Below are 144,179 nucleotides of genomic sequence, written 5' to 3' on the forward strand. Positions count from 1 at the left end.
GGGAGAAATACAGGGATGCTGTTCAAACAAGCAGAAATGGAATTAGGAAAGCAAAGAACCAGACAGAACTGAATCTGCTGAAAGCTATTAAAAACACTAAGAAGGGTTTGTATATGTACATTGATCATAAGACACAGACCACAGAATTCATACCTCCTCTGCAAAACAAGTAAGGAGAACTGGCTACAGCAAATATGGAGAAGACTGATGTACTCAATGAGTTCTTTGCTTCAGACTTAACTGGCACTCAGGATTCTCGTATTTCTCAGTTTGCTGAAATTCACATCCCTAAAATTTTTGGTGGGAACTGGGTGAGAAAATTGCCCCCACTATAAAGGCAGAGGAAGTCCAAGACCACCTCATGAGACTGAATGTCTACAAGTCTATGGAATCGAACATGCATCCTTGGGTCCTGAGAGCTCTGGCTGATGTTGTTGCTGAGGCACTTTCCATCATATTTGAAAAGTTGTATCTGACTGGAGAATTCTCCAGAACATGGAAGAAGGGAAACATTCTTCTCATTTATAAGAAAAGGAGGAAGGAGGTCCCAGGGAACTAACTATACAGATCCTCACCTCTGTGACTGGGAAGATCATGGAACAGATTATAGACATATTTAAGACATATAAGGGATGAGCAAGTGATTTAAGACAGTCAGCATGACTTTACCGAGGGCAGATCATGCCAGACCAGCGTGGTGGCCTTCTATGATTCACTGAGGGCACTTCTGGACAAAGGGAAGGTCATCTACCTGGACTTCTGCAAATGATCCCGCACCACAGCATAATCTCTAAATGGGAGAGATATGGATTTGAAGGGTGCAATATTTGGTGGATAAGGAATGGGTTGGAAATTTGCAGCTAGAGAGTTGTGGTCATTGCTTCTATGTGCAGGCGGAAGCCAGTGATGAGTGGCGTCCACCAGGTGTTTGTCTTGGAAGCTGTACTCAGTAACTTATCAATGAGAAAGATGATGGGATTTAGTGCACTCTCAGCAAGTTTGCTGATGATACCAAGTTGAGCAGTGCAGTTGATAGCAGAAGGAAGGGATGCCATCTAGAGGGATCTTGATAAACTTGAAGGGTGAGTACATGTGAACCTAATGAGATTCAACAAAGCAAAGTGCGAAGTGTTGAATGTAGTCTGGGGTAATCCCAGGTAGGTATACAGACTGCGAGAGCATGTGAGTAGCCCTCCTGGGAAGGGGGATCCTGGTAGGTGGAAAATTTAACATGAGCCAGCAGTGTGCACATGTAGTCTGGAAGGCCAATGGTATCATGGGCTGCATCAGAAAAGGAGTGGCCAGCATGATAAGGGAGGTGATTATGCCTCTATACTGTTTCCCAAAAAGGTGCCAGCTATACTGCATCCAGGTCTGGTGCCCCCAACACAGAAAAGACGTTAAGATTTTGGAGAGGTTCCAGAGAAGGGACACAAAGACTGGCTGTGGGAGCTGGGCTTGTTCAATCCAGAGAAGAAAAGGCTGCAGGAAGACCTCATTATGGAGTTCCAAAATTTAAAGGGAAATTATAAATAGGAGGTAATGAACTTTTTACAGGGGCAGATTGTGATAGGACAAGGGAAATGGTTTTAAACTAAAAAGGGGAGATTTAGACTAGATGTTGGAAGAAATTTTTCACTGAGAGTATGGTGAGGTGCTGGAACGTGTTGCCCAGAGAGGTTGTGGATGCCCCATCCCTGGAGGTGTTCAACACCAGATTGGATGGAACCTTGGGCAACCTGGTGTAGTACTTGACCTAGTAGGAGTTGGAATCTGGTGATTCCTGAGGTCCCTTCCAACCCAAACCATTCTATGATTCTGTGATTCTCATTCTATGAAATCTCTAGGTTTAAGCTGACAGCAAGCTTTTTTCCCCTTGTGCTCAAGAATCTCTTCTATCTCCTTTTTAACTGAATTCTACACAGTCCTGTGTTGTGTCCCTTAAAGGTTAGCAATCCAGTTAATCTTGCACTCTTTCATAGTGTCATTGATTGCTACAGTGATAAATTGTCAAGGTCTGTGTCCGTCAGAGGGGGACAGCAGGCCCACAGACCCACTGGCCTAAAAAAAAGGGTGATGGGGGGTGTGTCGATGGTTTATGGGCTGGTTTGGCCCAGTTCTGTGACTAATAGGTCAGGGCACCCATGGACCCATGCCCTGGGAAAGGAGAAAGGTAAAAAAGGGGAAAGGGTAGGGAGATGGGAGATGGACCTAAAAACAGAACAGTAGCAATGATCTGAGGAGGAAAGTTATTTACTAAATATGATATCAGAATGAAAGATAATATAATACAAAACTGAGGCTAATAAATAAAATGAGAAAGAGAGTGTCCGAAACTGAAGGTCTTACTCTGAACCGAAGGTGAAATGGCTCGGGAACACACTGCCAGGGTGACCAGCAGAAAAAGAGACTGTCTCAACTTGCCAGGAGTTTTATCTTTCCCTCTGAACACAAAATCCTCTGGGATATGTAGTTCTTCTTCCCTTCTGAGGAACAGGTACCGGGAAATTTGGCAGTCTATGGAAGTGGGGCATTAACTCTTTAACTTTCAGTGCTTCACATGATGTTATGATGTGGAATACCAATGACAAGAATCATATAACCATGACATCAATACATAAAAGCATCTGTATGATTGAAAAAGAGCCTGCTGGTATATACTTTCAACTCAGCCCATATACAGAATTCACAGCTGTGCCATAACATGGTATGTCAGATATGGTGTGGTCCACTCTGATTCATTCCTTTTATTATGTGCAGGATTAAAAACATGTTCCCACTATATAATTACTTTAAAATGGGAAAGACCAAGAAAAGTAGCATTTCTGGGACTTCTCTGAAGGCTTTCATGTGGAATGATGATCTAGTATGATGACTGTTACTAGCTGGCCACCCATCTTTCAGAACGGTCTTTAAAAACAAGCATAATTTTCCTTTTGTGTACAAACGTGCTTTTCTTTGTCCAAAACATTTAAAGCTAAGAGTAAATCTTTTACTTTAAAAAATAATAACAAAAGCCCAACACCAAAGCAACAAAACAAATAAACAAAAAGTTATTTTGTTGTTTTCCTAGTTTACTCTGGACAGATCATACTTATTATTAACATTATAACACCCAAACAGCACTTCACCCCAAGCCTTCAGTGGAACAGAGTGTTCGTGCTCTGGGAAAAACAAAACAGTTTGAAACCATCTCTCTATTCTTATAGATACATGTTAGATGCACAATTTTAGACATTGGAAATTTGATGAGATTAATCCCATCCACTTACAAACAGATCTGTATCTGCTTAAATAAAGCATCTAGACCCTTTTGTTCAGTCAGGACACAATAGTGGGGGGCTTTGTGTGTGTGTTTTGTTGTTTTGTATTTAAAGATGTCTTCAAAGTATTTCTTAAAGTGACTAAAAGTTTCAAAACACTTAAACTTCTACAAAAGTTTCTTGAGAGTAGAGAATAGAGGGCTTGAAGTTCTTCCAATTCATTTTTTATCATGAAGCTGCTGTACAAAGTGTTTCTATTATTCAAGATGTTCATCCAGTGTCCCTCTTTAAAACAGGAAACTTGTTCCATTGTTGGTGTGTTTTTTACTGTTCCATTGTTTTCTTGACCACCTAAAAATATCAGTGAATTAATTAATAATTGTAAACATATTTTATTTTTTGTGTACATCACTTAATAATGAAAAAAGTCTGTGTATTAATTTAGCATGATAGTTCTTGCATTAATGCCAATGTAAATGTAAAAGAAATAATAATCGATGGCAATTTGGGGACTATTCAGTTTGAAGTCCAAGAACAAAAATATACTAAGGCCCTTATTACACTCTGTTTTCTGTTGTATAATTAAAGTACAAGTACTGCTCTTAAAATAATGCTTCCTATTTTGTTATGTTACCCCACAGCATAACACAGAAGCAGATGTTGGTGTTACGGCAGTGGAGGTTGAGCCTTCTTCTGGTATTTCTGATATTCTGTTACGTTTTTGTTGCTGTGTGACAGATGGCAGCAGAGGGGCGCTCTGACAGAATGATGTCTGATGTGGAAGTGCATATGAAGCAAATGTATATAAATGAATTCCCCCATGATGAAAAAAATAACACCCACTGACATTCATCAATGCTTGCTGAAAGTTTATGGAGACAGTGGATGTGAACATAGTGAAGTGGTGAGTGGTGAGTTCCAGCAGTGGTATCAGTGATGTGAAAGAAAAGTCATGTTCATGATGGCCATGTGCAGGTATTACACCATGAAACAAAGAGTGTCTGCATCACTTCATCCACATAAATTGGTGGATTATAACCAGGGAAATGTGCACAAAGCTGGTTATTAGCTTCAATATGTTGAAACACTGATGGCTATGTAGGAATATTTAAAAGTTTGCACCATGTGTGTCCCACAAATGCTCATACAGGATCAGAAACAGGACCTACTGAACCACTCTGAGGTCAGTTTTCTGAGTTTTCTGGATTGCATCATTACTGGCAATGAGACGTGTTTTCACCACTACAAGCCAAAATCAAAAAAGCAGTGTAAGGAGTGATGATTGTAATTCTCCACTGAAGAAAAAGTTCAAGATACAGCCTTCAGCAGGTAAAGTGATGGGCACTATCTTTCAGGATAGAAAAGGGGTGATTCTTTTATATTTCTTGGAACCCAGGCAAATCATCAGCTCTCACCTCTACACTGCAATACTAACCAAGCTGAGGGATTGAACTTCCTGTGGTATGTCAGGAAAGAAGAAAACCTTTATCTTACAACCAGATGCAAGGCCCCAAATCAATTTTTAGACCATGAAGCATATGGGCAGTCTTGTCCAGACTATCCTACCGCACCCACAGTATACTCTGGATTTGGCTCCTTCTGATTTCCATCTGTTTGAGCTGATTAATTAGGGACAGCATGGGCAACATTTTCCTACCAGTGACACCATCACAGCAGCTGAGAAACAGTGGGTCATCTCTATTGGTGAAGATTTTTATGGTCGTGATATGCAGGTTCTTGTTCACTGTTGGCAAAATGCATATCTAATGGTGTAAAATAAGAGTTTTGCAGCTTAGAATTTGTTCTAATAGTGATACTGTATTCTTCGTATAGGAGGCATTACTTTTGGAGCAACCTACATATATTTTGACCTTGGAGACATTCAAAGTCAGGTTGAACCAGGCTCTGAGCAAGCCTATCTAGTTGCAGATGTTCCTGTTTCCTTGCACAGTTTGACTGTGCAAGGAAACAGGAACACTTTTAAGGGTCTATGATTCTGTTACTCTATGACTCCATTGTTCTATAATTCAACTTCAGCAGGAAAAACTCAGTTCAAATAGTTATCTCTTGTCTGGAGATGTACTTTAAGATATACTCCAGAGAAAATCTAAAATCCCTTAAGAATAGAACAGAAAAGAATGGCATTTTTTATTTTAATGATTTAAAACCATATGATATAATATATTGTAATATATTACCTTCATTTCCATTTCAAACTTTTGTATGATTTCTTCCGAATGCTGACTTATCTCTTTAGAGTATACATCCTTATGGTCTTCTGAGCAGTTCCGATAATTATGTAGTTAAATGACAAATACATATCACAGTAAATATCTTAAATTAGAAATAGTAATTCTTAAAATAGAAATCATAGCCATTCCTCTTTCCCTGTCTGGACCGCCAAAATCACATTGTGTGTTGCAAAATCATTAAAAAAAAACAAGCAAAATATTGGAAAATTATTCCTTCTCAGAAGAGCTCAATGTATTAAATTTATGCAGTGGATATTTTGTAAGATTTTTCAGTAGTGGATACTATTCTCTGAGTTCTGTAATTCCCATTGTGTTCAATACCTGAATGTCAAGCTATAGGGTTTTCTGGATCTGTCTACTTTGAACACACACTGAAATAGATTGACACATTGTACACAATACATCCCATTTTAAAATGATAAAGGCACCAGAGAAAAGATGAGGAAAGGGAAACAAATATGAAGTCCCAGAATTATAAATTCATATAGTAATTAATTAAAATGAATATAGCTGGAGGTGTTTCATGGGATATTATATGGTGTTACCACAATATGAATTTAAATGCTACTGTTGTACTCTGTTTTCTTATAAAAAAATTAAGTTAGCCTTCTCTGAACTGATGAAAGGATTTCTCACCTGTCAAGGCTACATAAGGACAATCCCTTTTAATGCAGTTGGGGATTTCCCCAGTCTGGATACAATCAAAAATTATCTTCTGTGTTTCAGCAAATTCTAATTCAGACTTTGCTCTCCCAAGATTTCTGAAAAGCTTCGTTGAGAACTGTGTCCTGTCGCTGTTCAAAATAAAATGAAGACTTTGTAAGGAACTAATTATTAAAACTACAAGAATGGTGCAATTACGAAAAGTATGAGGAAGAAACATCCTGAAAAATGTAAAAAAAGAAGTTGTTGATATTATAACAGGCTTGCCAAATAAGCTTATTCAGTATATTTTATAACACACTGGTTAAAATTTACGTAAGACAGATATGCTGAATTGTTTTCCTGCTCTTTGTAACAGGTGTTTTTAAGCTCCTTGATTTATTTTTTAGTATAACTATAGAATATTTTTATTGTTTTTTCAATTTCAAAACCATGCATGAAAATTATAATAAGATTCTTTAAAATGTATTTTCTCTGTATGGAAACAACTCATTACTTTTTAAATACTATTTCTATCTTTATTAACAGTCCTATATACCTTTTGTCATCCATAGGTTCATTTCCATAAAACACTTCATAAGACGAAATGTCAGCCTGAGCTTTATTAAAGGCTTCTTTCCAATCAGCCCTTTCAACCTCATTCTTCCTGACAAGCTGATTGATGTACTGCTGTGCCTCAGGGACATCACAATATAAAGTGTGAACCTACCATGGATCAAAAATAAGATTAAATTTTCTGAAAAACTGCTTGCAAGTCATGTTCAGAAAAGAACTGAAAGAAAAGAAAAACAGTTTTTTCCATGATTTCATTTTTGACTTTCACTAATTTGTATTTTAAAATAATACCAAATAAAGAGTATTCAGATTGGTCTAATCAGATTTCTGTAGGTCAATTTTCAGTGAGGGTCTAGAGTTCTTTAATTACATATGTAATTCTGAAAATTTCAATTTAGCCTTTAAATCAATGTGTATAAAATAATTTTTCTATTTTTTAATACTAACAATAATTAATGACAATACACATTTTTCCAAATTGCACTTCTTTGTAAACTCAACAAATCATTTTTCACTTTTACTGAGTTCCTACCTTCTTAGCAAGATTTTTCAAGAATACTAGGACTGTAATTTGAGGTTTCATTGCTTTGTTATATTGTCTTTCACTTTCTAGGAGGTCAATAACTGCTTTTTCTCGTTTCCGTAAAGACTCCTGTATCTTTTGCAGCATGATGTGTGCTTGCCAAAGAGGTCCCATTTCCACTGAGTTTTCAGACTTCTCTTCATTAGCTACCTGGGAGGCCACAAAGATATATTTTAAAATGTTAATCCAAAATCTATTCATCAAAATGACTTTTCCAAGATATTAATGATCAAGTTAGAGCACAAATGGAAAAAATCTAAAAGAAGTAGATGTTGCTTACTTCCAATGTTTGGTGTACTGTTTTTACAATTCATACTAGAGATCATCAAAAGATTTTGTAGTAAAATGTATACTAGCATTATAATGAAGATAACAGCACACTATTTAGTTCCAGAAGAATTAGACTTCATTTTCTTACTGTAGTATTTTAATCATTCATCACCAATTTATCATTATCAAACCACATACATATTTCCCATATTTTTTGTTATCAGTTAGACTTCTAGCTTCCTTCAGCTTTTCTAGAATAGTCAGTCTGACAAATTTTGAAACAACTGGAATAATTCTAATCCAACCAATTTTATTTCCATTGTGTTACTTACTTGTTCTGCTTTTGAGTTTAAAATGAGCACATCTGCTTTTTCCAAGTCTTCAGTCTTTTCAGATTTGTGCTGAAGAATTTTGATCTGGTAATCCACATGGTCTGACACTCTTTCCACATATAGACTGATATTGTGAAATTCCTGCAGAGCTATATTGAAACCAGTAGAAGATCTAATCAAGAAAAAGTTGAGCATTTCTATGACTATGCATTAGCTGCAATATTGTCTAAGTCTACTGAATTGTCTCCATTAAGAAATCAAGTATTTGTAATGCACAAATGAATTATGACAATCAAGAATTCTGTTAGAGTATTATATTCAAATGTTGAAAGAAGTCTACTCAAAATTCTTGCTGACTGTAATAATCCAGTTATACTAAAGAGTTTAGAATTATGATAGATATTTCTGGCCTAACATTCTTCTTTAATTTGATCTGAAATACAGCATTCCAATGGAAAAGCTTATACTGATTTTGTCTGGTATAAACCACAGCATGAGAAAAATAGGAGGGAAAGTAGGAAGATCAAGAAATTTGATGTCCAAAATATAAAACTCACTCAATATGTGCTGGGTGTAAAGATGACTGATTTTTTTAGACAGAATTTCAAGGATCCTGACCTGAAAGGCAAGAAAAGAGGAGAGAAAGACATCAGTTTTTGTATTTCCTTTGTGAGTATACATGCAATAATTAATAACAATGGAATAATGTTGCCACTGATAGTCACATGAGCAGTAACAGGTTGTTGCTATAAAAGAAAATATAAAAGAAGAAAAACAGAGACTTCTCAGACTTTACCATTTTCACAAGAAAATGCACCAAAATGTCCAATGCTTATATTCACCCACATTACTAGAATTAAAGAGCTAAAAATTACAGAGTAGGTCTCCCAAAAAATTTAAAAATAAAATCCTTTGCACACACAGTGCAAAGTCAGCACAGAAGGAAAGTATGATTGCTTCGGATCTTGATAGTTCTACCTAGTTTCATAAAAGATGTTCTTTCTTCCTGTATATCTTAGAACATTGTAACTTCACCACTTGCTATTCTTTCTTAAAATATAATATGCTACATTTCAAGAATTTGTAAAAAACTATAGTCTTCACTGTTTGTCAATTGGGAATCAGCTAATGTTAGATATATAATAAAACATGGGAGGAAAAAAAAAACTTTAAATACTGATGGCATTCAAAATTTCATCAAAAGGTGGTGCTGCACTGTAAAAAAATACTCCTTCATATTTTTCACTCCGAAATGCTATAGGAATCTGCTCTCTATTTCATAATTTGAGTCTCATTTTGAGACTTCAGAACTTCAGAATCTATGGTTATTTTGAAATTCCTTCAACATCAGAAGAGAGGTACAAAATAGATAAATCTGAAAAATACCCTTGCGTTTAATTGGAAAGCAATTCTGACAAGATATCGCTAAGAAACTAGCAGGTCAAACTGAGCAAAATTCTATAACACACAAATCAAATTGAAAATCATCTGAAATTGTTATTTCCACAGATAAATATAGCTTATTTTACAGAAGGAATACATACTGGAATATTTATAAGGCTATGGTTTTTCTGTGTCTATATGGAGCCAAAATTGGCACTTCACAGTCCATATTAGTGATTTCATATTAGGGAAGAAACTGGACTCTGATATAACCAGGAATAAATTAAATTATTTTAACGTGCATTTTGGGCTCAGTCCTGAAAGCACGCTGTGCACAGAATTGCTGACATAAGCAGCCTATTTCACTCTTCAAGAACATAACCTTTTGTTGAAAGGTGCATAACACTGAGCATTTCATGACCATTAAATGAAATACAACTTTTTTTTTGTTTTCAGAACTAAAAACAAATACTTTCTACATTGTTAGTGTAGCAAGACGACTAGTTAATAAAGGAATTAACTACCTTTAAGCTGCATCTTACAGCCTCAAGGTTACAGCCTCAAGATCTTCCCTGATTAAATGGCTCATGGGTGTCTGACCTTTTGGCTTTCCTGAGTTGCAGTGAATGAACAGAAACTGACTAAGGCTCCATCTACGAATGTTGCTCCAAAGTTAATACCACCTAATAATTTCCATGGAAACTACAACGAATACAAAGAACACAGTAGCCTTAGAGCAAATTCTCATCTACAAAACACGTTTTTTTTTTTCTTTTTTTTTCAAAATAGTCAATACCACTAGCTATGCATTTTCTCTAGCAATCAAAAAGAACCTGCATTGCTGAGAAGGTTCAGTGTCTACTGCCATACAGCCAACATCTGCCTCCAATATTGTGGAGTAAGATAATGAAATAGAAGGCATTACTTTCAGAGCAGCCCTCATAAAATGTATAACGTAGTTCATCTATATAAGTAACAAAACTTACTTGAAGTTTTGGCATTTTTATTAAAACATATTAAAAACAGAGTAACAAAAATATAAAATTTTTGTGAAATTAATGCATCAGTCTGGTTCAGTGGCAGTGGTTCAATTCTCAGTGAATTCTTAAGATGTCTTATGAAATTTTACTCTTCCTGTACTTCATCCTTGAAAAAAATTGTTCACAAATGTTCATAATGCCAAAAATGACAAAGTGAATGAGCCATGATTGTAAAGTAAATGCTATTTCTCTCTCGTAAGAGACTGATAAAGAGATGTCATTACAACTCTATACATTCCGTTTGAAAATTTTCAAATGTATGCCTACTGGAAATAGAGTCACAAATAAACAAAAAAAATTGATTTCTTTTTTTCAATCCTGAAACCTCAGATTCCTTTATTAAAATGGAAAGCATGGCTGCATGTTTTTCACTTTTCACAGGACTGACAATTTATTGAAGTGCATAAAATTATTTGCCATAATTTAAGCTGGCACTACACTGTACCCTCCCCATACCCTGGAGTGCAGCTGGGCCACTCTGTGAGGCAGAGCTGCCACTGCGATGGCATGAGGTATTGCATGGCTGCAGTGTGAGCTGTATCAGACTGCACGTGGCCCATGAGCTACAGGTTGAATGTGCCTGAAATAGCTAATCTCCCCTACTTCCCCAACCCCGCCCTTAAAAGAATTATTATTATTAACAAGCAATTATTAACAGGGGAGGTCCCTGAAACAGGGGAGGTCCCTGAAGACTGGAGGATAGCCAATGTCACTCCGGTCTTCAAAAAGGGCAAGAAGGAAGATCCGGGTAATTATAGGCCTGTCAGCCTCACCTCCGTCCCTGGAAAGGTGATGGAACAGCTTGTGCTGGATACCATCTCCAGACAACTGGGAGAAAAGGAGGTTATCAGGAGTAGTCAGCATGGGTTCACCAAGGGGAGGTCGTGCTCGACCAACTTGGTGGCCTTCTATGATGCTGTCACATGCTGGGTGGATGGGGGAAGAGCGGTAGATGTAATCTACCTTGATTTTAGAAAGGCGTTTGATACTGTCTCCCACGACATCCTTATAACAAAGCTGAGGAAGTGTGGGATAGACGAGTGGACAGTGAGGTGGGTTGAGAACTGGCTGACTGGCAGAGCGCAGAGGGTCGTCGTTGGTGGTGCAGAGTCTGGCTGGAGACCTGTAACCAGTGGTGTCCCCCAGGGGTCTGTGCTGGGTCCGGTCTTGTTCAACATCTTCATCAATGACCTTGATGAGGGGATAGTGGCCACCCTCAGCAAGTTTGCTGATGATACGAAGTTGGGAGGATTGGCTGACACGCCTGAAGGCTGTGCTGCCATTCAGCGAGACCTGGACAGGCTGGAGAGCTGGGCAGTAAGAAACCAGATGAGGTTCAACACAAGCAAGTGTAGGGTCTTACACCTAGGGAGGAATAATTGCATGCACCAATACAGGCTGGGGGATGAGCTGCTGGAGAGGAGCTCTGCAGAGAGGGACCTGGGCGTCCTGGTGGACGACAGGTTGGCCATGAGCCAGCAGTGTGCCCTCGTGGCCAAAAAGGCCAATGGCATTCTGGGGTGCATTAAGAAGAGCGTGTCCAGCAGGTCGAGGGAGGTGATCCTCCCCCTCTACTCTGCCCTGGTAAGGCCTCATCTGGAGTACTGTGTCCAGTTCTGGGCTCCCCAGTACAAAAAAGACAGGGATCTCTTGGAAAGAGTCCAGTGGAGGGCCACAAAGATGGTGAAGGGCCTGGAGCATCTCCCCTATGAAGAAAGGCTAAGTAAACTGGGTCTGTTTAGCCTTGAGAAAAGAAGACTGAGAGGGGACCTGATCCAGGTTTATAAATATCTGAGGTGTGGTGAGGCCAGTCTGTTTTCAGTGGTACGTGGAGACAGGACGAGGGGAAACGGACATAAGCTGCAGCATAGGAAGTTTCGCACGAATGTGCGTAAGAACTTCTTCATGGTGAGGGTGACGGAGCACTGGAACAGGCTGCCCAGTGAGGTTGTGGAGTCTCCTTCTCTGGAGATATTCAAGTCTCGCCTGGATGCCTACCTGTGCGACCTGGTGTAGGTAACCTGCTTTGGCAGGGGGATTGGTCTCGATGATCTCTAGAGGTCCCTTCCAACCCCTACAATTCTGTGATTCTGTGATTCTGTGATTATAATGAAAAAAAAAAAAAAAAGGAGGAGAGTGCTGTGCTCTTATAATACATATTTATTTTACCCAAGGCCTTTTTTTTTTTTTTTTTTAAGTTTGATAAACAGAAACATCTGACAATAATCAGTGATTCAGTAGGAACAAAGTTTGAATATTACTAAATCGTCTGACAATGTGACTGCAATACAGTTTGGTGGAAATGATTGTTTTAACCCACTACCATAGCTACTTGCTCTTACAGTTTACTGCTTTCTGCAGGCTTCTTCTGCACCTGCTGCCACCTCAGATCATTAGTAAACTGATACTGATACATAATTAGATAGATAGATTAGATAAACTGATACATTACTAGAAAGAAATATTGTGAAGTCTGAAGAATTTTAATCATGCCCCTTTTTCCTGGGAAACACTATGCAAGTTATTTTTTACTGCTTAGGTCAACCAGCTGCTTTACAGTGTTGTAATAGATGAAGACTTTGTGTATTTTTATATCATTTGCTAAATTAAAAAACAAATAAAACAACAACAACAGCAACAAAAACAACTCTGCTGTGCTTTTACAATTATTGAAAAGACATGAGAAGTGAAAAAGACTGTGAAATGACAATAACAATTTTTAGTGGAAAAATAACGTAGAACAAAATTCTGTACATCTTCTTCATTGACATCTAATGACCCCCAAATTACTTTTATTCCCTGAAATAAGACAAGTGCCTAGCAGCTTAATCTGAACTGATTTAGTTGTACATGTCTAAAGACACATTGTTGTTTTCAGAACCCTTAGACTGTTGGGAACAGCATGAACTAGAAATGGAAATGAGGGCACAGTTTAACTTCACAATGACAAAACAAACTAGCTGTTTTCACCTTTTTTTCTTCCCATTTCTCTGTTTGTTGTTTCATTTGATGAAGAAGATCTTCCTTCTCTTGGCTCAGTTGACTGTTAATTTCCCTCATGCTCTGAAAGAAATAGGATAAAGCAAAGTAACTAGAAGTTCAATACTCAGTGTTCATTTTTTCAAAAAGGTCTTCAGTATTTATTTATTTGATTGTTTGTTGTTTTTCTTCCACACAAGTTGAGAAATTTTTAACATGTGAACTAGAATTCTAAGTCCTGGGGATCTTGGACAAAAATAAAAATAGACAAATTTAGAAACCAAATGTCATCAGATTCTAAATACACTTCTTAAATTCTGGAACATAGAGAAATTTTTGCTTGGTTGTAGAATATAAAGAATGGGATAAACCTTAATTTCTGATCATCACTAAAAATAGCATTAGATTTCCTTAATACTCAGTGAGTGTCTTTACTTTTCCTTCATAAAAACATTGTTCTCAAGTGTATAAGCAAAATAGTATGGGAGAACTTAACACGAAGTATTCATCACAGAACTGAAGGTATGAAAACTGTTCTGAAAACGTACTGTGTAAGGTTTTACTCATCTGAAGTATGAGTATGTTTTTGTAGTAATTTTACTCATCTGAAGTATGAAGATGTTTTTGTAGTAATTTCACAAATTATATCTTCCCTTACTGTTTACTGTCACTAAAAAGAAAACATGACTTCTACAATCTCTTTTTGCATCTCCTGTAGGTTCCTTTTGCTCTTATCCTTCTGTTAAAATTGCACTTCTTGTTTACCTTAGCTATAGTTTGCCAGTATTGGCTGTTCTTGTTCATCAGCTCTCGGTAAGCTTCTAATTGAGATTTCAGACTCCTCATTTTGTCACCATACAGTTTTACAGTAGTTATAGTCTGCTCCTATATTAGAAAAGATTATTGAGAAAATGAATACAGAGTGAAAACAGAAAAGCAAAACGTGAATAAGAGAACATTTATACAATAGCAAAGTATTAGCTTTCCTTCTCCAATTCTTTTTTTTTTTTATCTGCAAATTTTTTTGTGTTGCTCACAAGATGTTTGTATCTTCACAGGACGTAAACTTAAGGCAAAAAATCCTGCTCAGATAATCATTTTTTTCTCCTCTATTTTGCAGAAGCCATAAGTCTTTCAAAGACCAGACCTAATGAATTCTCTCTAGGCATGGCTGAGCAATTTTAAACAAATTTAACTTTTCTAAGAAAATAAAAGCTGGGAAGTTAAAAATACAAGCAGTATAGAAAACAGCTCAGCAAAAGAGTCTTTCTAAATAAGGCAATAGAACTGTGTAATAAATGCAATCAAATCAGAAAGCTTAAGAAGTAGGGATATTTCCAGTGCTTCTATGAACTACTTCGCTCTCAAAGATTTTAAGTAAAAACACGATGTGTTTCTGTCTGCTCAGTAGAGAAATAAATTTGGAATCTTTCCTCAGTGTGTACCCTTTGGACAGAATGAAATTTATTTTTACGGAAAACATACATGTTACCAGCTACCAAATGGCTGTCTTGATCTTCATCGGCAAAGAAAAATAATCTGATGAATTAAAGCAGCAGAGGCTGAAGAAAAAGATTTCAGTACAATGTAGCCAAAGATGTACGTAATTCAGATTTGGGGAGAATTACTGACTAATGAAATGCACAATGCTTCCACGAGGGAAAGCATAGCACTGTGGGGTTATGGTCACAAGAGCGGAGCCTATGGATCCTCACTGTAGCCTTGTGGACATTACAGGTGGAAGGACTCTGTGATTTTCTAAACCACATTCACATAACACTAAAAGAAAAAACTGAAACATCCATAGAGACCTGTATCAGGTCTGAATGCTGAAAGAACCAGATATATGAATGTTACTTTGTGTGTCAACCAAGATTCAAAGCAAAGGAAATAATCTTATTCATATTTTGGAAGCAACTTGAATTATTCTAGTTGTATAATGCTTTACTATGAAATGCGTTTTTGGGTTGTTTTCCACTGACTTTATCCTTATTGGGCTCATTAACTTCATGAACTTCACAAAAATTGTCATATACTAAGCTAAGTAGAGAATGGACTTAAACCTTAAAGATGGAAAAGGAGCCAAGTGCAAAGGAAAGGAGAGCATGCCCACAGAGGACAAGGCTAAAATACCTTCTGCGTCGGCAATGGGGCTTGGCACAGCCTTTTACAAAAAGATAATCCTTGTCAGATACAACTCACACAGTTGTGTCAGTCATCAGAAGAAAGTGACATTTAACAGGAAAATTTAGAAACTGAAAAGCCCAGGAAATCTCTGCAAATACACCAGCATAAATATTCAGAATGGGGAAGATACTAATGTGGTAAAAAAAAAAAAAAGAAGAAATAGCCATTTTTGGAGAATGGATGCAATGAGTAACTAAATGCAGAAGAAAATGTAAATGAAATAAATTTATTCCCTAGTTTTGCCCTCTATCTTAAACACTAGATTGACTGTGAGGAGCTCCCTCTGAGAAATAGTGAGGAGCAGGTCAAGGACCTAGAATTTGAGATAGGACTAATAAACTGCACCTGGGGGGGCTACTACAGACCACCTCATCAAGGGGAGCCTGCTGATAGCACCTTCTTCCTTCAGCTGCAGAAGGCATCATGCTCATGGGCACTTGTCCTGATGGCGGTTGTCAACCACCCAGATATCTGCTGGGAAAACCATACAGCAAGCTGCAAGAGAACCAGGAGACTTCTGAGCGTGTGAATGATAACTTCCTGGTTCAAGTGTTGGACAGACTGACCACAGGGGAAGCACTGGTGGATCTGGTGCTCATCAGTGTAGAGGAGATCATTAAAGATTTTACAGCTGGAGCCAGTCTAGATTGCAGCAACCATGCCCCCGCTGATTTTTTTTATCTCAAGTAACATAGCCCTGGCAAAGAGTGGGTTCAGGACCCTGAACTTTGGGAGAATGAACTTCAGGATGCTTAAGGAATTGTTGGGTGAGATCTCCTGGGAAGTTATCCTTGGAGACAAAGAAATGGAAAAAAGCTGGCTACTCTCCAAGGATGTCCTTCTAGGCGCACAAGAGCTCTCCATCCTTCAGAATGAGAAAGCAGGAAGTTTGAGAGGCAGGAAATGTGCTGTCAGATTAAGGGAAAAGAACAGATTGTATAAGCTGTGGAAATAAGGGCGTGTGACCTGGGGAGAATACAGGGATGCTGTCTGGACTTGCAGAGAAGTGATTAGGAAAGCCAAGGCACAGATGGAACTGAACTTGGCAAAGGATATTAAAAACACCAAGAAGGGATTCTATAGGTACAATGGCCAGAAAAGGCAGGCCAAAAAGAGCCACCTCCTTTAGTAAATGAGAAAGGAGAACTAGCTATGGCAGATATGGGGAAGGCTGAGGTACTAAATGAGTTTTTGCCTCAGTTTTTATTGGCTGCCAGGATTCTTGTATTTCTCATGTCCCTGAAGCTCATATCCCTGGGCCTGTAGGTGGAAACTAGGGGAGTAAATCCTTCCTCCCCCCCTGCTATAAGGGCAGAGTAAGTCTGAGACTGCCTTATGAGAATGAATGTATACAAGTCTATGGGGCCAGATGACTTGCATCCCAGAGTTCTAATGACTAGGGAATCATTAGGCTGATGAGCTGGCTGATGTGGCTGCTGAGTCACTTGACACCATATATGAATATATATCATATATTGTGGCTGTTGGTGAAGTCCCCAGGGACTGGAAAAATGGAAATTTTACTCCCATTTACAAGAAAGAGAGAAGGAGGACCCAGGGAACTGCATACCTGTGATCCTCACCTCTGTGCCTGGGAAGATCATGGAACAGGTTCTCCTAGAAGGCATGTTAAGGCACATGAGGGATGAGCAGGTGATCTGAGATGGCCAGCATGGTGTTACCAAGGGAAGATCATGCCTGACCAGCCTAGTGGCCTTCTATGACGGAGTGACAAGACTGGGTGGACAAAGGGAAGGTAATCAATGTCATCTACCTGGACTTGTGCAAAGTTTTTGACGTGGTTCTTCAATACCTCTCTAAATTGGAGAGATACAGATTTGAGGAGTGGACTATTACGTGGATAAGGAATTGGCTGGAAGGCCATAGACAGAGGGTTATGTTGAATGGCTTTATGTGCAGGTGGATGCCAGTTATGAGAGGTGTCCCCCAGAGGTATGTCTTAGGATGGGTGCTTTTCAACACTTTCATCAATGACATTGATGACAGGCTCGAGTGCACACTCAGCAAGTTTACTGATGACACCAAGCTGAGTAGTGCGGTTGACACATTAGAAGTGAAGCCATCCAGAGGGACCTCAACAAACTCAAAAGGGGGGGCCATGTAAACCTAATGAGGTTTAACATAGCAAAGTGCAAATTTTGCACTTGGGTTGGAGTAACTCCAGATATGTATACAGACTGGAAGAACTCAGTGAGAGTATCCCTGTGGAGAAGGACCTGAGGGTACTGGTGAGTGAAAAACTAAACATTAGCTAACAATGTGCTCTTGTAGCTTGGAAGGCCAATGGTATTCTGGGCTCCATCAGAAGAGAGGTGGCAGGAACAGGGAGATGATTGTCCCTCTCTACTCTGCCCTCATGAGGTCCCACCTGAAGTACTGCATCCAGATCTGGGGTCCCCAGTACAAGAAAGATGTGGAGTTGTCGGAGAGGGTCCAGAGGAAGGCCTCAAAGATGATCAGAGGGCTGGAGCACCTCCCTTATGAAGACAGGCTAAGGGAGCTGAGCTTGTTCAGCCTGGAGAAGAGAAGACTGCAGGGACACCTCACTGCAGTCTTCCAGTATTTAAAAGGGGATTATAAACAGGAAGAGAATCAACTTTTCACTCAGATAGATAGTCACAGGACAAGGGGGAATGGTTTTAAGCTCAAGGAGGGAAGGTTTAGATTGGATGTCAGGGGGAAATTCTTCAGAGAGAGAGGTGAGGTGGTAGAACAAGCTGCCGGAGATGCTGTGGGCAACTCTGGAAGTGTTCAAGACCATGTTGGAGCTCTGGGCAACCTGGTCTAGCACCATATCTGGAGGTTCATGGTCTTGCCTGTGGCAGGGGGTTTGGAACATTATGTTCCTTAGGGTCCATTCCAACCCAAGTTATTCTATGATTCCATCTGTATCACTTCAACTAATACTATGAGACAATGATATTCATGCTCCAGAATAATTACCTGTTTTTCTTTTTTTATATTTTCCAGTTGTTTGATTATCTTCATGTGCTTGCTTTTCATTTCCTGCATGTCTTTTACAATCTGCAGAGGATGGAAGAAATGATGAACTCAGAGCACTAGAAAATGAGCTCCAGATGTAATGAATCATCAGACAATTTTGATGTACATTTCTCAAAATGACGTTAAAAATACAGAGACTAGTCTGACCTTGAAAGCATGTAAGTACCCTGAACTCTAGAAAAAAACACTGAGGCTTCAGCAACTAGATTCAACTCAACAATTAGTTTCTATTCAACTATTTTATGTAATTTAATAAATATAGGTCTGTTTATTTACTTGAAGTGGATTTTTTCTTCTGGTCCATTTCTGTTTTTCTAGAGCAGTAATCTGAATACAGAAGACAGTAATTACAATTATTCTAAGTTCTTGAAAAAGAAAAACAACATTGTAAAACTTCTTACTGGAAAAAAAAACACTAATAATTAAAAAAAAGAAGAGTGGACAGTGGAGATAACAATTTTGCATTTACAGAATCACAGAATCACAGAATCACAGAATCACAGAATTGTAGGGGTTGGAAGGGACCTCTAGAGATCATCGAGACCAACCCCCCTGCCAAAGCAGGTTCCCTACACCAGGTCGCACAGGTAGGCGTCCAGGCGAGACTTGAATATCTCCAGAGAAGGAGACTCCACAACTTCCCTGGGCATCTAATTTAAAAATTAGATAACACAAATTGGTAACATACTGCACTCAGTTGCATTCAGTATGCCATTAAGGTAATTTTTAAAAAGTTCAAAATTGATATAATTTTAAGAATCAGTACAGTCATTTCTCATTAACTGAAATGTACATAAGGGACTGGCAAAGTGATGTTTTTAAATATAAAGAACTAGAGATCTGTGTGTGGTTGTAGGTCCACAATTTCATTGTGATCATAGAGACATGATGGGACAACTTGCATGTGTAGAATGCTGCTTTTTAGGAAATACAGACCAGAGAGGCGAGCTGGTGAAGTTGCTCTTTATGTGAGAGAAGAACTGGAATGTATCGAGCTCTGCCTAGTAATCAGTGATAAAGTGAAATCTTACAGGTGAGAATTAAGGGACAGGCTAATATGAGTGACACCATTGTGGGTGTTTACTACATGCCGACTGATCAGGAGAAGGAAGCTGGTGAGGCCTTATAGCCTCACGGTTTTGGGCATCGGTTCTCAAGGGGGACTTCAGTCACCCTGATATTTGTGGAAAAGAAACACTGCCAAGCACACAGTTCAGGAGGTTTCTGCAGAGCACTGATGATAACATTTGTATGCAGGTGGCACAGAGCTAACATGGAGAGATTGACCAGACTGTTTTTTTTTTTTTTTAGCTAACAATGACTAGTTGCGAATGTGAAGACTGGTGGCAGCTTTGGCTGCAGCAACCATGAAATAGCAGAGTTCAGGATCTTGTGTGGAAAAAATAGGTAGGTAAGTAGGAATGCAACTTTCGCTTTCAGGAAAGCCAACTTTGACCCCTTCAAGGAGGTTTCCCATTTGTTAGAACACTGAAAATCAGGGAGCCCAAGAGAGTTGTTTAACATTGAAGGATCACTTCCTCAAAGCTCAGAGTCTGTGCCTAGCTGGGTAGCCAGTCTGCTTTATTCCTTACCTGGGGACTCACAGTTGTGTCGTAGCCAGCTATGAGTTCTGCACAGCCTGTCTCTTTCCACACGTACACCACACTCCCTGCCTCACCTGCCCTGCCTGCCCACACTGAAAGAGCTCAGAATTGTCCATTGCAACATATCACTTTGAGGGCTCTTCCCAAGGTGGTTTGCTAATGCCACTGGTGTCATAGCTCTAGGACTGAGCCTAAATTCCTAGCTCCTCTTACTTGTTCCTCATGCTGTGTGCATTGGTGTAGAAACACTGCAAACATTTTACATTGTACCCAGCACTTGGTGAAGCATACTGAAAGATCTCACTAGAGTGCAGGCCCTCAAATGTTGGCAAGTTGTCCCATAGGCTAGGTTTTATACTTTTGCCTCCTTTGAATCTAGTTTAAAGCTCTATTGATCAGCCCTACCAATTCCTACTCTGAAATCCTTTTCTCTCTCTGAGAAAGATATATCTCCACAACCTCCAGCAAGCCTGGTGTTGTGTAGACTGTCACATGGTGAAGAAACCCAAAACTTTGGCAGTAATACCAGCTTCAGAGCCAACAGCAGGGTCTGCCCGTTCCTTTCAGTATTGTTCTCTGCTACTGGAAAAAACAGAGGAAAACATTACTTGTGCTTCTCACACTTATCCAGTTGCCCCAAGGCCCTGAAATCCCTTTTGATTACCCTTAGACTTCTCTTTCTTATTTATTTCATTGATGCTGACATGAAAAACCAATAATGAACAATAAACAGAGGGCTGCATCAGGCTAATGAGTTTTCTACTAATGACACCAGAAATGTTGAAATTGAAACAAGACCTTGTACTGCAAATCAAAAGCCAGTTCTAGCAATCAAGTGTTGTGGTGAGAAATACAGCATGTGACAAAGGTTTTCTCCATCCTCAAAGGATGTGGTACTTTCTTTGTTAACTTCAGACACCTTAGAGGCAAAATTAAGCAATTCAGTATCTGATTTTAACTACAATAGCATTTCCTTTTTAACATCCATAATTCTGTGTCCAAGATTTAAGTGCAGACTTCTTAATATGAAGAAAAAATCTATTGAGCAATAAAATAGTGTGAATTGGATTTCTATAATGAAAAAGTTTATGAGAGAAACAATGCATTTAAGTATATCCTATGTGCAGACAAACTTACTTTAATTGGTAATTTTTTGTATTGTAACTTATTCATTCATTTTTTAATTTTTATTTTTCTTTTACCTTTAGGATATATAATGTAGCTAGTTTGTATGGGATATATGACAATTCTTCTTTGGTTTTACACTCTTCCAGCTCAGTAACTTTGTGGTCAAGATCAGAACAAATTCCAGATGTGTTGGGATAATCTGTTTTATAACAAAAAAATTATGCTATCAACTGGAAGTAAATAACTGTAAGTTATTTATATCATCAAGAACTGAAATGCACAATTACCTGGAACAGCAAGTATAGTTGTAAAATATATCTATTTTGCCTGATGACAAAGGAAATGGGCCTTTGAGAGGAGAGTTTTAACAACTCTAACTTGTCAGCTTTGGCCAATGGACACAATTGCTCTTAGTTATTTTGCTTGACAATTAGTTGTCCACGATAACTCTGATGTTACTGATATACACTAAAGCTACAAACAAAAACTTATATAAAAACTAATGTAGAAAAGTGCTACCTCCTAATACAACTAGCTTTTATCACAGCTAAGTAGGACATTTCAACATCTTCTTCACAACCACTTTTTACAAGTTGTTTTGAAAGATTCAGTTTATGCCAGAGTATGATAAAAACTACCTCCTTTCATTTTCTTTCTTTTTTTTTTTTAATTAGAAACATACAATTACATGTTTTCAGATCAGACCCTCTAACTGACTTAGCACAGCAGTTAACTTTCTACTAGAAAATTATTTTGATATATTTTACTTGGAAATATTTTACTTAAGTAAAATAATTAACTAAAAGATGTGTAAGGACAAAAGAATGTAGGCAGAATACTTAAAATATTGACATAAAAATTCAAGCTACTTAGTTGAATTGAGAAATCTGAGCACATAGAAAGGAAAGAAAAATAACAAACAAACAAACAAAAAAGCAGTAACCTCAAGATTTATGTAATGTAGTAAATGAAGTATGTGTTCCAAAAAAAAAAAAAAAAAAAAAAAAAAGAATTATCATAGAAATATACCTTTTTCTAGAGCTCTGTTTTCACGCAGTTCAGTCAGGGTATTCAGCTGTGACCACTTGTTTATACTCTTTCCAATTTTTTGCAGACAAAAATTTCCCTCCACATCTGTTAAACAGTCAAAGAAATAAGTTACTTGTAAAAAATCAAGAAAAAATCTTTGCAACTCTCAGGTTCTCTTGAGTAAATCATCAAATTAAAATATGGTATGTGTTAATTCTTTTGGGACTAACAGAATTTCAGAGTATAGAATGAGTAAATGTCATAATGAAGATTGGAAGATCAGGGAATCACTGAAAGAACCACAAGCAGAAAAAGGATGCAATATTTGCCTGATTTTTCAATGGTTCTACATGAGCCTGGCAATAGAGGTATACTGAAACTAAAGACTGTCCCTCGGTCTTGCTTCTCATCTTCTGTCAAAATACGAGATGTTGGATTTTGTCCAGCGTCATTGAAATCAAATGTGTGGTGGTGGGGAGGATCACATTATTGAAGAAGATATATTTGGCCCACGTTTGTTGGTGAGTGCTGAGATAAAACCAAACCAAACCCACAAAACATGAGCATCTTCTCAAGTACTCTGGAGTAAAATTCAGAACAGTGTTTGGAAGAAGTCTTCTGCTTCTTTAAATAGATTGAGACATTTATCAGAAATGAAGGATATTTGGTCATTGGGGAGATCTAGATGTAGGGCTACATTTTTGAGATCCTAAAGCAATATTCATATACCTCAAGTGCAGTGATTTTTTTAAAAAAATCAAATATAAGTCTCTTTGCTTTATTTTTTAAATGGGAGTTTTGTAACAGAATGTATTATCTTAAAATAGTTTATCCAGGTTCTGGGTAAAATCATCATGTTCTTATTTCTGCACAACCATAAAACTCTTTTTTTCTAAAATCCAATTTAATGATATGTAAAATACATAACTAAATAAACATGTTATGGAAGGAGTGCTCTTTAGCTCAAGTTTTTTTTCTTGAATTCATCATTCACGTCATTATATATTATATACATCATTATGTATATATAAGGTTATATTTACTGAAATATGTCACTAAAGAATGCATGCTAAAATATACAGAGAATAATTACTTCTGAAATAACTTTATCATTTCAGATCTACTTTTTTTTTTTAAATATATGAATTTTTTTAAATATTTGAATTCCTCTGCAACACATTAGAGAATATTTGAAACTATAGCAAATCTTGAAAAAGCTCTCTACTATTCATAATCCCACTTCTGGTGAAAAAAATGAAAAAAAAAAAAAAAAAAGCAGCATGGGAGCATCAGTTATTGCAAGCCAAGTAAGGTTCTATTTTCCTGCTTGAAAAAAGATTAATCTTGAAACTCTTAGTGGAAATCAGAAATGCTGCATTGTTTTTTACTGGAAAAAATGCAAACATTGCCATAGCATCTGCTGAAATGGCTTCAAAGTTATGCTGAGGTCTACAGCAGTCCATGGTGAAGAAGCGTATCTCAAACTCCCACAGGTTAATGCACAGATGATAGTTGTCACCTATATCTGGCTTCTCTTTTGCTGAGCATTTGTGAGACGTTTAACTACTTAATATATATTTTCACAAGTTTGTTGTGCAGGATTTTCTGATATGACATTGACTAGATATCTCTATCAATTCTTTCTCTTTACATTCAATGCCATCTTTAAGATGAATTTAAAACCAACATAGCAACAGGAAACTTAATCCCATTTAAGAACACAAGTGTCCTCAAATCAGAAATTTTTCATTTCTATAACTAGAATCAAAGTATAACATTTACCTTTTTCAGAGTAATTTCAGTTGTTCTTGTTGCTCTTTATTCTTTGGCAAAAACACTTTCTTTTTTAACATGTCAGATTGGTAATATAACAAGCTATTTGGAAACATTTAATCTTACCTGGCATAGTCATATAGGCAAAAACTAGTCAGAAGAATTATTTCTCAATAACTGAAACTCTATTTCTTCATAGTTTTTAGAATCTGTCAGGTTATACTCCTCATAGAATTTACAGATAAACAAGAGATAATAAAGGTCTGCTCTCCTAATGGCTTTTTTTTTAATGGGCATAAGGCCAAGAGGCATCTCTTCTACATGAGAACCTAAAGAACAAGTTCTAGTACCTTTACGCTGAATCATACCAGGAACTCTCACCCTGATGATGCAATATGGACTATAATGCTTATTAAATGCTACTAGTTCAGCTTTGAGACTACAGTGTGTCACTCTTCAGTGGAAAACAGTACATTCTCAATCTGAACATTTAAGGACAAAGTGCTGCTCACCCTGGTCAGGTGTCTCTTCAATCATAACATTTTTAATCCCACATGAAAGATTTTCTTGAATCTCTTCTGAAAAATTAATTATGCTGCCTGGTAGAGGAGCTGATGAGTGCATTATGGCCTGTGGTTTAGGTTCAGGATCACTTCTTACTAAATATTCAGTAATACAAGAGCTTGAAGGAGTAACACTTTCTGTCCATGCTTCTGAAAACAAAACAAAACAAAACAAAAGAAGTAATTATTGGTAATGAAGTATTAAGAGGATATATTCAGGGTTGTTTTGTTTTGATTTTTTTGTTTGTTTGTTTTTGGTTGTTGTTTGTTGTCCTGTTACCTTTCTTTTTTCTGTGCCAGTCTCACAAATTCATTTGAAAAATACATTTGTTTGCTAGCTCTTTGTGGTGTATAGAACAACTAGACAAACTTCTATGTTAGAAAGGAAGGAAGTACTTGATTCTGAATCTTAAGTACAAAAGGGAGGCTTTTCAGGCAACAATCAAAACACATACAGAGAAATGAAAATGTAAGTCCATATAAGTTCAGCAACTGAAGTCATGTCATTACAGAGTATCTGATATATAGCTACAGATTGCACTATTGATATTTGCTCACTGCTTGTCAACATCACACAAAAAAACTTAAAACCCATAAAAATTTGGCTTAGCAACACTGAGAAGGCCTTAAAGTCACTCTTCCAGAGGTAATGGATGCCAAGAAGAATTATGAAGTTGGCAAAGTAAATACTGAAAGTTACATGGACTGAATGAAGTTGTATCTAGCAAAGCAGATGCAACATTTTCATACTGCAGATTCAGAAAAGCATCTTGAGCAGGGATTGTGTTTTCTACCGATAAAATGTCCTTACCTGATCTTCTCTTCTAGAAAGGATAGTAACACTCATATCGAAGCTCAGTACATTGCTCTTTCATAAAGAGCTCTTCCTAGTATTGCTAAATGCTTTCCTGGTAAATGGACTAGGAAGGAACTGAATTACCTTCTTTCTTGACTGTGTGCTTTTCTTTTCTGAGAAGAATCTATCTATTGTGTGTGACTACAGAACACTGAAATACAACACAAGAGAGCAGCTGTTTAAAATACCATTCACTACTTCATCTTTCGAAGGTCATCCCAAATTACCATTTTACCCTCATGCATTTGTGTGTGCTGTAATGACTGCAGCTCTACCATACCAACTGTATAGTTTAAAATCAGATGCAGCCCTGGCCCAAATGGTAAGCACCACTACCAATAGACTTTTAATTTTTCTTTTTAATGCTTTAGCAAAGTAAAAAGATAGTTTTTGCTTTCTTTGTATATAATTCTTGTAATTTATTATTTTTTTCATCACAGGTAAAAGGAAATATCTTTTTTGAGACAGGAGCACAGCTTATCACTGTTAAACAAATTTCCTAGGGAGAACATTGTTTTCTCATAGGGCTCCATTACAAGATTTCATCTTCCTCAGACAGACTATATCAGCAATAAATCTCTTATCCTACTGCTGTTTTATTTCCTTAATTATTTTTGCTTTTCTAGATAACCATATAGGAAGATTTTCCTCAATAATGAAAAAGAAACAGACTTTTTGTAATCTATTAGAGATTAATGATAATAATCACAATATAACAAATATGGAACTGTTTTTTCTAATCCTTTCTCTCACAGTCACAACAATCAGCCACATTTTTCATGTTGTCAGCAACATCACCCAAGGAAACAGCAGATTAATATGTTCCTATAGCTTCTGTTGCAGGTTAAATCCAGTAGGCAGCTAAGCATCATGTAACCATACTACACAGTGTCAGGGGTTAAGAATCAGAAGGGTAAAAGTGAGAAAACTTGTGAATTGAGACAAATACAACATAACAGGCAAAAGAAAATAAGTGCAGGCAAAGCAAAAAGAAAAATCAATTCCCTTCTCTTAATATTTAAGCATTGAGCACTACTAAGCTGATGTTTAAGCAGTGCCAGGAAACTGGGGCTTCATCACATGTAACAGTTACTCAAGAAGACTGATGCTGTAACAATGAACATTTCCCCTTCCTGCTTTGTTCAGTTTTTATTGCTAAGCAAGACATCATATGATATGGAATATCACTTTAGTATGTTTGGGTCTGCTGTTCTGGAGGTATTCCCCCTCCACCTTCCCTAGCTCTTGTGCTTCTCCAGGTTCTTATGCTTCCTTGCTGGGGGAAACAGAGAAGAAAGAGACTGTAATTACTGTTCAGTAATAACTGAAGTAGCTTAGTGCTGTTTTGGTCACAGTTCCATAAGACAGTACCACACCACCTACTATGAAAAAAAACAACAACTCTGTTTCAGCCAAAATTAGTAGAGCTTTCAAGCAATCTGAAATATAAGGTGAGAGATGAGTGAAAAATTATGGAAGCTGGAACCAAGCCTTGGTATTAATGCAAGATAAATGTAATAAACAATTAACCTTACCTATATGATAAAAAAGCTGAAGCATAAAACTCTGGCCAAAAATCAAACTAACACAAACTCTGGTGTTAACTGTACAGGAGAGATTGAGGAAGGCAATAGTGAAACATGACAGTTTGATTGTAATGGGCATGAAAGAGAGAGAAAGAGAGAGACAGAGAGAGAGGCAATCTTTCACTCATACAGAGAAGGAGAAAACAGGTGGAAGCAAGGGAGAAATACCTATAAATAAATTTTAAGCTAGGATTAAAGATGGGAGCAGCTTTTGAGTAGAGCTTTTAGCATGGAGAGGTTTGTCACCTGCTTAATTCTTACTACGGTCAGGACACAAAATAGATTTTTTACTCCCTTTTAATAATAGTAATTACATAATTACATTATAAATACCTTCATATATCTCCAGTTTCATTTCTGTACCACAAATAATAGTGATTTAGAAGAAAATGACTGAATCTAATTAGCTTTGATATTCTTTTTCATTCTTGCAATCAGGAAGCTGCCTTAAGCTAAATGTCCTCCTTTATGGCCAAGCTGACTAGTCTGCAATCAATGGGAGCAGTTCACAGGACTATTCATCTCAGGATCAGAACTTACTTTATCTGAAAGTAATTTTGCAATTTAAGGAGTTATCTAGCATTTTTTCTTTTTTCAGACTGTAAGAACTTCATTAGATATTTTTCTTCTTTTGCTGTTGGAAAGGATCTCACCATAGAAACTACTTAGAAAACCAGATAATTTTCCTGACAATGGACTTTAACCCAATCTTTGCAGTGTAAGTAAAAGATTTCACCAAAAACTTCTGCCAAAAAAAAAAATATCCATGCTAGATGTTGCAGAGCAAGATGATTAAAAAAAATGAGAAAATATCTACTTTAGTAAGGGCACTTATAGTAACTAATATTGGTAGTATTCTGTAGTTCTGTTTAGCCTGTGTTTATCATTTTATTGCATTTTAGATGTAAGTTTGGGACTTGGGCTGGAGGATTGGATCATTCTACAAAACTGCACCTTACCATTTCTTGCCTCCTTGGTATATCATCTGTTTCCGTCTAGCATTGCTTAAGCTATGTTTTCAGAAATGTAGGTAAACAGGTTCCACAGGGTACAACATCAATAGATTTGTTTTCTATTACGAAGATTAATTTTTATATCACTCTCACTCCAAAAATTGGATCTCAATATGCTACTTCTTTTTAGTTTTAAATCTCTGGTTCCATGTCCAAGACTCTTTTGGAGGTTTAGAGGGGTATAATTTTTACTTACAAGGTTTAATTTTCACATATAATTTCAGTTCCCTTTCTATACAGGAATTTTGTATCTGTCTTTCATGCATGGTAATTCAGCACATGGTATTCTTATCACTCCTAAGTGTTAGTTGTTGTCCTGTGTAGATACCCAACTGCAAAATGTTTGATGAGAAACATAAAATTTCTCACCTATCTAATCATCTTTTTGAGGAGTAAACATAACAGCTTTTGCAGTATTCACGGGAAAAAAAAAAGTGCACACGAACAGAATCATTACCTTATATTTTCCAGTTTTGTAGAAAAATGTTGAAACAAAACTGTTAGAAAAGCTATGAGCATATGTTCAGTTTGAGCTAAGCAAACTGGTTTGTTTTGAATTTTATCTATCTATTTACCTGCTAATTCAGTCTTGCAGTTCCTACTAGTATGTTTGCTGCATGAATCAATACTGTAAAGATGTAAATTACTAGGTCCTGGAAATCTTTTTGAAGTTAGCTTGCTACTTTTCATTCCCCAGATAACATAGAAGCTTTAAGCAGGAGGTCATTTTTTTGAATGGTTATTAGAAATCCTCACTGAAAGAGAATGAAAAAGTTAAAGCCTATCTCCTCTACACTCATGTAGTCTAGTAAATCCTTGTGATTTCAAGCTTATAAATCCAGCCAGAGTTAAAGAATAAACCATGAACCAAACTTCAAAACATGAAGTTTGAAAAGACTCTGACCACTTAGCTTTCAGTGAACCATGAGGATACTTGCAACTATTATTTGAAAGCCATAAGATTTCATTAAAAGTGACCAGAAAAAAACAAAAAACAAAACCTAACATAGAATTAGGTACCTCCTTAGAAGATAAAATAAAGAGAGATCACAGAATCACCAAGGTTGGAAAACATCTACAAGATCATCCAGCCCAAACATCCACTAATCACCAATAGTACTCATAAACCATATCCCTCAACACAATGTCCAAATGTTCCTTGAACACCTCCAGGGTCTTTGACTCCACCACCTCCCTGGGCACTCCATTCCAGTGCCTGACCATTCTTTCAGAGAAGTAGTATTTCCTAACGTTCAGCCTAAATCTCCCCTGGCGCAGCTTGAAGCCATTCCCTCTAGTCCTATCACCAGATACACAAGAGAAGACCTCACTACGGCTCATTACAACCTCCCTTCATGTAGTTATAGAGAGCAGTAAGGTCTCCCCTGAGCCGCATCTTCTCCAGACTAAACAATCCCTGCTCCTTCAGCTGCTCCTCATAAGGTGTGTGCTCCAGACTCCTCACCAGCTTTGTTGCCCCTTTTTGAATACGTTCCAGGGCCTCAATGTCTTTCTTGCAGTGAGGGGTCCAAAACTGGACGCAGTACTTGAGGTGCGGCCTCACCAGTGCTGAGTACAGAGGGACAATCACTTCCCTGTTCCTGCTGACAACACTGTTTCTGATGCAATTCAGGATGCCATTGGCCTTCTTGGCCATCTGGACACACTGCTGGCTCGTGTTCAGCCAAGCACCACTCAATACCCCTGAGACCATTTCCTCTACACAGTCTTCCAGCCACTCTGCCCCAAGCCTGTAGCGTTGCCTGGGGTTGTTGTGGCCAAAGTGCAGGACCTGGCATTTGGTTCTGTTGAACTTCACTCTATTGGCTTCAGCCCAGCTATCCCGCCTGTCCAGATCACTCTGTAGGGTCTCACTACGCCCAGGCTGATCGACACTTCCAGCCAACTTGATGTCATCTGCAGACTTACTGGGAGTGCACTCAATGCTGTCATCCAAGTCATCAATAAAGACATTGAAGAGGACAGGCCCCAGTCCTAGCCCTGGGGCCGTGACTGGTTGCCAGTTGGATTTAACTCCATTCACTACCACTCTCTGGGCCTGGCCTTCCAGCCAGTTCCTAATCCAGCCAAGAGCGTACCTGTCCAAGCCATGGACTGCCAGATTCTGCAGGAGAATACTGTGGGAGACAGTGTTAAAGGCTTTGCTGAAGTCTAGGTAGACTACATCAACAGCCTTTCCCTCGACCACCAGATAGGTCACTAAATCATAGAAGGAGATCAGGTTGGTCAAGCAGGACCTGCCCTTCATGAACCCATGCTGGCTAGGCCTGATCCCCTGGTTGTCCCGCACATACCGCATGATCTTCCTCAAGAAAAAATCTGCTCCATGACCTTTCCTGGCACCGATGTCAGGCTAACAGGCCTGTAGTTCCCCGGGTCTTCCTTACAACTCTTCTTGTAGATGGGAGTCTGTAGATGGAGATGGCAAGCCTCCAGTCTTCTGGGACCTCACCAGTCAACAAGGAGCGCTGATAGATAATGGAAAGCGGCTTGGCTATCACTTCCGCCAGTTCCCTCAGCACCCTTGAGTGACTCTCATCTGGCCCCATGGACTTGTGACAGTTCAGTTGGAGTAGTATGTCTCTGACTGTGTCCTCCTGAATCATGGGGCGTTTAGTCTGCTCCCCAGTCAAGACCACAGGTCAGAGAGTGGAGTACCCTGAGCATAATAGTCTGACCTTTAAAGACAGATGTAAAGAAGGCATTCAGAACCTCTGCCTTTTCCTTATCTTCAGTGGTCACATTCCCAACCTCATCCAATAAAGAATGGAGATTATCCTTAGTCCTCCTCTTACTGTTGATGTATTTGTAAGATGGTTTTTTGTTCCTTTTTACCCCAGCGGCCAGGTTGAGTTCAAGATGGGCTTTTCCCTTTCTGATTTTCTCTCTGCACATCTTAACAACTTCTCTGTATTCTTTCTGAGTTGCCTGTCCCTTCTTCCACAGGAGATAGATTCTCTTTTTCTCCTGGAGCCTCAAGATTAGCTCCCTATTCATCCCCGCTGATCTTCTTCCCTGCCGGCTCATTTTGTGGCTCAGGGGGACTGCCTGCTCCTGCGCCTTTATGTCTTCCTACTTGAACAGCGACCAGCCATCTTGGACCCCTTTACTTCTAAGACTAAACCCAGGGGACTACCCCTACTAGTCTTCTGAACAATTCAAGTCCTCCAGAAGTCCAAGGTAGTTTTGCTGTTCCCCCTTCTGGCTCCACCAAGATTCGAGAACTCTACCATTTCATGGTCACATGAAAGGTATGAGATGCTTATGATTCTGGGCCATCCCTTACAAAGATTCAAGGGACAGACACAGAAGTTGTGCTACACCTTATTCCTATGAATAGTAAAACTATCTAGTTTCTCATGAAGATGTAATTTGTGGTGGTGCTTTGTCTACAGTGCTGCAGTATGTTTCACAGTAATTCTGCAAGGCCACATCTAAGCTGAGAATTCTTCCCAGTTCTGCATCAGACAGATATGAGCTCTTTACACAGAGGGAGATAACCATCCTCGTTGCATAACAAGCTATGGCAGGAAGGTGAAAGAGCATTCCTATTGGGATAGTTGGGGGACCTTAATGTCAGGGCACGCTGAGAAACATAGCTGTTTGCTTTAGATAAAATCTTGCTTTTTATTTTGAAACTAATGCCTGGGAAGAACAAAGAACTTGGTTTGTGGTCTTTTTTTTTTTATTTTTATTTTTCATTTATTGCTTACACTCTCAACTAAAAAGCATATTTTAAAATAGCAGCATTCATTCTTGGCATGCCTGATTTATTGCTAGGCCACTCCCCAGTAATATTTTATGCTTAAGGATTCACACTGTATTTCAGATGCAGTGGTACCTGTGAGTTACTGATTCTCTCTAATTCTATTTCTGTGCTTTTTTCACGCCAATTGCAAGAAAAACAACTGCTTTAATATCTGGGAATTACCCTATACATTTTAAGATATATCTTGTACCTTTATCACATCCCATGCATACCTTCAATTGCCTATTTTTTTTGCTATATTGACTTATCTTTTACATGTTCACCAGCATGGACTGTTCTCTTGTAGAGGATTATTTTCTTTTATAGAAGTGACTACTAGCAATTATGATAGAAAGAAAAGACAGAGAAGTGACTTCATGATACTACTTAAGGAGAGAAAACAAAAGGACTACTTCTTTGGGGGGGTGTAACTCCCAAAGTCTCACTGTTTTTATTTCTCATTTTTACAGTGCCAGAGATGTTTTCCTTATAATAATAAATATATCAAGGCATGCCAGCATGTAAAACATGGCATAATTATATCACTACTGAATTAATATTTTTATTTTATTACAAGTAAAGACATATTTTCCTCATGATAGAGAAGTATTTGCATATCAGAATGTCCATTTTTAGGTGATCAAGACGAAGGAGAACCTAATATACCAGTACATCTCATACTCAATTTCTACTTTCCTCCTGAAAACTGATGAGGGAAAAGATAAAGCAGATGTGCCATGTTGTGTTTCGTTACATAAAGAGAATGCTTCAGAAGGTATCAGAGTGAAGACAAATGGCCTAGCACTTGTTTTCTTTGTAATCAAGAAATATTCCTTATGTTTTGCATCCTTACTAGCATTAGTTAAAAGATATAAGTGTTGCTATAATAATTGCATGAATACTGTATCAAAAAGGAAAGGAAGCTGATAATAGCTGCTTTTGTTAGAGTAAAGGAATTGTGTTTTTAGCACCAATACAATTTTGATAAAGGACTTTAATTTTATATTGACTGACTAGCATTTGGTTTTTCTGCTAATTGAAATCACTGAAGAGTATCCAGACACTGAAGAAAATATGCTTGTTAATATGTTGAGACTTAACACCCAAATTTTGCAGAAATTGTAAGATAAGAGCAATGAAACCAAATGAACAGCAAAACAGTATAGTCCTTTTATTATATGAAAAGCACAACATGGTAAATGCATGCTTGTTTACTTTAGTAGGAGCTGAATTAGCTTACATCTCTCCCAGTATCTCATATGTGAGATACTTATGTGGAGATCTTGTTGAATCTTACAAAGTTTGTAGACATTAATTTTTAAGTTCTGAAATTTGCTAGCCATGAAGCAAAGAGGATCATAATTTGAATGGTTACATCCAATTATTTATTATATTAACTATATTTGTATTATAATACTCATATCAATAAATTGAATTCAGTGTATGATAAAGACCTAAAAAATCCTTCTCTGTCTCTTTCATCTTTTGAAAAGTGATACAAATGTTGTTTCTTTACTAGTTTGCATTCCAGTTTGGTTTCACAGAATTGCAAAATGGCAAAGCTCTATGAAAATTTCTCTATTTCAGTATTTGAAACAGTATGGCTTACTGAGAGAAATATAGTATCTTCCTTTTTCAACTAATCTGAACCATATAGATCAGTCACTTTTATGCAGCTGAAGTCTTTGAATTGTTAGGTCTTAAACCAACCTCAGGGAAAGGCAGAGTTATGTGTTTAACAGGTGTGTTATTTACACTTGTAAGACTATTGCAATATTATTACAGAGGCTTATATGGGTGGCAGGTATATTCATGTTCTTCCCCAAAACTACCTAGGGACCCGCCTAGCCTGGCTAGTTGCAACAGGTTGACCATTTCAGAGTACCGACTTAGTCACTGAAACAAATGCTATTTCATCCAGTGCCAGAATTTTTTACTTAAGTGGCACACTAACTGCTAGCACATGATCTTCTAGCCATAATACACAAAGAATGAGCTGGCAAACAAAATCAAGGATGATAGAATACAGTATAGAACAACATAGAAATACGCTGATATGTTATTCTGCTAGTTTTCCAGTCTCATAGTTGGTCTATCACAATGTCACTATGCCAGTTAGTATCATTCTTGTCGTGTCTGAAACTAGCAATTGGTAAGTTACAATTATTTTCTACTCATACAAATGTTCTTTTTTTCTTTTTCTTTTAATTATTTTTTATTTTATTTTCCCTTCACTCACATATTGAGATATAATAGAAGGATTTGGGTTGAAAAATTGCCTGGAGCCCTGGACTTCAACTAAGACAGAATAGATCTGCTTAACAAAAAAGTAGACTGTGTAAGTAATGTTTCAAAAATCAGACATAAGTTGCTTGTCCAATAATGGTGCCTCCAGACTAAGAAGCAAGAGATTCCAAGCCTGCAATCTCATTTTTGTGACTTAACAAAGATCTCCGATCTGATTTAACACAGTATTTCCAGCTGCAAATGGTCTCCACAACATAAGAAAGGTGTTAGTAAAGTACTTTAAAGTGTTTGAAGATGGACAAAAAGGCTAGTAAAAGAGCTGAACAGCATGTTCTGTAAGGAGAGGACGAGAACGCTCAGATTACTCAGTATGGCAAAGAGGAGACCAAGAAATGACATCAGCTGCAGCTCCCTAAGAAAGGCAGGCAGAAACAGTTGCATAGCCCTGCTCCCTGGTCTGGAGTGACAGGATACACTGGAACATCACAAGTATGTGCCAGGGGAAGCTCAGACTGGATATTTGGAAAAATGTTTTTACTGTGAGAGCCATCATGAAATGGAACAAGTGTCCTAGAGAAGTGGTTGATGCCTCATTCCTGACTCAAGAAGCATTTGGATAATGCCCTCAGTAACATGCTAAATTTTTATTTAGCTCTGAAGTAGTCAGGTAGTTGGACTAGATGACCTCTGAAGATCCCAACTTACATATACCTATTCTATTTCTATTTCTATTTCTATTTCTATTTCTATTTTTATTTCTATTTCTATTTCTATTTCTATTTCTATTTCTATTTCTATTTCTATTTCTATTTCTATTTCTAATTTCTATTTCTATTCCACTCCACTCCATTCTAACCTATCCTATCTTATCCTATTATTGCAATTAGAGCAAATGGGCCACACAGCCTATCTGTCAAAGAGATTGATACAGAATATCAACCGGGACAATTTGACACTGTTTTTACCAGTTTGTGCTTCAAAGATTTATACCATATTTCTTAAAATGTTCAGCAGATAATTAACAAACCTAACACTTCCATTACAATAGTGCCATATTCATGTTGATAATTTAGTAATTATTTAGTGTGTGCAAATGTTGTGAAGAGGCTAACATTACCTGTTTTGTTTTGATTTTTATCAGCAGGAGATACAGAATTCCTTTTCTTCTTCCAGAACCAAGGTAGTAATGACAGGGGAATATTTTCTTCAGGATATGAATATTGGTCTAAGTAGAAGTAGAAAAGAAAAAAAAAAAAACCAGACAATACGTACAATAAATATAATAGAAAACACATTTAGAAATATCAACAAAAACAGATATAATAGATTGTTTGAAGAAAATATCCATAGAGAGAGATTAAAATCAGTATTTTGATTGTGGTAGAGCACAATCATATTCTGCACAAGGTCAAGAGAAAAAATTAGTGTTATAACTTCACATAGAGCATTTATATCTTTGAATAAGTTTTAATATAATGCATTATTATTCATACTGCAGTGTGGGTTACTTTACATAGAATAATTCCAGCTACAGCATAAATTTAACTCCTTTTAGATAAAAAAAAAAGCAAAAAAAAGAAGAAAAAAAAGAAAAAAAAAAGAAAAAGAAAACTGTAGAAATTGTTCAGACATTTAGGAGTAAGAATTATCTCACTCATACTTAGACTTCCTTCTCCAGAGGTTCCCTGCACAGCAACTTCTAATGAAACTTGATATTTTAATGCTAAGTGTTCTACAATTCTGTGCTGTGTCACCTAGGAAACAGGGAAATATGTCTGTGTTTTCAAAACAGAGGGAACTAAGCTTCAGATCTGCAGCCTGTGCAAGCCAACCCTGATAACAGCGTTCTGAAAGTCTTTGTAAATCATTAAATATGCTACTAATTGAAATTACAAATGCCATATGATTCTCAACTGTTGGAACATAAGGCACAAGTTAGACTGCTGAGAGGTGCTCCTGACATCAGAGAAAGGAGTCTATAAAGGGATGGAGAAATTAACCAGGCTTGTATGATATCTGTTCTTCACTCTGTAAATGCAGAATTTATATCAATAATGTATAGAGTGGAATATTCTTGCATCTTACTATGTAATCAACCCCACACAAATTAATTTTTATGTCCAGTAAATAAACAATTGAATAAACAATTCAAAACTATGGCAGGAAAGGGAAACAAAAAAGCAATATTATATCTCTCATGTGTCTCATAACTGTTTATATCAAAACATCAAACACTGCAATTTTCATTTGAAAAAAACAAAATTGTTTGACAAAATCTGTGAAATGATTTTAACAATCACAGCAACTTGTGACGTTTGTGATTTCTAACGATCTACTGGGGTTATTCAGCTTAGGTCTGAGCCCGACCCTGGTGTTGTCAGTAGTACTTCTGATTTTACCCATTCATTTTATGAAGGTCTTACAATAAACAAACAAACAAACAAACAAATAAAAAAGCAGGTATATATATTAGACTTTCTCATAAATGCACAGAACAGTTGAATAAAGCCTTTCCCATCCTCTGTGACCTGTTGCAAGAAGTAGTAGTGCAGGAAAAGAGAAGACTCCGAGCACTGATAGCAGTCTTTTATGTGTGGCTCAAAAGAAGAACTTTAGCAAAAGAAAAAATTACTCCTTTGACTTAGGCAGATCATAGAATCATAGAATCACAAGGTTGGAAAAGACCTATAAGATTATCTAGTCCAACCGTCTTCTCATTACCACTGCAACCACAAGCTACTAAACCATATCTCGCAGCTCCTCGTCCAGGCGCCTCTTGAACACTTCCAGGGACGGTCACTCAATGACCTTTCTGGGCAGGCCATTCCAGTGCCTGACCACTCTCTGAGAGAAAAAAGTTTCTCCTTGTGTCTAATTTAAACCTCCTCTGATACAACTTGCAGCCATTTCCCCAGCTCCTGTCCGTTGCCTGGGAGAAGAGGCCAAACCCCTCTTCACCCCAACCTCCCTTCAGGAAGTTGTAGAGTGCAATGAGGTCTCCCCTGAGCCTCCTGTTCTCCAGACCAAATAATCCCAACTCCCTCAGCCGCTCCTCATAAGACTTGTGCTGCAGACCCCTCACCAGTTTCCTTGCCCTTCTCTGGACATGCTCCAGGGCCTCAACATCTTTCCTGTAGTGAGGGGCCAAAAACGGAACACAATACTCGAGGGGCAGCCTCACCAGTGCTGAGTACAGGGGGATGATCACCTCCCTGCTCCTGCTGGCCACACTATTTCTAATGCAGGCCAGGATGCCGTTGGTCCCCCTGGCCACCCAGACACACTGTTGGCTCATGCTCAGCCAAGCATCAACCAGCACCCCCAGGTCTCTTTCTTCTTCACAATCATCTAGCCAGTCATCCCGAGCCTATAACACTGCTTGGGATTGTTGCAGCCCAAGTGCAGGACCCAGCACTTGGCCTTGTTGAACCTCATCCCATTCATCTCAGCCCAGCCATCCAGCTTATCTAGATCCCTCTGTACAGCATCCCGACTCTCAGGCAGATCCACACTACTTCCCAACTTGTTGTCATCTACAAACGTACTGAGGGTGCACTCAATCCCCTCATCTAGGTTGTCAATAAATATATTAAACAAGATGCGCCCCAGTACCGACCCCTGGGGGACACCACTCGTAACGAGTCACCAGCTGGACTTAACTCCATTAACCACTACCCGCTGGGTACGGCCCTCTAGCCTGTTCCTTATCCAAAGAAGTGTATATCTGTCCAGACCACGGGCAGCCATTTTCCCCAGCAGAAGCCTGTAAGAGACTGTATCAAAGGCTTTGCTGAAGTCTAGGTAGACTACATCAACAGCCCTTCCCTCATCTACCAGACTGATCAGCCAGTCATAGAAGGAGATGAGGTTGGTCAAGCACGACCTGCACTTCATGAACCTGTGTTGGCTGGGCCTGATCCTCTGGACACCACGCACGTGCCGTGTGATCTCACCCGAGATGATTTGCTCCATTACTTTCCCTGGAATCAAGGTCAGGCTAACAGGCCGATAGTTTCCTGGATCCTCCTTACGGCCCTTCTTGAAGATGGGAGTCACATCAGCGAGCCTCCAATCCTCCGGTACCTCTCCAGTTAACCAGGAGCACTGATAGATGGCCAAGAGGGGCTCGGCAATCACCCCCACCAGCTCCCTCAGCACCCGAGGGTGTAGCCCATGCGGTCCCAGATGTACCAAGTCTTTCTTTATTAACTAGAAAACAAGGCATGAAACCTGAAGTAGGAAAAGAATAATAGCTCTCCTTATGCCTTGAACAAATTGTCACTGGCAGTCAAGACCACATTAATTTTCTTCGTTGATTACAACGAAGCCCAAATTGTCATTTTTATTGCTGCTGTTGATCACTTCTACAAGCAGTCAAGTACCACAACTCAGCTGCAAGATTCACTACAGTTCAATGGTTCCCTTGATTATGAATGGGACAGTGTCAGCTTCTCCTGTTTACCTGTGGAGTGGGTGGTTTTACAAACTGATCTAGTCTTTCTCACTGAGCACTGCAGCATGATGATATCAACTTACTGTAGAATATCAAAGTCTGCAGTTCTAGCAAGGATTGCAGTTACTGTATAATTATATTAATTTAGATTTGGAATTGTTAAGCTGAAGATTCATGCATTAATATATTTTCACACTCTGGGAGGAATATCTTGTTTCCTGAAAATAAATTGAAAATGAATTTCTGATGGCAGTTTTACAGATTTTTCCAGACAAAAATTCATTGTGATTTTTTTTGCTTATTCATGCTGGTCAAACCACATATTTTTCTCTGTCATTCTCAGGTTACACAGCCTTAAGCAACAGCCTTGCCCAATGGCATTGCCTAACAGAGCTGACAATTAGTGATGTTGTTTAACTTGTTATTCTCAACTTAGAGTTTATTGCATGAGAGGAACATGCACAGGCAGTTTGTGAATACTTTGAATGTTCAAACTATTGAATTATTCTATACAAATACATCGGCATAAAGAAGAGGACATAGGAACAAGCAACAAAGATAGTGAAGGGCCTAGAGAACGAGATATAGAAGGGCAGCTGATTCTCCTTGGCTTGTTCAGCCTAGAACAGGGCAGGCTGAGGGGAGGCCTTGTGGCAGCCTACAGTTCCTTACAGGGAGTGGAGGGGCAGCGCTGAGATCTGTCTCTGGTGACAGTGATATGATACAAGGGAATGTCTTGGTACTGTGCCAGGGCAGGGCTGGGAATGGGTCTAGGGAAAGGTTATTCACCAGGTTCTTCACCGTTTAAGCACTAGGACAGGCTCCCCGGCTGCTGGAGTTCAATAAATGTTTGGACAATGATCTCAGGCAGAGTATCAATTTTAGGGTGTGTGGAGCCAGGGGTTGAGCTTGATGATCCTTGTGGATCCTTTCTTACTCAGGATATTCTACGATGCCATGAACTAAAAAGTTGATAGTTTTGAAAAAGATTTCCTATTAGCAGTTAACATTTTGCTACAACAAGGCTTTTTCTTGATCTCACTTGTCAATTTTATGGCTACTTTTTTCTGTGAAGGAATACATTTCTGACGATAAACCACTGAGATATTGGAAAAAAAACACTTGAGAATCTAGATTTCCATTAGACTTATTTGTTGACTTCTACTTCATTTAAATAGGCTAGATAAGATATTTACAAGGTATTCCCAGTTTTTGTTCGCTTATTACTCAGCAACCTGTAAATACAAGCAGGTCTTAATGCCTCATTAATAGAGTGCTATTCACTTCTAAATAAGCTATGATGACCTTTATTTTCATTTCATCAATGCATTTAAATTTTCTGCATAAGAATTTTATTTGATCTGTGAGCACAGAATACTTTTACTAATATGGGTGGGAAGGTTTCAACCATGGTCTTTAATAACAGGTAAGAACAGATTGTTCTATCATGATTCCATTGTGACTTATGGTCAAGTTCTGCAGGTTACAGAGAAAAAGACACAAATCTTTCTTTTCTTTCCCTCATCCAAATTCTCAACAGCCTGCTCCCTAAGGTGGAGCAAGGCAAACAGTCCTGATTTCATTACAGGCTTTGCATAGCTGTTTACCTTTATTGTAGTTACATACTCTTTAAAAGGGCCCACATAATTTTACCTTCTGTTTTCACTTACATATTCACCTATATACATTTCTGATAAATCCCAAACTAAAAATGGTAGCTGATGCTGGCTATTTTAATTTTTGTATCTCTGGCTATGTGCTTCAGTTTTTGCCCCATATATGGATGTCTCAGAGCATGTATCAGAAGACTGAAGTCCCAAAAGTGCAAAGTGCAAGGTTTTGCACTTGGGCCGGAGGAATTCCAGGCATCTATAGAGACTGGAAGGAGTGGTCTTTGAGAGCAGCCCTGCAGAGAAGGACCTGGGGGTCTTGATAGATGAAAAGCTTAACATGAGCCAGCAGTATACTCCTGCAGCTCGGAGAGCAAATGGTATCCTGGGCTCCATCAGAAGAGGAGTGGCCAGCAGGGACAGGGAGGTGATTGTCCCCCTCTACTCTGCTCTTGTGTGGCCCCATCTGAAGTACTGTGTCCAGGTCTGGAGCCCCAGTACAAGAATGACAGGGAGCTGTTGGAGAGGGTCCAGAGGAGAGCCACAAGGATGATCAGGGGACTGGAGCACCTCCCCTACAAAGATAGGCTGAGGGAGCTGGGCTTATTCAGCTTGGAGAAAAGAAGGCTGCAGGGTGACCTAATTGCAGCCTTTCAATACCTAAAGGGAGCCTACAAACAGGAGGGGGATCAACCCTTTGAAAGGGTAGATAACAGCAGGACAAGGGGAAATGGTTTGAAGTTGAGGGAGGGAAGATTTAAGTTGGACATCAGGGGGAAGTTGTTTACAGAGAGAGTGGTGAGGTGCTGGAACAGGCTGCCCGGAGAGATTGTGGATGCCCCGTCCCTAAAGGTGTTCAAGGCCAGATTGGATGGGGCTCTGGACAGCCTGGTCTAGTATTAAATGAGGAGGCTGTTTGCCCTGCCTGTGGCGGGGGGGGGTTGGAGATTCATTATCCTTGAAATCCCTTCCAACCCTGGCCATTCTGTGATTCTGTGATTCTGTGAAAAGCATTACAGAGTTTAACATTCACAATAACATCTTGTAAGAGATATTCTGTATAACAAAAAGGATGAGTACAGGTGCTATTTAATTATAGTTCTTTACAAATGATGATTATGATGTTGTCTCTGTGAAAACTCTAGTAGAAACAACAAAAAAACTCAGCAATATTCAATTTTCTTCCTTTTGTTAAAGCATTATGTTCTCTTATTTGAGGCAGAATCCTCCAGTATCTCATTTGCTTTACAAATAATTTTTTTTTTCCCAGCAAACATGGAATTACTGTTCCAGGAGAACAATAAGCAGCAGAAAGAGTTCTTAGCTTGAAAGAAAATAAATAAATATATTATATTTGTAACTCAAATGCATCATGCAAAAGAAAGTAGAAGTATAGTTGACACACTTTTAATTACTAATCCAATTTTTATTAAACATCCTTTTAGCATATTTTTTTTTACATACTGTACAACTGAAACTGCTTGTTAGATCTATCTCTGCCGCTTGCCTTACAAATCAATTGAAGACTTTTGAAAATTTCTGAACAAATTTTTCTGATCAAGAACTTAAGATTCTTGTGCTGTTAAACTACTGAACTCACTTTTCAGTCTTGAACAGAAGCCACTGTCATCAGCCCTTTATCAATCCCTCGTACAATCTTTTCTGTTCATTTTCTAACATTATATGTCTTATAATTACATGCCTAAATGACAGTTTCAAAAGCATGAGCATACATTGTCACTTGCTGTGGATGAAATAATACTCAGTGTCTCATTAAGCTGTAGAAACTCAATTCTGTTTTTCAAAAATGTTACAAAATATTTCTAGAGACCAGAGAAGCTTAAGGTAGGAGAACTTCAGTTATTGCACTTTGTTAAACATTTTATACATCAACTGTGTGCTATAATTCAACATAAACGAACCCCTTTCCTAAATAAATATTAAGTTTTAAAAATTACCTTCATCCATTGTGATTGATCTGTTCTCAGGGCCAGTTTTTCCTCAGAGGAATGAATTAACATCAACTATTTGCTGTCAGCCTCCCACATAATATGCATAAATATTTAATCTACAGAAAATACAAAAGCTTTTCTAGGCAACAGGATACTTGTAGAAAGTAAAACGGGAGATATGGATCAGGTTTCTTCTCACTGTTTCCTGTGGCTAGCAATGTCTGCTTTGCCGGATCAAAACTTGCTAGATGAAATTCAAAACACTAGAAGACTGGGCTGGTATTGGTGACTGTCCTGTTTAATACCTCTATTGATGACCTGGACAAGGGGATTGAGTATACCCTAAGTAAGTTTGCAAATGACACTAAGTTGAAAGGAAGTGTTGATCTGCCTGAGGATAGGAAGGCTCTGCAGAGTCATCTGGACAATCTGTACAACCGGGCTGTAGCCAAGGGGGTGAAGTTCAACAATCAAGTACTGGGTCCTGCTCTTTGGCCACAACAACCCTAGGCAATGCTACAGACTTAGAGCAGAGTGGCTGAAAGTCTGTGTAGAAGAAACAGACCTGGGGGTATTGATTGATGCTCATCTGAACATGAGCCAGCAATGTTCCCAGATAGCCAAAGCCAGTGGCATCTTGGCTTATATCAGTGTTGCCAGCAGGAGCAAGGAGGGGATCGTTCACCTGTAGTCAGTGCTTGTGAGGCCAAACCAGCACCAGTAGAGTGAGTAATGTGTTCAGTTTTGGGAACCTCACTACAAGAAAGACATTGAGGCCCTGGAGCATGTTCAGAGAAGGGCAGTGAAGCTGGTGAGGGGTCTGGAGTGTAAGGCGTATGAGGAGAAGCTGAGGGAACTGGGATTTGTAATTCTGGAGAAGAGGAGGTTCAGAGGAGACCTTATAGCTTTCTACTACTATGTGAAAAGAGCTTGTGGCAAGGTGGAGATTGCCCTCTTCCCCTGCATAACTGGAGATAGAACTAGAGGGAACGGCCTCAAATTACTGCAGGGCAGATTCAAGTTAGACACTGGGAAAAATTTCTTCCTCAAAAGAGTGATCAGGTGCTAGAATAGGCTGCCTAGGAAGATACTTGAGTGTTAGAAACTGTTGAAATGCTTAGATGTTGTAGTGAGGGGCACAGTTTAGTGAGAAAATACTGGTGGCAGATGGACTAGCTGAAGGTCTTTTCCAACTTTGGTGATTAATTGATTCTATGAAAAAAATATAAAGACATGTTATATAACATAAAGCACAACTATTCACAAGAGTAGAACTGTTTAATTAATATATTTAATAAAAGTCTACGCTTCCTTGTTTCAGCAGAAAAAAGGTAAAATATGGTACATTTGCTACATTTCTAGTAGTTACAAAACTAGTAAAGGAAATCTGTAATGTGAGTTTGATGTAATTTCAGCCTAGTTTCACATAAACAAGATTATAAAATGCTTCCTGATTGAGCTTTTATTACATCAGAGCAAAGTTTGCCTTGCCTTATAGAAGCATAAAGCCCACCACTCTAATTAAAGGTAAAACATATTTATCATTACCATTATACTGAGAAGTGCCTCAGCTAATGAAGTTGGCAGATTGTTTTGAATGACAGGTCAAACATACAGCCCTCTTAGAATAACCCAGACGTACAATGTATGATTATTCCTATATTAATATGAATAATGCAGCTGCAGGAAATGGCAGAAGAAAGTACTACTCAGCAGTTGCAAAAGCAAATACACAATGATCTGTTTGCAGACTGGTGTGATCAAGCTTAGTCAAATGAGACTAGTGGCTGCAGATTTTTTACTATGCTGCTATTGTTCCATACTCCACCCTTGTATCAAAATGGATTAAGAATAAGAGCTTGCATTTAGATTGTAGTTTAAAAGGGAGGTTTTAGTATCATGAACTCAACAAGCAGTTTCACTGTGGATCTTGTGAAGCATATTTATTTCCAAATAACACAAAATTAATTAATTGTATGACTAGTTTCCACGGTGTTCTATTTTGAATATATTGTAGCTAAACTGAGGTATGATGAAAAAAACATGATATGGAACTTACATAAAAGATTTCTCTGAAAAAGTTATTTTCTTATATGAAAGGAATTTTCTTGTGATACAGAAATACAGTAATGTTTTTTACATCTCCTTTCTCCTTTTGTCTCTTGCTAATGGAGGAAAAAAATAAAGAATAAAAGAAAAGGAGAAAAGACATGAAGAAAATAATCCTGTGAACAACTGAAGGTATTTGACTTTCCAAACCTGCATAAATGCAAAATTGTTTTTGACAGATTGTATTTTCAGAAAGCGGTGAATAGAAAAAGAAAGATGTAAAGTTATATTTAACTATGTTCTGATAGATTTAAACTTGCATTTTTCAACAATCATTGTAACATTTCTTTCTTTACTTAAAATTTTCAGGGGTGTATAATTTTTAATCTTGAAGTAGGTCTTGATTGTGCTGGCTAATAAGCAGAATAACAGATTGTCAGTGCCACAAACATCTTAAGATCACTTTCTCAGTCCCCTCAATAATCGATTCCACATTGATACATATTTTTCTTAAATCTCTGTCATCTTCAGACTGATTTTTTCGTTCTTGTTGCTGGCATTTGGTTATCAATAAGAAGATAATAAGAAGATAAATTTCTAGGGCTAAGAAGCTCATATTCCTTTATGTATATTCCCAACCTATTTGATTCTTTCAAAAATCTTATAGCAGCTCCAGGGCTAAGTAACCTACTTTAGTATAGAATCGGGTCTCATCTTACATGTCATATCTGTGTCTTTCCTCTTTCAGGAAATTCATCTCTGAGTTACATACCTTCAGGCATTTGTATAGTGGAACAAATACAAACATGTCTTGGAGATTCTTCTCTTCCAAATAACAGTAAGCCTAATACCTTTACAATTTCTCATGAATAATTATGATTTGCACTGTGTCATCCATTGTGCTCTTTAAAAGGTATTCCTTCCCAAGCAGCAACAGCCTTGGATCAACCCAGCCTAGAATAAAACTGAAACATGAAAACTGAAGATATCTGAATTTTTAACTGGAAATTCAATGAGAAAAATTCAATATTTAAATACAGGCCTCAGGAACAAATGTCATGATGCAAATTGTTTTGCTGAAAATTAAACAGCAAGCATCCTTAAAATGATGTGAAATATATAGTAGAGGACACCAGAAAAAATACACTTTCATACTGAATACAACAGTTTAGATTGTTCTGTATCTTTTTATTTTATTTTATTTTATTTTTTTATTTGTTTGATTTTTATGTGTGTGGAGGTTTAAGGACAATTTAAAGTTTTTTTCTAAGATGAAACTATTCTAATGTTCTGTAGAAGCAAGTCAGTTTTGCAGTCTGAGATTGTGAAGTTAGTTCTGACTGTTCTGCACAGACATCTCTCTTCTAGTTTTGCCAAGTAAGCTACATTGAGAAGTAGTAATACTCAAGATGTCTTGGATAACTTTTCCCAACTGCAAAAATCTCCCATTAATAGCGGAAAGAGCTAGTATCGGATATTTCAAAAGGAAATGAAATATTTAATTTCCTCAGCTTTTTTTTCTGACTGTTCTTTTCACAGAATGTAGTCAATGATCAAAACATAATTAACTATTATTCATTTATTATGTAATTCCTGTTCCTGTTTGATAGTCAGAACCAAGTTAGGGCTGTGCCACTTCCAACCCAGTCTCAGACTGACTGAAGTGATTTTGAAGTTTCAGAATGTGATACTCCTCAGAGCAGATATAGAGCAAGATATGTTTTATTGATTTAACCTGGATAGTTACATCAATACATCTGCTACCTTTTATTCATTTTAACATACTGAAACAACCAAAGTGGAATGGTTTGCAAGAATCATAGAATCATTTAACCATCAAGTTTGATAAAGACATCTAAAATCATCCAGTCCAGCCATCCATCTATCACCAATATTTTCCAATAAATGTCTCTCAGTACAACATCTAAATGTTGTGGCTTGCACTCCAGACCCCTCACCAGTTTCACTGCTCTTCTCTGAACATGCGCCAGGGCTTCACTGTTTTTCTTGTAGTGAGGGGCCTAAAACTGAACACAGTATTCAATGTACAGCCTCACCAAGACTGTGTATAGGGGACGATCACCCCTTTGCTTCTGCTGGCAAAACTATTTCAAATATAAGCCAGGATGCTGATGGCTTTTTGGACATCTGGGCACACTGCTGGCTCATGTTCAGACAAGCACCAACCAATACCACCAGGTCTGTCACCTCTCTGCAGTCTTCTAGCCACTCTGTCCAAGTCTGTAGCATTGCCTGGTGTTGTTGTGGCCAAAATGCAGAACCCGGCATTTGGTCTTGTTGAACTTCATCCTATTGGCCTCAACCCAGCTACCCAACCTGTCCAGATCCTTTGTAGGGCCTCACTACCCCCAGGCAGATTTACACTTCCAAACAACTTGGTGTCATCTGCAGACTTACAGAGGGTGCACTTAATGCCCTCATGTAGGTCATCAATAAAGATTTTGAAGAGGACAGACTCCAGTACCAACCCCTGGGGAACATCATTCATAACCAGTTGCCAGATGGATTTAACTCCATACACCACCATTCTCTGGGCCCGACTATTGAGCCAGTTCTCTACCCAGCAAAGAGTGTATCTATCCAAGCCACGGGCTGCCAACTTCTCCAGGAGGATACTGTGGGAGACAGTGTTGGAAGCTTTGCTGAAGTCTAGGTAGACCATGTCAAGTCTTTCCCTCATCTACCAGGCAGATCAGTCAACCATAGAAGGAGATCTTGTTGGTCAAACAGGACCTGCCTTTCATGAACCCATGCTGGCTAGGGCTGATCACCTGGTTGTCCCACAGATGTTGTGTGGTATCCCTCAAAATTACTTTCTCCATAACCTTTCCTGGCACTGAGGTCAGGCTGAGAGGCCTGTAGTTCCCGAATCTACCTTATGGCCATTCTTGTAGATGGGAGTCACATTGTCAAGCCTCTAATCCCCTGGAACCTCTTTGGTTGACCAGGAATACTGGTAGATGATGAAAAGTGGCATTCATCTCTGCCAGCTCTCTCATTACCCTCAGATGGATCCTATCTGACCCAATGGATTTGTGGACATCCAAGTGAAATAGCAGGTTTCTAACAGTTTCCACCTGAATCATAGGGGTTTCTTATGCTCCCCTATCCAAGACTTCCAGGACAGGGAGTAGGATATCCCAAGGATAGCTTGTCTGACTTTTGAGCATTGAGAATCTCCTTTTCCTTGTCCACAGTGGTCACATTCCCCTCTGCATCCAATAATGGATGGAGATTCCCTTAGCCCTCCTCTTACTGTTAATATATTTAAAAAAGTGTTTATTGTTCTCTTTTATCCCAATGGCCAAGTTGAGTTCTAGCTGGGCTTTTGCCTTTCTGATTTTTAACAACTTCTTCGTACTCTCCTTGAGTTGCCTGTCCCTTCTTCCACAGGTGGAACATTCTCTTTTTCTTCTGGAGCCTTGGGAGAATCTCTCTGTTTATCCGTGTTGGAATTCTTCCCCACTGGCTCATCTTGCAGCACAGGGCGATAGCCTGCTCCTGTGCTTTAAGACTTTCTTCTTGAGGTGTGGATAGCCTTCCTGGACCTCTCTACCCTTCACGACTGAATCCCAAGGAACTGTCTCCGACAGTGTCCTGAACACCTCAAAGTCTGCCCTCTAGAAGTCCAAGGCAGCGATTTTGCTGCTCCCCTCCTGAGTTCACCAAGAATTGAGAAATCTACCATTTCATGGTCATTCTGTCCAAGACAGCTCCTGGCCTGCACATCTCTTAACAGTCCCTCTCTGTTTGTAAACAGCAGGTCAAGTGGCACACCTCCCTGGTAGACTCTCTTACCAGCTGCATCAGGAAGTTGTCTTCCATACACTCTAGAAACCTCATAGACTGTTTCTTCCGTGTTGCACTGTATTTCAAACATATATCAGGGAAGCTGAAGTACCTCATGAGAACAAGGGCTGGTAAATATGCAACTTCTGCCAGTTGTTGGTAGAATGCCTCATCTGTCACTTCATCTTGGTTAGACAGTCCATAGCAAACCCACACCAGCATGTCTGCTTGGCTGGCCCTTCTCCTTCATCCTTCCTCATAGAGACTCAACCACATCATTCCCAGCCTGAAGCTCAAGAACATCAAAACATGCTCTAACATAGAGAGCCATGCTGCCACCCCTCCTTCCTTGCCTGTCACTTCTGGAGAGCTTATAGCCATCCATTGCAGCACTCCAGTTGTGGGAGTGATCCCACCACATTTCTGTAATGGCAACTAAGTCATAGTTTGCCTGCTGCACAATGGTTTGTGTGTTTCCACTTTCTTGTCTTATCTACTTAGTACTTCCCACTGCATGTACACTATATTATACCTTCCTCATTGAATTACTATTGTAGTCACAACTGTATTACCATAAAGATTTGTTTTTCTCTATTGCAATTTGGAGGAGGATTTGTGTAACCAGGATTTCCAAAGCTTTTTTTTCTTAGAGCCTTCCTAGAAGGTCAAGAATTTTCTCGTATAAATTACTTTGGCACACCATCACAGTGATTTCAGGGCTTATGCTTGGAAGGCAGTCTGACAAGTCAAAAAAGCTTTTGGAAGTGTTTCTCAATCTGCATCTCTAAGATAATTCCTGGTTATATTAAATAGGTGACAAAGCACTATCTCATTTAAGATGAGTCCAATTCCTAAAATGATGGCATCTTGACATTACTTCACAGACAGTTGTTCTGTCCGTTTCTAATACAGTATGGCCTTTTTTTTCTTCAGGTAGGGGAAGAGCTCTCTAGCATTTTGTATCTTTTGGAATAGCCAAGCTACAGTCTACCATAAGACTCAGAAAATGCCTTTACATTTTCTACATTTACATTGCTTTAGAGCTACGGAAAGGTATTTACTATGACTAAGTAAATAGTAAGTATTAAAGATAATTAATGACAGAAAGTGCATGGAGTTCCTGTTGTCAGAGGATTAGGATTCAGTTTTTCATTACAACTATGTTAGCTAATCCAAGATGAAAGAGAGAGATAAATGATAAGTATTCCGTGCAGTGTGAGAACACAACCCCAGTTAGAAAATTCCTCAAAAATATTTATGAACCTTTTTGTATTGATATCAATACACAAATGAATGTTGTCTTACCTTTTTTATTTGCAATCTGGCGAAGAGACCTGCATCTGAACCATGAACTGAATGAGAAACAATACATTAGTGAAAATAAATGCTTTAACAAATTATACAGTGATAAAACAGTTTTGTTCAGCTGTTCTCCTATGCATCATTTTTTACTTGATTCTTACTAAGAAAATACATCTATATTGAAACTATATACCACCCAGCCTATGATACGGGATAATGTAGATACACAAGATCATATTTTTCTATCATCATATGGATTAGATGTGAATTAATAGATAATATAGCTATTTTCTCTTAAAATTGAAATCTAATCTGGTTGAAATTTAATGTAATGATAAAGTAAGAGATAAAATCTGAGAAGACAATGGTTCAGTACACAGAAAATATATTTTTCAGAACAATGCAGTTGGGACTTGCTTTAAGAATTTGTAAAGGAATAAGTATATCAGTGAAAGAAACACTGGGTTTGTACTAGAATCACTAGAATGCCTTGTTGAAAGTACTACTGCCTTCAGTAGGACTGCTGTAACAACACTATATGTTCTTGAATCTATACTACTTCTTGTTCTTGAATCTATACTACTTCTTGTTCTTGAATCTATACTACTATCTTGAATCTATACTACTGTGTCTTTTACTTGAAATCTGAGAAAAGCTGGTTGCCCTGAAGGGCCTTGCTGTCTGAGGAAGTGAGCAATATTTTTCTCTTCAGTTTCATAGGATGTAGGTAAACACTAGTGAGGATGAATTAAAATCACAAGGTACAAAACATGTGAGAGGTAGATTCCAAGTGACTCCAGCTTGTCCTCAATTTGCACAAAGGGAATGACTGATCTGGTGGAAAACGGGCAGAGATCTATGTTTTATCACTTGTTGTCTAACTTAGTTCTTGCAGGAAAATACTATTTTAATTCAGAACAATTCAGTTTGCTAGCATCAGTTTTCACTTAATGTTTATATTGTGGTTAATCTGAAGGTTGCCAGTAAAATGAGGTCATTTGTCTGAACACAGGTAGAATGTTCCTTTCCCAAACACTCCTTAATTCCTCTTTAAAGAATTCCCAGTAGAATAATCACAGAATTAGAGAAGGTTCAGTGTTGCCCCCTGGAATAGATGTAAGCACTGTTGCTCCTGTCTCAACCTTCAACTAAATTATTGAATCATTGTGCTATCATCTTGTGTAGTATGAAAAACTTGGGGCAATTCTATCTGCTAACTTGAGGCAGCTTCAGGACAAATATTTGGTAAAACTGAACTTAGCAGATTATGAAAAGTGACTTTTTTGTTTTTTTACTGCATATTGCATACATTTCTCTTTCTCTCAGCAAAAACTATATTCCATAGTAGCTTGGCTATTATAACAAAATAGTGATAATTGCAGCATTTAAGATATTGAGTTTATCAACAAAGAAAAATGTTTTTTTGTCTTTCTTACAAAGTGTCAGTAGGTGCATGTTTTGCTACTTCTGGAAAAGGAATACCAGATCCTGAATATCTGCACAATTACAGCTTTGTGAAACAAGTGATAAGTTTTCTATTAAAGACTAAACATTGCATTCTAAACCTTCCTCTGGTTAAGCTGCATTTTTTTCAGGGCTAAGCATTTTGTACAATTAAGGTCTCTAGCTATCAGATGGTGACTCACTTCAGCTTCAGGAAGAAGATGACTCAACATCTCCACCCTTAAAAGAGTAGAAAAAGCACATGCAACCAGCTCCTGAAAAAAATTGAAGTGAAATGGCTTCATGTTAGATCAGTCTGAAAGTAGAAACACAGGCCTGCTAGACAATAGAGTAGAAAACGTGTTAAAATGCTGCAGTGAAAATGGAACAATAGTCTGATTATTGAGAAAGAGTTTTAGAAAATAAAGTCAGCCTGGGAGGAATGTCTTACTAATACTTGTGACACATTATTTCCTTCTCTTTCAGGCCTGGAGTGAATGTTTCTGTCTTAATTTCTTTACTCAGAAAATGCCATGAATTTACAAGGAGGCTCTGAGTCTGTGTAAACTGTTTTTCTCTGTGTTATTTCAGTACTTCAGAAAACTTAGTTAGGAATACCCAGAATACACACAGATTTCCAGCTTTTCAATTTAAACTTTGCAATTATAAATGTTTAGTGATAGACAAGGCAAACATTCCCCTGATAAAAAGACTGTAAGCTCTGTAAACATCCAAAATGAGTGAAATAAGACTGTCAGCTTAATACTGACATGAAGGTCAGGAGAGCAGGAATAATCTATCCTTCACAGTTCATAAATAAATAAACAAAATGGAAAGCAACTAGACGGCTTGTTCAGTATCACTGTCAACTCCTAACACCCTCAATTATTCAGTATACTGAAAATATCTGAAATACCCTTGTCAAATAATATGTAAATTTTGGAGGAAAAAAAAAGTTCAAACTCTTATCAGAGATTTGGGAATGCGGGGACTCATGAGGGCTGAGATGCTAGTGGCTCTCCATGCAGATACCAAGGAAGGACCTCGGAGTTTGTTCTGTCCTACTACCCTGTCAGACATGAGGCCAGCCCCATCCCTGGGCAGCATGCATCTCCTTGGGGGTGGAGATGGACACAGGGATATTTGTCTGGCTATGAAGAGCCAGGGTGGTGGTTGAGGCCAGGTCAAGTCCAAGGGTGCAGTTTCTTGGACTGGGCCTGAGCACCACCTCTGACAGTACTACATGTGCTCTGGCCTGCTCCAAGTGGCTTTACTGATCCTTAGCTGACTGAGGCCTTGCAATCAAACTCCTCCAGGGCTCTTACAATTTCTACAAAGCTAGGTAGCATTATATTAAGCAAAGCAAGGCCTGTGCTTAATGTACTCTATGTGTGATTTAAGAAAAATTTGCAATGAAGTGGTTCATTTACAAAATTGGCCAGTATCCCCTCTAATCCCCCAAATCTGCTCCCCTTCCTTCTCCTCATGTATGTTTCTCAGTATCAGCCACAGAACCTCATTTTGAAGTTATCAGCGTATTTCAGCAGATTCTGATCAGCAGAAAGCAAGGCAACAGGCATTTAGGAAGCCAAACATATAGCTACACATGTTTCTGTTTCAGGAACTGGTGTTTCTTCACTGGCATAATGCTTTGAGCCAACTTGAGATGCTAGTGATACACCACATGGTGTTGTGCAGGACGTGCTCTGGAAGATGTGTCTGGCCAGCAGGGCAAGGAAGTATTTGCAGAAAACCGCTTCTGGCAGGCTGGAAACTCACTTGTCTTGTGCAAGCCTTTTACACTTTGAACTTCAGAGTGTAATCTGAATGTTCCAACAAATTTTAATTACATAAGTCTAAATTACTGCTTTTCTATTAGGCCTGCCTGGTTCTGAGTGTTCTCTTTCCATAAAAGAAAAACAACAACAAAACAACAACAAAAAAAGCTATTTTGATATCCTGTATGATTATTCAGTTTCAGAAGTATCTTACTCTTGAAATATTTCTGTTCTGAGTTCATGGACAGAAAAAGCAGAACTAGTAGTCACTGGAGTTTGGAAGAGAGTTGAACCTATGATTCTTCTCTAGTCTTTTTTTTTTTTTCTTCCCCTTGAAGTTTCTCTGAGGAAGGAGATACTTCAAAATTGTTTCAGAAATAGCACAATGTAATTCAACATATTTTTTTTCTCTCTTATGATACTGAAAGATTTTAGTCAGTTGCTACAACGAGGGATTTGGTCAAGGCAGGAGAGAAAAGCTACCAAAGAGCTTTCTCTTCTCTTCCTGCTTTCTCCAGCACATAGTTTTGCAATGACTTTTTTTTTGTATGTGGTTCCATGTCTTGGACAGCAATCAGATTTAGCTGCTAGGAAAAAGCAGCCAGTTGCTGGGGCTGTAGAAACACTCTGGTTGCTAGGTGGGGTTTCCTGCGTGGCACAATAAAAGCCTCACTACCCGCCTGCTTTCTTATCCTAGCTTCACTGTCCTGAAAAGTAATACTTGTGAGGAGGAAGGTAGGTTTTTGTAGTTCTTCACTGCTGTTTGTAAACCTGACAGACTTTAAGAACTATCCAGTATGTTTTTCAAGAGAGCTGGTGCAATTTTCTGTGGGTTGGATCTGCTGGCACAGATCCAACCTACAGAAAAAAAATGGGTGTGGGCAGAAGAAATTCTTTTCATTTTAAAAGAATTCATCTGCAGAGGAGATCTTGGATAATCACTGTTTTTGTTCTTACTGTTTGTTTTTATTTTCTTTCCTCCTTACACAACAAATTAAAGATGAGTAGCTTAAATGATTAAAAATGACATTATTTAGATTAGGCTATTTCTTATGCTTTCTCTTTGTGCAGCAAAACTGAAATTGCTGGAAAAAAATGCGCTTTGTATGGTAACTTCAGAAGCAGCTGTTATTACTTCTACAACAGTTTGCTGCTTTGGGACAGTAAAGGAATCTTTTCTCATAAGAGTGAAAATGAGGCAAAGGATCTCTGAGAGACATAAGAGAAGAACTCTGTGTTTACAATTCATAACTTAGGCAAATGCCACGTATGTAAGGAATGCATCATTTGGGGTTTGTTCTGCTAACACTTTACACTGGGTTCTCCAAAAATGAGGTTGCTTTTCTTACTCATGTATTATTTGTATTCAGTGGACTTTTCCACTGCAAAGGAAATTGTATTATATCTACTGCCTGCTTTTCTGATAGAGTTTCATAACTTGAATTTATATCAAGATCCTGGGAGCTATCATTGGACAATAACCAGGGATTATATATCTCTTATAGTTAAATAGGCATAGAGAAGTGGTGTAGTTTGACGCATAGCTTTATCTGAAGAAAAAATGTAAAAAAAAAAAGCGTGTCTTAAAATATTTGGATTATAATTTTATATATTATATATATAAACTCTGGGTACTGAGAAACAGAGTGAAAACAACATTGCAGTGATTATTGTGAAGAACAGCTAGAGTTTTCAGGTCTGGATCTCTCATTTTTCATTCTAGTTGTACATTGATCATTCAAATTAGGAATGATGAAATGCATGAAAACCATTACCATTTTTTTTCAAACTGAGAAATTATAAATCCACAACCTTCTGTCCTCTCAACTGAGATGTCTATGGTTTCCAGCCTGAGAAGTGGGAGATGTAGCCTGGACTGTGTTTCATTAAACAGAGTAATTAAACAGAGTAACTCTGAAACAGATATTGGTTGTGGAATATCCTGGTTTTCCATGATACCTTCTGTCTGCACGTTTCTGAAGATAATACACATATTTTCATTTTCCATTTTCATAGACTTTGGTGTGACTTTGAAAATGAAAGAGAAGATACAGCAGAAAACCAGTTCTTCCAGACCTTTTTCATACTAACTTAAAATAATAATTTGAATGTATCCCTCATGAACCTAGGCTTTATATGGTCGGTTAGCAGCTGTAATGAGTAAGAGGCTTGAGAAACCCAATTTAGCGTAGGCTGGTAGGCTTTCCTTCTAGTTATCCCCAGAAGGTACAAAACCTCTAGAGTTGTGCAGTGGGCAGGCAGAAACAAAGATAATAACAGTTCTTCATGGAGCCAGCTCCACCAATTTTATTTCTGAGAAGTGTTATTCTATCAACCAAAATGAAGTTTTGGTTCCAACCCTTCTCAGATCTGGTGTTGTGAATCTTTGTTTTGTAGCTTTAAACAAGGATACAGAGTGGGTCTATTGGTTGCAGATATATCCATGCGTATCACTGCTGTCCCATTGGACTCCACACAGAATGATGATTTTAAAAAAGTTTCAACCTTCTGCATGTGGTCTTTATATGTGTTTTTATAAAATGCAGAAGAACATGAAATACTACAGTACTTCATCTGACCGTCTACTTGTGGTGTCAATACAATGGTAATAAAGGATTCACCATATTCTTGATACAAAGTTTTGAAGAGTTTCATAAGAATGCTTTTCTGATCTTTCAGAAGTAACATTCATAAAAGTTCTTCTTCACAACCCACACAATATTCCAATCATTTGCCCGGATGACACCTGCTTTAGGTAATATAAACATAGATTCAGAGCCAGTTTCATGTTTTTGAGCAACATAGGCAGAGATGAATTTAGTGCCCTCAAAGTAGAGGGAAGGGCACAAAATCGTGAGTTTTCTGGGGAAGAGGAAATATAGGCTCATCCTACCTTGGGAAGAGGAGAAAAGGATGGAGCTGAGCTGGAGGGAAACTGTGACTAGCTGCCTGCTGGCAGCTGAGCCTGGAAATAAATTTTGTGGTTTTGCAGTAAGGAAAAGAGACAACTAGATTACAGCCACATTGCATGGTCCTAGGAATTTTTTGCTATAAATGACTAAGCCTCCTTTATGTTGATCACAGGGCATAAATAACACACGTGTTTGCAGTGTAAGCATCCTTTTTTTTTTTTTTGAATAATTTTGTATATATTCTATATTATCTGGGTACCCTAAGACCTTCATTATATTAAAATGCATGCCACTGAAAATAGCATTTTTTTTTTCCACAGTATGAACTGTTTTCCTGAGACAGTTAAACCAGCAGTTATTTTTATCCTATTGTTTGCATGTCAGCTTTAAAACCAAGCATTAAAACCACTTCCTTAGAGTTTCTTTTGGAAAATTTGTGTTTTGATTAAAAAAAAAAATCAACTTTGAGCAAACAAAAAAATACTTTATTTGATAAGAGATTAATTTATGCTCTGTTCCATCACTGATTTTCCTAGAAAAGAGAATATTCTTCACAATGAGGTCATTGTATTCAATACTTTTCATTGATCAGTTTCAAGTCATATTGCCATGGAATTCTGTACTCATTTTTGATTGGTGAAAAGTAATTTCCTTTTTTTTTTTTTTTTTCTTTTTAAAGGGGTAACAATCTATTCTGTAAAAATTGAAGGAAGTACATTAGAAATCAGGAATGGTGTGATAGTGATAGTCTATGTGAAATTATTTCTACTTATATTTCTTAAGAAGGAGATATTTTAAGAAAGTACATGAGAGAATACATAACAAGAGAATATATTTTGCCTTAATACAACACACAAGGCCCCCAGTGTCAATAAACAACAGAAGTAGTTGTTTAACACTGAATTTTAACAGAATCAAATAGAAAAATAAAAGAACATTTCAATACCTTAACAGATGGGGAAAGACAGAGGTTTAATTTGTTTCTGGCAACATTCCTTTGAAAATCAGTGCTTAGATATTGCCACGCCAACTACGCATATAAATTACTTTTCTATTTTTAATTCAAAATTTCAGGAAGTATTATAAGTGTGTACAATCGAGCAGTCAGTTGCCACAGTGTCACCTGCTAAGTGTAAGCAAAAATTATCAGCTTCCAGTAGCCAGTTACTACTCAGGAAACAAAATCCTGCATGCCACAGTTTAAGAGAAAAGGTTTTACGAATAGCAAATCTTGATTTCCACTGGTGATGAAAATGATGAAAAATGTTTTGTAACTTGATGCATTTCTTCTCAGAGACTCTATCAACATGGCTATGGTATCAGAATTTCTGAAGCAGGCATGGTTCATGGATAACCAGGAGCAGGAATGTATTGTAAGTGTTATCACCATATACCTATTTACTTGTACTTTTAGAAGTGTCTTAAAGACATATGAAACTGGCCATCTTCCATACACACAAAGGAAGGAAAAGCAGTGGCAAAATTCCATTTGTTTAGAACTGGAAGCCAATTTGTTTGCATCCTATAATCTAATATAATTTAATAATTTAGTATATCTGCTATTAAAAAAAAAAAAAAAGCCTTTATTTGTACAAATCAATTTAAAAGTAAAACTAGACACTGTAATGGAACTGTCATTTCTAGTGGCCAGTCATTGATTCATTCAAGTTTTTCTCTTTAAAGCAGTAATCTACTGTATAGCATGTAAATATGTAACAGCCTGTTCTGATGCATACATGAGAAAGATATGTATACTTGGACTGAAATACAAGATGCCAGTTCTTGGAGCTGTGGAATATAAAAGCCAAAACATTACTACATGTCTTACTGTCATGTGGGTGGCAAAGATCACTGTATGTGGTTAAACATCTCAGATGATCAGTACTGATCCTGATTAGAAGGAATACTTATGGTGATTAAAGGAGTATGTTGAGTAAAGGAGAACTATTGCAATGGGAGAATGTGAAGAGTATTTCTCAGATCCCTTTCCACTGCTCTCCAGCCTGCCATCACCCAAATAAGCATCAGCGATATGGCATATTATGAAGCCACAGGAGAACTTTACAGCAACTTTCATCTTGAAAAAAATAGAAGGTGATTTTCAGTAAATAATGTTTTGTGATGTGGATCTTCATGGATTTCCTGATTTCTCATTTTTCTGATTTTACCTGGGCTGTATTTTGTACACAAAATTTTCCCTCTGCCATTGTTTTATGCATTCACTCACAGAGTCCTGAGTCATCCTTATTATGGAGATTACAGAGGGTTTTTGCCTGGGTAGTTGATATGTTTGTCATGGATATCAATATAGAAAAACTGACTTAGCCTGTTTGGGAAATAAGCAGTGTATTCATTTCTCTCTTGGCTTGCTACTCAAGTCGCACTGATTTTTATTTTTTCATTGTGAGGGACATTGCTACTAAGTATGCAGTCACAGCTCCAATAAAATTTCTGTTTTGAACATTTAACTCAGGCATTACAGGTGTAAAAAAAAATCAGCACTCTATATGTGAAGTGTATATCCCTAAGACTTGCCAAGTCCTGGACTTGTATAAGACTTCTTAAAATAAAATAAAATAAATAATAATAATAATAATAATAAAGTGTTCTTGAAGAAAAGATAAAATGTTGTAGCTGATTCTAATAAAATGTTTAGCTGAACTTCACTTTTGTTATAAAAAATCACTACAGATTTCATATAAAAGAGAAACTTATTTCATATTTCATCCATGGATTTCAAGGCATTATATATTTTCTGCAGAAAGCAATGAGTACAATTGTTTAGATAGTGCTATTGAGTTTACATGCCCTACTAGCAATGTGTCTATTAATATTGGGACAAGCCACGTAATTAGTCATATAGTGGAATTTATCATCCCTAGTTATTTCCAGAGTCCCTTAGGCATTGGGTAGGGAGTGTCTAGCATCTAGGTATGGATTCACCATAGTCAGCCAATAGCTCATGCCTCTAAAGAAAGGGTTATTTACATCTCGTGCTTCAAAAAAATCAGGTAATAATTCTTCACTTCCTTGTAGGATGAGAGACAGAACTTTTCTCCAAGATCTTGCATGCAAATAGTGCTTGTAGACTGAGATATGTGAATCAGTTGAGAAATCGCTGAATATGATGTAGAGTCAATTTGCATACAATGAGCAAGAAAATTAGTGGAACTTTGCTGAGAGTAGCTGTAGAATTTAATTGTCATTTTATGGACTTTAAAATTTATATAATTGCATTATTATAGGAGTTATGAAATATTTTCCTAGAATATTCTAGGAAAGTATTTTATTTTAGAGAATACAACTTACTCAAAAATAAGTCTGAGGATTCAAAAGAGTATATAAGTTATTTTCTGCTTAATGGTAGCAATTTGGGGGGGGGGAAAAAACACAACACAACAAAAACAGATCCAGTCCTCATACTATATTGGATCTATTTAGCTACCTGCAGTTAGAAAGCTCAGTTTCTTCCTTTATAGTCCTAGGTAGGCAGTTCCAAAGTCCCTGAGGTAGGCTAATTAAGGCATGTAGAACTGTTTCTTTGCATAAATATTCTTTTAAATTAGCTTTTTTTATTGTTTGTTTTGTAGAAAAGTTCAAAAGGTGGCTCTGCAGTACATTCATACTCAAACTTTGATCCTTCAGCTGATGTTTCTGCTTTGGACAAAGCTATTACTGTAAAGGGTAAGAAGAGTAAATACTAGTAAATACTTAGTGTGCTACATTAGCATTCTTCCTTAGAAAATCTTGAGAAGAGTTCTGAATAAAATATCAGAGCCACAGGGAATGGAAAGCAGCAGAGATGACTCAACTTTTAAAAGCCCAGCTAGACATTTAATTAGGTCACCTGGTAAAAAATCTCTGCTCTTTGATAGTCTGACACTGAATTACAGTTTCAGGTCCTAATACTACGTTAAAGTTAATGAATTTCTTGAATTTAATTTCTGGACAAAATTAAAATAACAAAGATCATATTAAGTCTTTTTAATATTTGATTTCTGTAGAATCTATTCAAGGCAGTGGATATGCCCACATTACTTTATTATGTAGTGTGTGTTTCTATTACATTTCTCTCATTAATAAAGTTAATGTTTGACACTTTTAACTGTGCTTTGAAATCTTTTTCAGTTAGCTTCCTGAGGTTAAATGAGTATGCTGTCTAATTTTATTATTTATTTATATATTTATTTTTAGTTTTGCCCTCAGATCACTTTCAGACTTTTTATATTAAATTGTAAAAACATAGGCTTCTCAGTTCTATGGGAATCAACCAGGTTTCTTCATTGCAGCTCTTGTAATTCAATAGATGAGTACAGTTTTCCTTTTAGTTAAACTTTGCTGTGTCAAGCAATCAAAATGTGACACAATACAAATAATACAACTATTATTTGATTGAATGATACACTATAACGTCTCTAATCTAGAAGTCATTATATTGTTTGGTAATTTGTAGGTGTGGATGAAGCCACCATCATTGACATCTTGACTAAAAGAACAAATGCTCAACGTCAGCAAATCAAAGCTGCCTATCAACAGGCAAAAGGAAAGGTATAGTATGCCCAAGTTGAGCTTAAATGTGCATGAGAAATAGCAATATTCATCCTGGCATTTATGGTATAAACAGCTTTTTCTTTGTAGAACAAAAGATTGCAGTGATACTGTCTTCTGTAGTTCATTAAAACTGTAGCAGTAATAGTAATCCTGCGACTATATTGTCACTGATAATTCTTTGAATGTAGTGGCAATCCTTTTGAAATCAAAAGATAAATTTTAAACTTCTGGATCTCTAGGTTTTAAAATTTTCAAAGGATTTCTTATACTGCAAAATCAGAGGAAATGCATATGTTTACTAACACTTGGGAGGCAATCTGCAGAGGGAATGAGAGGAGTAAATACATCAATGCTGATGACAACAGTACAGGGAACAGTGAGCTTCTGCTTCTGCATAGTGAAACCAATAGTCCCTGTAATTGGGAAGCTTGAAAATTACTGCACATTTCTGCAAGAGGTTTTAATTGCTCTTCTCTTTTTACCTGTACAAAATTCTCTCCAGTTAGATCTATACATCTAAATTGAAATTGCATTTGCAGACTGGAGTTAGTATACCTTTGCTCCTTGGAAAGTGGCAGTACAGCAAAGACCTAGATATACTGGAAGGAATCCAATGTAAGGCCACTAAAATCATTAAGAGACTGAAGCATCTCTTATATATGGAGAAAGTTGAGAGCTGGGACTTTAGAGTCTAGAAAAGAGAATGTTCAGAAAAAGATCTCATCAGAGTCCATATATGACTGAATGTAAGGTGCAAAGAAAACAGAGACGAGCTCTTTTCAGTAGTGCTCAGTAACAGGACAAGATACAGTGGGTACAAACTGGAATAGATATCCCAGAGAGGTTGTTAAGCCTCCTTTGAGATCTTCCGAAGCCATCAGGACATGTTCCTTATCAAACTGATCTGGATGTCAGTGCTTGAGCAGGAGATGACTTGCAGATGGCCATATCAACCTTAGCCATTCTGACATTCTATGATGGGCAATGGCTGAAAGCTGTCCTGAATACTTGCTGGAAACCCGTGACTCTTTAGTTAACATTAAGATGGCAAATCAGAATTCTCAAGAGGTTTTTAATTCTTTCTCATGGCTAAAAGAATTATGTACACTAAAATTTATCACAGATCAGACTACTTTTCGTGTTGTGGCAGAACAGCAGTTTTTAACAATTAACTAGCTTCATAGTGTTGTGGCATAACCTGACAGGAAGATAAGCAACACAAGCTCTTTTCTCACTCCTCCCACAGTGGGATTGGAGAGGAAATTTGAGAATGGGTCACACTTGTGGGTTGCAGTAAATTTAGTTGAATAGGACAAAAAAGTGAAGATGAAAGGAAAACAGTGATATTAAGAGTACACAAAACAAGTGATGCAAAATGCAACTGCTCACCACTTCCAACAAATACACAACCAGTCCCTGACCAACAGCAATCTCAATGCTATGACTAACTGCCCCCCAGTTTTATTGTTCAACATGATGCCAAGATTTATCTGATGTATAGGATATCCCTTTGAAAAATTTTGGATCAGCTGTCTTGGTTGTGAACCCTTTCAAATTCTTCTGCATGTCCAAACTTTTTGCTGGCTGGGCAGTAAGAGGAGTTGAAAAATTCTTGACTTAATGCAAACACTGCTTAGCAAAATCTAAAATATTGTGTTGTCAGTGTTGTCTTTCTCCTAAATCTAAAACACAACATACTAGCCACTATGAAGATAATCAATTCTAACTCAGTTAAAAACAAGACACAGAGTTTCTTCCTTATTGTTTATAGAGTCTGGAAGAAGACTTGAAAAAGGTGCTGAAAAGCCACCTGGAAGATGTTGTTGTTGCTCTTCTCAAAACTCCAGCTCAGTTTGATGCTGAAGAATTAAGGGCCTCTATGAAGGTAAGGCAAAAAGTTGAGAGAAGCTTTTACTAAAGGGAAGTAAATAACTCTCAGATCCTTTATTAAGTGCCATTGGATGCATATTGTATAAGCTTATGTATAATATTAATTCCATCCCTGTTTTGTAAAATACATTGATGCTGGTAATCCACAGCCAATCACTGGAAACAAGATAGCAATCTCTGCTGAATTTCAAGGTTGGAGAAGACTGGTTGATCTTTTGTGAGCAAGAGCTCTCTTTCTTTTTCTGAAAATTTGCTGATGAAGTGCTACAAAGCCATGGTGTCTACATATGTGTTTACTTAAGCAAAAAAAAAAAAAAAAAAAAAAAAAAGTGTACATTGTTTGGTCACTTTAGCAGTTCTGTTGGATGATATTAGATTCCAAAAAATGAGTTCCAAATGAGATGAATGTTTTTCCTTTGTACGTCTTGTTCCATGTGGGTTCTTTAAATCTTCTCCATGATTCTCATCATATTTTTTTCTGAATTATGACTTTTCTGCATTAAATAATATATTTTAAAAATTCAATAATTTTTAACAGGGGCTTGGAACTGATGAAGATACTTTAATTGAGATTCTGGCATCAAGAAACAACAGAGAAATCAGAGAAGCCAGCAGATACTACAAAGAAGGTAATTTAAATTAACAAGGAAATGTAATGGTATGCAGGACTGAAAGATGGCCAAGCCCTGTTCGTAATGATTCATGTCTTTGGTGTTTATTTATGAAAGTACTCATAATGAACAGATCTGTGCAAACTTAATTCCTGGACTGAAAGAATCTAGAGCAGGTTACATATATCTTCTCAAAAACTCTGTAGCGACCTTACTTCTCAACGAGGAGCTGACATTTTAGGAGGTAAGTAAAACTTCATATAAGACTGAGGGAGATGTGGGGAAGGAACAGTGATGAATTCTGGCTTACGTAGATCTCAATAAATTAGGAAATGACTCATGATTCCATCTAGAACTGTGAATATTTCTTGGAATGGTTCATGCATTTAATTGCCTTTTATAAGATGTAAGGAAAATCCCAGTGCTCCTCTTTTCCCATTGCTAAGCCTTGTCTGACATCTTAAGATCTTATCATAGAATGGCCTGGGTTGAAAGGGACCCTAAATATCATCAGTTTCAAAATCACCTTACTAAACTTAACAAAAATGATCTGAATTAACGAAATATATAATTTGAAAGATAGAAGCAACCTATGAACTGAAGGCAGGAAATGTTCAGAGAGGTAGCTAAAACATATTGTGTTTTCTCCCATATATGTATTATTTGCTGCCATCTGTCAATGTTGTCTAATTAACTCATGTTTTATGGAATTATGAGCTAACTTTTCCAATCGAACAGTTTCAGTTAGAAACCTAGAATAATAGTTTGATTTTATTCAGAAGAGTTCTGTGCTGAACAAAGCATCCAAACATAAAAATGAGGGGAAAATTACTCTCAAAGTTTCAAGGTTTTTGGGTTACATTTTCGTTTTCATTTTACCTCTCTATCTCACAAGCAAGAGCCTACCCTTTAAAACTTTAAAGAGGACTTTTTCAACAGATTTTGGGTTTAGCCTCCAATTTCACAGCATATCCCAGCATTTAGAAGACAATATACAAAAATATCTATTCTCTCAAAATGAAACAAGAGAAAACTACAATTCTATTGGGCATATTTAAGTGGGAAATTAAGGAAAGACGGGGGGAAAAAAAGTAATATAAATGATATAGTTTAAAACAAACTATAATTCTTTTTTCATTTGATTTCAGTACTGAAGAGAGATCTGATACAAGATATAATTTCTGACACATCTGGAGACTTTCAAAAGGCTTTGGTTACTCTAGCCAAGGTATGTTGTACTTAAACATTTTCAGTGACATTACCAGTAATTTTGTCAGGATTATGTTAAACTCATGTAATAAATAAGAAATATTTATTTCCTTGCACTGTTTTTTCTTATATAACATAAGCCATATGAAGTGATTATTCAACAAGATACAATAAGATTTCTCTCAGAAAGATTTAAAAGAAACTTATCTTTGTTGTTTATTGTAACTCATTAATTTATGTTTAAGATTTTTCAGTGGTAGCTGTCATTTAGCACTTGAGAAAACAACTAGAATGTCAATTGACTAGAAATATAAAAATAATAAATGCTTACAAGTAGAGAGAGAAACTTTCTGATTACCCGTTAAAATGCTTTTCTTGTCATGAGGTAGTTGCAGGTAGCTAATAAATGGACAGGTTTTTTTTTGTGAATTGATGCTCAAAAGCAGTTCAGTTGAAACACTGAAGGAGCTAAGAAGTAAAAATAACTTTTTAGAATAAATGAATATTTGGTGCCAACACTGCTGAGAGTATTTATATGAAGCTTGTATATGTACATAGGATTATTTTATGATACTTTCAAGTGCATGGTTAAGGTCTTCAGTTTTCCTTTTAAATCACTTTGGAAGAAGGCTACTCTGTGGTTATCAGATAACATGACACAGCTTTAAAGATTGTAACTTCACATTAAGACACTCTCACGTCAATGGATTCTAATGTATGATTTCAGAAATTCATTGTTGATGGCCCCAGAAATGGGAGCTCTGTTTGATTAACAAAAATGTCAGCTTATACACAGAATAACTAACATAACTGCAGCTGTCCGCAGTTCTGTATTATGTTGTTGATGAGTATGACAGACCAGAACTCCAAAATACTGAACAGAATTATTTTAACTAATAGTGAATTTTCTTATTTTTGTGTAGGGTGACCGATCTGAAGATCCTCATGTGAATGATGATCTCGCTGACAATGATGCCAGGGTAAGACTACATTTCAAACTGCAGAGCTTCTTTACTTGACATTATTACAAATTCTGCCTGGCTGTGGATGTTCTGTTTCACTTCTTGTGCAATGCAAACATGACAAACAGTTGTATGTTATGTGGCAATATTTTCTAAGTGGATATTATTTTCCAAAGTTCATGAGATTTACTAGATGAAATGAAACCTTTAATAGCCAACTTCAGAAATGTTGCAAAACCTTTTCTAGTTTGTGTAAAACATACAGAGTGTTTAAGGTAGAGGTCAGTATTAGCAGAAAATGGACTTAATCTTTTTGTTTGCTTGTTGGTTTAAAATAAGTAAGATTCTTCAATTGAGGATCAAAATGTATATTTAGGTAGGTAAAGAACCAGCTACTATAAATCTCACAGTCATTTTCTATGTAATTCTAACTTAAACAATATTTTCCCTTATTTTTTTCTGCTTTTAGTATGACAGTTATGCTAATACATTTTTGGACTTTACAGCCTGTCCTGAGCCTTCACTTATAAATTCTTGCCTCACTTACAGTTTAAATCTAGATTGGCTTTAAATTATTATTACTTTAAATCCAGTAGGAGAGAGGTCACTGAGAAGTGTTATTTTTATTCCTGTTACATGAGGGGTTTAGTTTTGCCTTCGGCCCTGCATATGAAAGGCTGGTGAACTAATACTCCATCTGAGACCCAAAGTTCAATAAAATTTCCAGAGAAGTCCAGAGGCTTCACTGCCAGCGCCTAGAGGGAATGTTGTTAAATCTTTTTTTGTTGCACTGTAAAGGCATTTAATTAACACTTCTAGAAAGGTTTGAGTAGGTGGGGAAATTTACTGAGTTTGATTCTTACTTTACTTTAAAGTTGGTCCTGGAAAGAAAAGACGTACCTGCTGGATAGGCTTCTCTTTCACATTTGTCCAGTTGACCAGAGCTAATTTTATTCCTCTGAGAAAAGTCTGCTAGTCCTAAACTTCCACGCAGACTGTAATGTATCATGATACATAAAAAATATCTTCACTCAAGAAAGAAACATACCCAGGAAGGCTAGATGGTGGTTCTAAGATGTCTGAAAATATTATTTGTATCTGCATAAATCTCTCTTGGAACTACTATGCCGTAAGCAAAACATGAAGTACCACTTGATAGAGCTAGAGCCTGAGGCTGTAGAGTTATGTGTCTTGTTATGAACTAGAGTCTTCTACTGCAAATGGTGACCTCCATTTGGCTGATAGCCTCAGGAATACAGTACTTCTATATGGTTTTACTATACTGATGTTAACTTTACAATTTTAATTTTTTTTTAAAGTTTAATTTTTATGTGTGTGTGTGACAGGCCTTATATGAAGCAGGAGAGAAAAGGAAAGGGACGGATATTAACGTATTTATTACTGTTCTTACTTCAAGAAGCTATCTTCATCTTCGAAGGGGTAGGATAAGTGAAACTTTTTTCCTCACAGGAACTGTGTTTTGAACAAAAGATTGTGTAGATTTCCAAGATGTTAGAATGACTGCTATGAAGGTTATGCTTGCTGACCTAATGGTGCAGTTGGTCACTCTGCCATTCTTTTCACACTAGTAAAGAGCTGTACCACTTTGTTTATTAACATAATTCTTACTATGAAGTCTCACAAAACTAGTGACCATAAGGACAATGAATCAGTGTGGCAGGGTTCCAAAAACACTGTGCTTTATTGCCAAATTAAGCCAAATTGCCGTTGGTAAAGATACCGCCTTACTCTACAGGCCCCAGTGAAGTAACTGTATCACCTCTTCTGTTAATGGGAAAATGAGCCCTACACCCTACACCCTAGCATAGTTCCATTTTTCATGTTGACTCCATCAGCTCATACAGCACTGCTTTTCTTTGCACTGTGCTAGCTGAAGAAAATGATAAAGTTGACCTACAATCAGTCATGTATGTTCACTGCCATAGCAGTGCGGCCAGAATGAGGAAAGATTGAGAGAGAATAACTATATTTTCATCACTCCTCACTGAGTATTCTTCCTTCATTTAGTCTTTCAGAAGTATGCTAAATACAGCAAGCATGACATGAACAAAGTACTTGATTTGGAGCTGAAAGGTGATATTGAAAACTGCTTGACTGCCCTTGGTAAGTACTTCTGTATATAATAACCTATTATGTATACTGACTCTATGAAAAATTAACATCTACTTCATTCTAATGGAACACCATTTTGGTTTATCTTCATTGAGAAGCCAGACATTAATTATATATATTTATTAAAGACATAATATGTTTTCTTTAATGGTGTTCTTCAAGAAAGTATTATTATAAGGTTCATGTTAAAGGTGTATATCAAGACCCTTGGAATTATCCTGATGAACAGAAAGGTGAGCCACTTAAATTACTTTTGTTCTTGGACCTGGGATGGAATCAGAAAGCGGATCCTTAACTTGTTTTTCGCATCACATTCAAGCATATTTTGGATAAAAAAAATCAGATCTTTCTTAGTATCAGATGTGAAGGGCTTACAAAACATCAGGTCATAACCTCCAGCTTAGCTATAGAGGACCTGAATGTTTTCATGTTTTCATGGTTTTTCTTTGTAAGAACTACAACATCTTAATTTTGTGACAGCAAACTAAACAGTCCTGCCTTTACATTAAGTGGAGTTTTCTCCTGTGACTGAATTGCCTTCTGAGCAGAGACAGGAAAGGAACTGCTACTTCTCCCATACTTTTAAGACAAGTGAAAAAAATAAACAGGTTAACTATGTATACCTGTAGGAACATTGAGATATTTTAAGAATTGTTTTCAGATTTTTGCTTTTGTTACCTTCTACATTTATAATATAAATGATTAATCCCATTGTCTCATTACAGTGAAGTGTGCCACAAGCAAGCCAGCTTTCTTTGCTGAAAAACTCCACTTGGCCATGAAGGTAACCTTGAGAAAGAACTACTTTTATTCATAGCGTGCTTTATGAATGGAAAAATATAAAATAAAGCTAGAATCTCTAAGATCTTTGTGTGATAAAAAAGAGACTGCAGAAGACAATCCAGTGCATTTCTCTCTCTTCTTGACTTCACTCCTTCGAAATTTCTGAGTGCCCTTCCATAGAAAGAACTGTTGATTTGCCAGAGTATTCAGGAAGGCATCTGTCCGTTCTCACATGTATCTTATACTCTGTTGCAACAGAAATCTAACTGAATGCTTTCGTATTTTTGTAACCATTAAAATATTGGTGATAACGAAATAGGAAAGAAATCACAGATCAGGAAGGAAACCCTGTAAGAGCCTAGTCTTTGGAAAACATCTGACAATTTTGGATCCTGAGTTGACTAAAGCATATGTAGCTCATGAAATAGTATATTATGCAGGAATTTATGAAACTCTTGTGATTTGATAAGGATCAACTTTGTTCCATGAAAAAACTGGGTGAATCATGAAAACAACAGTTCATTAAAATACAAAAAAACCAACTCACTGCAAAAATATACTACAATGAAATCTAGGTGGTCCCTATGATGAAAGACATGTATTTTTAGGAAGCAGCTAAAACAAATTAATAAAAAGAAGTCCAGGGGCGGAGCCAAAATTTGGCCACACAGGAACCAGAAGGGTGAATATGAGAGGACTGGATATTTTAGAGAAATAGGATCTTAGTATTCCCCAAAAAAAGATTAACACAAAGAACCTGAGTCAGGAAAATATTTCAGTGACTTAAATAACATCAATTTTTATTTATTTGTTTATTACTTTTTACAGGGAAGTGGGACACGACACAAACAGCTTATCAGAATCATGGTTTCACGCCATGAAGTAGACTTGAATGAGATCAAAGCCTATTATAAGAGTCTGTATGGTATATCTCTTCGCCAAGCAATTATGGTAGGTTTTCTCTTGAGAAAACTACGAAATGGTAATCAATCGTAACATTTGTTAATTCTGCTTTTCAATCATCTGAATAATTCATGGCTGATTAACTCATGTTCTCAGTGATCTACAAGCTGGTAGAACTGACTTACTTCATGGTGCAGTATTTTTGTTGCAAAAGCTATAATATTTGGCTAATTAGTTATATAATATTTGGTTATTTTATACTAGATACTAATAGTTGAAAGATCACTCTATTTCCACGTTCCTGACTTGGGCAGACAAGGTGTGTTAAAGGGAGGGTGGAGATAATTGCTCTTACAGCTGAGTGAGATAGCTGTATGCATCTAGCTCTTTTCATGTTTGAGTACTCCTGCAAATACCTTGTTAATTTGCTGTTTATTTGTCCTGCTTTCCAGATTACTTAGTTGAAATGAGATAAACTGATTAAAATATGTTCTTAAAGGAAACAGATCACTCAGTTTATTTCCTAGAAAACTGAAGCAAGTGGGGTACTAAAAGAAAGCTAAACCTGCAGAGCACCCTTGTGGAAGCTAATAGATGACTAAGAAAGAAGTCTAAACTGGAGCAGAAGCATAGTCTCTACGTGTGCTTAAGTACCTTCTCATGGCTAAATAAGAGATTCTTTTGTGAATCCAGTATCACTGGACCATTAATGTATGTTTGAGGTAATCATAGACACAATGTGCATAGTGTTTTAGTGCAGGTGAACATTGGATTTAGTATGAATGAACACTGTGTGTAGTATTTTAGTATGAATGAACACTGGATATCACTGATCAAGGAAGGCATTTTCATTTTGTGTAATGAAGGAGAGCATAACATCTGGACATTTAACTTTTGTCTATTTCTCTTTTTCATTTATACCGTGAGATTTGTTGTTGGGTTTTTTTGGTCAGTCTTGTTTACACATACTCCAGTCTGGGATATGAATAATTCAGTTTCAGTGAAGATACTCAGCTCAAGCACATGCTGTGGATTATACATACGTGTTATAAAGTAATGAATTTATTTAGGTGAATGTCATATATTCAGTAAATGTACTTAAATCGATTTTGCTTGAGACCATTATGCTAACAACTGTACTCCATTGTGTTTTGATAGGATGAACTCAAAGGGGATTATGAAACCATCCTGGTGGCTTTATGTGGAAGTGACAAATAAGCATCTCATTCTCCTGATGTACCCAAGCTCTGTGGCTGAAGGTGTTTGTATTAGTCTCAGCTGTCTATATAAAATACAAGCTTCACACAGTGAGATTTCATTGGAATGCTACTTAGTATACAGCTTTTATGTAGAAAACCTGGAACTTGGAATGTATTTTTCAGTACCTATATTATGTAAGGCATGAATATATCTTTTTATCACTATTTATCTAAAGCCATTAAGTTTTATTTGCTTGATTAATCATGAAAGAATAAAGTTTTCATCTAAGAAAATCAAACTAACTTTAAGAAATAAAATTAACCTCTGTGAATTTTACTTGAGATTCTTTTTTTCTTCATTTACTATCAATTTGTCTACATGCAGTACATAACATATAAATAAATAAATAAATAATTTAAATAGTCAAAACAGAATGTAACAATATCAGATTGTAGCTGAATTTGTACCTTTTTCTGTCACTTCAGCTGGGATTTATGGAAGTCAGATGTTAAAAATTAACTAAAAATGACTTGATAAAAATGTTAACAACACGAAAGAGCAAATGTTATCTTTGACTTGCTCTTTAAAGATATTGCTTATAGATTGTATGCTGGAAAAAGGAAAAAAAAAAAAAAGTAATTATAGCTCATGATCATTTTTTGTCTGATGATCTTATATAATATCTCCAAAACAGAAATCCTGCTATTATTACCTCTATTTTTCTGTTTTGTGTTACTATTTAGATTGTAGACCCCTAATGAGATAATTATAGATCCCAGGTGCACTGGTGGAATTAGGCTTGTTGATTCTTCATTTCATACAAATGGTGGTGGTCTCCTTTAGAGTGGCTTCCAAATATTCTTTAGAGCAACAGCAGATTTAGATATTGGAAAATCAGAGACCTGGCTGTTCTGTGATAAACATTGCAATTTCTGTCAGTTTCACACTGGAATGATTTAGAATAATAGAAATGTGTGTCTAGAGAAGTTGAAATTTTATTCTAGAAAAAATATTAGAATGACTAGATCTAGATAGAATATTCTGATATGCCTTCCATAGAGGAGCTTTTTCTTTAAAAAAAAAAAAAATACACCATGTATTTTTTAAGACACATACCTGTGTGTCTTAAACTACTTAACTACTACAGTTAACTCTAGTCATAATTCTTACTGTCTTCATAGGCTAAATGAAAGAGAGAATAAGGCCAAAGGTAGTTTATGGGAAATAAACATGATAATCGTCAACTAAAACAGAAAAACATACAACACACACAAATTGTGTTTAAGAGATTTCACTTATTAACTGACAAGCTCCAGAGGAAAGCAGAACAAACCACTCTGTATGTTTTGATTATGTCACTTGCAAAAGATTCCCTTTCTCAAGAGGCAGACATCCAGAAAATTCATCATCCCTTGCAAAAAGAGAGCAAACATGTAGTTTGTAGTTAGGTCATAACTAATTAACTTGTAAGAAGCCAGTTATTAGGTCTGATCAAGAGACTCTTTTTGCAATACATGGGGAATTTTGAAATTGAGAGGTGTTTCAGCTCTGCAGAAATTTAGAATCTGATTTCATCAACATAGGAAAGAATTGGTTTTCAAGAGGTATCACAGAATCACAGAATTGTAGGGGTTGGAAGGGACCTCTAGAGATCATCGAGACCAACTCCCCTGCCAAAGCAGGTTCCCTACACCAGGTCGCACAGGTAGGCGTCCAGGCGAGACTTGAATATCTCCAGAGAAGGAGACTCCATAACCTCCCTGGGCAGCCTGTTTCAGTGCTCTGTCACCCTCATGGTATGTACATTCACCAGAGAAGTCAAAAGATGCAAAAACGCATCAAAAAAAGCTATTGTATCTTTAAAAATAGTATAGCTTAAAGACTGATAGAAAATCTGTATTTATCTTTAGTGGGCTTTTTCCACTCTTGTTTTGCAGAGTTCAAATGGACCTCAAGAGTAGCATGCTTCTTTGGGAGCCTGATCTTACTATTCAGCTTTAATAAATGAACAAATTAGCACTTGAAATTCTCATTTGGTGCAACTGAGGAGATAGTATGAAGTCAAACACATTACAAATAGGAGTGCTTGCTAGCTGAATATGAGTTTTGAAGATCAAGGGAACAGAAGGAAATAATTACATTACATTACTATTATCCAACATCTCTCCTAACTGTAAGACATGTATACTTACTGGAGGCAAGAATGGCATTGTTTTGAGCATATTCTGTTTGGTTCTTTTTCTGCAAACATAAATACTGTTTTTGTTGAAGAAGAGAGATTGCAGTATGCCTGTGTAGTTGCAATGTCAATGAGTAATCAGGTTAACTAATGCTGCAGTCAGTTATATCCTTCTAGCCTTTGACTTTCATCCAAGAGGCAAAAGTTTCTGTACAGTGGGAGTATTACTTTCAAAAGTTTTTTAAAAAAGGAGAAGTTTTAAAAGAATGCTCTTGTCATAAGGCCAGTTCACAAGCGTCTTTATTGTTTATGATATATTGATGCTAATTCTCATTTCCAGGGCAAATTTGCATCCAACTTTACATTCAAAATTTTTTTTCAAGTACTAAAAAATATAGAAATTAGGTTAATACTTGTGAAACAGACTGATTACACCAATCATTTCATTGTGAAAGGGCTCCCTGATGTCCACAGTGGGAGATGGGGAATGATATTTCGTTTAAAAAAATAATAATAAATACGTGTTCCCATTAATGTAACACCCAAGGGCTTAATTTCCTGTCATTAAGAAAGGCAGTCCCTGTCCAAAGCAGCTATGACGCACAAGCAAGTGGGGATAGAGAGAGCAATTGAGCAATACATGGCACATATAAGGAAGTGTTTTCTTAGCAAATTACTAAAAGCATCAGAAGAGGAAATTAAGTGAAGATCTAAATATAAGTCACTTTAGTTAGAATTTCTAAAAGCAGACAAGTTTATGCTGAAGATAGGTAAAAAGAGGTTGTTGCTCTTGCTTTCACATTCAGCAAAGGACAAAATCTAACATATAATGTCTTCAAATGAATTTGAAACGTAGAGCCTAAGGACTCCACTCAGTAGGTTCCTACTTATTATATTGAATTTCGGGAGTGCGATCAGTCCACAGAGTTCTACCAACAAGGGTTGCTTGCATGTTTTCTGCCACCACTTTACTAATCAATACTAGAAATAAAGTATTGGGTAAAGGAAAAAAAAAAGGATGAGAAAACAAAATGGTGTTTTTGACTGCTCTGAAACTTCTCTCAAGCTGAATAAAACATCCACCACACTATATCAAATGCATTCAGACTGCAAAGAACTGTAGAGTACTCAAGATGTTTGGGTGAAAACTTGCTTGTAATGAAATTTATATAGCTGCTAGTGCAGCACAGTGTATGAATTCTATTCTTCTGAAGTGGGGTAAGTCATGCACAAGAGACTGCAAAAATAAAGAATCTAGTATTAACAGGGGATACTACTGTTACATTGTGAAGGTAGCCAGATGTGCTCTTGGAATACATATATTACCATTTCAATAGCACTGGGGTTTTTGTGTTCCCTTAAGACTTTCAATGAAATTGTAGCCCAGCTATTTAAAACTTATGAAGGAGAAGTAAAAGCTTAAATTAAGAGAAAAGAAAATGTCCATAAATTTGTCACAGGAAATCCCATAATGAAATGCGTGGTAAAACATTATTATCATTTTTTTTAAAGTAATTTGTGGGAAGGAGGTGGGACAAAAGAAAAGGTAAAAACCCTAACAATTTAAAACCAGATGAACACAGAAAAACCATAACAATTAAATCACCATCAAAACAAACACACAAACAAACAAAAAACAACAGGAGAACTAGAATGTCAATTTTATCAACATCATGTAGTGTCAGCCTGTAAGAATAAAAATGCTCTGAGAACACAGATTCAAAGTAACTATGTACAATCATGCTCCATCTCCAGTGATGTGGAATAGGAAAAAATTTTGAAAAGACTAGGATTTTTGCTCAAGCTAGAAAGTACTGGAAAAACATTCTTTCAAATCATGCTAATAATTTTATTACTGCTTCATAAAAAGCACTAAACATGTAAAGCATGTCACATTTCTAAAATTGTTGGTTTTTGCTCATCCATCCTCTTCATCAGCTAAGATATATTCTCCTGTTTCTTTTTTCACTGTGAATGATTTTGTAATTCTTTTAGCTTGGTCCGAATGTTAAATTTGCACGAGGCTAGGAAAGGTATCTGGAGTTTTCCGCTGTTGTTTCCAAAACTTTGAGCTCTGGTGCCACCCTGTGTGTAACATGAGAACAATGACAAATAAATACGACAGGAATTCAGCCTCACACAAGTGACGAGCGTACCCAGACACTGTCAGAGTGACAAGACCTAAAACAGATTAGTTTATTATGGAAAATGGGACCTTCATTTTTTCATTTTCCTTTGTTTGTTTGTTTGTTTGTTTGTTTGTTTTAGAGCTCTGGTTTAAGTGGAAATATGTGGGGAAAAGATAATAGAAATATCAGATTCACGGCTACGGGAATTATAGGGAGGTTTTCCAGAGTAGCAAGGCAAAGAAATCAGTAGAATACTCAATAAAAATATTTTTAAACATGTTACCAATCTATCAGTAATTCCATTGATAGATGATGATCACTGATCTGAAGAAGGAAAATGTTGTTTAAACTATGTCCCGCACTTGTGAGACAATTGCTTGCCCTACTACCTGGCTTTCTGTAGCTTGTATGAAAGACAGAAGGCACTGGGAACACATATTTTTGAGATTATTGTTCAGAAGATTTGAAATACGCTTGGAATAAGAACAAACATCTAATAGTTATTGTAACAGAATATTAGAGATTGTTACAGCTAAGCTGCCCTGTGTGCTTGCCCAGTGTAGAGAGACAAAGGCATCAGTCTGTTTTTCATGGAGTCATAGACTCAAAGAACAATTTGGGTTGGATTGGTATGATCTGACAACTTTAAAGATCATCTAGTTTCACCTCCCTGCTGTGGGCAGAGTTGCCAGTCTCTAGATCAGTTTGCCCAGAGCTCCATCCATCATGACCTTGATCACCTCCAGGAAGATCCACTGCTTTTTTGGGACATCTGCTCCAGCACCTCACCGCTCTTCAAAAAAAGATTCCTCCCTGAGATATAATCTAAATCTTCCCTCCTTTAGTTTAAAACCATTCCTTCTTTTTTTTTTCTGTCATAATCACTATTTTTTCAGTCATTTTCTGTCACTCTGTAAAAAGTTTATTTCCGTTTTATTTTAAGCTCCTTTCATTTTCATTTCAAAAACTGTGAGTGAAAAAAAGTTGTCAAATGCTTTTTGTATTCATTTTATGTTTATTTTCTGTAAAATCATTGGAATATATCTTTGAAAATATGTCCTTTAATTTTTCACTGCATTGCCTTGCCTACCTTAAAGTACCTCCTTCATTCTTCCTATCAAAGAATAGTCATAGAATCTGGAATTGTTTGCTGTAAGGGTCCTTTAAAGATCAACTAGTCTGACTGACTGTCCTGCAATGAACAGGGACACCCACTACATCAGACTGCTCAGTGCCCTGTCCAGCCTGACTTTGAATGTCTCCAAGGATGGGTCATCCACCACATCTCTTCCAGTGCCTTACCACTCTCTTCTTAAAAGTCTTTCCTTGTAGCCAATCCAAATCTCCTGTCTTTTAGTTTGAAACCATTTACCTGTCACCACAGGCTCTTCTAAAGTGTCTGTTCCTTTCTTTCCTGTAGCTCCCCTTTAGATACTGAAAGGCCTCTATCAGGTCTCCTCAAACCCTTCTCTTCTCCAGGATGAGCAGCCCTGGCTCTCTCAGCCTGTCCTCAGACTAAACAAACAAAAAAATGTCCATGAGTATCTTTAGTATAATTTTCTTAGCTTTCTTTACACATCAGTATATCTAGATATTTCTGGATTATTTCTGAATATTACCAAGAAGAAATGAAACCTTTTTGATTCTTTGACTATCATTTGCAGAGATTTTCCTTAAATTTTTCACTGTGATACTAAGAGATGTATCCTGAACAGTTACAGTTAATTAGTATTCTCTAATATGCGTTTATATGACCTGCATCTGCAATTAAATGTATAATATGTATTTCAAACACCACTTAGTCATTTCTTCCTACCTATATTAAATGATTGGGAGCCATTATGAAAAATTACCATTTGATTTTTCCATACAGCCGAAGAATGTGAGTTACTGAGAGAAAAATTTTGGACTGCTTACTGCACAATTTTTTCTAATTAGAAAATTCAGTGTTTTCTTTCCCTCTACCATCTCTTGACATATTCTAATCTATGCTAGAACCTGGCTCCTAAGTTGTTGGCAATTTAAATTTCTTGCAAGACTTTTGAGAAACTACCTCTGAATTAAAAAAATCCAACTGAACTGAAAATGCTCTTCTGCTATTCTTGTTATTTTAGAGACAGAACAAAGCTAGTTGATTGAAGAATCCACTTTATTTATTTATTTATGTAGTGGAGTCATATATGTTTAACTGTAAGGATGACTAGATGATTTTGCTTGATAGATTTTTCTAGTTGCTTCGCATTTCAGTTAATATGAAATTGTAGATTTTTTTCTGATTTATGAACAGATTGTTTCCTTTTCAGACTAGTTTAATCATAAATGTAAGTGTATGTGAAAACCACCATAAATTATTCGTTATTCTTGCAAGCACTGTTCTTCAGAAAAGGCTCAGGGTTAAGGGAACAGAATTTGTGTTGCATTCTTTGAAATTATCAACATGTGGCACTGTCTAAAAAGTATCAGATTTTCCTTTGTTTGACTGAAGGAAATATTATTAGTTTCTGGAAAGTCTAAAATAAATGATAATTAGCCTGGAAAATGGAAGGTTATTTTTCTGATATTTCTGTTTTGTTTTGTTTTGCTCTTTCTTTATTCTTATGGTACACTAACCAGATCTGATTCTTTTATCAAATTCAAATGAAGACATGGAAAATTGTTCAAACCCTCAATCCCACTCCACAACATGTAAATTTTAGAACTTTGTATTTATTATTTAAAATTTAGAATATAAATATATAACATATTTATAAGGAAAATACAGAAATGCAGTTTATGAGACTTCAGATATACAATTCAAAACACTTAACAATGAAGAGTTCTCAGCCTTCATAGGGATGTTTTCATAAATTACACTGAAAAACAAAAGAGAAGGAAAATAAAAAAAGAATCAGTGTCACTGGAGCATCTGTGCTGGTAATTACATAGTTCTACCTAGGAGAATATTTTTGTATTTCCCCTTAATACAGAATTCAAAATGCTTTCCTGTCATTAGGTTGTGGGTGATACTGTCTGTACTGCCTAAAACCACTAGATGTAGCTCTTAGCAGTTGCAGGAGAAAGTCTTTTTTAAACCTCCCCCCACCTGCTCCCTCTAATCACATCCACCCCCATGCTCACCCAGAAATTCGGTATTTTGTTGCTGGTTCTTGTATTCTTTATTTATTTTATTCTGACTTTTTTTTTTTTTTTTTCCTTTTATTGTCTGTTTTTTTCCTCTCCACAAGACTCTTCCTTGCACATGTCACTTAAATAGCGATCAATCTCTTTTTTGGTCCCTGGATTTGTTTGTACCCCTACCACTAAACATGGTTACAAAAGATAAAGTACATAATTTAATCATTACATAAATTCTCATAAATTAATTACAAATTAAGAATGTTTAAAAATAAATTAGGATATAAGTTTCGAGGTAACAGCCTGACTTTACAGCGATGGTGTAGTGCAGTTTTCTCTTGCACACTGATGCATTTTGCATAGCTAAGATATAGTAATCCAATCTGCTACCATTGCCACAATACCAGACGGACTCCTAAAAATAGAATTCCTCTAGTTATTTGTTTATTTAACTCAGTGACCACTTCGTAATAAATACATTAGGGCATGCTTCCAGAACAGAATTAAAATGTATTATGAGGTTTTATTTTCAGGGGCACCTAGAAATCTTCCATATTTTGTTCTAACATTTTCTTGGGAAATGAATTTATAAGGACACCCTGTTTTTCTATGTTGCCTTTTAAGTCTATTTTCTTTTTTTCTTTTTTTTTTTGGTCAAAGATGTTACTAGTTTTTGCTATGGTATGAGTGTACCATTGTAAAATTAAATATGGTACTGACAGAGCATTCTTCAATATTTTATTAGAATAGTTTAGTTATGGATTTACAGAGTAGGAATATGAATTTCTTCATATGAAAAAGATAAGGTGTGGTTGTAACCATTTTGTAATCACTTAAGACAAGCAGGCTTAAGGCATCTGTGTTTTTATTCATACGCTTTTCTAGCATATAACTGTAAAATAGCATTTGGAGAGAGAAAGACAGAAAGGATACATATGGTGATAGTAAAAGCTGAGCATTTATCTGCTATTCCCAATTCATTCATTCCCTGCAAAGCAAAAGAACTAAAGCCAAGGGCCTGATGCTGCTTTTCATTACAGAAAACAAACGAATAATACAATTAAATAGTAGTTAAATAACAGTGTTAATGATTGATTGTTGAAAAGCACATGTATCAGTCCATCTTTGAGTGTTGTTACAGGCATGAATGCATGAATATTTTGATTTAATTTACTGCTGTTGGTGTAATTTTTTTTTATTTTTTATTAATATGAGAAGTGTTATAAAAACTACTTGTAGGAGAATGGCATCTCTCCTCCAATCTGAAAGAAAATAAATAACACATATACTCTCACATAATGGTGCCAACCACTCCCTTGTCCACTTGTCCTTTGAGCCCATCTCACATTCTCAGTTGCATCTTTGTTTTTGTACAGTTCTTACAGGATTAGCTATGGAATAAACACACTTACATGAACGTTAGCTGATCCACGTGTGGTACTCGGCCTACATGCTTATCATCTGATTTGCAGAGAAGTAAGGCTATCCTGTCCAGGTATTACAAAAAATGTCTTTTTCAGGAAGCAATGCAGTACATCATCAGTATAAAGCAGCCTAATATGTAAATATTTTCTCATTTTATCCTGTCTTATTTGATCTCCAGGAGAGAAGAGGGATATTCTCACCTTTTCTTTTTGCAGCTAAGTTTCACTCCTTGATTCCTATTTCCATATGCATAGTCCCATGCTGTTACACAGTTTGACACATTTTGCCTTCATGACATAGGCTGTTTCTTTTCCTTCTTATCCTGTTAGCCTCACAGCTGGCACTTGTTGCACTTGTCTCTACTTTTCTCCATTTCTTTGGAAAAATTCTAATAGTTTCAATTAATTCCCCTTCTCCGTATGATTTTACAGTTTTCTTTTTCTTTCAAACTGTGAAGACTACAGTGACATATCACTAGACAGCTCCTTCCACCACTAAGTCATACTCTTCTTCTCATGTCTTTTTCTCATGTCAGTGTCTTCAGTGCTTCTGCCTGATTTTGTATTTCATAATCAACTATGTACATAAGAGTACAGTGTACTTGGAAAAAAGAAGAAGACAAATGCAAGATTGACAAAAAAGAATTATCTGTCTTAAGTGACCAGAATACACCAAGTGGTCATTAATCCCTCAGAAAAAGATTGTACTTGGGTATTAATTCTTAACTCACCACAAATTGCATAATAATGATAAAAATAATAGTAACAGCAACAACGATAAATTACTATTATTATTCTGCTTTTCTCTATCTGCATAACTTTTCTGTCCAGACAGGTGTAGTCACTTAAAAATCACAAGAGCTGGTATAAGAAGATGAACTTTATTATGACTAATAGTTCTGCACATTTATTTCCAAAATTCTCCTTTTTCTTGGGGGTATTGTTGGAACGGTGATTTATTGTTGTTGTTGCTGTTTTGTTTTTGTTTATTCGCAGGCAGTGAAATTAGATTTTCTGTGGATTTTTGGCAGCCTAGAGTTTGCTTTGTGTACATTCTTTAAGGAAATAGTTAAACTAACAAAGTTGCTATCCCGGAGGTGAAAACCTGGCTTCTTATATCTAATTGGTAGGTGTATGAAGTGTACAACTGATACTGCTACTACATGAAAAACATGTATGTACTAGTAACTTTCTGAAATTCAGTAAAGCTTACTCAGGTCAGACATATTTCACTAAATGTATTCACATTTTTCTGTATTACATACATATATATGCACACATATATATTCTTCTATCATATTTAGTGAAAATATGAAAATGCATTAGGATAGTAAGAAAAGCTAAATTATTGAATTTTAGTTTTATAGTTATTATTATTTTAATGAAATTAAAATTGCACATATGTAGAAATACACTACTTAATTCCCAGTAATTCTACATGCTTTAGGGATCTATTAGCTTTTTTAAAATTTATTTTTATTTATTTTTTATTATTTTTTATTTTTAAAATTAACTTGCCTGGAGATCCATTGACTGACTACACGACAATGTTAACTACTTATATGACTTTCACAGCTAAAATCATGTATGGGACAGTTGCTATCACTGGAAAATCTTGGTCTCATACGACAAGAACTATATCGTGATTTTCATATAAAGGCTAAGGAGTGGATAAAAACTATTTTAGAAGTGTCTTTAAGGCAATAGTTGTGATTCAGGGTATGAACTGTAACTTTTTGCTGCTGTTTGCCATTGCTTCTTATCAGGTATCTTCTTTCCCTCAGTCATATATATTTTAATGCTTTCTACTGGCATACGCAAAATAATTTTACTTTGTACATTTGTGGTATATGAAGCACTCTGTGTACCATTTTGCTTTAATAAGTAGGAATATTTAAAGACTGAAGTAGGTGATGAAGGAGGAGAGGAGAGGAGAGGAGAGGAGAGGAGAGGAGAGGAGAGGAGAGGAGAGGAGAGGAGAGGAGAGGAGAGGAGAGGAGAGGAGAGGAGAGGAGTGGAGAGGAGAGGAGAGGAGAGGAGAGGAGAGGAGAGGAGAGGAGAGGAGAGGAGAGGAGAGGAGAGGAGAGGAGAGGAGAGGAGAGGAGAGGAGAGGAGAGGAGAGGAGAGGAGAGGAGAGGAGAGAACAAAAAGCGATCATTTTTTTTTCATGCAAAATGAGCTTTAATTTAGACAACACCATTTTGATATTCTCTTCAGTTTATTTAGTTACTTCTTGAAACATCTGCATTATGGAATGAGTTGTCAAGTATTACATAAATGATTCTGAAACTGAAATATTGACTTCTGCAGAAATGTGCACATTTGGGAAATATGGTGCATTATCATTTGAGCTTCCTGCTCTCACTCTGACTAAACATGCCAACACTATTTTTTACACACTGTCTATGGTAACAATTAATTGTATTTAATTAATTAACTTAAAATAGGAATTTCCTTTCCTGCCCTCCTTCCATCACCATCTTGATGCCAAGTATTCTTTACACACATCTTAAAACAGGGAACATCTCTTCTGTGCAAATAAGTTACTAAACATTGGGGAAGACAACTAAAGGTCTTCTATGTCTCTTTCTATAGAGGACTCTGGTCCTTTACCTGGAGTAGATAAAATCTTTCCTGGATGAAATCTGCAAGGTGCATTAGGATTCCTAACTGTATATATATGTAGCATTCACAGTCAATGCAGCTGTAGACTGTTGCTGGAAACAAGTAAGATGCAGGTTGTGTGGTACTATCTTTATGGCTATCACAGCTCACTAGAAGGGCAATTACTTCCAGCATCAGAGCTTTCTTTGGTCTTCTGATGATGTTCGAGAGTATCAATGTGATTTGATCTAAAAGTTACATGTGCCTGATACCTGGTGAGAGGCTTGTCCGTTAAAGGTCAGTATAAATTCTTCCAATCATAAACACCTGATAGAAGTAGGAGATCAGAACAGGTTTCAAAAAGCAGTGCTAAATGATTAAGTTCAGCTTAAAAATTTCAGTATAACAGACTGGAGCTATCCTTCTTTTACTCTCAATTGCACTATTGCCACCTGCATTTGTTTTGGCTATCCCTAACAAGCTTCAGGCAGGTGGAACTTTTCAAATGGAAATTTTTATGTGCTTCAACAAGAAAAAGTCACACAAAGCTGTTCTGCATGGGACCATTTGCCTGTACAAATGCACTGAGCATAGAGAACAGCAGCAAAAATGCTAAAAGATGGCAGCTCCATTAAACTAGCAGAAACATAAACGCAGTGGCACTCTCTCAAGTTGTTTTGATAATACACTTGAAGATGTATGCACATGCTGTGCTTGTTTCAATGACTGTCAGCATTTAACATATGACAAAAGCATTCATGAAGACATATCTGAATGAGTGTGTTTGCTCAGGTTTTGTTCCCCAATGGACATCTCTTGCCATCCCACTGGTCCTCATCAGGGCTTAAAACTTCAAATTAGAAATCTTTAAAGAATCTCAATATTTTAATGAAGCAGTTTAGCATGTTATTGGGCCTGTGATGTAGATACTCCTTTCATTTTAAGGGAAACGTTAACAGAAGCATGAGAACAAACTCAAATCCAGAAAATCTAAAGAGGAATACTGAATGCTTTTTAGCCCTGCTTAGATCTGATCCTGCCAATGTCAAAGAGTCAGAAAGACGTAGTTGCTGAGAAGAGACTGGAATGGCTGTTCGTATGTCTTTCTCTTAATTCCTTTTCCAACAAATTAGTAGTTCTGATTACAGGTTAATAGCATGTACTGAAGTCATTTGAAGCTCTTTCCTAAGCAAGTGGTGTTTTCACTATTTTTTTTTCTTTTTTTTCTTCTATACTCATGAGAAATTCTTCTTGAGTCCTTCTTACAGACTTACAGTGCTGAGCCTTTACTTTGAAATATACGCTTCTTTCAGGGAAGCATTTTTTAGAAATCAAGTTAGAGTTAAAGACCTAATTTCCCTTGCATACATACACTCCAGAGACAACAGCTGTCTTATTTTTTAAATGTAGCTGTATATTTGGCTGCTGAAGAAATATGACTATTCCCATAACTCAATCAACAGGTGTTAATGAATAGAGAAGATGCTTCAAATTCATTTTCATTTAATTCTACCCCTCTAGCTAAGAACCTTAATTCTGTGGTCTTTTAACAACAGAAGAAACAAATGAACAAAACCAAAATAGTGAATATCATTATTTATGATATGCATCTGATAAGATTTGATTTCTATTTTCAGGAAAACAAAAAAGTAAAAAATGACTTAATGAAATCAAGGACTGCCAGATCTGTCTTCTTACCACTTTGCTGCATGTTCTTGAGGGCAAGTTTAAGATAAATGATTGCCAATAAAGCCTGTAGGAAATATCTAGTTAACATTATTACCCTCAATAAAAAGTTGCAAAATATGATGTGTTTGCTCTTCTGTATATTCAAAAGTGCTCCATAGGGAAAACAACAGCAATAACAACAAAAACAGGTGACATGGTATTGTTAAAACACTATAAGCAAATCTTCTTGAGGTCAGTCATACCTTTTACCTTTTTTTTCTTTCTTTTTTTTTTTTTCCTAGTTTTCCATTGGTGTGAAAAAGTCAACATAACTTTTCATAATATGTCTTCCTCAACATAGTTTTTTATAACATGCCTTCCATTGTTGTGTGCAACATACTGGTGAACAAACTTAAAGCAACATATAATATTTGACCATCTATTGGAACAGGAAAAACAAACATAACAGGAAAGGCAGAACTCAGGCTTTTCCAGTCATCCCAAATTCTGCTCGCTTTTTCAAGCCAGCTTTCTTTTACCTATTCAAATAATGATTTACATTGGTGATTACAAGATATTGCAACTGATAGTTTCCAAAGAAATCTCGAGTATGATGTCTACTGAGGCAGAGCATAGAACTTTGTTTTAAAGCTAAACTTCTCAGTTCTGTTCCCAATTCCTCTGAGCTTGTCAAGGGAGTTGCATTATGTGTCTGCTCCTACCAAAAATTTACTTACTCTACACTCTAGTACATTTAGTTATCACCCACCTGCAGCCTTCATAAGAATCATAGAATCATAGAATGGCCTAGGTTGAAAAGGACCACAATGATCATCTAGTTTCAAAGTCCCCTGCTATGTGCAGGGTCACCAACCAGCAGACCAGGCTGCCCAGAGCCACATCCAGCCTGGCCTTGAATGCCTCCAGGGATGGGGCATCCACAACCTCCTTGGGCAACCTGTTCCAGTGTGTCATCAACTTCTGTGTGAAAAACTTCCAGTATCTGACCTAAACCTCCCCTGCCTTAGTTAGGGAACACTGTGTTGTACTGGATTGAGTTACATCTGGACTGCTCCCTTCAGAATAGTAAAAGTGAGAATAGGCAACCAAGAGAAAACCCAGAGTTTGAAAAAGTTGTTGATAGTGTAATACAGAAGTCAGCCTGTCACTATTGCATTCAGATTCAGCAAGAGAAATGCTTGCAAATGAGAAAGGCAGCAGGCAGCAGTGTGAAAAGTAGTGGTGGGAGTTATTTTATTGTATTGTATTTTTTAATTTACCTATATTGACAGTCCTTAAGAGAATCGTTTTAGAAGCAAAACAAGCAAAGGCAATGGAAATCAGTCAGCAGCCACAAAACTATTAAAATACCTGCAATGTCTTTGATCTGCATTCTTGACATTGGCAAATTGGTAAAATGTTAGAAGTCTGCTTAAAGTGACAACAAAAATTCTCTGCAACAAAAAATCGCTGTGTTATTCTTTTGTATCACATCAGAGTCCGGGCTGCAGTAAGGGACTGTCTAGTCAGCAAGGAACAAGAATGGTCCGAGGCCAGCCTGCTTGAATGACACCTTGGTGGAACAGACATTTCAGCATCTTCCTGCCATTTCAAGCAGCTGATTGTAATGATTACTGATTGTAATGGTAGTTTGTGCCATTTTATATTACGGGAATTGTCAAAATCTGTATTGTCCAAGGGTTCATAGAGGTTTACAAAAATACTTGTTAGGAATTGCAGCTAATGCAATCTGTAGCCTTCCTAAACACTAGATAGAGGCAATTTCTTACCACAATTTTTCTACTCATTTGTACCTCTCCTTCTCTTTCCCTTTTATTACAGTAATTATTATCTTGGTGTCATTTCATCTAGAGAATCATTGTGCTGGATATAGGATTGCCCCTAGTAAAAGTAATGCCTGTAAGAAGCCAAGAGCAGAGTCTCCTGATGCTATGTAAATCATATCCAATAAATCTTGTGCAAGAATCACTCTCTGGACCTCCAGATGATACATAGTTACAAAAGAAGCATTTGAAAAAAGTTGCTGTTTTTCAAGCTGCTTCCAGACTGCTGTTTTTCAGCTGAAATTCTACTGATTTTATAGCTGAAATAAAATATCACAAAACAATTTAAAAAACTGATCTTTTTTTTTTTTTTTTTTTTCCTCTTCCCTCCTCAATTACAGTATGGTATCTCCCTATCATTTTCTGTTGCTTCTCTTCCTGTAATAACTGAGAAATTCATCCTTTACCTTCACTTCACTCTAGAATATGATGTACAGTTCTGATTCCAACAGCATTTCTTTGAAGTTTGTGCTTATTGAATATGATGGATAAACTAACCTGAAAGTTTGTGCTGTGCTGTAACACAAATTACTTTATAAGACTTAACATTTTTCAATAAATAGATTTTAAAAGAAGTCTAAATTGAACCCCATATGAGTTCTTAGCCGGCCCTGAAAGCTTTTCAGGTCTTTCAATATCTACTGATGTGATTTTCAAGTGTGTTTTCAGCTTTTGATCAATAGTTGGAAGACTCATACATTTTGCCTTGGAATTTGTTAAAATATATGCCAGATGTCATATAGGAAGGCTCTCACATGTGCAGTATATATTAATGGAGCTTTATAGAACTCGTAAGAAAATGTGCTGATCATTTCCATTCTAATTGCTTCTGCTTTCACTGTGTCAGTCTATAGTCATAGAGAGTTGGTGTGCCATTGGGCACAACATGATTGTAGACAATAGAAAATACGCAGGTTTTTTTTTTTTTTTTTTTTTTTTAGTAATAATAATGAAAAACGGGAAAGCTTGATTTCAGAATAATTTTGTGAGTATGATCTTAACCTTATTAAAAAGGGGTTGACATGGAGCAGGCTTTCTTAGTTTCACATTTTCTTCACAATTCCTCAATAAAAATTTTCCAAGATCTTCTCCATATATTTTACTTTGCAGAACTAATAGGTTGAGTGGCAGGGTAAGGAATGAACCAAAACCAAACTACACACAAAAAAAACAGAAGTTTCAGGTTTTTGTTTTGTTTTGTTTTTGTTTTTTTTTCTCCTAAGTTAGGATTGGTGGAAGAAAACTATAAATGATTTTCTGTGTCATTTTCAGCTGGAAAATTTGAGAAATGGGAGAGAAAATATCAAAAATACAGAAACAAAATTTAGCTGAAAATTAGGTTATTGAAAAAAAAAAATTAGTGCTAAATTAGTGTTGTTCCTTAATATGAAAGTTTTCTAAGAGAAACATTTCTAGCTAGTTTTATTATCGAAGAGTTTCAACAGCAGGCATATTCCTTATCACAAAGTGTCAGGCAAGACAGTGTTCATATTCCATCTTAAAGAGTGATTATTAGTATTTTCCTAATTGACTTTTTTTCGTAATGATTATTTCAAAAGGTGTATATTCATAAAGCTTAATGATACAAAGCTGAACCAGAGAATGTTCAGAATGGACTATGGGAAACCTTTCTTATTATGGAGGGTGCCTAATATTGAAACAGGCTTTTAGAGGTATTGTTGATACCCCATGACTATCAGTGTTCAAAAGGCATTTAGTGCCCTCAATAACGTTCTTTAACTTTTGGTTAGTTCTAAAGTGGTCAGGAAGTTGGACTTGATCACCTGAGGGAACAGTGTGAAGTTGCATTAAGGGAAGGTCAGGTTGGGGATTATATAAAGTTTCTTCACCAGGGGCCAATGGCCATGGAATGGGCTCCCCAGGGCATGAGCAGCCCCAAGCTACTGGTGTTCAAGAAGTGCTTGGACAATGCTCTCAGATGTAGTGTTTGATATTTGGTAATTCTGTGTGGAGCTAGGAGTTGGATTTGATAATCCTTGTGGATTCCTTCCAATTCAGGATATCAAATGATTCTCTATGACATTTGAATGTCCTTTCCTGCTGAACTATTCTATTCAGAAGAGAACAACCACCATAATAATAATTTCAGATGTGGGATGTCAATAAAACTTGTTAATATTGAAATATTATGTAACTTGAAGACCAAGAATATCACACCAGTATAAACATATTCAAATTACTTCGATATTGCAAAGTTGTAGTGATACCCTTGAACTGCTGTCTACTGAAAAGAAAACAGATGTGATTCCAGAAAAAAAGTTTTTTTTTTTAAATACGGAGTTAATTCTTCTGAATATATATATATTTATATATATATATAAAATTTTAACTGTAGCTTGATCTATTCTTTTTTTTTTTTTTTTTTTTTAATAATGAACTACATCATTAATTTTACCTACTTACTCTCTCCTAACATCTTCCCTGTTTTTTGTTGAACTTATTAACAGCAGACAGGATGCCTGATTGGGGGCAGCCAATCCATGGAGATCCTGGGTGTTTTGTCATATTTTTTTCTAATATTTATCTTTCTTAAACAATTAATTTTGTGATAAAGAGACAGAGACTGTTGTGGACATGTTATTTGTCACTACTTCTGTTTGTTTTTCTGTCAAACAATGCTGGTGTAATTTTAAGAATCCTACAGCACCCAAAATGGTTTCCTTTTTCTTCCTCTTTTCTCTCCCACCCTCGTCACTCTCTGCCTCATCACTGTTGCCCCCTCTCTGGCACAACATGACAAGAAGCTGAAAAATCGAAGTGCTCTTGACTCTGTGCAGTACTGCTTATCAACAACAGTGTGTTATCAATGTTGTTTTTCTCTTAAAGCCAAAATGTAACATCTTACCAGACATAGGGAAGAAAATCAACTGTTCCTGCTGGAATGAGTACACCCACACACTCTCCCGGCACTCCTTTCTCTCAACCTTTCATGATGACTGATGACCACCTTTACTCTGCATGCTACGGCTTTATTTGCAGCAGCACATAATCAAAACTGACAGCTAAAACCCAAACAAAATACATCTCTGTTAAAGCCTAGAAGAAATTGGAAAAACAATGGGGAAAAAACAAAACAAAACAAAACAAAAATATAGCTAGCACAGAGAGCAAAGAAAGACAGTGTTATGCTTTCCCAATTAAAAAAAAATAAAATAAAATAAGGCTCTCAGAAATGAAAGAGACCCAAAATATTACAATCTTTTTCAACACCTTGTTTTTTCAAAAGTAGCAAAAAGAAAGAGAAAGTTCTTTTTCTTTTCCTTACCTTTTTTTTTTTTTTTTTTTTTTTTCCACAGTACATATTTTGATCTCATTTGAAAGTATTCAAGGACAAGAACAGAAGGAAAAAGAACTTTTGATTTTGGGTCTACACCAAAGTTTAGTGACTAAGCTGGAGGACAACTCAGGAGCCTAAGAGGAAATCACAAAAAGAGAAAATTTGTCACAACCAACATGTAAAACCCCACACAGATTTCTAAAACATCAAAAAAATCTGAAATAGAATTGGTTGCGTGTCTTCCTGCTGCTCTGACTGTTGAACTCAGAAGTACTGAGAAAATCAAAAATAGAATGCCTTCCTCACCATTAAATCAAATGCTAGAGCTTCCTGATTTAGAAATTTTCTGAATCTGATTTCCCACCACAACTACCTAAAATAACTCAAAGAAGAAAAAATAAATTACAAAAGTATTTGATTATAGCTTTTATAAGATTGACTGTACAAGGATTTCTGTATATAGTTTCCCATGGGGATCCACAAATCTTTTGTCGGTTTCTATATAGTAGCATTCCATTGGGACAAACCTGTAGGTATGTAACTCTAATTGCAATTCTTCAAAGGTCACATTATTCAAGAAAGTCATTTTTTTAGCAGTATCTACCTAAACCTCCTAAAGCTTAATCTTGCACTGAAGTGGAATCTCCTGCATGTCAAAGTGTGTTCAACTGGTTCATTCCTTGTCACTAAGCACTACTAGGAAGAGTCCATCTCTGCCTTTTCCACCCAACACCTCCTGCCATCAAATATCTACATATATATTAACAAGAAGATGCTGAGCTCTCTCAGTTTCTTCTCATGTGGCAGATGCTCTGTTCCTTTCAACATCTCCATTTCCTTTGACTGGACTTATGATTTCCCACCAGTATGAAGCTAAACGCCACAACACTCTCACTCCCTCTTCTCAAAGGAAAGGATAAGAAAATACTATGAAAAGGGCTCAGGCACTGACACAACGACATAGTTCACTTGTCACTTACCATTATGGTCAAAACAGATTCAACATAGGAAGATAAATACAATTTATTTCTTACCACTAGCAAACTAGAGAGAAACTCTTTTAGTGAGAAACTAAAAACAAGCTAAAAACCACCTTCCTCCCATCCACTCTATCTGACCTCTTCCTCCTAAGCAGCATGGGAATGGGGGCTCCAGATAGACTTTATGCTGCTAATCACAACTCTTTGAGTCCATTGTACAATGGAGTTAGTTTCTTTCTTTTCCATGAAGATACAGAATAAAGAGTTTTAGTTGAATAAACAACAACAACTAAAAATAATGTTCTGTTAATATTTGTATATTATTCATATCCACATCATTAAAAAGACTGAATCCAAGCCAGTTTATAGTATCTCCAAAAAAAAAAAAAAAAAAAAGCCAACAAAAAACCTCTCTATAAATTATGCCTAAAATTCTCTTCCATGATGGTTAGGCATAGATGAGGGCCTTCACTCATCTGCAAATAAATAAAGACCTGACAATAACGCAGTTAAGTTATTCTATGGGAGCAGTGGATGCTGTCTTTCTACTAGAAGCCAAGGCCTGAGAAACCTTTTCTAATGGTTCTCTTTTTTTTCTTTTGTTTGTGATCTTTTAAGGGGCTGACGTGGTTATTTGGAAAAGTTCTTCCATTAGGTCACGAGGTTCAGAAAGGACAGCTTGCTTCCTAAAGTCCTTCTCAGAGAAAAGTGTAGGTGCAGCTAGATCTAGTCACAGATTTGGTCAAGGATTTGTGTCTGATGGATTATTTATATAATTTGTGTAGTGTATTTGTATAGTGACTTATCAGAATAAATGTGGGTCTATTAGAGCACTCTTGAAGACTTTCAGTGAAACAGATTCACAAATGCCTGCCTGACAGAACTACCTCCAGGTACCTTCAATGAAACAAGCTTGTGCCTTCAAAAACAAATGTTTCACTGAGGTGTTGGACAACAGATTTGGATAACAGATTAGTGAGTGACAAATTCACACTAGCTGAATTAGCACTAATATCTGAAGACTAGCTAGTAATTAATGGCTAGATAGTAATTAACTATCCATTCACCCGGATATCATTCTCAAAGTAGTGCGGATGCAATGTCTCAAAGAGGTGTCCCCAATGATAGGAACACGAACATGGATCAGACCAACAGATCTGCCTAAGTCACTGGAACCTCTCTTTTCAACAAAGTGTTGTCAGAAGGCTGGACTTAAACTCCTAATGAGATGAGATTGTGTTGTGAGATAGGCATCTTAATGAATTTTGTTGTGTTGTTTATTAAGGGGAGGGGAGCCTACAGGCATCGACAAGGTGTGAAAGAGCACATTTCCTGTCTGTCCAGACAAAGTGTGAAACAACACATCTCCTGTCTGTCCAGAGCTTTGGCCACATAAACAAGTTGCTTCAGTCTCATCTCTGATCAAGCCAAGCGCAAGACAAACACATTGATTAAATCACATTTTTGGGTATTCGGTGATTCTCTGCCATTTTATGATTATTCTGTGTTTGAACACAGCAAGCTTGGTGATTTCCTACAATTTTCTTTAGTTGACCAAAATTGGTCTGCCACTTGACAGTTAGGAAGAACAATTTTCCTTGACTTGTATGGTCCTGTTGAAGTAATGTTTTCAGTTATCTTGAAGATTTTAAATTTAATAATTTGTCATATTTAAAATATCTCCTTTTAACTTATAATCATCATTTTTTGATAAGAATTTGGAAAAATTCAATTATATACAATATCTGTCAGCTGGGGACACTGATTTTGTTAGTTTTTGTTGTTGACTGGAGTGACAAATGCAGACACATAATAGCAGTTTAACACAAGGAGATCTTGGTAATGTGCCATGACTGCACTCAGAGACAGGTTCTGTTTTAAAGACAGGAGGTGATACATCTCTTATAGCCAAGCTTCTTTCTTTTATGACCAGTATATTTGAAACTAAGCCTAGGTACTTTCACCTGATATTTACTATTATGTACATGAGCACTGGCCTTGTTTTTCCAACCACTAAAAAGGCTACAAATTGATATGCCTTATTTGTTTTTATATCTCAATGTTAATATTTTTTTCTTTTTCACAGCACTGAGGAAACGTTTCTTCTTCAAGGCTGATACAGTATGACATAAAGAGAACTACTTAACCTTGCTTAAGATGGTATTCCTACTGTCTTGTTTCACATACATGATAATACATGAAATACTGAAACCCAGTTCATTCACTTTTACTTCCTCCCTGAAATTGAATTTCCTATTCATTCATTAAGTTGCTTAAGTTTCATGCTGTTAAAAGCAAATTGGGATGCAGATTCTGCCCAATTTGATATATTTATTTTTAACAGATGACATCCTCATGGGGCATTTCTATCAAATGATATAATTTAAAACTTGAATAGCTTGTCCTCTGAATAGGTTGCTTCAAGTTGGACGTTTCTCATTTGAAAATGCAGCTATGGAAATACAATCAATCAAAATATGTTTACTGGGAAGGTACAGACCATTTATACAGAACACTTTCCCTCATGTTTAAAGCTGAAAAGGAGAAAGATTGCAAGCACATATTTTTCAGATAATAATTTTTAATTTCAATTATTTGAAGTATGTCAGGCTCCTACCAAAGATTTACTCAAGCATGTGAAGCATTAGTGGGAAAAATGTTAGCCTTGTCACTGACCAGAAATGTTTTTGTGTCTTACTTTTTACAAGATGAAGATGTGAGGTAAAAATGTGTTGTGGCATAACCTGTATGGCAGCCAGGCAACACAGTTGTTCACTCACTTCCCACTGAGTGGGATTAAGGAGAAAATTGTAGGTAACATAAAATTTGTGGATTGTGAGGAAAACAGTATAATAAGACAAAAAAGAAGGCAAAGTAATAACAGTAATAACAAAAGAATACACAAAACAAGTGATGCACAATGCAGTTTCTCAACACTTCCTGACAGTCAATGAGAAACAGTATTCTTCCTGGTTCAACTCCATTTTTATGCTCTTCGTGATGCCATATGGACATGTGGGATAGCCTTTTGGCCAGTCTAGGTCATCTGTCATGGTTTTGTTTTATACCTATTACATGCGGGAAAATATTTCTGTTTTTAAAATTCTTTTTACAGAAATTTCTTTTTAATGAGATATTGGAAAATATATACCTATCCTGTAAGCATATTCATTTGGAATCCTAAAGCAGATTAAATGAAGATGCTTTTACTGCAATACAAATGATTTTAAAAGTATTTTGAAGAGTCTGTGCTGTAGCAGTGCAGCACAACTGCTATTTTAGAAGTTAGAATAGTTAATATTGACTACTTATCTGGGAACATAAAGCACTGAATTGTCTGCAGAGAAGTGATCTTGACCTTGGTAAGAATTTTCTGGAATGGACAATCCTTAAATATTTGATGTTTTACCTGCACTAGGGTTTAGGTGGGAGTCAGATGTATTTGAAATGAACACATTCACTACAACAATTCTCTCTAAAAGCAAAGTTTTAGAGAGAATTCTCTTCCACGCTGTTCACTTCTGTTTCTGAATAGCACGACTACTGAACTTGTCTTTTGTGATTTTGTGTTTTGTTCTGCTTTGTTTGTAAGAGTTTTACATCCTCTATGTTTCCCACATATCTTTTTTTACTGCTACCCACTGTCTGTCACATTAAATTGGTGGTTGTGGTTTTCTTGGCAAATTCAGATAGCAAAACCCCTTCACATACAGAAAGCACATCCAAATCTGCAGTCTCTCCAAGACTCTTCTCTTTGTGTAAGTAGATTTCCAGCACTTCCAGAGTCCAAAGCTTCATTTCTCAAGTTACCCCAACCAGAAAATTCTATAGCCTTGAAACCAGGCAAAAGGTTTTCTGTAGTTTTTAATATTACCACTCCTCAGATATACTCAATGTTATTGAATAAGCATTTTTCAAAAGCTATATCTAAATCTTCAACTGGAATCATTTCTATTTGAGTAAGGAGATAGAATCACAGACTAAAACATCATCAGGAGAATAATTCTGAGAAGGATGGAGAATGTATTATTTGGCTGAGAGAAAAAGCCATGTCAGGATGACAAATTCAGTGGGCTGAACAGGATTTTTGCCTTGTTTTGAAGCTCTTTATATCTACCCTCTTCAAAGTCCCTCTGCTTCTACTCCTGTACTCAAGATGAACTTTCTTGTTCCCATTCACTCAAATGAAAAATTTGACATCTGTAACATGTCCTAAGCCTACTTCAAACTCACGAACTGTTTGAAAAGCCAAGACGGGATAGATAGATAGACAGACAGACAGACAGATAGACAGGCAGATAGACAGATAAATAAATAAATAAATAAACCCCATCAACAAGAAAACCCACAACACAGTACATATCCAAAGTAGGATAAAATTTCACAAGCAGTTAAAGAAATGTTTTTGTTTTCCATATTGAAACCCAGAAATTTACTGCACAAATCTCTCAGAGCTTTAAAAGTGTTTTACATTCCTTTTTTTCTTCTCAAAAACAATCTTCTTTCCTTTCTCTTTTTAATTTTTAAAAATGACATAATATTCTAGATTTTCTATATTTTTTAAAGCATCCAAATAAAATGGAAGGAAAGTATGAGTCAGCAGATCACCTGTAAGTATGCCTGCATGTCCTTCTAAAAATAAAAGAACGTAGAAGAAAAAGTTATCAGGTTTGATTTTTTGCCATTTTGTTATTTTATAAAACTGAGAAAATTGAAGTTTTTGGTTGAACCCTCATAATTCAATTGTAGTAAAAATATATATATATATATATTTATATATATACAGGAAGTATATTATTTTTTGAAATTAATACTGTTTGCAGATACATTATTTAAAAACAAGACAGTAAAAGCAGATTGTTTTCAATGTGTTTCAAAGCTAGTCACTTGGCAGATTATTTTTCATTATTCTTTTGTTGATTCTTATTCTCATTAACTGTATCTGCTGGTGTAACTCATTTGTAATAAATTAGATTAAATGATAAAAGATTCAGAAAGCGTTAGGAACACTGTAGATAAGAGGATAAAGGACACCCAACCTGCTCAATTTACCTGGGAAGGTTAGACTAAGAATAGCTGTCCTTTGCCCTCCAATACACATATTCAACATCCATTTTTGTCAGCAGCACAGAAATAAATGGGAACTGTGTGTGTATGTATCAGAGCAGAGTTTTTGTCCAACTGAATGTATTGTACTTGGTATAGAAAGATCCAGAGATTAGAAGGAAACTAAATTGTTCAGAATAGTGAAATAATCTATAAATCCACCTAATTCTGCGTATATTTGACTATACTAGGACATTCATGATACACATATATAATATACACAACAGAACAGATTAAAAGTAAGCATATCTATAACAATACATAGCACATTTCACTGATATTATGTTATAATTTAAATGGGAAAAAATTAGGTGGGTTTCTATTTTTTTCTACTATTTTTACTGTCATTGTTTTCATGGCTTTGAAATCTTGATCTTACATTAGAAAACATTATTCCTCTCACTTGGCCAGTATTCATAGATTTTGATAGGAATTTTTGTTTGCACAGTACTGCAAGATCCAGCCTTATTTTAGATGTTAGAACATCAGGAAAATAATCCTAGGTGGTATCACACCAGTTAATTTATTAAAAACTACTTGCTATATTTGTGTCTATCTTCTCATCAATTGTCAGAATATAGAAAGAGGTCGTGTAAGATTCCTTTGCTAAAACAATATGCCTGGGTGGCCTCCGTTGGAATTATGAATGATGTCTCTGAATATATTCCTAAATATTTTCCACTAAAGCCACAAACTATTCTTTGCTTTTGTTTGATATTTTTACCCTATTAGTTTTATCCCATTATTGAGGGACTACCAGTAAAACACTATTATGCAGAGGAGACTTTCTTTCCAAACATAAAAATCCATCTACTCTGAAAGCTCTCTCCCACTACTAAAAGCAATTCATTTAGAGAGGTTTGCCATGTCCCAGCTTAACTGATAAAAAGAATTGATAAAAAGAGAAACATAGGTATCTCCAAGTATCTGAATGTGATAGGAAAGATGAGAAAAGTTTTGTAAGACAGAGGAAAAAGTGGAAAAACTTTTCTATGCAGAAGACTACAGTACAGCATCACTCCTAACCACGGTCAGGGAAGATACAACTTCCTGACCCTATAGTCTTTTAAGAAATATATGAAACACTGAAGTTAAGTAATTTTTCCTTCTTCATGCTTTGATAAAAGGCAATTTTAGTGCCCCAAATGTTCCCAGCTACTTGTTTTCTTGTACCTTTCCCTTCACTTCCATACATTTTGATGACATTTTGAGGGAGGAAAAATGCTTCCAGCACACATCTTCAGTCAGGACTGGATTCTGAATCAAATAGATAGTACTATTTCAGTAGTGAATTTTAGAAGATGCCCCATTAAAAATCAAAACACAAAAGTTGGTCTTGTTAAGCCTCCAGAAATGCAAAAGTCAAGTATACTGGAGGAGTTTAATTACTGATTTAGAAACAGAGAATCTTTTGAGTTAGAAGAGATCATTAAAGGCTGTATAGTCCAACTACTCCCTTACAATGAACAGGGACATCTACAGGTAGATCATCTTGCTCAGATCTCCATCCAGCCTGATCTTGAATGTTTCCAAGGACAGGACATCCACCACATTCCTGGGCATAATTGTTCCAGTTCTTCAGTACCCTTATAGTAAAAACCTTTTTCCTTAAAGTTCTTTCTAAGTCTCCCTTTTAGATTGAACTATTTTTTTCTTGTCCTGTCACAGGAGATACTGTTAAAGAGTCTGTTCCCTCATTATTGCTCTTTTCTCCCTTCACATCTAGTTTAAAGCCCTGCCAATTAACCCTTCTAGCTTTTCCCCAATAATCCATTTTCCTCTTTGAGAGAATTGAAACCCACCTGGTGCTGCAAGGCTGATAGCATGTAGACCATTCTGCTGTCAAAAAAAACCCAAAGATTTTGTAGTGGCAGCAGCCATGAAGCCAAGTGTTTATAAATAGGATCCTTTCATTTCTTTCATTGTCCTTACACAGTACAGGAATCAGAGAGAAGGTGATCTGTGTCCTTGATTCCTTTAGCAGATGTGACTTGATTGGCCTTGAGCCATGAATGTCTGCCTTGTCCCTCCCCCACATGGAAAAGTAGTAATGAGTAGTGGGCTGTTGGCTGTATCAGGCTAGTAATTTTCCTGTTGACATCCTTCACCCAAGCCTCAGGAAGGTGGCAGAACTCTTTAAGAAGATCTGCCCATCAGATCTGTCCATCACATTGGGCATGCAGTTCTCTTAAGGGACAAGTTGTCTACAATTAATACCTCTCTCTTGTTTGAAGATATAACCTTCATACTGGGGGAAGGCTTTTCTGGGTTTTGTTTCATCAATTCCCCTAGTGTTAATTGGGCAGTTTTCACACAGAGAAGATGTCTTGTTGCAGGCCATATTCTATTCCAGGAATAGCACTCGGGTAAACAGTCTGAAAAAAATCCAGATGAACACCATACAGAAAGGCCCATGGCTACCTTTTGTAGCTGTTTGTAGAACCCAGAAAAGCTGATAAAGAAGAAAAAAGAAGGGCTCTTTACAAAGAAAGAAGGCTTCCCATTCTGTAGCTTCCTTCTATTTTTTGCAGACTGTAGGACAAAGTAAGAATTTTCTTAGAAATTTTTTCTAAAGCAGAATTTCTTCCATGCTTTAGTCCAGATGGACTACCTATTCATTTAAAGGTAGTCTGAAGGATTGCAGCGTATTCAAGGTACACAAAAGAAACGCTGTAGTAAAATTTACTGGGGTAAGGAATAATTCTAGTTCACGTGATATGGTTGGGAATAATTGATTGTAAGATTTTTTTCAAAAGATCTCAAAAGCATTTATTTATAGATGTGAAAAGAATTATGCTACTCTACGGGTTTTCGACTCACTTGTAAGACTAACAAAAACATTGTTGCTGAGAGACATTCTGCAGATACGAATGATGACCAATCTAATTCCTTTGGTTTTCACCTCTGTTTTCAGGACACAGCCAAGTCTCTAGGACAATGCCAGCTGGGAAACTCTCCTGGGAAGAAAGACCAAAGCATCTGTAAGTATGAGTTGCTAAACTGAAATGGTGCACAGACTGGTTAGGAAGGTGGAAATAATACACAGATATTTTTTTTTTTAAATTGCATTTATTATTTCTTCATGGCCTTATTTATGGTACACTGGGACTTTTGAGTGAAGGAATGGCAAAGAGTTAATAAAACATTTGATGGGTGTTAATTACTTTCCACTTAATTACCTGCCTTGTGGATCTTGTTGAGCTATTGATTACTGGCAAACGTACATCCCACCGGGGATAGTGTGATTTAACTTCATCCAAGGAGTCAATTAGCCCAAGTAACACTGGGAGAGCTAGTGCTCTGCCTCAGCAGCTGGGGTTTCTTGCCATGAATGGTAGATAAGTCATTTATTTGTTCATTAAAGCACAGTACTGCTGTCAACAGGAGGTAGTTACCAGGTGTTACTGAGATTGGTAAAATGTCACTGTTTTATTAAAGAGTAGTGGCAGCCTGTAGATCTGAAGTTCCTGAAGAGACCGTCTCTGATTTGAGAGCAGAGATGAATGGATGAAGTCAGTATATAAACTCTTGTTTGCTCACCTCACTTGTGTAAAATGCATTTACAAATTGGCATCAGCTCTTCCAGCTGCAAAACAACTTTCACCGTCATTAAATTGGGTGCTGTGGAAAAACAGAACCCAAACTGTAACTGGAACAACGTCTCCCAGGCTATGAGATGTGACATTCAAATAATATAACTGTAGTGAAACAAGAAGAATGATCTCTAACTCTCCAAAACTAAGTACTTCTCAATTCTTCAAAGAGGATCATTTTCCCAACTGATAAGAATAGCATGCTGTCTTCCCGTGAATTACTCTGAGGAAGGTTTTTTTGGTTTGGTTTGGTTTTGTTTGGTTTGTTTTTTTCTGGGGGGGGGGAGGAGGGGCAATTTAGAATCATAGAATCATAAACTCACCAAGGTTGGAAAAGACCTCCAAAATCATCAAGTTCAACCACCCACCTATCACAATATTTCCTACTAAACCATGTCCTTCAGTACAACATCTAAATGTTTCGTTTCTTGTGATTTAAATGGCAGACATAACACATCATTTTTTATATTAATAATTCCCCTAGAATTTAATGGAATGTATATTTCTGTTGGCTGGAAATTAAAGTTCTATCAAAAACAGATAGGTAAACAAACAAACAACAAAAACAACTCAGAGGTATGCACAAAACAAAACAAAACAGCACAAAAAAGAACAACTAAAATGAAGGAGGATTAAGATGGAGAATTAACTTTGTTTAAGGAATTTCTATACTAAAATTTAAATGGATATCTCTAAAGATTTGTGTATTGTAACCAGAAGATGTCTAGAAAATTACTTTTATTTAATATAAAAAACTTTAATTAAAATATAATTCAATGGTGATGAAATATAACAGGTCAGAAAGATGAGATATTTTGTATTAGGTTTGGGTTAAGAATCCATTTTAAAATTAGAATCTTCTAGGAAAATTGAACAATAGATTAATTTACTCAATGCAGCTATTGAATTAGACTAAAATAGATTTGTACAAATGCATAAACCAAGAAACTGACATGTAGACACATTCCTCAAGTTTTTTTCCTGTAGAATAGTCATGAGATTGCCTTATGAGATTTTTTTTTTTTTTGAACAATGACCTTCATAATGACTTCTGTTTTCCAAGTACAATCAAAACATTGAGAAAGGGATTCAAACTTTGTTATCTGCTATAAACATAGGTTGTGATTTAACAACACTAATCTTTAAGTTGCTTAAAGCAAAAACTAAATACAGAACAACATAACCAAACACAGTAATTTACAGTTTAAATTTTTAATCCACAAAAGTAGAAATTAACTTTTCAGAAATAATAATGGCAAAACTGAAATTATTAGAGATTTGCCAAGATTTCTTTTAGACAAGGTGAATTTTTTGTATATACCCTATCATTAGAATTTAAGCATAAAACAAAATGAGCATGTCAAATAAATTCCATAGATATTTGTCTTTGTATCAAACCAGAAATTATTTTGGAAGCCAAAATAAGTGACAAATGAAAATATAGAAAAAAAATGTAATTTATTGACCTCTTCAAGTAGTACCATTCCTTAAAAAACAAGTACATTTTATAGAGAATTAGCACACAATAAAAACAAACCATTTATTAAAATTGTACTTACATTTGATTTTTGGGAAATCGCTGTGTAAGAGTAAAAATAGCAAGGGAAATCTCTAAATTCTCTTTAGATCTCCTTTTAAGCTCATGTTTCCACTTTACAATCTTGCAAATTGAACTCAGAAAAATCCAAAATTTTAAGCTGGTTTCTTGTCTTTATAGACCTTAGCAGAGTAGTCTTTATATGTCCATAAAGCCAGCTGTGTGTAAGTATGTAAGTTTATCCTTTTGTAAGTTAACTTAGAGTTATGTATAAGCTCATTTCTGAATAATTTGAGATTGTTTTAAAGAGATGAGGTGAACCGGGCTCCATATCATTACTAATAGAAGACTTAATTCCTAATAGTGTTCAAAAGATTCTTGGATCTGGAAAATATGTTAGAGTTAACTTCACTCACAGCAGCTCATATGCTCTTCATTTCTGACAACGAGAGTGTTCTGCATACACTGATGTTTTAGCTATTGCTGATGCATACTGAGTCTCTGCTTCCCAAGATGCGGCTGGACATCCATCCTTTTCTCCTTCTGCCTTGTTGAGCAAGGAGAAAAAGGCTAGGCGGTCTGGGGGTCTGCAGACAGATTCCACCTACCAAAAACTGCAACAGTTTTAATTACCTCTGGAGGGTTTGCACACCACATATGAATGCTCTTATTTGTTCGTTCATGTGCATTTTGTTTTCTCTTTAAAACACTTGGAGCACATTCAGGTGACTTGAGCTCATATATGGCTGTATTATAATCAGTTTTGGATGATGTACTATAATGTGACTGATTCAGAGTACATGATAAAGGCTCATTTATCAGTCCTAGTACAGAAAAGGAAACAATGTAGAAACCTCTTAAGTTATTCTTTCTACTCCAGTGTATCCATGAAGATATTCTGGGGGAGATTTTGTTAAGAACATAGGTATACTTAAAGATTTTTTTCCAGCTGGAAAACTTTTTGTTGTTTTCTCATTTCCTACAGCCTATTTTTAATTCAGTCAGAATCTTCACTAAATAAACCAGAGAAGGCTCAACTCAAGAGGAATGTATGATCAATAAAGTATTGAATTAACAGCTCTATATCTCTATGACATATTCAAAGCATAAGAAGTTGTTCTTTAAATTTGTATTATTACATAATTTTTAAAGGTAACATAGGTGTACTTTATCTTAGAATAAAGCCTGGAGAAAGATGCGAAACAACATACATGAGCAGCAGGAGACGGGGCAGAAATTACTGTAAAACATTCTCATCTCTCTCAGTATCAAGTTTCTGTGCTGATAAATTAGCATGCTAAAATGAAAGCAATTGACCCATTTCAGATGGTAGGGAAGTCTCTGTGTATGCTGTGGAGGAATTATTTAGTGAAGTGTTGTGCTTTAATGTGGTTAATGGTAGTACAAAAAGGAGAAAGAGACCTTGTTTTTCTGCTTAAGCTATAAACAAGGTTTCAGGGGAAATTCTTTGAAGTACAAAGATCTAAGCTGGCCGGTTTTGAATCTCCCCTGAGGTACTACAGAGGAACAGTAGGTATCTGATAATGTTTGCACTTCGTGTAAATCTTTTTGGGCATCAAACACAGTGTTGACAAACAAGATAAAAGTATTTAAAACTGGTGCTTGAGATAAATAGGATACTCATATAATTTGTAATATTGAAGATTTTACTGTGTCTCTCTAGACTTTGAAAATAGAATGTGAAACAGTAAAGGACCAGCTTTTCAAAGGAGCTCTGATCTGTTCATGTCCTTGCTCTGCGATTCACAGCTGAGTTTTCAGAGACAAGGAATCAGGCCACAGTGAAATCTGGAGATGCAGTGCTGACATCATCAAGGCCATGTTCTCATTCCAAGTATGTTGGTCCCTTTCAAAAAATGTGTATGAGAAGTACTGTGACATTCCCAATTCTTGAAATTTGAAAATACAAAGATGCGATATAAATGCCAGATCTCCTTCCAATAATTCTAACACTTCCTCTTTTGGATTAAGTCTGTTTGTCTGCTTAAACATAAAGAAAAATATGTGAGCTATAGCATTGCAGTAGGAAGAGTTAAAATGGTTAATAAAGATTTAAGCAGTGTGGACGGAGGCAGGTAGGGAGCAGTGCAGTTTAAATATAGAATCTGAAGACTTCAGAAGGAGTTATAAATTCTTCAAGAACCCAAGCCTAAACTGTTATATTGTGATTAACCTATTGTCCTTTTTATTTGTTTGTTTGTTTAAGTGCAGCTTTATTTTATTTCTTGTTAACTTTGTGAAAGAAAGCAACAGGAAAAAGTCGTTAATAGTTGCAAAATAATTGATTTGATTGTAGTAAGATTTCTACAATTTGTAAAGTATTTTTATGAATAACTTTTGATCCATTCTATTTTTAGGATCACATTGATATCCACAGGAAGGAATAAGTTTCTTACTCTGCACTCTTAAATGTTCTGCTTAATTACATCTCCCATAAAACCTTCTGAAGTGAACTCTGAGTAGTTTATTTAAGATAATGGGTGTTGATCTATTATTCCAGCAACATCACTAGATGCCTGGGAAGATGAAAATTATGGCAGATGGATTGATGAAAATGTTTAAAAGCCTTTGAAGGTACAGGTATAACACTCAAAACAGAAAGCACATACTTAAGATGTAACTGCGGTAAAGATGCAATAGTACAATGTCTCTAATTACGTGCAATGTTTCACTAACGTACATTTTTTGCTTTTCTTCTTTTAAACCAAGGATGCTATTCATATTCACAAAATGAGGCTATGAAAAATGTGTATTACCCTGAGTGAGATGCAGAGCCTTTCAAGAAGGAATGCGGGTGTTGGAGGTGGAGGATGAAATGCTCACTGTCTCAAGCCTAATATGCTTGTTACAATGCGCAAGAATGGGCTGGGGAGTAAGATCTGGATTTAGGACATGTTTTTTCTTATGAGCTGCAGTGTGACAGAAGAGCTTTTGAAATGGAGGTGATGATGGCAAAGTAGGTGGGAGATAGCTGTGGAGGACTGACTCAGACAAGTGCCAGTACTCAGCTTTCAAGGTTTGACTTAATATTCTTCCCTAAGAATAAGGTTTTCTAAAGAAAGGAGTTTTCTTTAGAGGCATGACCAAATTATCATGTGAAAGGACTGAGCATCTCTAAGTTATAAGCAGAAAATTACACACAGTGCTATTGGCAAAGCCTCAGATACAGATCTACAACTATTAGAAAACTGAAGACAGAAGAAACCTCATCAAATACGTTGTGTAAATGCTGTTCTCATACAAGATATTTGGTGGAGAATTATTATTATTATTTGTGTGTGTGTGTTTGTCTATTTTTCCTTTTATAATAATAATAGTGGAAACACTTGAAAAAATGTGGAAGTTTTCTGACCAGGACATTTGGAATTGACATGGGACAGTAAAACATGGTTCTTCTAAGAACATGGTTCTTCTAAGAACAGGGAATAAAAATACATTTTCAGGTTGTTTGAAAGAGAAATTTCCTAAGAAGTTGTGGTTTTTTCTCAAAGAGAATGTTGCTTAACCACAGTCATGCTGAAAATAGTATTTTTTCTATCGCAGTAAAAAATCACCTTCAACAGAATTCCTCAGAAGTGTTTTAACATAGTGAAAAATAGTTTTGCTAAAGATAACTATGATAAAATAAAATATTTAAAATTTAGTTTTGAATATTTGAGTTTGATCCAGAAATATATTTAACACTTTCCATTAAAATGCTGGTTGCATTAAGCTTATATTTTTAAAAATCTTAGAAACATTTAACAACTAGTTTTGCTTTTAGCTTCTAAGTAAATAAATAAGACAATTAGTGTAACTGATGAGATGGAGTTCTAGAAAGAGAATTACAGCCAAGACACAGCACAATGATCTCAGCTTTCTGTAAGTTACAATGTAAATTAAATATATCAGATGCACAATTAAAAATTAACATTTTATTTATTTATGTATTATTTTAAAGGAAATATTGCTTAACTATTTCTGCTTGTGCCATCCTGCCTCCCCTCCCCTACTCCTTCTCTATCCCTCCCCTCCCCTTCCCTTTTTCCTTTATCTTTATAAACATATACAAATACCATTAATAGATAGAAGTTATCTGTTCTAAATAGTAGGTCAGCAGGACATAGTGTATTTGTGAGAAATATACAATTCCCATTTGTGACCATAAACACTGTGGGGTCCACTTCTCTATGGATGGAAACCAAAGCCTGTTAGCATACAGATGTGTGATACCTTTTAAAATCCCTGCAGTGTCTTCCTACCTGCTGTGCTTAATTTCAGATTCAAGTGCTGTCATTAAAGGAAAAATAAACAACAATAACAAAAGGAAAAACACCCCACAAAACTGTTTTCACCATTATTTGTGCCCTACATTGCGGTGGCATGTTCTCATACAATTTTCCTGGTGTCACAGATCCTCAAATATTTTTGCGATATATCATCTTTAAGACTTTAGATCCTACACTTTTTTCAATACAGAACATGTGTTTCTAACACGTAAAAGAGTAATTTACGTACTGCTTTCTTACAAACAACTTTCTTGCGTGCCTTTCTTGGCAGTGTTCCTTAAGGAGAAAAAATAAACACTATTGTAAAGTTTTTTTTTTTATTTGGAACAGTAAAAAATATATTGCAATCTGATAAACTATCAATTCTATTCCAAGATTAGTTGTACTAAGCCTAATTCTCATTTTGATTTATTTGACTTTGGATATAACGGTATTAAATTAGCAAAGACAAGCAATGAACAAAACCCTGGAGATGAATTAGCCATTGTATCTGGTCCATTAATCTCTTCTTCAATTCTCGAGAATTGTGGCTCACCCAGACCCAGAGATCAAATAAAATGCCTAATTGGGAAAATCCTAAACAAGAGTATCCTGGGGAGCTTGAATTTATTTGTCAACTGTTCAAACAACTATGTTGTTTATATGTCTTTAAAACCGTGATACTTTACCACCACTATATCTTAATCCAGATACTTTAAACACAGGAGGGTGATTGAGAATTGTTTTCAATTAACTGGGATAAACACTTATTCTAAGAACAGATAGTTGTGTTGTGAACATACATTCAAGCATGCTGAGAATTTTAGATCAAAACATCATGTATGAGGGTTGTTTTAAAAACTCTACGAGTGTAGTTAAAACATAAGATATATTCTCTTAGTTCAGTAGCATTTATATTAAGAACTGTGATTCAGTTAGAGAAGAAAGAGGTTATAAAGGTGCTTTTTTTTTTTTTGTAATGTCAATAACTTTGTTAAAGGTAAGTGAAAGGCAAAATAAATAAATAAATAAAAAGAATTATTTCTGTTGGTTTTTATCTCAGACTTGCCTGCTGATTTTTCTGGAGATTTTGGAACACCACAAGAATGATTGATCTCCACCTGCACTAGCAGCAGAAATGCAGAGAACAGTTAAACGTTCATACCTGGTTTCTAATAACATTGCTACTAATAGAACAGAAAACTTTAGTTCACATTAGTTTGCTAACATAAAAAAGCAAATTTATAATGACAACTTGAGTAGTGATCAACCAACTTTTGACTTCCCTTTTGTGGAAAAATGTTTATGGAAATAATATGGCTAGGAAACTCAGGTTTCGGTTCTTGTATTTTATCTTTTTTTTTTTTCTTTTTTTTTCTTTTTCTTGTGTGTGTGTGTGTGTGTGTGTGTGTGTGTGCGTGCGTGCAGATCTTGTTTGTTTGCTTGTTTTCTCCCAGTCTCAAGTTTTGCTATTCTTACCACCTATTTCAGATTTGTTATGACAAACAGATAAGCGCTGCATGAGTTGCTCTATCTCTCTTGCTACACATTCCCATTTTCAGTTCCAACGCAGTGATCATGAAATTAATATTGGGAATACATTTTGCAAAATAGCTTCAGAATAACTTGCAATTTCTTCTCTAACCTAGAAGTGTTTTTTCTGAAATTTGTGTTTAAGTTCCGTAAGTTTTTCAGAAGGGTTACTTTTGAAAAAAAACATTGCAGCTAACTGGGCACTTTAATGGCAATCTACAAAACAGAAAAAAAAACCTGACAGGGATTGTGTAAATACTTCTGGAGATGGATTAGAAGTTTATTTTTCCATATTTGTTCTTTTACAACTTATTTGTCTCTATCAAGTACCAGTGAAGCAATGAAATTATGAAAGTGATAATCATTTTCCATAAAGGACATGAGATGGATCTTCCATATAGAACGAGTGAAATACAATTTCTTCACAGATTTCTATTCTATTTGCTTCATACAGTTATGAACAAACAGATTTTTTATAAAGAGACTGAGAGAAAGTCTTACGGATTAAAGTCTTGCCCTGAAAAGACTGTAGCATACAAACATTCTTTTCTTCAATCCATATGGACTTCATATACCTGGAAGTTTCCTTTCACATTAAAGAAGTAAAATCTTACTTTCATATTTTCAAATGATTTGTTTGTGTTTACTTTACACTACGCTTGTACCTTTTCCTTAAAAATTGTGAGCAAAATAATGTAAAAAATAGCAAACGCTTCTTTGGTGTATGGTTCCTTCTTGTCTAATTTGGAATGTTAAAAATACCTGTTGCATAGTGTCAAGAGGAAGAGATTTTGACTCTCATGAAAACTGGAATGTGTTTATACCGATGTTCAGGTGTTCTTGGAACAACAAATCTAAATCAGAAGTTATTTGAAAAAAAAATCATATTTTTTTTCAATTTCAAAACACTTAAATCCTCAAATTACTCACTGATATTGCATATGTTACTGTTAGAAGAAAAAAATGAGCTTCTCAATATTTTTCTCCATCATATAACTTCTGTCACCTATTCTTTTTTTTTCTTCTTTTTTTTTTTTTTCTTTTTTTTCCCCCCCTGCTATATATAGAGCTTGTCTTTAGTGGTTAAATATCAGCACAGTCCATGTTTTTCATACAATAAATTATGCTGTCTTGTTTCTCCCATTAATAAGTTGTCTTAGTTGGTGATTCTTTCCTTTTGCCATTACTTCCATTTTCTCACTTCTAATAAAATATATAGATCTATTTCCTCCCATCTTATCTTTGTAATTAACTAGACGTGGATACCTTTGATGGCTTTTAAATATTGTTCTGAATCATCCACATAAAGGCTTATTTCATGCCACTTTAAATGATTTTATTTTAAATGATCTCTGTCATCTGTTCTGACAGAGATATCTCCACCATATGTTTGTCTTTAAAAAAAAATCATATTTTTTTTTCAACTTCAAAACACTTAAATCCTCAAATTACTCACTGATATTGCATGTATTACTGTTACTATTTTTCTCTTCACTTTTTTCAGCTCAAATCATCTCTCTTAGTTCTTCTCTCATGACGTCAGAAACAATGGTTCATGTAACAACCAATTTTTGTTAAGATTATTTTCTGAGCTGTGCTGTTGATAGAAGGAATGAAAGGATGCTGGTCATTTAAAAACATCAGTGTCTATCAAACCTTCTTGCTACGATTTTCTTTCTATTGCTCTTGAGTAACTCTTCCTAAATTCAGTCTTTATCTTTTTCCCACTTTTTAAAAAGACATTTTCATTTATTACTGTTGGTGAATGGATGACCTCAATCGATTATACTGTGTCAGTTGTTCTGTAGTATCTTGGCTCATGTGTGCATCCTTGGTGCTCTGGCGTACTCAAAGAGAAAAGACAGTGAATAAATCTTCTGCTCCCACTATTCAAAATCAGTTTTGCAAAGTACATGCTACAAAGTTTTGAAATTGCATTCTGATCATTGTGTGGGAAAGATTATTTGGAACAACTTAGTGCTGCTGGAAAGTTGCTGCCTTCTGGTTGTCTGATTCTGTAGTAAGCAGTCTCCTTCACAGAGTGTTATGTAAAACTATTACGTTTTACTCACTTTAGGTGATCAAAAGCTGAATAAGAACTGTAAAAAAATCACCCTATTTCTCTGGAAACTGTCCATCTTTGGGCATTATGATTAACCCTGGTAGGCACTACAGAGAAACTCTTACACTTTTGCTATCTATGCTGTACCTGTGCTGTGAATAATTAGTCAAATGCAGTTTCTAGCAATGTCAATCTAGCACACTTCATGACCAGTAAAACCCTTATTTTTGTTGACAAACTTGGCACTGTCAGATTTCATTAGATAATTAACACTGATACCAGACACCAATCCATAATTTTAGCATAACTAACTGATCAGGTTACCTGTCAGAGATACTTTTTGCTTTTCGGATATAGTCTGTGGAGCAGCTTTCAAAACCTGTGCATCTCCAGACTGTTTTTGACATGTCTGTGATTTACATAGACAACATCCATTGTGTTGCTGTGTGTTGAGAATGCCTATTACATGGAATTGCAGTAGAAATCCCTGACATTTCTGTTAAGGGAATATGAAAAAAAACAGTACAATATAAGGATATTTTTGTTATTCCTTGAATCAGAACATTAACCTTTTACAGGAAGTTTATATCATAGAAGAGAGTGACACCAGCCAAACTGAAATTTAATTGCAAGAAATGCAGCTTAAGACAATCATAGAAATAGTAAAAACAAGACCATTGTCTTTACTGCTTGTTGGGTGACCTTGAATATGGCTCTTAATATGGTAAGTATCCCATTTACAGTGTAGTTAAAACAAAACAAAAAACACAGATTTGGTTTTAATCACTGAATGAAAAGCAGAATAGGATTGGTAAAAATATTAGAAAATGAAATGCTGCCTATCAGTCAAGCTCACAGCATAAGGGCATCTAATACTGAAGTGCTCTTCAAAGTTTTCTCTCAGAAGTCTAAATGAATTTCTTGATTGTATTTCAGAGTGAAGTTAACTAAATGCCATTTCTTTTGGATTTTAATCTTACTAGGTAGTAAAACAGACCTTTCTGTTCAGGCTTGAATGAGAGATGCTTTCTAGTCACTCTGCTAAGGATAAAACCCCAAAGTAGACGGATCAATCATCGTTCTTGCCTTATAACTGCTGAAGCTGGGAGTAAAAGGAATTGCAGCTCTCCTTGCAGCAATTGGGCTCTCCTTGCAGATGGCAAAGTAAAAAGGAGCTAGCTTAAGTCTTTCAAACACAGAAGCTATCTAAAGTGGGCAACTGAAAAAAACTTAATCTTAGAATAATTATTTAAGATCATATCAAAGTCAGTTAGAATAACTATGTGCTTCAGAGATGAAATAGACTCAAAACTATGGAATTGTGGAAGACTTTTTAGAAGAGCGTGTAGCAGCAGAACAAGGGGAAATTGATTTAAACTGGAAGAGGATAGATTTAGACTCGATAATAGGAAGAAATTCTTTACTGTGATGGTGGTGAGATACTGGAACAGGTTGCACAGAGAAGTTTTGCATGTCCTCTCCCAGGAGGCATTTAAAACCAGAGGCTTTGAGCAGCCTGGTAAAGTAGGAGGTGTCCTTGTCTATAGTGGGGGGAGAGGAGGTTTGAAACTAGATGATCTTAATTTTTCCTTCCAACCCAAACTAATCTATGATTCCATGATTCTATGATTACAGCATGTTGAAACAACGTTTCATATCACCTCTGAAAGCTATTAGGTTCTGATACAGGAATGACATTGAGACTACTCACATTTTTCCACTCTAACAGAAACATTTGCTCTGCTGAATAGTTTCCAGTTAGCACAGCCAGGAGTAGCCAACCATACAATCATAATAAACAAAAGTAATAATTTAAATTATTAAATGATAGAATAAATGACAAATCTAAATTTGAATCCACTTAATTACTGATATAAAAAATTCTCCGTTTTTAAAACTGCATGTTTCCATCTGATTAAGAAACAAAATCTGGTTCAAGAGAAACTCCACCACAAACAATAAACAGATCTACTAAAATGTGCCAAATCGCTTAATAAATAAATTTCTGTCAGTGGAGACAGAAAGTCTGCTGATGAGCTAGTGGAAAACTAGAAACAGACTAGAAACAGAGATATGTGACAAGCATGTTTGCAAAAATGTTCTTATCCAGTGGCAAAAAGGCAACTTTAAACCATCACATCCATATGTCTTTCTCCCTCCTCCAACATGATTATCATAAACCCTGTATCTCAGACTTAGGCCTATAACTAGTGGTGTTCCCCAGAGATGAGTGCTGGCTCTGATCCTGTTCAATATCTTAATGAGTGACCTGGTTGAAGGGATAGACTGCACCCTCAGCAAGTTTGCTGATGTCACAAAGCTGGGAGGAGAAGCTGACACAACATAAGGTTGTGCTGTCATTCAACATGACCTGGAAGGGCTGGAGAGTTGGGTAGGTTGGAACTTGGGAGGTTCAAGAAGGGTAAGTGAATCATCTTGTACCAAGGGAGGAATAACCGCGTGCATCAGTACAGATTAGAGAATGATCTGCTGGACTGGAGTTCTGTGGAGAAGGACCTGGATGTCCTAACGGACAACAGATTCAGAGCTAGAAATGTGCCCTTGTAGCAAAGATGACCTATACTATCCTGGGTTGCATTAAAGTGAGTGTGGCTAGAATGTCACGGGAGGTGATCCTCTCCCTTTACTGTGCACTGGTGAGGCCGCATCTGGCATACTGTGTCCGGTTCTGAGCTCCCCAGTTCAAAAAAGACGGAAATTCCTAGCAAGAGTTTAGCAGAGGGTGGCAAAGGTGATTCATTGTATGGAGCATCTCCTGTACAAGGAAAGGCTGAGAGACCTGGGACTCTTCACACTGGAGAAGGAAAGATTGACATATATCATAACTCATGGCTATTAATAAATACTTAGTATATAGTGCGGGCGTCAAGTCAATGGGGGCAGACTCTTTCTAGTGGAGTGCAGCAATAGAAAAAGGGGCAACAGGCAGAACTGTGAACACAGGAAGTTTCATAAAAATAAAAGGAAGAACTCATTTACTGTGAAAGTGATAGAGCACTGAAACAGGCTGCCCAGTGAGGTTGTGGAGTCTCCTTCTCTGGAGGTATTCAAGACTCATCTGGATGCTTTCTTTTGTGACCTGCTCTAGAACTAAATCTGTTTTAGCAGGGGGATTGGACTCAATGATCTCTCAAGGTCTCTTCCAACTCCAGCAGTTTTGTGATTCCGTGAAAATTTAACTTTTGTACCATAAATTTTAAAGGGAAAATGAAAAATTGTCTTAGATTGCTTGTGACTACTAGTACTAACCTCCATTTTATCATGACCTTTCTATTTCTTCAGTTCCTTCTGCAACTGTAGAGTAACGTTCTGAACCCACTGAATCTATAACATCAACAACAATAACAACAAAAGAAAAAAAAACAATCAAATACAAAAGAATCTGAAGACATTTTCAAGTTTTAGGGCAAAATTACTCTGCTTTTTTTAAACATAACTTATTATTATACATTTTTATTGGTCTCATCATTTTGAAGGTATCAGTAACATTTCTATCTCATATAGTCCTTAACTGTACCTTGAAAAAGTTGATGTTCTGCCTTCATCTGACTTCCCTTTCTAACTCAGCCACAAATATAAAATGTGTATTCTAACTTCAGTTTTCTATTACTACTACCCCTGAACAAGCAAGAATTAATTGGATCTGTTATAAATAAATAAAACTAGTGAAGCTATATAATTCATCACTGCGGAAAGAGAATTATCTTAGGGTTCATCCCAGGTGAATATGATATATCAGTGTCAATATTCACCATTACATTTGAGAGCACTGACTTATCTCATTCTTCAGCTTTTCTAAGTAATTGCAAGCGTGTCAAAAAGTAGAAATTATCTGGATAAGTAAGATTCTTAGTAAGACTTAGTAAGACTGCTTTGTGAAGACTTAATTTTCACAAAGAACACCGAATAAATCAAACAAAACCAAGCAAAGAAGCAAAACACAAAACAAGTAAAGCAAAGAGATAAATGAAATATAAAGAAAAGTTATTTTTTCTTGATATAGAAAAGACCAAATAAATAGCATATCTTTTATGACTCCTGTTAGCATTCACAAAAAGATGTGACACAAAGCTGCACCTTTACTTTTAGGAATCAGCTTCTTATCAGCAGTATGAATTGAGTTTTTATATTTGTGGACAAAATATGAAAGTAATTATTCATTTGTGTTCCAGAACAGAATGACTTTCACTGCATACTTCCTCTTTCAAAAGCCGTTGCCAATTAGTCTCCTATGCTTAATAAAGTTCAAGGTCTTTTGTACATTTATGAGACACACAGTGAAAAACTTGCTTGGTGTTACTCTATATCTTCTGCATGTCAAAGAACATGCTCATTTTCTGCCTTGAACTCTCAAAATAAGAAAAAGTTAAATATTAGGAAGCATAGAATCATAGAATCATTAAGGTGAGAAAAGACCTTCAAGATCATAAAGTCCAACCATCAACAGTTTCTTTCCCCACATGTTCTAAACTCACAGTATGCTTATCAAAATACTACAAATATTTCATTTGCTTTTTAAAGGTTCTTGGTTTTCCTCAGAGTTTTTGTATACTTTTAATAATTTTAATAACTTGTTTGAGGCTCCAAACAGAACTTGATGGGTGGAGACAGTGGAGTTCAAAGGCTTGGAGAGAGGTGGAGGGATGCTGCTTCTCTTAAGTGCCTGTATACTAATGCGCGTAGCATGGGGAATAAACAGGAAGAGCTGGAGTTCTGCGTGCAGTCGCGAGATCATGATCTCATTGCAATCACGGAGACGTGGTGGGACAGCTCACATGACTGGAATGTTGTCATGGAGGGCTATGTGCTTTTTAGGAAAGATCGGCTGGCTAGGCGGGGTGGTGGAGTTGCTCTTTATGTGAGAGAGCAGCTAGACTGTATTGAACTTCACTTGGGGGAGAGTGATGTAGCAGTGGAGAGCTTATGGGTGAGAATCAAGGGGCAGGCTGGTAAGGGTGACACTGTTGTGGGGGTGTACTACAGGCCCCCTGATCAGGATGAGGAGGCTGATGAGGCCTTCCATAAGCAACTGGATGTAGCGTCACGTTCCCAGGCACTGGTGCTTATGGGGGACTTCAATTATCCAGATATTTGCTGGACGACCAACATGGCCAGGCACGCACGGTCCAGACGGTTCTTGCAGTGCGTTGAAGACAACTTTCTGATGCAGGTGGTGGAGGAACCGACGCGGGGAGGGGTGTTACTGGACCTTATTCTCACCAACAGGGATGGACTTGTTAAGGAAATAAAGGTTGGGGGCAGTTTGGGTTGTAGTGATCATGAGATGGTGGAGTTCAAGATCCTGAGTGGAAGAAGCAAAGCAATAAGTAGGATTGCTAGCCTGGACTTTAGGAGAGCCAACTTCGATCTCTTCCGGGACCTACTTGGAGCTATCCCGTGGGCTCGGGTGTTAGAAGGTAAGAGGGCCTCTGAGAGCTGGTCAGCATTTAAACAGCTCTTCTTCCAAGCTCAGGATCGGTGCGTCCCTGTGAGCAAGAAATCAGGAAAAGGTGGCAGGAGACCTGTGTGGATGAGCAAGGAGCTCATGCGCAAGCTCAAAGGAAAGAAGAAGGTCCATGAAATGTGGAAAAAGGGTCTGACCACTTGGGAAGAATATAGGAATGTAGTCAGGCCCTGCAGGGATGCAACGAGGAAGGCTAAAGCCCATCTGGAGTTGAATCTAGCTAAAGTGATAAAGGATAATAAAAAAGGCTTCTTCAAGTATGTTAACAGCAAAAGGAAAACTAGGGAGAATGTGGGCCCCTTACTAAGTGAGGGGGGGGTTCTGGTAATGGGGGATGCTGAGAAGGCAGAGATACTGAATGCCTTCTTTACTTCCGTCTTCAGTGAAAAGGCTCTCCCGCAGGAATCCCACACCCTGGAGGCTAGGGAGAGGGTCTGGGGAATGGGAGACTTCCCTTTAGTCAGGAAAGAGGACGTGCGTGAGCGCTTAGGCAGTACTAAGGTCCACAAGTCCATGGGACCTGATGGGGTGCATCCACGTGTGCTGAGAGAGCTGGCGGAGGTCATTGCCGAACCGCTCTCCATCATTTTGGAGAGGTCTTGGATAACAGGGGAGGTCCCTGAAGACTGGAGGATAGCCAATGTCACTCCGGTCTTCAAAAAGGGCAGGAAGGAAGATCCGGGTAATTATAGGCCTGGCAGCCTCACCTCCGTCCCTGGAAAGGTGATGGAACAGCTTGTGCTGGATACCATCTCCAGACAACTGGGAGAAAAGGAGGTTATCAGGAGTAGTCAGCATGGGTTCACCAAGGGGAGGTCGTGCTCGACCAACTTGGTGGCCTTCTATGATGCTGTCACATGCTGGGTGGATGGGGGAAAAGCGGTAGATGTAATCTACCTTGATTTTAGAAAGGCATTTGATACTGTCTCCCACGACATCCTTATAACAAAGCTGAGGAAGTGTGGGATAGACGAGTGGACAGTGAGGTGGGTTGAGAACTGGCTGACTGGCAGAGCGCAGAAGGTCGTCGTTGGTGGTGCAGAGTCTGGCTGGAGACCTGTAACCAGTGGTGTCCCCCAGGGGTCTGTGCTGGGTGCGGTCTTGTTCAACATCTTCATCAATGACCTTGATGAGGGATAGTGGCCACCCTCCGCAAGTTTGCTGATGATACGAAGTTGGGAGGATTGGCTGACACGCCTGAAGGCTGTGCTGCCATTCAGCGAGACCTGGACAGGCTGGAGAGCTGGGCAGTAAGAAACCGGATGAGGTTCAACACAAGCAAGTGTAGGGTCTTACACCTAGGGAGGAATAATTGCATGCACCAATACAGGCTGGGGGATGAGCTGCTGGAGAGGAGCTCTGCAGAGAGGGACCTGGGCCTCCTGGTGGACGACAGGTTGGCCATGAGCCAGCAGTGTGCCCTCGTGGCCAAAAAGGCCAATGGCATTCTGGGGTGCATTAAGAAGAGCGTGTCCAGCAGGTCGAGGGAGGTGATCCTCCCCCTCTACTCTGCCCTGGTAAGGCCTCATCTGGAGTAATGTGTCCAGTTCTGGGCTCCCCAGTACAAAAAAGACAGGGATCTCTTGGAAAGAGTCCAGCGGAGGGCCACAAAGATGGTGAAGGGCCTGGAGCATCTCCCCTATGAAGAAAGGCTAAGTGAACTGGGTCTGTTTAGCCTTGAGAAAAGAAGACTGAGAGGGGACCTGATCCAGGTTTATAAATATCTGAGGTGTGGCCATAGTGGTGAGGCCAGTCTCTTTTCAGTGGTACATGGAGACAGGACGAGGGGAAACGGACATAAGCTGCAGCATAGGAAGTTTCACACGAATGTGCGTAAGAACTTCTTCACGGTGAGGGTGATGGAGCACTGGAACAGGCTGCCCAGGGAGGTTGTGGAGTCTTCTTCTCTGGAGATATTCAAGTCTCGCCTGGACGCCTACCTGTGCGACGTGGTGTAGGGAACCTGCTTTGGCAGGGGGGTTGGTCTCGATGATCTCTAGAGGTCCCTTCCAACCCCTACAATTCTGTGATTCTGTGATTCTGTGATCTTTCAGGAAGTAGAAGGGCCTAGACAGAGCATACAAGATAGTTCTGTAGAAAAGATATCTTCAACTGCTGGAGCTCCCATTTCTCTACTTTCTATCATTTTATTGTGTCTAGACACTGAGTACAAAATATGCTGTAATGAGAAACAATCAGGAATGAGCTAATGAAAGAATGAGTTTATCTCCAGATAGAAAACAAATGAGCTATACTCTGACATGAACAGCATTATAAAAAAATTCTCATTCCTTACAATACCAGGTAAATATTTATTTTCCCCATATCATTAAGAAATCAATTCCAGAATCAGAAATATTATAGATCAATCAAAGACCTTGAGAGGAATGAGGGAGCTCATAGCACCAGTTTTCTCTTTCTTCCAAAAGAAGAATCATAGAAAGGCCTGGGTTGAAAAGGACCACAATGATCATCTAGTTTCAACCCCCCTGCTATGTGCAGGGTCGCCAACCACTAGACTCGGCTGCCCAGAGCCACATCCAGCCTGGCCTTGAATGCCTCCAGGGATGGGGCATCCACAACCTCCTTGAGCAACCTGTTCCAGTGCGTCATCACCCTCTGTGTGAAAAACTTCCTCCTAATATCTGACCTAAACCTCCCCTATCTCAGTTTAATTCCATTCCTCCTTGTCCTATCACTGTCCATTCTCATAAACAGCTGTTTCCCCTCCTGTTTATATGCTCCCTTCATTGTGGAAGGCCGCAATGAGGTCTACCTGAAGCCTTCTCTTCTCCAAGCTAAACAAGCCCAGTTCCCTCAAGCTTTCTTCACAGGACAGGTTCTACAGCCCTCTGATCGTCTTAGTGGCCCTCCTCTAGACCCACTCCAAGAGCTCCATGTTCTTCTTGTTCTGGGGAACCCAGACCTGGTTGCAATACTCCAGATGGGGCCTCACAAGAGCTGAGTAGAGAGGGACAATCATCTCTCTTTCCCTGCTGGCCACTCCTTTTTAATGCAGCCCAGAACACAGTTGGCCTTCCGGTCTTCAAGCGCACTCTGCTGGCTCATATCTAGTTTCTTGTCTACCAGAACCCCCCAAGTCCTTCTCGTCAGGGTGCTATCAAGGAGATCTTCCCCAGTTTCTGTAAATACCTGGAACTGCCCTGGCCCAAGTGCAACACTCTGCACTTGGCCTTATCGAACCTCATTACGTTTTCACAGGCTCATTTCTCCAGGCTGTCCTGGTCCCTCTAGATGGCTTTCCTTCCTTCCACTGTATCGACAGCACCGCTGAACTTGGTGTCATCTGCAAACTTGCTGAGGGTGCACTCGATGCCATCATCTATGTAATTCATGAAGATGCTGAAGAGCACCGGTCCCAAGACTGACCCCTGAGGGACACTGCTTGTCTTAGCCTCCCCTCTGACAAAGAACCATTGATCACAAGCCTTTGGCTGCATCCAGCCAGCCAATTCCTAGTCCATTGAACAGTCCATCCTTCAAATCCACACCTTTCCAATTTATGGAGAAGGATGTGGTGAGGGACCATGTCAAAGGCCATGCTGACTGTCCCAAATCACCTCTTTATCTCATATGTGCCTTAACATAGCTTCTAAGAGGATCTGCTCCATGATCTTCCCAGGCACAGAGGTGAGGCTCACCAGCCTGTAGTTTCCCAACATCTTCTTTTCTCCCTTTTTTAAAAATGGGAGTAACGTTTCCCTTTTTGCAGTCACCGGAGACTTCACCAGACAGCCATGATTTTTCAAATACTGTGGAGAGTGGCTCAGCAACCACATCAGCCATCTCTCTCAAAACCCTAAGGTGGATATCATCTGGCCCCATGGACTTAGACACATTCAGTTTTATGAGGAGGACTCAGACTTGTCCCACCATTACAGTGGGATAGAAACCACTTTCAGAAGCACTGAAAGAGCTACCAGCTTTGTTCTGTACCCAGGCCCTTAGGGACAGTTTCCCAGGGGATCCCACTCAGCAGTTCCTTGAGCAGTCAGAAGTTTGCTCTCCTAAAGCATAGGGTCCTAACTCTGCTTTTTGCCAGGCCTGCATTCTTCAAGATCACAAACTCCACTAAGGCATGGCCACTACAGCCCAGGCTGCCTCCAAGCTTAACCTCTCTAATGCTCTCCTCTGCATTAGTGAGCACCAGGTCCAGTAAGGCTTCACCTCTGGTTGGTCCATCTACTACCTGGACCAGGAAGTTGTCCATGACAGAATTCAGGAATCTCCTGGATTGTTTGCCATCTGCCATGCCACTATCCCAGCAGATATCCAGGTGGTTGAAATCCCCCATCAGGACAAGAGCCCGCGAGTACAACACCTCCTGCAGCTGAAGCAAGAAGGCCTTGTCAACAGCCTCTTCCTGATCAGGTAGCCTGTAGCAGATTCCAACCACTAAATGCCCTTTGCTGGACCAATCCTTGATTTTTACCCATAAGCTCTCAACCTGACTGTGGCTGCTCCTCAGACACAGCTCTTCGCAAGCTAACCACTTCCTAACATAGAGGGTAACTCTGCCACCCCTCCTACCCTGTGTATCCCTTCTGTAGCCTGTAGTCCTCAATCAAGGTATTCCAATCATGGGATTCATCCCACCATGTTTCTGTGATAGCAGTTAGGTCCTACTTTCCCAATTGCACCACGGTTTCTAACTCCTCCTGTTTATTTCCCATACTGCATGCATTGATATAGAGGCACTTCAGCTTAACTATTGGCCTTGTTGCCTTCTCAGAAGAGGCCTCCCTGGTACCTCCAGGACAAGTCTGGGGTTTTCCCTTACCTCCTCCCAAGGTGACAGCATTCCCATGTGCTTCTCTAGTCACCTAGTACACCCCCTTCCCCCATCATATCCAGTTTAAAGCCCTGCTAACCAGCCCTGCCAGCTTGTTCCCAAGAATATTTGTGGCCCTTCTAGTCGGTCAGCTCTTGTCTGCCGTCAGCATTCCCCTTTTCTCAAGGCTGTGGCCCAAGCCATCATACCCAAAGCCCTGAGTATGACACCGTTTGCAAAGCCATTCATTCAGCTTGTCCACCTTCTCCTTTTGCGCGGATCCCAGTCACCAAGAAGACAAAGGTGAACACAACTTGCGCTCCTGATCCATTCAGAAATCTTCCCAGAGCCTTGAAATCCCTTTTGATCACCCGAGAACTTCTTTTGCCTACCTCTTCATTTCCAACATGGAAAACTAGTAACGGATAATAATCAGAGGCATCAACAAGGCAAGCGATGTTCCTGGCAATATCTCTCACCTGGGCACCAGGCAGGCAGCACACCTCCCTGTGGGATGGATCCCAGTGACATATCTGGCCCTCAGTTCCCCTCAGAAGGGAGTCTCCTATGAACATAGCCCTTCTTTTTTCCTGACTGACATCATAGCAAAACGGGGAGCAGACTGACTAGCCTTGGGCAACCTTTCCTCCAGTTCTTTCACCAACATCCACATCCCCCAGTCTGTCCAGCTCCAGAGCCTCATATCTGTTATGTAAGGGCACCTGGGAAGGTGGGATAGGCTGAGGGGCAGTCCGCTTGTTGCCCTGAACACGGACTTGTTTCCATCCCTCGCTGTCTTTGAGGTCACCCCTTCCACCTGACTGTGAGACAGCATATGATCCCCCTCTGCTTGAGGAGCATCTACCCCGCACCCTTCCTGTAGGGATGGCAGAGTGCAACTTCACCAATCAATCCCCTTTCCACAAACCCGGATGCTCCTCAGCCTTTCTACTTTCTCCTTAGCTCTACCACCAGGCTGAGCAGATCATCCTCCTGCTCACACCACACACAGCTGGTATACTGGCTGCCCTCCTGTAGCAGTGACAGGGCCAGGCATCCTCCGCAGCCTGAGACCTGAACTGCAGCATGGCCATTCATATTTTCTGTCTGAGACTCCACATTCCTTTCAGCAGCAGCTCGCCACGATGTGGTGACCACGGTTTCATGGTGTGTCCAGAAAGCAAGACCTGTTTAGTGACCTGTTAAGTGCTAAGTGCTAAGCGCCCTCCTGTATGGCAAAATGCAATGAGGTATCTCCAGAACCTTCTCTTTTCCAAATTGAACAAGACCAGCTCCATCAGCCTTTCTTCATAGAAGAGGTGCTCCAGGTTTTTGATTATTTTTGAGGCCCGACACTGGACCTGCTTCAACATGTCTACATTTTTCTTGTGTTGGGCCCCAGGCCTGGATGAAGGACTCCAGATGAAGTCTCACAAGGACAGAGTAGAGGGAGACAGTCACTTCTCGCTCTCTATTGGCCACCCCTCTTTTTGATGCAGTCCAGGATGCACTTGGCCTTCCAGTGTGCAAGCACACACTGTTAGCTCAGATTAAGTTTTTCCTTTATTAGAATCTCCAAGACCTTCTTAGTGTGACTGCTCTTATTAGCAATTCTTATGCCACTCTATACATATATCTGGAATTGTGCAGACCCAAGTGTAATATTCTGCTCTTGGTCTACTTGAATCTCATTAGGTTCACACCACTTCTCAAGCCTGTCCAAGCCCCTTTGGATGATACTCCTATCAACTGCACCACTCAGTTAAGTGTCATGTGCAAACTTGCTGATGGTACACCTGATCTTACTACCTATGTCTCTCATCTTCATTTCCATTGCCTGTACATTTCCTTCTCATCCCTAAATTTAACCAGAAAGTACTTGCTTAGCCATGCTGATTTTCTGCCTTGTATGCTTGATTTCTTATACTGAATGATGGAGAGCTCTTGGGCTCTCAAGAAAGGTGTCCTTAAAGAGCTACTGGCTCTGACCAGTTTCTTTGTCCCTAAGTACAGTTTCCAAAGAGATCTCATCCAATAATTCCTTAAACAGCTTGTGTGTAGCTGTTTGCTCATTTGCATTATTCCTCAAGGTTACAAACTCAACTAGAGCATGGTCATTATAGCCCAAAGTGCCTCCAGTCTTGACTTCTATAATGATATTCTCTGCACTGGTGAGCACCAGGTCCAGAAACACTTATCGTCTCATTGATTTATCTGTTACCTGGACCAGCAAATTATCCTCAACAAACTCCAGGATTCTCCTGGATTGCTTGCAGCCCACTGTGTTACTTTCCCAGCAGATATCTGAGTTGTTAAAATCCTCCTAAGATGAGAGCCTGCAAACACAGTGTCTCTTATAGTTGAAGCAAGAAGGCCTCATCCACAGGCTCATTCTGATCAGGTGTCCTGTAGTACACTGTGACCACCAGCTGTTGGTCTGGTCCTTAATTTTAACTTACAAGCTCTCAATCTTATTATAGCTGTTTCTGAGAGGCAGCTCTTCATGATCTATTCAACTCTTAACATAGAGAGAAAATGCCTTGCCTCCCCCGTCCTCTGTGTTTCTTCTAAAATACTTGTAGCCCTTGACTATTGTGTTTTAGTTGTGTAATTCATCCCACCATATTTCCATGATAGCAATTAGGCCATAATTTTCTAATTGTTCTATGGTTCTATGGCTTCCAACTCTTTCTGCTTATTTCCCACGCTCTGTATAGAGACACTTCTGCTCGGCTATTGGCCACATTACCTTTCTGATGGAGCCCTCCCAAATTTCTCTGGGACAAATCTGATTTTTTTCCCTGCTACTTCCTGAAGTGGCGGTATTCCTTGGCTGTTGGTCACTCAGAAATATATCTCCTTCCCAAATCAAATCTAGTTTAAATCTTTGCTAACTGCTTGAATGACTTCTGGTAACTGAGCTCCACGACTCTTAGAACTAGATTGCCTCATTATACTTCATACATATTTCCTACATTGTCTGAATTTTGCATTTTTTTTTATTTTTATTCTACTACAGAAACAATGGAGAATATAATTCTCCTAGTTTTGCTCCCAAATCTTTCCATGAAAAGTGAGGAGTCTTACATGATATTACCATTTAAAAAAAATAAATTGAATCAGTGTGTTCCCATGTTGTTGTAACACAGAAGATAAAGATTTGCAGATGAGAAAGAACTATCACTTTTTGTAACAATGTCAAAATATCCAGTGGATACAAATGCAATCATTTTACTCAGGGAGGAATTTTGTTTTATTTTCTGATAAGAAAACCCTTATTCATCATTGTCAAACATCAATACCATTCAGATTTATGAACTTTTTGTAAAAGAAAAAAAATGTTATGCTCCAAACTACAGAACTCCAGATAATACAGATATTTAATTTTAATTTGATTTATTCAGGCTATAACTTCTCTTGGAATCTGCTTATAACAAGGTATTTCAAGACCCAAGGGAAAATTTCTCGTTTTCCCCCTGAAGTAGTGTGAAATAAGGAAACATCCAAGACCAATTTGGTTGGAAAATCTGATGATGCTTTATGAACAAAGGAGAAAGAAGCCAGCAGGTTTGTCCTCTGCTCAGTGGTTCCACACCCTCAGGAAAAGAAACATTCCAAGAAAACTGGCCCATTGCCTTTCTAAATCTTTCACAGGTCAAAAAATGAGAGCACACTGACTGCACTTGTGTAAGATGTGACCAGGTAAATGACCTACTCAGCCTTGTGGTTGACCTGAAGGAAGAGGTGGAGAGGCTGAAAAGCATGAAGGAATGTGAGAAGGAGATTGATTGGTGGTGCCAAACCTTATCAGCCCCAAGATCTTGGCACACAGCTGAGACTCCACACGGAGTACATCACCCCTTGCCACCTTGTAAACAGGTGACAGAGGGAAACCAGCTGGTAGACAGCATTCCTGCTGCAGTGAACCTCCTGTCCTCTCCTCCCCCTAGGAACAACAGTGAAGAATCAAGGTGTGTGAGGCAATGGCAAATGGCCCCTGCTTGGCGATGCAGGTGCGCCCTCCCAGAGATTCCCCTGCCTTCCCAGCTGCCCCTGGAGAGTAGGTACAGTGCTCTGTAGGGACAACTGGACAATGGTGGTCATGATGGTTCTCTCAGTTGGTGGTGTTACCAAAGTCTAACCAGTCCTCACTTAGAATTAAAATCTCACTAACAAAGAAAAAACATCAGGTCATTGCCATTGATGACTCTCTGCTGAAGGGAGAAGAAGGGCCAATATGTAGAACAGACCCTCAACACAAGGAGGTCTGCTGCCTCCCAGGAGCCTGAGTTAAAGATGCGAGGAAGAAACTTCCTTCCTAAATCGGTCCTCAGATTATTATCCCCTGTTGTTTTTTCAGGTTGACAGCAATGATATAGGAAAAACTTCCCTAAAGACTATGAAAAAGGATTTCAGAGCCTTGGGACAAAAAGTAAAGAGTTCGGGAGCACAAGCTGTTTCTCTTCTATCCCTCCAGCTATAGGGAATAATGAGACTAAATATAATGGGCCAATGGATTAATACCTGGCTCTGAGCCTGATGTGCCCGGCAGGGGTTGGGTTTTTTGACCTCTGCTTTGTTTGCATGAGACCAGGCCAGCTAGCAACCGATAGGAGTAGCTCCTCCCATCCATGGAAAGGAGTCTTAAGACAGGAGTTGAGAAGGCTCATTCATACAGCTTTAAACTAGCTATGAAGGGGGGGGGCTATAATTGGGGTCACTAGAACAGAGCCTGTATGTAATATCCCAGGGCTTGTAGGAGAGGGATGTGCTAGTAAGATCCCACAGTCTTGTGTCTTGGTGAAGGAGAAGAATTATTCGCCCTTTTGTAGGAAGAACATGAAGGTTGTTGTGAAGTTGGTGGCTGTGGAAACTCTTGAGTATGGTCATGAGGGTATTAGGGTTACTGCTACTCAAAAGAAGGCCCAGCTCAGATGCCTTTACACTAATGCATGCAGCATGGGTAATAAACAGGAGAAGCTGGAGGCCACTGTGCGATCTGAAAGCTATGATGTAGTTGCCATCATGGAAACATGGTGGAATGACTCGCACAGCTGGAGTGCTGTGATGGATGGCTACCGACTTTTCAAAAGAGACAGGCTAGGCAAAAAGGCGATGGTGTAGCCCTTTATGTTAAGAAAGAATGTGAATGTGTGGAAATTAATGATGGTGATGACAGGGTTGAGAATTTATCGGTTGGATTAAAAGTGAAAGCCAGTAAGACTGATATTATTGTGGGAGTCTGCTATAGGCAAGCCAACCATGATGAAGAAGTGGATAAGACGCTTTATAAATAGTTGGGTGAAGTCTCAAGGTCACTCCCCCTTGTTCTTCTGGGGGACTTCAATTTCCCAGACATCTGCTGGAATTATAATACAGTAGATAGGGAACAGTCCTGGAGGTTCCTAGAGTGTGTGGGAGATAACTTCCTGACACAGCTGGTGAGGGAGCCAACAAGGGGAAGTAAAAACCTGGACCTGCTGTTTGTTAACAGGAAAGGTCTTGTGGGGGATGTAAAGGTTGGAGGTCATCTGGGGCATAGTGATCATGAGATGCTAGATCTCTCGATCCTTGTTGAACCACAGAGGGCAGTCAGTAGAACTGCCACCTTGGACTTCTGGAGGGCAGACTTTAACCTCTTTAGGATCATTGTTGAGAGGTCCCTTGGGAGGTAGTTTTGGAGAGCGTGGGAGCCCAGGAAGGCTGGGAATTCTTTAAGGAAGTTATTTTAAAGGTGCAGGAGCTGACCATCCCCAAGTCACAGACGATGAGTCAACAGGCAAGGAGGCTGTGCAGGCTGAACAGAGAGCTTTGGCTGGATCTCAAGAACAAAAGGAAAGTTTATGGTCTCTGGAAGAGTGGGAGAGCTACTTATGAGGATTACAGGTATGTAGTGAAGCTGTTCAGGGAGAAAATTAGAAAAGCCAAAGCCCAGCTAGAACTGAACTTGGCCACTAAAGTAAAGGAAAACAATAAATATTTTTATAAATACATCAACAGCAAGAGGAGGGTTAGGGAAAATCTCCATCCCTTGTTGGATGCCAAGGGCAACTTGGTGACCAAGGATCAGGATAAGGCTGAGGTACTTAATACCTTCTTTGCCTCAGTCTTTAGTAGTAAGACTTGTTACTCCCTGGGAACACAACCCCCTGCTCTGGTAGATAGGGATGGGGAACAGAATAGGACCTGCATGATCCATGATGACATCATTTTGGACCTGCTCCAAAAGCTGATGCTCACATGTCCATGGGGCCGGATGGATTGCACCCTAGGGTGCTGAGGGAGTTGGCGGATGTGGTTGCCAAGCCACTCTCCATCATTCTTCAACAATCCTGGATGACTGGGGATATCCCGGTGGATTGGAGACTGGCAAATGTGATGCCCACCTTCAAAAAGAGCCAGAAAGATAATCTTGGTAGTACAGACCCATCAGTCTCACCTCAGTGCCTGGGAAGGTTATGGAACAGATAATCTCAGGAGCCATCATGGACCAATTAAAGGTCAACCAGGGGATCAGGCACAGTCAGCATGGGTTTATGAATGGTAGAATCGTCTCTGAAAAACTTGATTTCATTCTATGACAAGGTGACATGCTTAGTGGATGAGGGTAAGGCTGTTGATGTGGTCTATCTGGACTTCAGTAAGGCCTTTGACACTGCTCCCCACAACATTCTTGTGGAGAAGCTGGCTGCCCATGGTTTGGATGGGCATACACTCTGCTGGGTGAAACACTGTCTGGATGGCCAACCCAAAGAGTTGTGGTCAGTGGAGTTGGCAATCCAGTTGGCAGATGGTCATGAGTGGTGTCCCCCAGGGCTCTTTACTGAGGCCACTTTTATTTAACATCTTTATTATTGGTCTTGATAAGGGGATTGTGTGCACCCTCAGTTTGCAGATGACACCAAGTTGGAAAGGAGTGTTGATCTGCCTGAGGGGAGAAGGGCACTACCTGGATAGATTGGATCAATGGGCCAAGGAAAACTGCATGAGTTTCAATAGGACCAAGTGTCGGGTCCTGTATTTTGGTCACAATAACCCTAGGCAACCCTTCTGAATAATTTAAAATTGTCCTTTTTTTTTTTTTTTTTTTTAATAGTTTAGAAGTATGGTCAAAAATACAGATGTTCCCACATAGGTCACAGGTCATAATTGTTTTCTGTTCTTAAAAATCCACTGAATCACTGAATCATATGATAACTCTTATTTGCTAATGATAACATTCACATGATTTTTTTCTGTGAACTGTTTTAACTCCTGCATCCTCCTTGCAGTTATGAAAGACTCTATTCATTTATTTTAAAAATGTATGTAGTTGCAGATGATGTCTCATGCTTGTAAAATTTGTTAACAGAAGGTTATTTTAAACATGGGCTGAAGTTTTCTCCTATGATGTTTCCTGAAGACATCTCTTCTTTTTGATGTTCTGTTCATAAAACGTTCCCAGTTATTATTGAGATTTTATTTTCATACCAAAATGTCTGATGTGGAAATTATAAAAGAAGTTTAGTGTATTTTCCATTTTTTTTCCCAGTTTGAATAAATGTTGAATATACAGCAGAAGAAGGGTAGAGAGAGATACATGGTAGTGAATTACTATCTTAACTCACAGAAACAAAGAATATGTAAGACATTGTTGTCCTTAGTTTCTATCTCCTAAGAGTTGATAAATATTTAACTTTATTTTGCAAAACCAACCAACCAACCAACCAAAACCAACCAACCAAACAAACAAAAAACCCCAAATCATAAAATATAGCATTGTGCTAAATGATACAGCTGCATTGTTGTTATCTTCAGGCAATATTTTGGACTAATGTTATGAAAAATGTGCAGGTCTGGTACTATCTCTGAAAACTGTCTGGATGAACTAGAATTTTGTTATAAAGATAGAGAAAAACAGGATGGGATACAAGCTGTTCATAGGTACGTAAATCTTTTCAGTCTTTTCTTGTTGAAGTTCATCCCATTGGCCTCAGCCCAGCTACCCAGCCTGTCCAGATCCTCTATAGGACATTCCTAGCCCCAGGCAGATTGATGCTTCCTGTCAACTTGGTGTCATCTGCAAACCTACAGAGAGTGCACTCAGTGCCCTTATCCAGGTCATCAATACAGATTCTGAATAGGACAGACCCCACTACCAGTCCCTGGCGAACACTCGTGACCGATCACTAGCCAGATTTAACTCCATTCACTGCCGCTTTCTGGATCTGACCATCCAGTCAGTTCTCCAGCAAAGAGTGTACCTGTTCAAGGCATTGGCTGCCACCTTCTCCAGGAAAATGCTGTGGGAGACAGTGTAGAGGTTTTGCTGAAGTCTAGGTAGACTACATTAACAGCCTTTCCCTCATCCACCAGGCAGGTCACTAGATCATAGAAGAAGATCATGTTGGTCAAGCAGAACCCAATTTTCATGAACCCATGCTGGCTAGGCCTGATCCCCCAGTTGTCCTACACATGCTGTGCGATCTCCCTCAAGATGATCTGCACCATAACTTTGTCTGGCATTGAGGTCAGGCTATCAGGCCTGTAGATCCCAGATCCACCTTATGACCCTTCTTGTAGATGGAAGTCACACTGGCAAATCTCCAGTTTTCTGCGACCTTTCTTTATTATGATTAATGAATTGCGAAGGGAGGAATGTGGGTAAAATTTTGCATGATCTCAGTCATCTTGTGTAATGGTAAAAAAACATTACAAATTTTTACTCATGCTTGTACAAATTTATTACTAAATGGGACAGACATTATTTTAGCATGACTAGGAGAAAAGTGAAAGCATATTAGCCTTACATCAATAACAGATTACATATCATTGTAACAAGAACATAATAATACATTTTTATTTATCTATCTATTTATTTATTTATTTATTTTTAATCAGAAAGAATTCATAATTCATGTAGTAATTTAATGACAAAATAATTGACAATTTTCAGGAAGAGGAAAAATGCAAGGAAATACTATCTTTGCTGCAATCAGCAATATTTCAGTATAAAAGTTATACATATATGTATATTTAATTATACTCTTACAGCATTTAAAGAGACTTATGGTTGCAGTACTCCCCGAGGACCTGGTGCCTCTGTTAGGTGTATTTATGACTTCATGACACTCATGGCTCTCATGCATTCAGTATGCTTTATTTTCCTTTATTCTGAAAAGAAGATGAATGACCTTACACTGCTTGGGGAGCCAGGAAATTCTACTGCTTAGTGGTCTAACTAACAGGGATGATTTCAGTCAAGTTTAGTTTGGAGATATAGTTTGGAGGATCAGTAGTGTGTAATCTTTACCAACCTCTTTTTCCTATCTAAGCTATCTGAACTTGCGCATTGCCAGCCAGAACTTGGGTTAAATTTGAAATAGAGGAAAACCCAGTTGTTACATGTACACTTATTTCACATAAAGAAGGCACATTCTAAGGTCGCACAATTTGGTTACTGGTACTAGAATTTCCCTGAGTAAGCTGTCTGTGTATGTTGTAAGATTGTGTAGAACAGGAGCTGTCCAGACAACACAGAGTTTTGGGTCTGCAGCACATCTTAGGCAAGAATCTCAGGTTCATTGCAGTTTCCAGGGTGGGAGAGGATAACCATTGTGCTTTGTGAAACATATCCATCTTAATTCTCTCACCAGCAGCTATGGAGGTGCCCTATGGCCCACCTATTAAGCAGCCTTTTGGGTCCCTTCCAACTGGGGATATTCTATGATTCTGTGAAGAATTTTGATTCTCAGATTTTTTTACACCTTATTAAAATTTATACCTTATTTTTTCAGAATATGATGAGTGACATCATAATTCTTCATAGGGCAGTACTTGTAGTACTTCACCATAATAACACAGTACAACCAGCTTAACTGCTCCCCTAGCACAAATCATATGGTTTTAATTGGGAACATTGGCCAAAAGCAACATCTTTCTAAGTCTCTTAGCAATACTTAAATTGCTCAACTAATCTATCTAAATGACACATCTGTATTGCCTTAGAGCTCTTTACAGTACTCTTAAAATTGTATTGCCTGAAACATACCACCCACTGTACAAACTTTTTTCACTTCATATTGTGCAACCTTTATGGATGCTGAGATCTTTCCCTAATAACTTTGAACCTCATGTCTCCATTCATCTTCACAGAACCACAGAAATCCCAGAAACACACATTTCTTCTTCTGTCCTTCCCAAAGATAACAAAATACAGTGCTTCAGTGTTTAAACTATAAAAACATTACTATTTAGTCACAAACTAACATGTCTGTTAATCTACATGATTACTTCATGGACACTTTTTTTTTTTTCTAGTACATTTTATCTATTAAGAGGATTTAAGAAGATGTAACTAGTTGGTTATAGATCTAGATTCATATTAAATCTCCAGCAAGTGAAAAACTGTCTGTCTTAATAATTCGAGCTTAAGGGAAGAGACAATAAGTTTCACGGACAATGATTCCCTAATGAAAATTACACTAGGATTCTCAGCTTCCAGTTCAGGAGCTGAGCTCTCCAGTTTCACTCCTCCAGAGTATGGAAAGTATGCGTATTTGTACTTTACTGTCTCTTCCAATAATTGTTTCCCAGTAAGCATAGGTCCACATTTCACTTTCCCATTTTATTCTGTTAAGAAGACACAAAACTCAAAATATTTTATAACATGCATTATTTTAATGAATGTTTTTCCAAGCAAAATACACATCCTTGAAAGCATATTAAGTAATGCAATTGAAATATATATATATATATATATGTATGTATGTATGTATGTATGTATCTATTTTTAATTGTGGTAGAAAATTGTTAATTTTGAAGATTTTAGAAATTCAGTTTACATTTGTTAATGTAATCTCTCTAATCTTCACAGCTTGTTCCTAAGAAAATCAGGCATAAAAGGACTATTTTAATTATTTTACATTAACATCATGCAAGATAAAATAGATTACAATAAAACAATGCTACTTCTTTCCCATTGACTAGAAAAATAAAGACAGAAGTGAGAGGAAAGAGGAAAAAAATCAAATGTATTTTACTCTTTGGATATAAACGTAAGTAATTTGGAAACTTATATTCCATAGCAAAACAGAATAAAATGCTTTTGCGATACTTTAAAATTATGTAAAAATGTTGCAATTTACTTTGAGTAGGACAGAAAACAGATCATATTCATTATGGATTCATAACCTCTTTCTGAGGCTTCCTTAAGAATTCAGAGTACTTTCTTAAGGAAAAGGACATCCTGCCCCAGAGTAGTAAAGTACACAAGAGCAGTGAAGAAGTCTTACGAGTTTCAGCAGCTTGAAGTTGTGGGAACCTTGAAGGTCTGAAAAGTGCTTGTGAACATTTGCAATATAATGTATGTCTGAACCACTTGCCTTCCAGAGTGTGATGGAGAGCACTTTTGCACTGAGGTTGTGGAGAACAGGTGAGTCTTTTGAATTATTCTATGAGTAATCTGTGTCAGTAGGCTCACTCCAAAGGCAGCTGAGTAAGCAGTTTTCCCAAGTAAAATTCAGCATCCTATCTCTAAGTACATTTATAGTTTCAGACTTACATAAAGCATATTTACATTTCTTTGAAGGCATTTGTGCCATTTGTTTTTCTAAAATATATATCAATTTCTACTCATTGCAATATTCATCTGCATAATTCAGCTGAGATAGCTATAATGTTCAGAGGTTTGAGAAACAGCAGCTCCAAACTTATCTTGGACTATTTTTCCTGGGTTAGAAGCTCCCATATTTTTCCCATATTTTTTCACTCACCTGATATTTCTCATTGTAGTTAAATGTATAGAAAGGGAATATTTTTTTACCTACTTCAGATACAGAAAAGACTAGGCTTTTAAATGAACAACAGAAAATCCAAATAAAACATGCTGTAATTTAATCAGAATGTAGATTCTCTTTCTTCCAAATATATTCTTTGTAATTTTCTGTTGGAAGATTTTCCTCTTCTAATACTGTTAAATAATCAATCTCTTTAACTTCATCAACAGAAGTAATGTCAGAGCTGTGTGTAGCTGAGGAATTTTAACAAAAAGGAAGCATTCACCTGAATGGTTCTTTCATATCCTTGATGCACGGTACTAGGGTCATTTCCCTGCCTGCCCTACTCAGAAGTTCAGAATGTCAATCTGTTGGTTATGACAAGTTGTTCTGTTGACACATCTCTTCCTTTGCTGTCCTCTCACTTCAATGACTTATCTTCAGGTTTTCCCATCTTTTGTTTTTTGAGCTCTCCTGCCAAAACACAATTAATAAATCCTTCCTTGTCTTTTTCATCACATTTTGGCCATTTTTTTCCATTTTTGGAATTTTTTTTTTTTTAAAGCAGTCATATCAAATAAAGCTCATTGATAAGATCTTTTCACACATTTCTGTCCTCTATTTTTCTTCACTTTTTTTCTCCTCCTTCTCTCTTTTCTTTTATTCATCCCACTGTTTCCTCTTCATAAACTTGATTTCATTTTGTCATTCTTTCTGTCTACTCTGCTTTCAAAAATATCATATCTCCATTCATCATCTTAACTCAGTAGATATCTGCTTCCACACCTTTCATCTCAAGATTCTTTTTAAAAATAATTATGCTAGCTATTATTTCACTATATCCAGACAGAAACTACAGTTTCTAAGAAAAGCTGCAAGAAAGTCTTCCAGAATTAGTTGATCAGGACTCACTATTTATTCAGTTTTATTATTATTTTATCTAGCAGATCTGTGAATTTGCAGTTTAAATTAAGTCATTCCTTTCTTTGCTGACAGTTTTGTACAAAACCATCACAAGCAATTCCAACAGAGCCATTCCCATTCTCTGGTTGGACATTATACGAATTGTGGACTGTTGTAAATCCCATGTGCTCCCTTTTTGAGGACTTGAGGAAGGGTAATGGAAAGTAAATATGCCAAGGAAAACCAAGCTGTTACTGTCTTTCAGGAAGGTATGAAATGAAGAACAAAGGAAATGTAAGAAATGTGTAGTGTGTAAGCACAGGTGAGAACTGGGGTCCGTATATGTGTATAACAGGAAGTTGCTGATATACCAAAATTTTTTAAATCTCTGTATAAAATGGACCAGGGTAATTCGTGTAAAGTCTGAACTTTCAGACTCAGAGAAAATATCAGTAGACAAGCGTATGGAGGTTTCTCACTCTCACAGAACTGAAATGGGAGTTTTTATTTTCTTCTGGGCTGTCTGTATAAGGACAGAGTTAGGTTTTTCCACTACGTTTAATTTTCTAGACAGAATTATTTTGTGACAAGAAAAAACTATGCACTCAGATGATAAGGTGAAAAAAATAATCTCAGGGAATCGTAAGTGAAGACAGAAGTGAAGGATGTACGTAGGATTGGCATGAAAATGAAGTAAAGTTTGAGATATAAATTCCTCCAGGCTATAGCTTAGTATGTGTTAATGCAAGCATTATACTAATATTTGTCTATGCAATCAAAATAGGCAGTTAATTGAAAGAGATGTTCTAATATGAATCAGGTGGAAATGTACACACAGTACAAATGATCACAGTATACAGCAAACAGAATATTCCATTAATGAATAGGAGGAGGGGTTCTATTTAATTCTTTCAAAGACTATGGCTTCACAACTCTTGTGCTAGTGAAAAGTAAATGGGAGTAAAAATCTCACAAGTATTACATGCAATTTAACAGCACAAATTTTTAGAACTGCACTTCAGAATCTTTTTCTCTCTTGTATATGGTTTAAGATAATCAGCTCTGGAGAATTTTTTAGTGTTAGCCAGTCATTTAAACTGTAGCCAAAGAGCTTCAGAGAAGGGAATAGTTCTTTTTGATCATGTTGGGACACAAAACATGCAGCTAGATATTTCTATGTTGCCTTTTCCCTCTATGCTCATGTCAGTCATCTCTGAACATCTAACATGTCTTTACTTATAGGAATGAGCATACTCAGTGACTTAGTTTATCACAACTTTCTGCTTTTTTTTTCTTATTTGAGAATAAAAACTGTATTAAAACACAATTACAGGGCTAGATTAAACAAATATAAATGAGAGTAAAAGATAATGATTCATTCTTGGCTCATACCACCATATTTGAAACTCTAGATTGCTGTCATGTCCAGTAACGGTAATGCAATTTCAGTCAGAAATACTCTCTATTTTGGGTTTGTATTTATATAGTGTTTATGAACTGTCACCATTATTGAGTGCACACTCAAAATGGAGATGGGAAGAGGGGTGCTGAAGTGGGGAAGAAATACTTACGCTTCAGATATACTTACGCCTTTCATCAGATTGAATATACATTGCTGATTTATTTCATTTTATCTCTTCTTTGTTTTTCCTCATGAGACATCTTAAGAAACAAAGCAGATCAAACACTGCTGGATCAGTGATCCACTGGTATTATATTTTTAATATCCATATTTCCTTTACACCTGCAATTCCTAAAGCACAGAATGCAGAAGTTCTTGAAAAAGAAAAACAAGACATAGTAAAATGAGATTCAATTACTTTAAAATAACAAAGACCAAAAGGTGTAAAATCATAGAAAAGATACAAGCAGATTACAGTTAAGGGAATAAAAACGGAAATTCCATGCTCAAATGTATTGTTTCCACATTTTATTTACAACAAAGAAAAAAAGACACAGGTAATGCTAAATGTAATTCAAGGGAAAGTTATGAAATTCATCACTAAACAGGGGAGAATATGATAAATTGAAAGTTCACTGGTAAGGGTTATGAAATACACTCTAACAGGTTATAAAATTGTCATGTACAAAGGGGGAAAAATTTAAAATGAAAAGATGAAAACTTATTCAACTGAGAAGATCGTGGAGATCCTCTTGGAAGACAAGTGAAAGCACGTATGAGATAGGAAGAAGTCTGAGACAGACAGCACAACTTCACCAAGGGCAGATCATGCCTCATCAATCCAGGGATGGCCTTCCATGATGGAGCAATAGCATCAGTGGACAAGGAAGATCAGCTGATGTCATCTGCCTGGCACTTCTGCAAGACCTTTGACATAGTCTTGCAACACAGCCTTCTCTCTAAATAGGAGAGATATGGATTGGAAGGCTGAAATATTTGATGGATAAGGAGAAGGTTGGAAGATTGTAGGCAGAGAGTTGATGTCAATGGCTCCATGTCTAAGTGAAGGCCAATGATGAGTGCTGTTCCCCAGGGGGCCATCTTAGGATGGGTACTCTTTAAAATCTGTATCAAAGACACAGTTGATGAGATCCAGTTTGCTGCAAGTTTGCAGAAGACAGCAAGCTGAGTAGGACAACTGACAGATGAGAAAGAAGATATGCCATCCAAGGGGATCTGAACAAGCTCAAAAGATGGACCCATGTGAACTGGGGATTGTTAAACCTCATTAGAAGTCTAACAAGGTCTTTGTTAAACCTCGTTAGAGGTTTAACAAGGCCAAATGCAATCTGATGCACTTAGGTGAGGCAATCCCAGAGGTATGTACAGACTGGGGAAGAACTTCTTGAGAGCAGCTCTACTGGGAAGGTCTTGGGTGTTCTTGTAGATGAAAAACTTAACATGAGCCAGTAACATGCACTTGCATCCTGGAAGGCCAAGAATACCCTGGGCTGCATCAAAAGGGAGGTGATTTTCCCTCTCTACTCTGCCCCCATGAGGCCCTTATTTGGAGTACTGCGTCCAGGTCTGGGGCTTCCAGGACAAGAAAGACTTGGAGCTTTTGGAGTAGGTCCAGAGAAGGTCCACAAAGATATCTAGAGCCCTTATGCTATGAAAACAGGCTGTGGAAGCTGGATTTCAGCCTGGAGAAGAGCCTTGAAGCCTTGTCAGATGACACTGGGTATCCTCTGAGCCCCAGGTAGTAAACCATAACACTGGACTATAATTATTGCTCAGATCTCTTCCTCAGCCACCACTCTGAGAATTGGAGTAATAATTTAGTTCACTTCACTGTGATACTTCTTTTTGGATGCATCTCTTTCTCTTTCTATCTCACATTTTTTCTGCCATAAATCTTAAAAAAGGAAGTGCTATGACTCTTAAAGCCTCACTGTGCACTGTGTTTAGAAGACTATAATTAATGTTTATGTCTGCAGTTCAAACCTGCATGTGGCATAGCAGTGACATGTCTAAGAATGCTAATTTTTTTTTTTTTTAATTTTTCTTTTTTTTTCTCTTGTTTCCCCCTGGTATATTAGGTCTGTCATTATTGATTCTACTGGTTCCAAATTCCCCTTTCATTGTCCCAATCTTAGAGCCAATAATCTTGCCAATGCAATAAGGTCTTGATGTAAATTGATGCAGGTAAATTGTAAAGCTCCAAGGAAAGGAGTTTAAAAGACCCCTGTGTGATATGACAGGTACATATTTTCTTTTTAATTCTTTCTATGCCTTTCCTGATCGCTATTTTACAAGAAGTTACTGAAAGAAATCTGAAAGCAAATATTGATCTTTGACAGATTTGGCAGTAGATGTGGATTTATGAGAATTTAGTCTGGAAAGACATTGATTTTTCTGTACATGACAACAAGATTTAATGCAAGAACGTGATATGACAGAGCTTAATGGTAAGTGATGGCTTGGAATACTAGTACTTATGTGGATAAGATGTGATATGAAGAGAGATAGAGCAAAATAAAAGGAAAGGGTATAAAAAATAACAAAATGATCAAAAGAATTGCCAAGGAGAGGTAAAAGCAAAGTCTGCCTGGAAATCTATTAATGTCCTTTAAATAATTAAGTACATTACACAGTATATAATACCTCATATTTTTAAATGAAATATAACTTCTTTGTATTTGTTACCACCTTTGAAACAAACAGCAGTATATTAAACAAGCATTTCATGTTCAGGTGCAGATGAACTTACAATCTATGATGTTCAGAAGATTTCAGCAGGATCAGGATTTTCTTCCTGATTTTGCTATAGGAGAGATATCAGCAACATAAGGGGGTGAAGATCTTGTGCTTTTCTTTAGAAGACACTCGGATGCTCTGGGAATGGGCATTCCTTCTAATGAGTACTATGCAAATTAAAGTGATATCTGTAATTTAATTAGCTTCAGTGAGATTATTTACACTTTGTAGTGTAGAGCTAGATAGATAAAGCCACAAAACAGGACATACCTTAGGAACACTTTTCTTCAGATAGATGAACAAGATGTCTTATTCTGATAAAGAAGCTATGTCTGCTCTGGTGTCAAAGTTGTTCAGTGTAGACATACCATAACTAATATTAATGACAGTGAATGTAAGCACCAGAATGAATCTTCTCAAACAGGCAAATCTCATCACACTGAAGGGAAGGCCACAGAGCAATGTTTCTGCAGCACAGCACACTTGTATGACCTATATCCAGTACTGGAAGAAATCAGACTTAAGAGCCCTGAGCTATATTGCCCAGAAAGTCAAACACCTCTTGCAGTGAAGTGAATCATTTGAAGATAACTTGAGGATTGTTAAATTATGCTGTATCACAGAGGATAGACATGTAAGCCTGAAGTTTACATCTCCATTCAGCCATGACAGTTTAGAAAGAGAATATAAAAATCAAAACAAACTCATTCTTTAAGTCTAGTCAGTGACTGTTTTTCCAAAATCAGGATGGCAATATTATCAAAGAGAGAAGAATTAAGTAGTATTGCCATTTTGCTTGACTTAAGTTTCTCTTAAGTATGGTATTAAATCAGATTTTTGTCCCTGTGCCACTAATGAAAATAATAATGATGGCAGCAGTGCTAGAAATTTGTGGAAAGCTGAAGTACTGGTCATCTTTCTAGATATCTAAAAGGTGTTTAATACAGTGCTAGAAGATTTTCTTCATCTGCTTTTGCAGCACTGCCCACTTTTATGAATGTGAGTATTCTATGAGATATAATCAGCTGGCAGTCCCTTCTATTGAAAGCCACCCAAATTGATCAGCACTCCCATTATTTGTGATATTTGTTTATGATATTTAGTTTACAAAATGTCTGCTTTTAGTGAAGTGCCAGCAAATAATAAGTAATAAATGTTTTGACAGTTCTTTCTGCCAGTATTTAGAATATTTCAAAACATAAAGTGATATATTTGATGTTGTAACAGACAATTATATTTTGTTAACCTTCTCAGAAAAGCACTACAAATGTTGACTTTTTTCACTGTAGACTTAAAACTTAGTGGAGCTTTAAAAACAACTGTTTATTGAAATTGCTAAAACTATTCTGATTGATAATGGCATAATTAATATTTAATGAATAATGAAAACATAAAATGTTTTAAATGTAAAAAATGAAAAAATCTCTCTTTTCAAAAGCTGTATCTACCATTTAGAAGGAAGAATAAACAGCATACTATTTTCCAATATTTTGACTTCTATTAATTGCAAGTTGCTTGAAGCTTGGCTGATGTCTACTTATGAAGTTCATCACTAGTGCATTAAAATATGAGTGGTGAACGCAGACTGTTTTTTGATCTGATCTTGAACTTTAATAACACTTTCCTGTTTGAGAAGAGATGTAGAACTGAATAAATTCTGAATTCACTAAATATAGGAGTAATTTTGGCAAGCTTTTGAAATAATGACAGTTTGTTCCATTTCTTGAGCATGATGAGAAGAGCTCTTGATTCAAAGGTATGACAAAGATTTCTAGGCACATCTTTCTCTGTTGTTATTTTCTTGTGGTTTCAGATAACTCGCATATTATAATGAAGTTTAAGCAACAATACTTCTAAAACAAATAATTTTTCTGTATTCTAAAATTTGTCTTTCAACTATTGGTCTCCTGATACTACTTCCAAAGCTTAAATGTTAACTTTTTTTTTTTAATTTAGTTTTTTCTCCAGTGTTTTTAGCATTCCTGCCACATTTCTTTCCTTGCCACCTCTTTCCTGTCTTTAGATAAATTATATTTTCCCACTATAATATCCAAATAAATAAATACATCTTGTTGTTAATGTGCAGAGTTGCTTTATTAAATTTTCACTGAAAAGACAATAGAACCAACTGAAACCTTAATTTTCCTACATATTGCTTATTAAAATATGACAGAATCACAACTACATTGCATCGAGGAGGCACAAGAAAAAGGTATGAGCATGAGTAGTGTTAGGAAATGTTGAAAGTCTACCTGGAAGTTGCAGCTAAGTGCATAAATAGAACAAGTTTTAATAATAATTTATTTTAGAGTTGGATTAAGATTTAGATAATCTGAATTTAGATCTGAAGGCTGACTAGAGATTTTTTAGAAAACGAGCACACAAAATAATAACATGGATCTTCACAGAATGAATGCCATTTTCACTGGGAGCTGTAAAAAAACTATGGAGGCTACACAGCTTTGTTTATAGATAAGGTGATTAAGGATTTTTATTTTTTTTAATTGTACACTCCGTAAACTCTAGAAAAAAAATGAAACATTTCTGTATGGTTTCCTGAAAGCTTTCCATTATCATTATTTTCATCACTTCAAAACTACTGGGACTTTTTATTTAACTAATTTAACTACATCTCAGAGAGAAATAACAAATCTCTTCCTTTCTGCTGAAGCTTGGCTGTTTTGCTGTAGAAAGTAGTGACTATGACTACCAACTCGACCAGCTTACATTCATTGCCTTTTCAAATCCAATACTATACTTACAGTAACATTTGATCAAGAGTTTCATTTTGTGATCACTCTGAGTTAATTGTTGCTTTTCTGTTTAACAGCAAACAGTTCAGAGTAGTTCAGTGCTTACAAGATAACGGAAGGGAAATTATGGCATGACTCATGGTCTAATGAAGTAATTTAAACATATAACTAATAAAACTAATACTGTCTATGATCACCATTAAAATCCTGTTATCAATCAGTCAACAAAGAAAAACATCATTTAGTAAGTACTAAATTGAATGATTTGTGGAGGTCTATGGTAACTAGAAATTCTCCTTTTTTGGGAAATGGTCCTCCATTCCAGTGTCCAAACTCTGAGGCTGTTAGAAAGTATATGAGCTAGCTACACAGAAATAGTGCAAAGCTACAAGCCCCCAGATCCCCAAAGTATTACACTATGTCTGTACATAAGTTCTACAAATAATTTTTTATTTCCCTAGTAACTAAAGTTCCCAGGCTTTTAACATCATTTAAAAACAAAACAAAAAACTTTATTATAGATTTTATTATAGATTTTCTAGTTTCATTTGGAACTATTCATTATCTTGTCTCTTCTGTTGTATCTTTCAGCTTAGCTCAAAATGTGTAAATACAAAGCTTTGATAATAATGAACAGTTCATTTGACAATAAAGTGGTAGCAAAAGTCTGCAGAATGCTGAGTTGAAATATGAAATGACCTGGGAGAAGAAGATGCCCAGTTCTCTTCACTTGTTAGTTCTTTACTCTGAAAAAATAAGAACAATAATTCTTAATTCCTTCTTTGTTTTTTTATAATATATTTTTTCATATTTACAATACGTACATGAAGAAAAACATCTAATCATTGTTGGTCTTAAGATTTCCTATTGTTTGAAAGTGCAATCTAGGACATTATAGTTTGTATAGTTTTATAGATTACATATTCTAATCTTGAAAGTCTAACATAACCTCTCTTAGTTTGTTTCCACGTCAGTGTGGAATTCATGGAAACGAGATCTGAAAATAACTACACCTGTAATAATCTTCTCAACAGAGTCGAGTATTTATTAAATTGCAGTGCAGTGACAAAACAAGAAAATGCAGCTGAATGTGATTCACACCTAGAACTTATTAATTTCTTTGCTTTCATTATTTGGAGAATCATTACCTTAATGCCAAGTAATGTAAGTGAAAAATACTTCTATAATACTTCTATTACTGTGTTAGTTCTTTCTGAGTGTATAGCATTCTCACTGTCTTGATGTGTTGGTGGAACAGTCATATACAACATTTGCCTGAGTAGTAGCGTAATGAATGTAGTGGCCTTGCTGACAGAAACATCAATGCCAAGCACGCTGTATATTTATGCATCATACGCAGAGTGATTGTAAGCCAAAGATGCATTCAGGCAGCATAAGAATGCTGCTCCTACAATTTGCTCCTACAAATCTTTGCAGAGGTCATTTCCATAAAGTCTTAATTTATTTTGCTAAATATGACTGTATAAGAATGTTGGATGGCATTTCAGGGCAGAAAACTGGAAGGACATCAACACCAAGAATTTTCTTCTTTTGGTCTCTTCACAACAGAAGGATAAGCAATTTTTTGTTTTACAATCCTACCGTGAGAGAAAGAAAATTAGATGATTAATAGGTGAAGCTATTTAAAGATCTAACAACTGTAGGATTTCAAGTAACTGTATTATTCATTTTTGCTTTAAGTACACTCATGAGAATGAATGTATTTTTTTTTGCAGTTCAGTAGAGCTTCTGAGCATCCCAGGTGAGTTTCAGAGTAAGTCAGAGTTGGTAGTTAATTTCCTATCTTGTGCAGTGCAAGGATTTAATGATAGAATTGGAAATAGCATTTGGGAAGACCTTTCTTGTTATAACCTGGAGGTAAAGAAGTCAAGTGAAGATTGCATTTTTAGTTTTAAGAGTGTCTCAAAAGTTTCAAATCAGTATTTGCTGTATTAGAGGTTGGAGAAAGACAATAGTAATTTACATAGACATTCTCCCTAGTAAAATGTTTTGGATTGATGGGTAACTCAATGAATTGGTACTGTACATTGCAGTTCTTCATTAATTTGTGAAAGGCACATAGCAGTGGCTGTATTTTGACTTTTTCCCACTCCTGCAACACAAGCACTTTTTACTTCACACTGAAGATTTTTATGTGACTTATAAATCTCCTCCAGGGGGTGTGGTTATCATAAGATAATCAGACCCTGGGGGGATTAAAAACACTTATCTCTGGATCATGACTTGTAATACCCCAAGGGTGTGATTATCTCAGGAAATGCACACTCTCTGTCATGCCTAATTGCTTAATTATTACATTGGTGAGTTCATGCTACAATACAGAAACGAAGGTTGTGTCAGCGTTTCTCTTAGAAAATTCTGTTTTCAGGAATCTGCCGTGAGAATCTGCTGCAGGCTGAAACCTGGCAGAAAAAGTATTCTGCCTAGGAGCATATATCTCTACCAAATTTCTAAAAATTAGACTGAAAATTAAAAGTTAACTATATGTGTTTATGTAAAAGCTGACATCCAGTTGAGGTTCTGATATTAAGTTAAATGGAGTTAAATATAATAATATTTACTTTAAAATATTTGTAAATATGTATTCATCCAAGTAACTGCAATAACAGAAAAGTACAATATTCAAATATCTGTCTGAAAGAGTTTAACGTTTCAAAAAACCAAGGAAGGATCAAACTTACTGAGTCCTGGTACTAATGAATGCATAATATAGTTAATATCTTATTCTCTTCCATAATTGATAATATTCTTCCTATTTTGTCTGAAAATTTAATTTTCATATGCTCACTTAGTAGGTTTATGTGAATTGCTACTGAATGTCTATTTTTACAAAAAAATATTATATTGTATATATTATATACAATTCAGGTAAAAAATGGTCTTTCTGTTTATATATTTCCTGACACACAAAAAAACCCCCAACTGTTCAGACAGAAGAGCCATAACTAGTAATTTGAAGGATTATTAAGCAGTGTTTGCACGTGTTCTTTGTTGTTTTCCTTCAAAACCAAAAGAATTCTTCTTTCTCTAAACTATATGGCTGGCGTGAACATGTCTCCCATAATGAAACATCTTGAGAGCCATAACACATAATACATCTGATACATGTTCTAGTGTTCTACCCATTATACAAGCAACATGCAATTTTATCACATACAATTTTGTTTCATGGTGCCAGGATAAGGGAAAATGAAAACTTGGTTTTGTGTAACTGGAATAATTAATCTTGGCATAGTTTTTATCATTCATTTCATGAGGATGATTTAGTAAAGTCTATAGAAGACAGCTGCATTATATTGAAAAGATGAATGTTCAGTACAGTAGAACATCTTAGTATCAGAAGGGCTTTCATTGCACTAAGGCATTTCTACCACTAAATGCAGAACTTTCTACTTTGGAATTACATTCATTTTCAAATGGCAAGTTTTAATTCAATTACATGAAATACTGACATATTTTGTTTCAAAGAAATAGTGCAGTGTATGTGCATCTGTAAGAGATTTTTGTTTTACATCATTGTCTCAAAGCTTGCGGGCAACACAGATGAACAAGTCCAAGCAAGTCCTGGGCAAGGGTTGAGAAATCCTTTGTCTGGAGAACACTGACGTACAAGTCCAGGGCAAGGGTTGCAAAATCCTTTGTCTGAGGGACACAGATGGACAAGGCCAGGGGCAACCAGTCTTTTGTGTGGGAAAATGGCCATCTCAGGAGGTGCTGCATATGACTCTTACCCAAGCACCCAGGAATGCCACACTGGTAGAAGAAGGAAGATAAGAGAGGGATCAACAACCATGAGGTGTCTGCCATCAGATTCCTCACTATGGAATGCTTGCATGTTGATGGGCTCTCCTGGGCCTGCTGCCTGAGTCTTGCTGCTTCCACCTGGATTGACTCTGTGACTTTTTCCTGCTACTTGCTTGCTGCCCAAGGCCGAACACTCTTCTGCTACTCTCCCCCTGCTGCTTTTGCCTCGGACCTTCAAAACAGCATGCAGCGAGACCGCTGCTGGATCCTGATGGTGACTATTCCCGCTTCACACAATTCTTGCTTCTTTCCTATCTTTTCTATCGCTCTCCCTGATTAGGATTTATAATAAACTGGTTGGACGACCATTTGAACCATTGTTTCTTAATATCACACCGGGTATACAGATATTAAAAAGAACCTCCTCTCCTCCTATAAATTGAAGTGAGACTGTATCCTACCACATGTTCAAACTATAATCCTTCTTGCCTGCAGATACACAGTCCTTGAAAGAAAGCTGAATGCTGCTTATGTTTGATAATGTAAATGTAAAATATTTGCTTGATACCATAAACAAAAGCAAATTAATCTGATTGTTTTGTGGTTGTTTTATTCGTCTCTTATTCTTTGTTATTCCACATCATGCATTCTTACCTTTCCAGTATCTTCTACTTGCCATTACTGCAGTACAGACATATATACATAGAGATGCATTGACAATGGGTTTTGAACAGTTGCGGAAAACAAATTCAAGATTTTTTTTGGAAAAATCTTAATGATCAGGCAAACTGTTTCTAAGCAAAATAATGGAAAATAAAACATCCAGGATACACTTTTACTACCATGAATGCTTTTTGATATATACCACAAGAGAAACAAGAGGGAGATTGAGACGTATAGTAAAAATGATAAAAAACAAAAAGGATATCTCATAAATTAAAACATGGGTTTATACAAAGATTAGTGAGTGATATAAGGAGAGAGGGATAAAAAAGCTTGACATTTCAAACTTGGGTACACTAGCAAAGAGAGATACCGTACAGTGCTACTATATAGCAAAAGTTGAAGATTTCTTGCTCACTGGTGGCTCATAATTATAGCCAAAGGACGTTTGGATTATGTCTTTTCAATATGAAGTTCTATTTAAAGTAAAGTTCTTGCTACCTGGTTATGATGAGGGATATCTTAACAATTTTTTATATCAATCCCAAGGTGCTAGAGGGCGGGGGAATGGCAGAGTCATGAATCGTAGCAGTAGAAATGCAGACAGTGAGAGAACCAGATAACAGAAGAGACAGACAGAGAGAAAAAGAGAAAATACTTTCTACTGATGAGCAAAGTATGAAAAAAAGAACCGAAAAGTTTAACCCCGCAGGTTATCAGCTCTTGTACTTCACTTTTTAATTGACTTCTTCAGCTTTTTAGTCTGTGTCTGTAAATATGAGATTAGAGGTCATGCAGTATAGAAGAGTGATCAAAGTAAGCATACATGGAATGAAGAGAAATAAAAGACAAGTTAACTGTGACTTGTCAACCACATTTCAGACCTCGAAATCATTGGTTTCGTTGTCTTTTATACTTTGATAGAACATTTTACAAGTACTCATTAAAGATAAAAGTTCTCTGATACTTTCAAGGAATCGTCAGTATTACATACCAATATTACACACATATTACCAATCAAGTTTTCTTGGGTATTGTTTAATCAATGGATATACAGATGGTATAGATATATATCCAGGAGCTTGGCTAATATAATTTATATTGGAGAAATAAGAGAAAGTCACTCACCCTGCCCTGAGCTCGCAAGATGAAGGTGATTTGCCTTCACCTGTGCTCTCCTGGCTGACTCATTGCTCGCCTCAGGTGATCAATCAAAGGTTCAGGCCGTGATTCAGCAGCCCCCTACAGGTATCTTATTTTCTAGATTTTATGGCTATATCAGAAACAGTGTACAAAACAAACAAACAAACAGACAAACAAAAACACCTTAGAAACAAACAATAAACAATGGAGTTTTTCTCTTGGTGCAATGCAAATACTTAAATAGCCTTACATGCATAAACAGAGCTTCAGAAACTATGTTTACAATAACACTGTGAATTTGATGCTCACTTGTGGCTGTAGAAAGTTGATGCTATTAATGAATTTTAATTTCTTATGCTTGATGTTTGTTTCTTTGATTTTTTCAAATGGAAAAATAGTACTTTTTTATTCATAGGAAAATTGTGCAATATCACCTCCATGCAGTGGGTGGCCAAACATTTTCTTAAGCACTCACTTAACTTTGAGCATGATTTTGATCCTGCCATTCCTGGGGAACTTTAAGTTTCAAATAACATTCATTTATTCTTTCAGGATTTGTCTATCCATAAATAAATAATGTGACCACTCAATTTGGAACTTTCTGACTGGTCAGAGCTTATAACAGGAACTCAAACAGAGGCTATTGGAGAGCTCGTTGCAGTAATTATAAGAAGGCTGATGAAGAAAATAATCTATTTAAATACAGAGACATCTTAGGAAGTAACATTGAACAGAAAGAGATATTAGTTCCATATAGATGGCACTTTTTCCCCCAAGCAATATAAAAAAAAGATGATCAAAACATATTTAGTATTCCTAGGTAGATGTTTCTTAATGCAGAATTATAGAAAATAGATGGATTAGATTCTAATTGGCATCTTCATTTTCCTCTCTAATATTGTAAGATAGAAAAGTTACATATGAACTGTGATTTGAAAATATTCACCCATGGACATAGCATGTTAAAAGAAGAGTTCTGGTCAAAATGTATCACATCTTACTTTGAAAAGTACTGGGTCTGCCATCAGAAAAGGATAGGCTATTGCATTCCTTTAATGAAGGAAGATGACCTTATTTCCCCCCTCTGTATTCCTGGCAAGTGAACCAGGCTATAAACCTGTCTGCTAAAGCTAAAAGTGCTTATTCATTTCTGAATCTTTGGGAATTTAAAAAATTTAACAAATATTTAAAAAATATAACATTTCTGAAATCTGAAATACATGCTTATAAGCCACAGCACAGGAAATTCAACCTATACCAGTAACTTATAACTTATTTTTTATTTCTTCCTATCTTCCATCAATAGCACATACTGAGAAAGGAAAAAAAAAAAAAGGTTTTTTTTTTTTTTAAAGGAAACTATGGATGGCCATTAAAATGATTCTGACCATTATTTCCAGAACAGCTTCTTTTTCTCTAAGTAATAGAAACTTAATTGCTTACTTTGTCAAATTGTTTGTCACTATTAGAGATGTAATCTCAATCTCACTTTGCAAATCCACTTCTTGAATAGTTTGCCAGTTTGATACATAGATTGCATGATTAAATTTACATTTTAAATGTGCTTCTTTCTTATAATTTTCTTTGTTCTAATAGTACTGCATTTACTGGTGGCTACTGGAACAGAGACAACCATGAACATACTTAATATTTTTTGTTAGTGAGAAGTAGAATATTCACTTTTTCTAATTCTTTTTCTTATATTGAAGCTATACAAATTTCAGATATATACCCATGATGAGTAAATACCCATGATTAAATAAATTATTAC

General features: G+C 37.1%; 2 protein-coding genes across 4 annotated transcripts; one reads left to right on the top strand and one right to left on the bottom strand.

Annotated features, from left to right (window-relative positions):
* Nucleotides 1-3,053: 3,053 nt before the first annotated feature.
* LOC116217534 (uncharacterized) lies at nucleotides 3,054-42,274 on the bottom strand. 3 transcript variants are annotated; one of them, XM_085214478.1, is made up of 15 exons: nucleotides 42,121-42,274; nucleotides 35,217-35,324; nucleotides 24,578-24,778; nucleotides 22,293-22,397; nucleotides 21,338-21,462; nucleotides 18,472-18,552; nucleotides 14,086-14,205; nucleotides 13,312-13,404; nucleotides 8,476-8,536; nucleotides 7,919-8,067; nucleotides 7,266-7,466; nucleotides 6,717-6,883; nucleotides 6,152-6,309; nucleotides 5,462-5,541; nucleotides 3,054-3,614 (listed from the first exon to the last, which is right to left on the bottom strand). In XM_085214478.1, the coding sequence occupies exons 1-15, from the start codon at nucleotides 42,128-42,130 to the stop codon at nucleotides 3,588-3,590; spliced, it is 1,686 nt and encodes a 561-aa protein (XP_085070604.1). In that variant the 5' UTR covers nucleotides 42,131-42,274; the 3' UTR covers nucleotides 3,054-3,587. The 3 variants fall into 3 exon arrangements, with proteins under 3 accessions (XP_085070604.1, XP_085070606.1, XP_085070605.1); XM_085214479.1 differs by lacking the exons at nucleotides 3,054-3,614; nucleotides 5,462-5,541 and having other exon boundaries at nucleotides 6,102-6,309; XM_085214480.1 differs by lacking the exons at nucleotides 21,338-21,462; nucleotides 22,293-22,397; nucleotides 24,578-24,778; nucleotides 35,217-35,324; nucleotides 42,121-42,274 and adding an exon at nucleotides 18,808-21,326.
* A 10,803-nt stretch (nucleotides 42,275-53,077) lies between these two features.
* Nucleotides 53,078-69,986, top strand: ANXA1 (annexin A1). The gene is made up of 13 exons (XM_019610506.3): nucleotides 53,078-53,231; nucleotides 56,703-56,781; nucleotides 58,999-59,092; nucleotides 59,862-59,956; nucleotides 61,731-61,844; nucleotides 62,388-62,478; nucleotides 63,609-63,688; nucleotides 64,593-64,649; nucleotides 65,978-66,071; nucleotides 66,660-66,755; nucleotides 67,490-67,548; nucleotides 68,376-68,498; nucleotides 69,609-69,986. The coding sequence occupies exons 2-13, from the start codon at nucleotides 56,716-56,718 to the stop codon at nucleotides 69,666-69,668; spliced, it is 1,029 nt and encodes a 342-aa protein (XP_019466051.3). The 5' UTR covers nucleotides 53,078-53,231; nucleotides 56,703-56,715; the 3' UTR covers nucleotides 69,669-69,986.
* The last annotated feature ends 74,193 nt before the right edge of the window (nucleotides 69,987-144,179 follow it).

The sequence above is a fragment of the Meleagris gallopavo genome, chromosome Z (assembly GCF_905368555.1).
Source record: "Meleagris gallopavo chromosome Z, MGAL_WU_HG_1.1, whole genome shotgun sequence".
Lineage (NCBI taxonomy): Eukaryota > Metazoa > Chordata > Aves > Galliformes > Phasianidae > Meleagris > Meleagris gallopavo.

Bases quoted from the DNA above. Each gene is read 5' to 3' on its own strand.
- LOC116217534 (XM_085214478.1), bottom strand. The intron at 22,398-24,577 runs GTGAGCAGCACT...ACTGTTTAACAG, and splicing joins TGAAGAGACACCTGACCAGG to ATGTGGAGGGAAATTTTTGT. The intron at 8,537-13,311 runs GTGAAAACAGCT...CTTGCCTTTCAG, and splicing joins AGAAATGGGAAGAAAAAAAG to GTCAGGATCCTTGAAATTCT.
- ANXA1 (XM_019610506.3), top strand. From the start codon at position 56,716: ATGGCTATGGTATCAGAATTTCTGAAGCAGGCATGGTTCATGGATAAC. The intron at 64,650-65,977 runs GTAAGACTACAT...TGTGTGTGACAG, and splicing joins TCGCTGACAATGATGCCAGG to GCCTTATATGAAGCAGGAGA. The intron at 68,499-69,608 runs GTAGGTTTTCTC...GTGTTTTGATAG, and splicing joins CTCTTCGCCAAGCAATTATG to GATGAACTCAAAGGGGATTA.